General features: G+C 48.2%; 4 protein-coding genes across 9 annotated transcripts; 2 read left to right on the top strand and 2 right to left on the bottom strand.

Annotated features, from left to right (window-relative positions):
- The first annotated feature begins 3,281 nt into the window (after positions 1-3,281).
- Positions 3,282-75,344, top strand: LOC309346800 (protein-arginine deiminase type-2-like). 2 transcript variants are annotated; one of them, XM_081871002.1, is made up of 16 exons: positions 3,282-3,347; positions 30,746-30,929; positions 32,554-32,626; positions 35,361-35,422; positions 38,027-38,144; positions 38,615-38,740; positions 47,524-47,702; positions 49,974-50,077; positions 51,578-51,689; positions 52,598-52,705; positions 64,914-65,065; positions 66,239-66,383; positions 67,737-67,830; positions 72,015-72,100; positions 72,877-73,005; positions 74,328-75,344. In XM_081871002.1, exons 1-16 carry the CDS (start codon positions 3,325-3,327, stop codon positions 74,559-74,561), a joined length of 1,929 nt encoding a protein of 642 aa, XP_081727128.1. In that variant the 5' UTR covers positions 3,282-3,324; the 3' UTR covers positions 74,562-75,344. The 2 variants fall into 2 exon arrangements, with proteins under 2 accessions (XP_081727128.1, XP_081727127.1); XM_081871001.1 differs by lacking the exon at positions 3,282-3,347 and adding an exon at positions 20,529-20,684.
- Positions 75,345-79,430: 4,086 nt separating this feature from the next.
- Positions 79,431-89,353, bottom strand: TRIM62 (tripartite motif containing 62). Its single transcript, XM_081871119.1, has 6 exons — positions 88,821-89,353; positions 88,202-88,752; positions 87,458-87,553; positions 84,450-84,706; positions 82,079-82,194; positions 79,431-80,593 (listed from the first exon to the last, which is right to left on the bottom strand). Exons 2-6 carry the CDS (start codon positions 88,637-88,639, stop codon positions 80,043-80,045), a joined length of 1,458 nt encoding a protein of 485 aa, XP_081727245.1. The 5' UTR covers positions 88,640-88,752; positions 88,821-89,353; the 3' UTR covers positions 79,431-80,042.
- Positions 89,354-91,394: 2,041 nt separating this feature from the next.
- SVBP (small vasohibin binding protein) lies at positions 91,395-93,359 on the top strand. Its single transcript, XM_081871453.1, has 2 exons — positions 91,395-91,619; positions 92,991-93,359. Exons 1-2 carry the CDS (start codon positions 91,458-91,460, stop codon positions 93,075-93,077), a joined length of 249 nt encoding a protein of 82 aa, XP_081727579.1. The 5' UTR covers positions 91,395-91,457; the 3' UTR covers positions 93,078-93,359.
- A 1,449-nt stretch (positions 93,360-94,808) lies between these two features.
- TMEM269 (transmembrane protein 269) lies at positions 94,809-115,273 on the bottom strand. 5 transcript variants are annotated; one of them, XM_081871342.1, is made up of 9 exons: positions 115,196-115,273; positions 109,142-109,202; positions 103,279-103,343; positions 102,242-102,442; positions 100,785-100,932; positions 99,456-99,553; positions 97,380-97,523; positions 96,673-96,873; positions 94,809-95,839 (listed from the first exon to the last, which is right to left on the bottom strand). In XM_081871342.1, the coding sequence occupies exons 5-9, from the start codon at positions 100,832-100,834 to the stop codon at positions 95,730-95,732; spliced, it is 603 nt and encodes a 200-aa protein (XP_081727468.1). In that variant the 5' UTR covers positions 100,835-100,932; positions 102,242-102,442; positions 103,279-103,343; positions 109,142-109,202; positions 115,196-115,273; the 3' UTR covers positions 94,809-95,729. The 5 variants fall into 5 exon arrangements, with proteins under 5 accessions (XP_081727468.1, XP_081727467.1, XP_081727466.1 ...); XM_081871341.1 differs by lacking the exon at positions 102,242-102,442; XM_081871340.1 differs by lacking the exons at positions 102,242-102,442; positions 103,279-103,343 and having other exon boundaries at positions 115,196-115,272.
- Positions 115,274-116,969: the final 1,696 nt, after the last annotated feature.

Consider the following 116,969-nt stretch of genomic DNA (forward strand, 5'->3'; position numbering starts at 1 on the left):
CTAAGAGATCAAAACTGTGAACTGTTTATGGAAAATGGAGGCCTTTTTTGCTTTTTTGTTTACTATTTGTCAAAGTATTTTAGAGATATGAAATCACAAGAGGATTCAAGATATGAGTGATGGGGGGGAGAGATAAGATGGAGTTATGAGGGTTAGCAACAAGTATAATGCAACAATTAAGGGTACGAATAAAATGGCTTTTCCATGCAAACCAGGAAGTGACTTCTCCAGACAATGGAATGTATTTTCTCTTCTTATCTCTGTGGCTGTGATCTCTTGGGTGACGCAGACACCATTAGGCAGTTGAATGGGCATGCATGCTCTGCCCATTTCCCTCCCTCCCTCCCTTCCACCCCCTCCCTCTGTGCAGACTGCCAACCCACGCTACACCACTGGTGCATTTCCTCATCAGAAAGAGTCCAATTCCTTATTGCTTTTCTTATCACAAAAAGACCAATTTGCTGGGCGGACAGGCAGAGAACAGGCATGTTGTGAATACGAACTTCAGTTGTGTGACCTGAGTTTGCTCCCATGTGATTGAATTCTTTAATTGCAGTTCCTTCCTGGCAGGGGGTCGGACTAGATGACCCCTCCAATTTTATGGTTTGTTGAATCCCGTCTGAAAACTGACTGTCTGGAAGCACCTTTTGAAAAAAAGAAACCCCTGTGACTTTGCCCCTTGGATCACCCCTGCAATCCTGGAGGAGCAATTGACACGGCACTAGAGGAGCCAGGTTGTCCTGAAGGCTTGGGGTGCTGTCTCTCCTCTTCTTCATGACCTCAGGCTGAGCAGCCAAGAAAGACACAGCTCCCTTCCCAGGTCAGATGTCAGATTTTGCCCATCTGACAGGGCAACAGTCACCGCTTCATCATAGCCAGAAGAGCGGATGCTATAATTTGAGATGTTATAATTAACTGGGATTAAAACAGAACACATAATATGGCGTTATATGTAACTGAGCTGCATACTTCTGATTAGACTGTGTGGCATAGCAGACTAGGACATAGGAGAGACCAGGGTTTGAATCTTCCTCTCGGCCATAGAGCCTCCTAGGTGTAACCTTGTGGGCTAGTCACTCACTCGCAGCCTAAACTACCTTGCAGGGGTGTTGTGGGGAGTAAATGAAGAGGCGAACCAGTTAGGCCACCCTCAGCTCCTTAGAGGAAAGATGGGATACAGATACAATGAACAAATGAATAACGTATCTTAAGATCATTAATTTTAGTGGGTTAGCACTTCGTTCAATATAATCCAATATGTTCTGCACATCTATGGATCGGCAAATCTATCCATGTCAGTTTCTCTCCATTTCCCCCCATTTTTTCAGTCTTAAATTCAGCTTTGCACACTTCCACATCAATTTGCAGATTTTTAAAAGAATAAGCCTAAAGATCCACCAGCGTTTTGGCATGCATATTCCCTTAGTATGGACATTCTTGCAGTTTTCCCTGATGTAACACATTTTGGGGTGCTGATTTCACTAATATGTCCAGTTTTATGCACAGTTCATCCCAGTTCATGCATTTCTGTACACGTTGCCCGGCTGGAGAGCTGCGTTGCAAAATTCAGAGAAGTGTGAATTTTGAAGGACTGTTCTGTTTTCGTTCTCATATGGTTCCAGAACATGCAAATTGGTTAGGCTCAAAATGCAAACTGAATCAAATCTCCCCAAACCTGTTCACAAATATGGCTGGTACCAGTGCTAGTTTCTGTTGATTCATTTTTCCAGAATGGAGCACAACTTTATTTGTAATTCCCATTATTTGTAATTCTGTTCATTTTTGGAGCAAAATTCTGCAGCTAGACTTGTTGGTGGGGCAGACAGAAATTATACTGCCTGCCTATAGGTTACTGAGCCAGGTTTAGTTCATTAATTCATGTGGTCCTTATCAACTTGGGTCCAGAATACTTTAAGGAACACCTGATTTCTTAAATCCCTGCCTGATCACCGTGATCTTTGGGGGATTCCAGTGCACGGTCAATCTATGGAACTCACTCCTGAAGGAGGCAGTGATGCTTTGCCTCCACAGTTAAATGCAGCAATTTTCCTGAATTCAAGCTGCAGGGGGGGGGGAGAGGGCACGTGTGCCTGGGTCCTACTTGGGGGTTTCCTTTTGGGGGCACCTGGTTGGCCACTGTGAGAACAAGATGCTGGGCTAGATGGGCCATTGGCCTGATCCAGCAGGCCTCATGTTATATCCTCATGTCTGTTCTAGTGTGTCCCCCACCCCATGGCTCAGGTGCATATGTTGCTGTGCGTTCAGGCCCAGGTGTGCAACTCCCTCCCACCTGATATGAGGTAGGCAACTTTCCCTGCTGAAGATCAACAGCTCCTCCAAGTGTCCCTATTTTCCACGGGCAGTCCTGGATTTATACAGAAGCTGTCCTGGTTTCTTATTTATTTATTTATCCAGGGCGGTTCACAGAAAAGATCACAACATATATCAGAATAAAAACAACCACCCAATAACACCCCCCTTCCAGAAAAGAGCCACATTTTAAAAGGGTATAGGATGTCAAACAGATCAACCAAAGGCCTGGTTAAAAAGGAACATTTTTGCCTGGCGCCTAAAGGTGTGTAATGAAGGCGCCAGGTGAACTTCCCTGGGGAGAACATTCCACAGACGGGGAGCCACTGCAGAGAAGGCCCCTTTCCGTGTTGCCACCCTCCGGACCTCTCAAGGAGGAGGCACACGAAGGAGGGCCTCAGAAGATGATCTCAGGGTCCGGGTAGATTCATATGGAAAGAGGCGGTCCTTGAAGTATTGCGGTCCTGAGCTGTTTAAGGCTTTATAGGTCAAAACCAGCACTTGGAACTGGGCCCGGAAACTAAGTGGGAGCCAGTGCAGTCAGACCAGGATTGGTGTAATATGCTCAAACCGTGATTTGATCCTGAAATGTCTTGCTTTTCCTTAAAAAGGTAAAGGGACCCCTGACCATTAGGTCCAGTCGGGACCAACTCTGGGGTTGCGGCACTCATCTTGCTTTCTTGACTGAGGGAGCCGGCGTACAGCTTCCGGGTCATGTAGCCAGCACGACTAAGCCGCTTCTGGCAAACCAGAGCAGCGCACAGAAACGCCGTTTACCTTTCTGCCGGAGTGGTACCTATTTATCTACTTGTACTTTGACGTGCTTTCCAACTGCTAGGTTGGCAGGAGCAGGGACCGAGCAACGGGAGCTCACCCCGTCGCGGGATTCGAACTGACGACCTTCTGATCGGCAAGTCCTAGGCTCTGTGGTTTAACCCACAGCACCACCCGCGTCCCCTTAGGACGTCCCTATTTTCATTGAAGAAATGTTGGAAGGCATGCATCAACTGCTTGATGATGACCAGCCAGCATTTTAAGTAAGTTGCATCATGCCTAGTTTATGTTTTAAAAACTCATATTATTTGACTGTTGCATTGCGTTATTGCTTTACCTATCCGAGAGGTGTTTGTGGAGGGTTCCGTGATTATATTCATTAGCTGCAGTTCCTGCATTGCAGGGGGCTGTACTAGATAACCCTCAAGGTCCTTTCAGAAGCCTAGGATGTTTGTTGTTGTTTAGTCATTTAGTCGTGTCCGACTCTTCGTGACCCCCTGGACCAGAGCACGCTAGGCCCTCCTGTCTTCCACTGCCTCCCGCAGTTTGGTCAAACATGCTGGCACCTTCGAGAACACTGTCCAACCATCTCGTCCTCTGTCGTCCCCTTCTCCTTGTGCCCTCCATCTTTCCCAACATCAGGGTCTTTTCCAGGGAGTCTTTTCTTCTCATGAGGTGGCCAAAGTATTGGAGCCTCAGCTTCACGATCTGTCCTTCCAGTGAGCACTCAGGGCTGATTTCCTTTAGTATGGAGAGGTTTGATCTTCTTGCAGTCCATGGAAAGAAGACTGTGACTAGATAGCCACCTGGCCATTGCTGCTATGGAAGAACTTGTTAAGGGCAGGGTGGTGGGGTCCCCGTTTTCAGGGACTGCACTTCCTTTTCATCAGGCCCACAACCAAATGCAGCGCCGCCACCCAGGATAGTTTAATCATCTCCTTAAGTTGCTAATTGCATGCATTAATTAGTATGCCAGCGTGCATAATTGCCGACTGACCTACGAAGCCTCACCAGCTAATTGCAGGCAATGAAAGGAGGAAGCAACAGCAAGTTCTTGTTTGTGGGAGGATTTATTTAATTAGTCTGATTGCATTGGCCATATGGTGTCTACATACCTCTGGCGCAAGGACGCAGGGCCAGGAAAGACCACTGGGTGGCAGTGGGGAGAGAGAGGGAGAGAGAATATCCCCTCTGCACCTGAACACCTTGGAATCTCTCTAAAAAGGGAAGCGTTTGGTTTTGCAGCGACAGTCCTGCAGATGTAGCTCTACCGAATGGATAGCTGGGCAAAAAGAAATCGTACAGTGTCATCTCTAGATCCGCACCCTACATTTAAAACACATTCAACACACATTTAAAGTGCATGGCTTCCTCCAGAGAATCCTGGGAACCGTAGTTTGCTAAGGGCGCTGGGCATTGTGGCTCTGCAGGGAGGAAACAACAGTTTTCAGGATTCTTGGGGGTAAAATCATGTGCTTTAAATGTGCACAGAACTTTCCTTAAATGTGGATCCGCCCCACATCCCAAAGTGCCCTCTTTCTTTTTCTTTCCCTCACCCCCCCATATTCCTTCTTTTCTTCAGCTTGTGGCACTTCTTGTTCCCCAGTCAAATTGGAGATCAGAAGGTGAGAGGTTGAATCCCCAGCCTGGAGCGTCTTCAAGAATCCTGGAGAGCCTCTGTCAGTCAGTATAGCTGGGCCAAAGAGTCTGGCTTGGTATAACACAGTGTCCTATATTCTTACGTCTTAAGGAAAGGGCTGTAACTCAGTGGCAGAGCACCTGTTTGGCATGCAGAAGGTCCCAGGTCGGGCTAGAAGGGGGCCCTGTCTGAAACCTTAGAGAGCCATTGCTGCCAGTCAGTGGAGACAATATTAAGCCGGATGGTAAAAGGTAAAGGTAAAGGGACCCCTGACCATTAGGTCCAGTCGTGGACGACTCTGGGGTTGCGGCGTTCATCTCGCTTTATTGGCCGAGGGAGCCGGCGTACAGCTTCCGGGTCATCTGGCCAGCATGACTAAGCCGCTTCTGGCGAACCAGAGCAGCACACGGAAACGCCGTTTACCTTCCCGCTGGAGCGGTACCTATTTATCTACTTGCACTCTGACATGCTTTCGAACTGATAGGTTGGCAGGAGCAGGGACCGAGCAATGGGAGCTCACCCCATCGCGGGGATTTGAACCGCCAACCTACTGATCAGCAAATCCTAGGCTCTGTGGTTTAACCCACAGCGCCACCCGCGTCCCTTAAGCTGGATGCACCATGGCCTAATTCTGTACGTGATTCTTTAGATAGCTCCGTTAGCAGAGCATGAGACTCCTAATTACAAGGTCATGGGTTCGAGTCCCATGGGCAAAAATATTGCAGCAGGTTGAACTAGATGACCCTCGTCCCTTCCAACTTTACAATTCTATGATTTCATGCATTCCTTAGGGTTCCCCACCAGAACCATCTAGAATGATCAGAACAATCCATTCCCAGGCTATTTTCTGTAATATGTATAATTAACTGAGGCATGTCTTCTTTTTCTCCATTTAAATCCTGGGGCAAGATATATGACCAGCGCCAAGGAGCCTCAGCCAAACCTGGGCATTAACTTATGATTAATGCTGTTTGTCAGAGTCGTCCTGCATGATTTATTTTGGCACAAGCCCTGGGTTTGCATGCTGAAATCTTGCATTGACTCAGAGGTCCATCCCCCCTTTTTCTCTCCCTTTAAACTATTAGTAGTATAAAGTTCTGGTAAAACAATTCACCTTTCCTGGCAGGGAACAGTCTTTGCCTGGCAGAGCAAGAAGAATGTCACAAATCCGGTCTTGCTGGCTTAGGGTCATGAAGGGGTCCCTCTGCTTGTGAAGTGAAGAAAAGCTCTGCAGGATCAGGCCAGTGGCCCATCTGGGCCAGCATCCTCTTCTCACAGATGCACCGCATGAGAAACCCATAAGCAGGAACTGAGCAGAAGAGCAGTCCTGGCTAGTAGCCATTAAAACACTTATCCTCCATGAAATTGTCCAACTTTGCCCACTTACATTCAGAAAAGGGCAGTCAAAACCATACCTTCCCACATTTTCCCAAGGAAAACAGGGATATGCTATTCCATCATCATCATCATCATCATCATCATCATCATTATTTTATTCATATCCTGGCCATCTGGCTGGGTTGCCACTCTGGGTGGCTTCCAACATATATAAAACATAATAACACATAATAAAAACTTCCCGATACCAGGCTGCTTTCAGGTGTCTTCCAAAGCTTGTACTCTTACTTATCTCCTTGGCTCATGGGGTTGCATAGCTCCATACCCTCCAATATTTCTCTGATGAAAATATGGGTGTCCTAAGGAAAAGTGGGACATTCCAGGTTCAAATACGGGGCAGCTTCTGTAAATCTGGGACTGTCCCTGGAAAATAGGGACACTTGGAGGGTCTGCAAAATTATCAAGGGGATGGAGCGGCTCCCCGTGAAGAAATATTGCAGTGTTTGGGATATTTTAATTCAGAGAAAAATAAGAGGTGACATGCATTGCAGGGGGTTTGACTAGATGATCCCGGGGTCCCTTCCGACTCTATAATTCTCTGATTCTGTGATGGATTAGGCATAGCCTGGAGAAAATGGACAGAGAATTTTTTTTTTCTCCCTCTCCCATAACACTTGAATTTGTTGACATTCAGTGAAGCTGAATGTTGGAAGATTCAGGATGGATAAAAGAAAGTCCTTCATGCAGCGCAGTGTTAAACTGTGGAACTCCCTCCCACAGGATGCATGGGTGGCCACCAACTTAGGTGGCTTTAAAGGGGGATAAGAGAAATTAATGGAGTATCTTGGTAGACCCACTAAATTATTTCCCTGCCTGGTGTAGCAATTGCAGTGGGCTCTGCTAAATACTGTGTGACTTTTAATTGTATTTTTACAACTGCCTGAATGAAGCCTACAGGCTGCCGGTTCATGAACAACCGTTTGGAAAACCCTGATTTAGAGTATGTGCACCCTGCTTCTCATTATTAGTCATCAGTAATAATACCAATGAAGTATGTAACAACAGCATTTGAAGCATTATAGAATAAGAGCAGGAAGATAGGTCTCTGCCCCAATGAGTCTACATTCCGTTTTTCTTTTCTTTTCTTTTCTTTTCTTTTCTTTTCTTTTCTTTTCTTTTCTTTTCTTTTCTTTTCTTTTCTTTTCTTTTCTTTTCTTGGTAATCCCCAGTATCTATTTGGCACACATACAGCATATCCCCTTACTTAATAATAATTTTATTATTTGTACCCCACCCATCTGCCTGGGTTGCCCCAGCCACTCTGGTTGGCTTTCAACACATATAAAAAACCCCCCAAAACTTCCGGATACAGGGCTGCGTTCGGATGTCTTCCAAAATTTGTATAGTTCTTTCTTTCCTTGACATCTGAAGGGAGTGTGTTCCACAGGGCAGATACTACTATCAAGAAGGCCCTCTGCCTGGTTCCCTGTAATTTTACTTCTTGCAGTGAGGGAACCACCGGAAGACCCTCAGAGCTGGACTTCAGTGTTCAGGCTGAACGATGGGGGTGGAGACGCTCCTTCAAGTATACAGTGGTACCTCTGGATATGAACGGGATCCGTTCCAGAGCCCCGTTCGCATCCTGAAGCGAACGCAATCCGCGTCTGCGTGTGTGCGGGTTGCGATTCGCCGCGTCTGCCCATGTGCGTGACGTCATTTTGAGTGTCTGCACATGCACGGGCAGCGAAACCCAGAAGTAACCCATTCCGTTAGTTCCAGGTCACCGTGGAGCGCAACCCAAAAACACTCAACCTGAAGCAACTCAATCTGAGGTATGATTGTACTGGGCCGAGGCCATTTAGGGCTTTAAAGGTCAGCATCAACACTTTGAATTGTGCTCAGAAATGTACTGGGAACCAATGTAGATCCTTTAGGGCAGAGGTCAGCAAACTTGTTCAGCAGGGGTCCACTGTCCCTTGTGGGGGGCCAGACTATATTTTTTTTCTGTGGGGGGAGGGGAGAGAATGAATTCCTGTGCCCCACAAATAACCCAGAGATGCATTTGAAATAAAAGGACACATTCTGCTCATGTAAAAACATGCTGATTCCCGGACCATCTGCAGGCCGGATTTAGAAGGTTATTGGGCCAGATCTGCCCCCCCCGGCCTTAGTTTGCCTACCCATGCTTTAGGACAGGGGTCTGCAACCCGTGGCTCCGGAGCCTCATGTGGCTCTTTTACACCTTTGCCGCGGCTCCGGGGCGGATACTAGCAAGGGGAGTAGGCGCATTGTGCGCCCCGACACTCCCCACTGTGGCGGGCGCTGTACTGGCTGTGACGTCACATGGGGGCGGTGTGTGCGTTAGTCACGCACCGTCCCGACGTCACCTTCCCACCCGCTGTCAGACCGCGGCTCCGGAGATATATTTGTTTTAAATGTCGCAATGGTTTTGCGGCTCCCAGTTTTGTTTTTTCTTCGGAAACGGGTCCAAGTGGCTCTTTTTGTCTTAAAGGTTGCAGACCCCTGCTTTAGGACCAGTGTTATATGGTCCCAGCAGCTGCTCCCAGTCACCTGTCTATCTGCTGCATTCTGGATGGTTTGTAGTTTCCGAGTCCCCTTCAAGGGTAGCCCCAGGTAGAGCGCCTTGCAGTAGTCCAAGTGGGAGATAACCAGAGCATAGACGACCGTGGCGAGACAGTGCGTGGGCGGGTAGGGTCTCAGCTGGTGTACCAAATGGAGCTGGTAGACAGCTGCCCTGGACGCAGAATTAACCTGAGCCTCCATGGACATCCATGAGTCCAAAATGACTCCCAGGCTGCCTACCTGCTGAACTTTGATGTAGGGGAGCCACACACAGCCCAAGCGTGGGAGGCAAAGTGTGGCTGGCAACCTGGGCGCACTTGCCCACGTGCCAGGAGTGGGGCTGTCAGGAACATAATCCCGGCTTTGTAGAACAACCTGCCAATTTGTCATGCGGAATTGATGACAAAACCAACGAGGGGCGTGTGGGAAAGGCTCGATTTCACAACCGGACTGGTTTGGCTGGGTGCCTTTGTTTCCCTCCTCTGGGTGTTTCTGCAAGGGATTTGTTAATGGATGGTTTTTGATGGGAGAGAGGTGTGATCCCTCAGGTTACAGAGCGGGCACTGTACAGGTTCCAGTCTTGCCTTGTGCAGAGAGGTAAATAATTCAGAATGGCTTGCAGGGAGCTGCTCACCCTCTGACACAGATCTGTGGACCTCCAAATGTTACTGGACAACTCCCGTCATCTTCCCTTACTTTTGTTTCTGCCAGCTGATGGGAGTTGGCAGTCCAACTTCATCCGGAAGACCAAACATGATGTTCCCCATTCTGGGATTAGACTATCACTTGCCTGGGCCACACCGGGGTCACCCCATGTCTGCCTCCCTCATTCCATCCCTGCTCACCGTAAGTCTGGGATACTCTGCTGCCTTTGCCCCTGGGATGGGGGATGGGGGCATCTGGCTGCGGCCCCTCAGAATTTTGCATCATGCCCCTGAAACACACATTCAGTGCTTTTTTCTGGGGGATACAGGGACGCGTACCCCTAAACATTTTTTGAATCTAACGGGAAAAGAAACTAAAAGGGCTGTCAATGGCTGCAAGGATGAAGTTGGTGGCTGTGTTTCTTGTGGGGGGGGAGTGTGTAATGTCCCACCCCATTCTGATCATCTAGGGAAGCCAAAGACACACACCCCCGCCTCACCCGCGAACCCCATTCCCAGCGCAGCGTTGCTTGTGTTGGGCATTTGCGGAGCTTGCTGGGTATCTGCGGGTGCAAGATCAAACAAGGGCTCCTACTATGGGGGGCGTGCACAGATTTTTGTGGTGTGTGTATGTTAGGGGTGCCACGGAATGGAGCTTGTCACCAGCGGTAAAAAGAAGGGGGGAGGTTGCCGTGAGCAGGGGAACAGGCTGTTTGCTTGGCGTGGGTTACTGGCAAGGAGATGATTCAGCTCTCCAAAGAGTGTTTTCCTTTTTTGTGCGTGCGTGTGTAAGCACGTGTCTTTGTTTTGGATTGCAGCCATCCCCTGGTCTGATTTCTCGGAAGTAAGTCTCAGCAGTCAAAATGAGAGTACCCCTAAACATATTTTTTTTTAAGAAAAAAAGCACTGCATGCCTTAGTACATAAACAATCTGAATTTGTACAGCAGAACAATCCTTGACTCTTAATGTTCCCAAATATTTCCTCTGCAGAAGTTACTGTCTTGGAGAAACCTCTCCCAATGGTTCTTTTCACTTACAAATCCTTCAACTCCTGTCAATTTTTGCATTGAGAGAAAAAGGATGATAGAAAGGTACTTTGCACATGCTCTGCAGCACATTGTTATTATGTGGAAGCCCCATCTCTTAATCCTAGGGACTTATGTGTGTTTGTGTATGGACTCTGGTTACTCAGTACTGAAAGGAGCTCTGCACATGCTCTGCAGCACGCATTTGTTATTTGGAAGCCCTGTCTCTTAATCCTAGGTAGGGTGTGTGCACTGGTGTGCAGACCCCAATTACTCAGCATTGAGAGAAAGGCACTTTGCACGTGCTCTGTAGCACACCTAAATCATTTGCTTATTCCAGGACTGTTGGCACTGCTGAGACATCCAGGAACGTCCTCCTGCCTCATATGGGCTACGGTGCTCAGACCAGTAAACATCTCCCATCCGGGCAGCAAAGAAAATGGCCCAAGACACCTTCCTCTGGAACTGCAAAGTAGCAGGGGGTTAGACTAGATAACCGTTGGATCCTTTTCCCACTCTGCAGTTCTATGGTCCTAACTCAGTTCTGTTTTCAGGGGCTGGAAGTGGTGAGCTGGCAACCTCTAGTGGAGCCAGCACCAAACTGCAGTTGGTTTTGCCAATCGGGGGAGAAGGATGTCTGCATCTCATAGCTGTCAACCGTCCCTTATTTGGCGGGAAAGTCCCTTATCCCAGTGCCGTGTCCCACTGCTGTCCCTTATTGATGATGTCCCTTAAATTTCCCGGGTTTCAAAGGAAGCAGCTCCTCTCCCTCCATCCCTCCCTCCCTGCCGGCCAGGGAGGAGGGAGGCTCCAACTGTGTTGCTTGGCTGCGTTGCTCACCCAATAAGGAGTCGAAGAACGACTGGGGGGTGGAGCTTGCATGCCTTGTGCCGATCAAATCGGCTGCGTTGCCTGGGGACTGGTCTTTGCTCAGCGCTTCCCAGCGGAGAGGTGACGGTTGTTTTCCTTGCTGCATCCCCTTTGCCGGGTTGCTGCGCTGTGGGAACCACCGCTTGAGGCTTCGTTTGGCTGCTGTCTGGGCTTTCTGCCTTTGGCTTGGAGGGGCTCAGAAGTTGAACATACCTGTGCTTGGAAAATCCCTTATTTTGGCTGCTGATCCCTTATTTTCGAGGCTGCTGGTCCCTTATTTTCAAATCTGTAAGTTCACAGCTATGCTCCGTCTGTGACCTACAAGTATAGGTTTGAAGGAAAGCAGAGCGAAGATATTGATGTTTGATTCACCTTTATACTCCAGAATTCTGCCTGCCCAGACGCACATACTGCAGGCAGGGCCAGCTTCTTATTTCCATGACAAACAAGTCTGGTTCAGGCCATGGGTTCATCTAGCTCAGTACAGTATTGTCAACTCTGACTGGCAGCTATGGCTCTCCAGGGTTTCAGGCAGGGGACAACTCCAGTCCTTGGAGGCTGAACCTGGGACCTTCTGCATGCCAAGCAGGGGCTCTGCCACTGAGCTACAGTCCTTCACCTAAAAATAACTTAAGAGTCTAGTCCTCATGGTTCTTGAACTGTGCATGCAATGCTGGTTCTTTAACCACTCAGCTAGGCTCCTCCCTTAAGACATCAGAGCACAGAAAGCTGGTTTATAGTGAATCAGACCATGGGTCCATCTAGCCCAGAATTGTCTACACTGACTGGCAGCAAAGGCTCTCTAGGGTTTCAGGCAAGGGACAATTCCCAGCCCTACCTGGAAATGCTGCTAGGGATTGAACCGGGGACCTTCTGTAGGTCAAGCAGCTGCTCTAGCACTGAGCTGTGGTCCTTCTTTGTTAAAAATGAAGCAAGATTCTAGTCCTCATTGTTCTGGATAAAGGGCTGATTTGAGGAGGAACGGAGGAAGCTGCCCTATACCTGGTCACACCCTGGGTCCATCTCGCTCAGTATTTTCCACACTGACTGGCAGCAGGTCTCCAGGGCTTTTGGACTCTCCTAGCCCTACCTGGAGATTCTGAGGACTGAACTTGGGGCATTCTGCATGCATGGAGCTACAGCCTTTCTCTTAAAGCAGAGCAAGATTCTAGTCCTCATGGTTCTGAATTAAGGGCTGATTTAAATATACCTTATATGGAAATCAGACCTTTGGAAAAAAACATTGCCTGCATCTTTCAGAAACCATATGGTCAGTTAACATGGATGCAAGTCCTCATTTTCCTGTTTTGACTTTAGAAACACACCCTTCTTCACTTTAGCAAATTGGGGCTTATTTCCTTTGTTTTGGTTTTTTACACAACATTTGACATTGTTCAATTTACTTTCAATATAATCATTTTTTACATTTTGACTCCCCATCCTCATGTCTGTGATGTTCCTGTTGTATTCCTTTATCTGCTGCCATAACTGCCATTTATTTTCTGTTGTAATTATAACCATCATTTATTTATTCCCCTTCCCTTGCCCATTATTCAAGTCCTGCTTGCGATTTCATTTGGCTATATAGTTTTTTCTCAGAGAGTCCGAAAAGAGCCTCCACTCTTTGACAAAGTTCTCGTCCTTTTGATCTCTTATTCTTGCTGTCAGCTTCGCCACATTAACGGAAAAATCCGAGGGCTCCCTTGGACAAAAACAAAAACACCAACCAGGATAACTTGGAGCAAAACAGCAGCCTGTAGGCTTGGCCTTTATTGAACTGTTGCAACAGGGTGCTCCCCTCACTTGCAGGAGAGAGATTTAGTTCACATACAATTTTGTACTTTTTCAACTTTCAACATGGCTGCCTTATGAGGAACGGCTAAGGGAGCTGGGCATGTTTAGCCTGGAGAAGAGGAGGTTAAGGGGTGATATGATAGCCATGTTCAAATATATAAAAGGATGTCACATAGAGGAGGGAGAAAGGTTGTTTTCTGCTGCTCCAGAGAAGCGGACACGGAGCAATGGTTCCAAACTACAAGAAAAAAGATTCCACCTAAACATTAGGAAGAACTTCCTGACAGTAAGAGCTGTTTGACAGTGGAATTTGCTGCCAAGGAGTGTGGTGGAGTCTCCTTCTTTGGAGGTCTTTAAGCAGAGGCTTGACAACCATATGTCAGGAGTGCTCTGATGGTGTTTCCTGCTTTGCAGGGGGTTGGACTCGATGGCCCTTGTGGTCTCTTCCAACTCTATGATTCTATGATTCTATGAATACAGATTTAAAAAAAAGACACAGAAAAAATGGTGTGCAAGGTCTTATAAAGACTTTTGAAATTCCCGTCTTGTAGATCAAGCCCACCCCCAGAAACATCATACCTACATCACAGAAAGGGTGGGCTAAAGCAGAAATCTGAGTGGGTTGTTTACCTCCTGTCTGGCAAGTTACCTGTTAATGTTTACTGGATTGATAGCCTGGGGAGCCTGACCAGTCTTTTGTAATGATAAGTACTTAGTTCCTGAGCCAGGTCACAGGCTCACCCTGTTCATACACAGACATACCCTTAAGACAGGATTTGTGAAGGAAAAGGCAATGGGGAGACATTTGCCCTTGCAGAGAAACACCTGGCCAGCCTGGGAGTCAAAATGGCTCCCTGACTGCTCTCCTGTGCAGCTTCTGACATGTGGCCTATAGATCTATGTACGTGTTTGCTTGGTACATTTATGAACCTTTATTATCTACATAAGACCTTTATTTATTTATTTCAGTGTTTAATCTCACAGCCACCCTGCTCTGCTCCTGCAGCCGTGATGGTGCAATGATGTGAGTGAGTTTCAGCTGCAAAACTGCACATGCTCAGAGGTCTGTACTATAAATCCCCACAGAGGGAGCCATCTATGGAATAATAAGCCATATGACCCTTTTCAGGACAAAAGATTTGTGAGCCCTGCCAGAGGCGTTGACAGGCAGTAAGGTGCTGAGGTGCTTGTTCTATTTTAAAGTTCTTCACTGAGCATCAATGCTATTCCATTTATTTATATTTATTTAAGCCTGGATCCATTTCCAAGAGAGCTCAAGGGGCTTCCAAAATTCCCCACCCACCCTCAGAACTTTCCCTTGGGTTTGCAGTGCTCTGGCTTTTATTAAAACACAGAGTGCATTGTTTCAAAGTTTAGGATTCACCAAGCGTTGTGGGTAGGTAGGGATCAGGGTGTGGTCTCAGCCTCTTGCTGCGAAAAGGGAAGTAAGTTGTTAGCCCTTCAGGTGTAAGCAGAAGGCAGATCTGTAAGTGAAGATAAACAGGAAAAAATTATAAAAATGAAATACAGTAAAACGAGGCTTGCATAAAAGTAAGATTTTAAAGATTCTACTATCTGTATTAGGGCATTGACTTTATTGGATCAGCCGAAATTTCATGAAATGCTGTGCAAGCTTTCGAATTCTCCAGAACTCTTCATCAGGTTAGAACAGGGGTCAGCAAACTTACCGCACCTCGGGCCGGTGTCTCCAGCACCGATCGCGTGGAGTGCCAGAGGGCGGGGGGAGCGCATGCCCATACACGTGCGCACATGCTATTTCTGGTGCACTTCCGGGTTGGAGGAGCACCGGAAATAGCTTGTGCGCATGTGCACGGGCCTCCTCCAACCTGGATGTGCACCGGAAACAACGCTTGCACATGTGCACACTTGCGCATGCGCACAAGCTATTTACAGTGCTCCTCCGACCCGGAAGTGGGCAGCTGCACAGAACAGTGCTGGTAAGAGCAAGCGGCGGCAGCGGCGGTTGCCATGGGCCAGATAAACGAGTCCTTCGGGCCTTATCCGGCCCACGGGCCTTAGTTTGAGGACCCCTGGTTTAGAAGGTAAACAGAGCAGTTGCAGGAGAGGTTTCTAGCACAAGAGGACAGAAATTCCCATCCACTGCATGTAGCATAACAAAAGCCAACAGACAATCAACACCATATGAAGGACCTACCTGTCTAGGGTCCTTCACATACATGCATTGTTTGAGGCTTCCCCTAAAGAATCCTGGGAACTATACTTTGTTAAGGGTCTCTTAGCAACTCTCAGCACCTTTAGCAAACTATGGTTCCGAGAATTATTTGGGGGAAGCCCAAAGTGGTAGATAAGAGTGTTTTAAAAGTATGGTGCAGATGTGACCAATGTATCACTTAAATATTCCTGCATTGCAGGGGATTTGACAAGATGACCCTCATGGTCCCTTCCAACTCTACAATACTATGATTTCTATGAAAGATTCCTTTTTTAAGGGAATCCAAAGGCCATATTGTGCAGGAAATCCACGGGGAGTCTCCATCCGAAACATAGTTTTAGTCCTAAACTTCAGGACAATGACCCAAAAGACCCAGAAACCCATCCATTGATGTAGCTGCAACTCGCTAAGGAAAACACACTCTGCATATGCCCAGAGGCAACCAGCTTTTAAATAGATCCATATGTACTGGGTTTGCATCAGGGTGTTCTAAGCAGCTGTCAGAGTAAAACCCGCCTCAGATAATCAAGCCCTGCCCTAAAAACTTTGCAACCTACCCACAGCTGTGCTGGGGCCACCCAGGGACTCTGACTTCTGGAAGCCCAAATGCGTTCCCATTGCAAGTGTCCCTAGGAGCCCTTGTCCCCATGAGCTCTTCAGAGGAACAGCCAAGGTCCCTATAAATTCTGGTGCTTGATCCTCCAAATCCCGGCAGGAGGTAACCTGAGTCCTTTTTGGCACCATCGAAAACCCCACAATGGAGCACTTAGAAGAGATAAACAGTCTTGTTTATTTCAACCCACGAGAATCTGCACTTTGCAAAAAGAAAACAAGCCTTTCTGAATGCTGCTTTGTACATCTTGAAACAAACGAGCTTTCTGTGGGAATGTTCAGGGCGGCAGGAGAGGATATATTATTTATTAATATCCTTCCTAACTTGCGCTAGCAAGTTTCTTTGCTTAGCAGAGTTTAAATTCCCCCTTTACATGCACAGCAGATAGCTGGTTGCAAGCTCGTGTGAGCTTCTCACTATTGTACGATTCAGTCTGTATCAGTGCGTATCAGACTGTATCAGACTGAATTGTATGTTCCTGGTAAGTTCCCTTGAATCTCTCTTAAAAGAATAAAGACCCCACAATCTTATTCAAAGTCAATAAAGGTTTACTTACATCAGTTCACAGTTGAATCCCTGAAAGCAGACTTAGTCACAAGTACATGTGGATCTACCCCATATGGGGGGATAATCCCAGTGCTCCTGCTAGCTGAGAGCTAACAGAGCAGTCCTAGCTAAGAAGCTGGTCAAATGAAGAAGGAAGTGAAGAAGAAGGAGAGGGTGGCAGCATGCCTTGTCCTTTTGTTACCTGGACAGGTTAGGCCACGCCTACCTTCAATCACATGCAAAAGGAAGGATGCTCCAGCCAGGAGGAACAGGAAGTTTCAACTGGCTGGACCAAACATTCCCTCGCATGTCTTCTCTAGCATTTCAAGGAATGTTGTACTTGACTGCTCTTAATGGATTACATCCAGGGCTGTCTTAAGCATATCCGGCGCCATGGTTCAAAGATGCCTCCGGCGCCCCCCGTTTCCCAGAGTTGTTCTCCTCCCGCGGAGGCTTGGGAAGCAAGCTGCACTACCGCCAGCCATATAGTTGGCGGGGCACAGCTTCCATCCTAAGCCTCTGCAGGGATTGCTCTCCTCCCACTGAGGCTTGGGAGGCAAGCTGCATGCCCGCCAGCCATATGGTTGACGGGGCACAGCCGGCGGGCGTGCAGGGAAAGGGGAGGCTGCCGACAAAGTCGCACAGCTCCCCCACTTGCTGGGGTGCCCCTGAGAGGCCAGCGCCCTGGCACAACGCGCCAGTAAGACCAATAGGAAAGACGGTTCTGATTACATCCCACACTTTCTTGACATTTCCTTGTCATTGATTTCTTCATCGCCTTTCCAACAACCGGCTCAAGGCAATGCACACAACAGATGGTTAAAAACAGTTAAGGTACCTGTAATTACAGTATAGAGTTGAAAAGGACCCCCAAGCATCTAGTCCAACCCCTTGCAGTGCAAGAATCACAGCTACAGAATTCCTAACAGATGGTCATCCAGCTTCTGTTTAGAAACCTCCGATGAAGGAAAGTCCACCACCTTCTGAGGTGGTTAAAAGCATAAAAACAGCAAATGCATTTAAACTGAAGCTAAAACTGTACAAATTTGCAATGGGTGGGCACTCCAGGAGTGTACCCCAAATTTCCCCAAATTGCAGAGAAGGACTGTCCACTGGGGGTAGCTATTTCCCAGAGGAGTTTGTCTTCTCTCAAGAGCCCAAATCAACTTCCAAGCAATTGTGGTTAGATTACTGCAATGCACTCTGTGTGGGGCTTCCGTTGAAGATAGCTAGAGAACTACACCTGGGAGAGAATGTGGTTCCCTGGCTGTTGGGGGGGGGGGCGGGCGGCAGGGTTGGATAGTGAAATGGAATCACCCAACACAGATCTCGAAGGCACTGCAACTGGACCCAATTCAGGATTGGAAAGGTTGCAGCATTTGGGATTTTTTTGAGCCCAGGGAAAAGGCGAATAAGAGACAGCATGACAGAAGTTTATAAAATTATTCCTGGCATGGAGAAAGTGGGTAAATAATAGGTTTTCTCCCTCTCTCATACCACTAGAACTGGTGGGAAATTTGGAGAAAAAATTCTGCCCCACATCGGAGGAAGATGCTGAGCTCAGTTTACCCGCTAGCCTGATCCCCGTTCTTGTTACCCAGCAAATCTCCACGGACAGAGTTGTGGGGCGGGAACTGGATGGTAGTGGGGCAGGGGCAAAAGATTTCTATTCAGGGCAGCTGTCAATTTAGCACAATTAATGGTGACATTTGTGGCTTGCCAGTGGAGACACTCACTGCACCAGAATGTTGACAAGGTATTCACCCAGCTGAGTGGTGGCATGCGCTATTCTCCCCCAGATCCCCTGGCACCAACTCTGAATTTTTCTCCTGCAATCCACCCTGTCACCCACTCCACTTGCAAAGGCCCACCCATGTTGCGTATCTTAATTAAAGCATATATGGCCACAGCGACCTCAAAAGACTCTAGGTGGGCTCCCTCCTTTTTTTATTGAATTTTCCAGCTGACTGGTCTTGCCTCTTCCCCCAACCACCCACTTCATTTAGTTGTAATGCTTGCATTGTGGGGAGTTGGACGGGGCGACCCTGTTATAGGAATTTACAACAACCCTATGATTTGGTTTCATTTTAATTAGGAGAAAAGAAGCATTGCTGCCTCCGGCTGGGGAGGAAGAGCATATCCACATCAATGTTGTTGTTGTTTAGTCGTTTAGTGACCCCCTGGACCAGAGCACGCCAGGCACTCCTGTCTTCCACTGCCTCCCGCAGTTAGGTAAAACTCATGCTGGTAGCTTCGAGAACACTGTCCAGCCATCTCGTCCTCTGTCGTCCCCTTCTCCTTGTGCCCTCCATCTTTCCCAACATAGGGTCTTTTCCAGGGTGTCTTCTCTTCTCATGAGGTGGCCAAAGTATTGGAGCCTCAGCTTCAGGATCTCTCCTTCCAGTGAGCACTCAGGGCTGATTTCCTTAGGAATGGAGAGGTTTGATCTTCTTGCAGTCCATGGGACTCTCAAGAGTCTCCTCCAGCACCATAATTCAAAAGCATCAATTCTTCGGCAATCAGCCTTCTTTATGGTCCAGCTCTCACTTCCATACATCACTACTGGGAAAACCATAGCTTTCACTATACGGACCTTTGTTGGCAAGGTGATGTCTCTGCTTTTTAAGATGCTGTCTAGGTTTGTCATTGCTTTTCTCCCAAGAAGCAGACGTCTTTTAATTTTGTGGCTGCTGTCACCATCTGCAGTGATCATGGAGCCCAAGAAATTAAAATCTCTCAGTGCCTCCATTTCTTCCCCTTCTATTTGCCAGGCGGTGATGGGACCAGTGGCCATGATCTTCGTTTTTTTGATGTTGAGCTTCAGACCATATTTTGCACTCTCCTCTTTCACCCTCATTAAAAGGTTCTCACTTTCTGCCATCAAGGCTGTGTCATCTGCATATCTGAGGTTGTTGATATTTTTTCCGGCAATCTTAATTCCAGTTTGGGATTCATCCAGCCCAGCCTTTCGCATGATGAATTAGCTACTATCAATAGCTCCTCCATGAATCTGTCTAATGCTCTCTTGAAACCATCAAAGTCAATGGCCTTCACTGCCCTCCTGCAGGAGCGAATCCCATTCAGCTCTCCACTGCCTAAAGATGGACTTCCTTTTAGCGGTCCTGAATCTCCCAGGATTCCATCTGAAGGAAACAGCCCTCCTCTTTGCTGAGCATCCCAAGGAGCTTGGCAGTCCAAGGTAGACTTCTTCTGAACTTGGAGGCTCTACTTCTCTGCAATGTCAAATAGCCAGGGACGGACCTGCAGAAGACCCTCTTGGCCAAACATCTTGCCATCTACAGGGGCCAGCAAAATGCACATCTTTGCCCAAGTATGAATTCATCCCTTGACATCTATTTTTTAAAAAAATTGTCTACATCTTACCCAGAAGCACAGTTTGATTTCTTACTTACATTCATTTTTTTTTTTGACTTAAGCAGTAAATACCAGCAATGCTTTAAGGCCTAAGTAACTTTTCTTTGGAACTCTTGATCTGTTCCGAACTATATTATACTATACTTGGGGTTGGGCTAGATGACCGCTGGGTGCCCCTCCTACAATTCTGTGATTCCTTATCTGTGCATGCCTGGAAAGAATATAAAAACAGGGTTCTCTAGGATAGGGAGCAATAAAGCAGGCAGTCTGTTTATACAACAAATGTTAAAGAAATAATAAAATGTCACAGTCAGCATACTTAATAGTGCAAAGATTTTTGGGGCAAAAATGAAACTATTTCTCTGTTATGCCTGACAAATAAACCTCTCCCCCTGCATGGATTTGTTCACCTCCCCCACCTTCTTAAAAACAAACTATGGTCTTTCGGTTCCTGCTACTTAAAGCTTTTCCTATGTTTAAATCATGTTGCAAACCGCTGCGGCACATTTTTATTTTTTTTAGGACGCAGCGGTATATAAATGCTTTTGCAACTAGAGAAATGCGCTCTGCACCTGCTCAGAGGCACGGTGGGAGAGCCAAGCCCCAGGTGACCTCTAGGCGGCGCTACGCCGGGCGCTTCTCTGTCTCCGCAAAGAACTTAACACCCCCCACCCGTCCCCGACTTTGCTAAAAATACAGTTCCGTCTCTTTAATGGAGAGCAGGGCGATTTGCGCTCTCTCTCTCTTTTCAAATGGCTTTGATTGACAGCCTCCTCCCCCCCTCCCGCACCGAGGGGCGGGGCCGGGCTTAGGCAGGCAGCGGCCGGCGGGCGGCGGGACTCAGTGGCCACCTGTGGGACCAACCGAGGCGGCTCCTCCCGGCGCGATGGGGCGCGATCGGACGCTTCGGCTGCAGTTCGGGAACCGAATCGAGGTGGTTTGCGTGGTGGGCACTCGCCTCTGCACCGACGTCTATGGGTGAGGCCGCCTATACTTCCATCTCCCCCCCCAAAAAAAAAGTTTTGCATCTTCAGAAAGGGAACCCCCCGCCGCACCAGAAGGACCCAGCACGACTTTCCAGGGGAACTCTCCTGCGCGCGCCCTAAGTCTTAGGTCCTTTGGATCTCTCCTTCCCAAATAGCCCCACCCCCAAAAATTGCATCCTCCGAAGGCGACCCCCGCCGCTGCATAAAAGCACCCCCGAAAAGCACCTTTCTTTTCGATTCCCAGCCTCTATTTAGCCCAGCGTCTGCTGCCACCCCCCCAGCAAGAAATCCTTTTCAAAGCAACCCCTTCCTATACTGACACCCCCAACCCCCTGTTGGTTTTGCTGCGGGACCCTCACCATTACCCACCCCACCCCCATGCTGGCACCTGCCTATCCTCACCCATATTCCTTTAGTTCTGGCGATGCCCCCCACTTTCTAATCACCCCTCCCAGCAAAATGTCTCTCCACCATCTTCTTAGGTGCAAGCAGCCTCCTTTAGCATCACCTGTTATTGCCAGATATCGGTGCTCCGATTTTCATTTCCCTATACAATATTTGGGAGCCACACCCCACCCCCTGTTGCCGATATTTCCAGAGTCTGGAGAAACCCCCTGCTCACTGGCAGAGCAGCTGCCTTGCATGCAGAAGGTCCCAGGTAGGGATGGCAGAGGCGCCCTACACGAAATTCTTAGAGAACTCAGTACAGATACGTATATGTTTCCAAGGTGGTGGTTTGCCACTGGAACCCCCTTCCGATGTGCTGCATTTAAAACTTCGACCCCCACCTTCCCCTAAGGCATGGGTAGGCAAACTAAGGCCTGGGGGTCGGATCCGGTCCAATCGCCTTCTAAATCCAGCCCGTGGACGGTCCAGGAATCAGCGTGTTTTTACATTAGTAGAATGTACCCTTTTATGTAAAATGCTTCTCTGGGTTATTTGTGGGGCCTGCCTGGTGTTTTTACATGAGTAGAATGTGTGCTTTTACTTAAAATGCATCTCTGGGGTATTTGTGGGGCATAGGAATTCGTTCACTCCCCCCCCCCCAAAAAAAATATATAGTCCGGCCCCTGACAAGGTTTGAGGGACAGTGGACCAGCCTCCTGCTGAAAAAGTTTGCTGACCCCTGCCTTAAGGCCTCTCGGAAACCTTTCAGAATTATTTGCTGAGGTGTAGTGGTATGAAAAGTCTGTCTTTGGTTGGTTGGTGAAGGTTTGGAAAGTTCTGGCTATACAGGGCTATTTCTCCCTTGCAGCTTCGAAGCTGTGCTTAGGAATGAATACCTGCAGCTCCTTTAAGTGACTTGGCTCATTGATGAAACACTAACATGAATGGGAGCCCTGGGGGGGGGGTCTGTAGGAGAGGAGGCGTAAGGCAGCCAAAAGCAAGTGTTGGGCTAGGACCTGGGCGTCGAGTTCAAATCCAGCCCAGCCATGTGAAGCTTACCTGGTGACCTCGAAGGCCACCCACTGTCTCTCAGCCTAGCCTACCTCACAAGGTTGCTGTGAGGATTAAGAACAGGGAGGGGAAAACCTTGAGGAAAGGTGGGCTGTACATGGAATGATAAATTTAAGTGAATAACGGAGCATCAGCGGCGTAGCGTGGGTTGTCAGCACCCGGGGCAAGGCAAGTAATTGGTGCCCCCTAACCCGGGGCAAGGCAAGTAATTTGTGCCCCTAACCCCTAACCTGCCGCCGCTGCCAGCTTTTTCTTGCTGCTGCCTGGGCTGGGGTATTTACGGTAAGGTAGCCATGGCGGCGGCGGCAGGTCCGTGTCAGGTGATCTGAGGTGAGTTGCTGCTGGCGCTGCTGCCCAAACGACGCCGCTTGCCTGGAGGAGGAGGAGGGCAGGGAGGCGAGGAAAATGCAACATGGCCCAGCAGCTGCAGCAGCGGTGGCGGGGCTGTGAGGAGGGGCTGCCTGGCGCGCCCTTCCCAGCCCTGACGCGCGGAGACCGCGGGGAGCACTGAGAGCCGCTGCCTGCCGGATGCCTTCAGCCCGGACGCATGCACAGCTCGTCGGTTCCGCGAGACATGGGGCTCTGCTACAGCCTGCACCCGAGCCTGCGCCCCCCCACCAGATGTTGCGCCCTGTGCGGCCGGCCCCCCTGCAACCCCACGCTACGCCACTGCGAAGCATGCCTTGCTCACACCTGACGCCTTGTATATTCAGCTGTTAGCCAGCTAAGTATTACTCAGAACAGGCCCATTGGAGCTGAGTTAGCCATGTCCGTTGACTTCAATTGGTCTGCTCTTTGAGCAGGAATGGAACTTGCTACAGCCTATGGTTTTTGATAGCCACCTTCATGTTTGGTGTGACGCAGCATCCTGTGTTAACCTGCAGTTCTGCTGATTCCTCCACCGGCGGCTCATTGGGGAGATCCCCCTGCTGTATTTTTCCACGGAAGAGTGATCTTTCCTGAAAAACTGGAGCCTGCTTTGCCTTGGAGTCTTAGCTGTGGTTTTCAGCACCAGGACACCTCCTATACATACTAGGATGGGGCTCTGATTCCCCCCCCCTCCTCATGGAAAAGGGGGTTATTGACGACTACTAGACCCGATGGTTTTGCTCTGTCCTCCACATTCAGACGCAGCCATGCTTCTGAATCCCAGTTACTTGAAACGGCAGGAGGAGAGAGAGTTGCTCTTGTTTTTGAATCCTGCTTGTGGGTTTGGGCCACAGGATGCTGGTCTAGATGGGCCCCTGGCCTCATCCAACAGGCTCCCCTTACTTACATCTTTCCCCCATTATCCACTTTCCTTTACTCCTTTACTCCCTGTGGCAAAACTTCTCCTGTGGTCAGCTCAGCCACCCCAAGCAGCTGTTTGAGGTCAACCCGGGATTCCTTTCCCCGAGCATGGGAGTGTTGAGATTAGATCTCAATCCTTCAAATTCCTGCTCAAGTAAGGGGTTTCTTGGTGTCGTGAGTGGGTGCCAGAGATGGAGAGAGTGACCTGTCATCTCTGTCTCTGATGAGGGAGGGCTGTCAAGAGCCCTGTCTTCAGCACAGAGGTTTCAATGACAAATATATATACAGGATATATATATATTTAAAACCCCTTAGGCTTTCCAGACTCCAGCATGCTTTTCATGTCTTTGAACCGCCTGGAAATGACAAGCCCGTTGGTGCCGGGTGTATGAGGGTCTGTGGTAAGAGAGCAACACTCTGCATATGCTCAGGGGTTGCGCCTCCTTTAGGGTGTAAGGTTGTACATTTCAGGAGCAGAACAGAGCCTTGGGCTTGGTTCCGCTGTTAAATTCTAACATGCAAAGGAGCACAATCCTGGGCATGTTTTCCTCCTGAGTAAATCCCACTGTGTTCAGCGGGGTGTACTCCCAGCACAGGATGCATCCAGTGACACTCTTTAGTTCAGATTCCAGAGCTCTTTTACCTGCAATGGCAAACATTGTTTGTGTGCCATTGTAAAGGTGACACTTTCAAACCAAACATCCTCCTGGATGCTTTAGCTGAGATTCCTGCATTGTAGGGGGTTGGATTAGATGACCTTTGAGTTCTCTTCCAACTCTACAAGCCTATGATTCTATGAATGTTGTTAGACTAAAACTCCCACGATCCCTGACGGTTGACTGGGCTGGCTGCTGGGAGTTGAAATCCAGAAATAATACTTGGAGGGTCATCACTTGCCATCAATGCTCTTGGCTACCTCCATCACTGCTCTGCCGTTTTCTAACATAACGATGGGGAACCTGTGGCCCTCTACCTCCCATCCTTGGACCATTAACCAAACTGGTTGCTGAGGCTTATCAGAGATAAAGGTAAAGGGACCCCTGACCATTAGGTCCAGTCGTGACCAACTCTGGGGTTGCCGTTCTCATCTCGCTTTCTTGGCCGAGGAAGCCGGCGTACAGCTTCTGGGTCATGTGGCCAGCATGACTAAGCCGCTTCTGATGAACCAGAGCAGCGCACAGAAACGCCATCCACCTTCCTGCCAGAGTGGTACCTATTTATCTACTTGCACTTTGACATGCTTTCGAACTGCTAGGTTGGCAGGATCAGGGACCGAGCAACGGGAGCTCACCCCGTCGCGGGGATTCGAACTGCCGACCTTCTGATCGGCAAGTCCTAGGATCTGTGGTTTAACCCACAGCGCCACCAGCATTGTCTGCAGGGCCATCGGGTCCCTACTTGCCTTCACTGCCTCTGGCTACCTCCATTGCCAATCTGCCTTTCCAAAGGCAGAGGTGGGCAGCTTTAATGTCTCATCATCCCTGGTTACTGTTGGCCAGACTGGCTGCTGGGAACTGGGGTCCAATAGCACCTGAAGGGTGTTGGGTTCCCCATCCGCAAACTAGACCCTCACTTGCCTTTACTGCCCCTAGTTACCACCATCCTTGTCGTCATCCCTGACTATAGACTAGGCTGGCTGGAGTTGGGAGTCTAGCAACACCTTGAAAACCACAAGCTCCCCATCTCTGAACTAAGCCCTCGCTGGTCTTCACTGCCCCTAGCTACCTCCATCACCACTTTGCCTTCTAATGCAAGGATGGGCAACCTCCAGTCCTAGGACTTCAAAGCATTTAACATTCAGTGGCTCTAGAAAAGCGTTTTGCACAAGCTCAGATTACCATTTTACATCTAAGTGGGGAACTTCAGGTGCATTTTGCACCTGGCTGTCGGCCACTTGCAACCAAGCCAGGATGGCGCCTGACATCTCTACCATCTGCATGCCTGGGGATGCTTGGATCTTGACTGTTTTCTCACACTAATGCTCTGTCCTGTAGAATTCTATCTGTTGTTCTACTTTATCTGTGCAGTCAGAATGAATTTCAGGAACCAAAGTTCTTAACCTAGCTCAAGATGGTCACCTTAACTAGCCAGATGTTTAACTGAGAATCAATCACAGTCAGTCCATCGTTTGAAAAATAGGAGCCATCTTGCCCCAAACTTGCAACTAGACATTCCATTTTGGCTACTGCAACCTTGGTTTAAGGCGCCATTTGGTGCCTAGCTTACCGTATATACCTAAGTTTCTAAGACTGGGGAAGAGACATCGGGGCTCAAGGTTGCCTTGAAATCTATGCTCTGTAACCTCTCATCCCAAATCCTAGATGTAGAAGCTGGTAGTCTGGTTGTTTGGTGGCTAGGAATAGCGGGCAGTTTGCACATGTTCAGAGGTCTGTTTCGTTAGCTGTTTGTTTCGAGGTCCCCTCCCTTGCTTTGAAAACTGGCTCTGGGGGCTGAGCTGTATTGAGATGCCCCTTTACCCATTGCCTGTCTGTATTTTTGAACGGTCATCCATCCAGAGTAATCCTTTGTAAGCCTCCCCTGTCACTGCAAATGCTTGTTTGCAGCTGATTGTCCATTGTCCTGCTCGCTGAATGAGGCGTTTATGCCAGGCTTTCTGCCAGGGGCATTTGCAGATGGCACCGTCACCCTTTGTGTGATCTGTGTGTGTGTGTTTTAAGCAGTGGAGTTGCCAAGTCAGTTATGCCATTGAAAGTGGAATTCAGAGGGCTTTAAAGAATGCTTGTCTCTGCAGGATAATTTTTCTCCCTTTCCGATACTAAAAACACCCAGACTTCTGTGGTTAATCTTTATTACGTTTTGCTGGCCGGGGGCATGGTCATAGCTCAGGGACAGGACATCTGCCTTGCATGCAGAAGGTTCCAGGTTCAATTCCTTGGCATCTCCAGGCACATCTTGAGAGAGACCCCCTGAGTCTGAAACCCTGGAGCATCGCTGCCTGCCAGAGAAGACAGTGCTGGGCTAGATGGACCAACAGTCTGACTCACTGAAAAGTAGCTTCTTAGTTAGCCCTGCGTTCAGAACCATGGGGACTGGAATTTTGTTCAATTTTATGGCAAGGGTTGCAGCTCAGTGTGCCCAGCTTCAACCCCCTCTGGCAGCATTTCCAGCATTTTTAAAATTGCATTTTATATGTGTTTGTGCATTGAGTGCAAATCATAAAGGATCTGCTTTGATTGCATAGGTCAGATCGAAGGTCGTGCAAAGAGCATCTTTAATACAGTTTTGGTGCCCGTTTGGGAATGTAGTTGAATGAATGCAAATCCTTTTAAAAAAATACTCTGATTTCTTTTGTTTATGTGTGATATATTGGGGAAGATTCTGGGTGGCATCTGAAATTACTTTTTTTTTTTTTTTTGGCTTTTCAGAGAGCAGGGCTAGGATGTCAACTGCCCAGAGCTTTTGGGGCATGTCGACAGGACGTCAGTCCTGGGTGTAACCAAGGAGGAAGCTGTGTGCTGCAAGCAGCAGGTTCCAACTGCCCTGGGGTTTCTCATTATCAGCTTCAATCTGCTGTGTCAACTGCTGCTGCTGCCCCTCTCCTCCCGTCAAGGAGTTGCAGTGGGCTGGTGCTGGCACTCGGGTCCCTTGCTAATGCAGAATCCAGCTGCCGCTGTCAGGGGTCTAGTTGACGCAGCATTTAAAAATAGATGTGGGAAGCTTAGGGGTGTTATGCAATGGCTCCCAAAAGGGTGAAGTGGGTGGGTCAGCCAGCCACCAAAGATCCAAAAGAGGAAGGGGTTCAGGTTACTTCCCCTGACCTTGAAGCTGCACTACAGAAGCAAACCTGAGGCTGGGGTGCGTAGAAATCTGGACGCTTAACGATGATAATCGCATTCTTCGGAGATCGTATTTTCTTAAACCTGTGTCGTCTGGCGGTTCACGTTCAACACAAGCTTGTCCCGATTTGTAGCAGAGCGAGGGTCCTTGCTTTGAGGGTCGTAGCTCAGGTTTGGCAGGGCCCAGGAAGAGTTGAAATCTCAAGTCTTGCAAGGAGAGGCTGTCTATCAGACAAGGAATGTGTCCCTCAAAGCAATCCAAAGGAGAACTGGGGGAGTGGGGGAGAGAGAGAGAGAGAGAAAAACACAATAAGTAACTGGCATATTATTGGAATCATATAATTGTAGAGTTGGAAGGGACCCCAGGTATGATAAGAAATTCAATATTACCGTATTGGCCCGAATATAAGCCTGACTTTCCCCCCAAATTCCAACTGTGAAAAGTTAAAGTGCGGCTTATATTCATGACCTTATGGTATGCAGCCAGGAGTGTGGGGCTCCGGCAATGCAGCATGGCTCCCACCCCCCAGTATTCAGTCAGGAGCAGCAAGGAATGGAACTGCTTATATTTGGGTACAGATAGGTAGCCGTGTTGGTCTGCCATAGTCAAAACAAAACAAATTCCTTCCAGTAGCACCTTAAAGACCAACTAAGTCAGTTCTTGGTATGAGCTTTCGTGTGCATGCACACTTCTTCAGATTCTTTATATTTGGGTATTTTTTCTTTTTCTCCCCCCCCCCCCCAATTTTAAAGGTGTGGCTTCTATTCAGGTGCGGCTTATATTTGGACCAATGCGGGATTTCTATGTTGTTGGTGTATGTTTTGAAATAAAAAAATTAAGGTCTTATATATATAATAAATGTTCATAACAGCATATATAAACCACATGTCTGAAACCCCACAGAAAAAGTCCTGAAACCATTTTGTCCCTCCCACATTGACCTCAAAAATTTCTCTGCAAGGTCGAAGGAAAATGGAAAAGCTTCCCCATTGTCTTTTCCTTCACAAATCCTGTCTTAAGGGTATGTCTGTGTATGAATAGGGTGAGCCTGTGACCTGCCTCAGGAACTAAGTACTTAATCATTACAAAAGACTGGTCAGGCTCCCCAGGGTATCCAATCAAGTAAGCATTAACAGATAACCTGCCATACAGGAGGTATGCAACACACTCAGATTTCTGCTTTAGCCCGCCCTTTCTGTGATGTGGGTATGCTGTTTCTGGGGGGTGGGCTTTGGCTACAACCCTTCTGTGATGTAGGTATGATGTATCTGGGGGTGGTCTTGGACTCCAGGGCGGGCAATTTAAAATGTCTATATAAGGGCGGGCACACCTTTGTTCTGGGTGGTCCTCCTTTCCTGCGGGTGAGGGGAGCGCCCTGTTGCAACAGTTCAATAAAAGATCAGGCTTACCAGCTGCTTTGCTTCTCAATAGTCTCTGGTTGGCCTCTGATCTTTCCTCCGACTGATGAAGAACCTACAAAGGACTCTGTAAGGGCTCTTGTGTCCCCCATAAGGGAATAAGGGCAGATTTTTGTTTATTACAGTTTCTATTGCGGGTAGGAGGGCTGGAGTCCATATGCTGCCTCTCTTGAAGCTTCAGGAGTCACCAGGAGCATTTTGCACCTGGCTATCAGCAACTTGCAACCAAGTGCAGATGCCAGGGCTCCAGGATAGCACAATCTGGAGGTGCATGCCTGGGGAACCTTGGATCTTGCCTGTTTTCACAAACTAGCAACACAATCGTGTAGAACCAAAAAGTAATACAGTGGTACCTTGGGTTACATACGCTTCAGGTTACAGATTCCACTAATCCAGAAATAGTGCTTTATGTTAAGAACTTTGCTTCAGGATAAGAACAGAAATCGGGCTCCAGCGGTGCGGCGGCAGCAGCAGGCCCCATTAGCTAAAGTGGGTGCTTCAGTTTAAGAACAGTTTCAGGTTAAGTACGGACTTCCGGAATGAATTAAGTACTTAACCCGAGGTACCACTGTACTGAAAAATGTGACTTTAGAGCTGTCTGGCCGAAAAAAAATGGCAAGCAGGCATTCTGTTTTGGCAACTGTAACTCTGGTTTAAGGAGCCATTCGGAACCCAGCTTATATATCTGAGTTTCTCACACTGTCGCCAGGTATATCTAGGAAAGGGCGAGGAAAGAGGCGGAGCTCTGCACATCATGCGAAATCTGCTGCGGACCGTACAGCTATGGTGGCAGTAAATCTCTCCCACTAACAGAGACATCTTTGGCTCTCCTGGCTTGGAGTCTTTTCCAGCACATGTGTGCAAGATTAAATTCGCTCTCTTTTTCAAGGGTTGAGTTCTCCCAGAGTAGGATTGCTCCTTCCATGCCAGCTGACAGAGCTGGCGAGTGGAGGATGAAAGGAGGCGCAGTGGGGAAAGCTGCAGGTCAGTGTAGACAACACTAGATGAGATGGACCGAGAGTCTCTTTCTATACTCCTGTTTAAATCAGCCTTCTGTCAGAACAATGAGGACTAGAAGCTTGCTTTATTTTTAAAGAAAAGACCATGGCTCATGTGGGAGAGCACTTGGTTGCAGGTGGAAGGTCCCAGGTTTGATCCTTCAGAGGGTCTAAAGACTTCCTGTCTCTAACAACAACAACAATAATAACAACTAATAATTTATTATGTATACCCTGCCCATCTGGCAGGGTTTCCCCAGCCACTCTGAGTGGCTCCGAACAGAATATTTAAAACACAATCAAACATTAAAAACTTCCCTAAGCAGGGCTGCCTTCAGATGTCTTCTAAAAGTCAGATAGTTGTTTATTTCCTTGACAACTGATGGGAGGGCGTTCCACAGGGTGGGCGCCACTACTGAGAAGGCCCTCTGCCTGGTTCCCTGTAATCTCACTTCTCTCAGGGAGGGAACTGCCAGAAAGCCCTCGGAACTGGACCTCAGTGTCCAGGCTGAACAATGGGGGTGGAGATGCTCCTTCAGGTACACAGGGCCAAGGCTGTTTAGGGCTTTCAAGGTCAGCACCAACACTTTAAATTGTGCTCAGAAATGTACTGGGAGCCAATGTAGGTCTTTCAGGACCAGTGTTATATGGTCTTGGCGACCGCTCCCAGTCACCAGTCCAGCTGGAGAGCTGTTTCTGCTGGTCAGTGAAGTCAGTCAGTCAGTCAGTCAGTCATGTGCTAGGTAGACTGATGGGCTGGCCCAGTAATAAGGCAGCTTCCTCTGTTCTTATTTAAATCGACTCACCCTTCAAAACCATGAGGACTGGAGTCTTCCTGTTGTGCACCACCCCAAGCAGCAAGAAGCAAGAGACTCTGGGGGTTCCAGGTGCTTCCCGGGGGGAAAAGATGGAGGAAGAAGAGGAGAATCAAAGCTTGGGCAATGTTGTGGCTGTGACCAGAGAATGAAGTCAATGCAAATGTAGATTGTAGGCTCTCTGGGGCAAAGACTGGGGGAATTTCAGGGTTCAGTGCTGGATCTGCAAACACCCAGTTTCACATCACCACTCTCCTTCCGCCTGCTCCCTTACAGAGCAGCTCCTGCCGACGCAGTCACATTCGCTGTGAAGCACTCAGATGATGTCGAGGTCGAAATCATCAGCGACGGCCAATCAGAGCATGCCCCTGCCAATGGCGGAAAGCAGTGGCCTCTGGACCCCAAGACCACCTTAAGTATACAGATGACGCGTCCCAGCACCGAGGCCAACGACAACAAAGTAAGAGACATTCCCACACTCGTTACTTCCCTGAGCTCCTAGTTCTTTAGCTGTGATTACTGCACTGCAAAGGCTTTGACTAGATGGCCCTTTGGATTCCCTTCCCACTCTACAATTCTGTTACAGTGGTACCTCAGGTTACATACGCTTCAGGTTACAGACTCCGCTAACACAGAAATAGTACCCCGGGTTAAGAACTTTGCTTCAGGATGAGAACAGGAATAGTGCTCCAGCAGGAGGCCCCATTAGCTAAAATGGTGCTTCAGGTTAAGAACAGTTTCAGGTTAAGAACGGACCTCCAGAATGCATTAAGTTCTTAACCCGAAGTACCGCTGTATTCTACAAGTACAGTGGTGCCTCGCAAGACGAAATTAATCTGTTCCGTGAGGCTCTTCGTCTAGCAGTTTTTTTGTCTTGCGAAGCAAGCCCATTGACAGCTTAGCGGATTAGCGCTATTAGCGGTTTAGCGGCTTTTAGTGGATCAGCTGATAAGCGGCTTAGCGGCTTAGGAAAAGGGTGGGGGGAGCCACAGGAACTCGCAAGACATTTTCGTCTTGCGGAGCAAGCCCATAGGGAAATTTGTTTTGCGAAGCGCCTCCAAAACGGAAAACCCTTTCGTCTAGCGGGTTTTCCGTCTTGCGAGGCATTCGTCTTGTGTGGCACCACTGGATCAGGACTTGCAGGATTTTTATTTACAAATGTACAGCTTAATCAGGACAGGTACCAAGCAGGCAGGCACATGGTGAGGCAGAGATGGGGGCCTTTGCTGAACAAATGCAAACACTGCAGTTTAAATTCACCTTTTAGGGAGCATCAGCTGCCGCTGAGTAAACATGCACCAGTTTCTTGGCAGTTGTGTGGGGCAAACGTGTAGGGTCATGTGAATCTATTGTTTCAGTTCTGCTTCCAGCTGATTGCAAAACTGAAATCACTCTTGGTGTCTCTAAAGGGGCCGTGTGTGGCAAGGGCTGTGGTTTTGTGCCAGTCCCCTAATGCTGCAAGCTGCATCCTCAAAAATACCAAGGCAGGCAGTTATTTTCCTGGCATAGAGACTGCAGAGCTCTAAGCTAGGAAGGACTGGCGGTGAACATGCAGCTGACCCTTACCTGGCACAACGTATCCTTGGATCCCTTTTCCATTTCATAGGATTGTAGCGTTGGAAGGAACCCTGAGCATCATCTAGTCCAACCCCCTGCAATGCAGGAATCACAGATGGCCACCCAACCTTTGCTTTAAAACTGCCAAGGAAGGGGAATCGACCACCTTCCGAGGGAGGCCATTGTGCTGTCGAACAGCTCTTGGTGTCAGAAAGTTGTTCATTTATTGTAACTTGAATTTATTGGTTTGGATCCTACCCTCCAGAACAGGAGAAAACAAGCAATGTTCCCTCTTCCATGGGACAGCCCTTAAGATAGCTGAAGATGGCTATCGTATCTCCTCTCAGTCTCCTCGAGTCTAAACATACCCAACTCCTTCGACCATTCCTCATAAGGATTGGTTTCCAGACCATCATCATCTTGGTCACCCTCCTCTGCAAATCTCCCAGCTTGTCAATATAGTTCTAGGTTGTCTCTTTGGCTTTTCAAAACTTTAACTCTGCATTGTACCTTCTTTCCTTCCTCAGGTAACTGTGGGCTACTATGGTGAGAATGGAGGCCACCCCATTGACCAAGCTGGTGTTTTCCTGACAGGAATTGGTAAGTATGAAGATGTGCTTTCCCCCTCTCTTTCTCTGTCTTTCCCCCTAGGATCATAGAGTAGGGAAGGACCAGATGGCCTTCCAAAATCTGCTTAGAAACCTCCAGCGAAGGAGTGTCCACAACCTCCCAAGGCACTCCGTTTCACTTTCTAAAGGTCTTGCTGTCAGAAAGTTATTCCTGATGTTGAGATATTTGAGAGACAGCTATCCTGTCACCTCTGTCTCCTCTTTTCCGCGCTAAACATACCCAGATCCGTCAACCATTCCTCATCTGGCTTGGTTTCCAGACGCTTGATCATCTTGGTTGCCCTCCTCTGCACGGATTCCAGTTTGTCAATATCCTTCTTAAATTATTGTGCCCAGTATTGGACACAGTATTCCAGGTGTAGTCTGACCAAGGCACAACAGAGTGGTACGATTACATCGGGACCCTAGACTTCTGTTGATGCAACCTAGAATAGCATAAGCTTTTTTTGCTGCTGCAACACACTGTCATGTTAAGCTTGTGGTCCACTAAGACCGCTAGATCCTTTTCACATATACTACTGGCAAGCCCATCTTACATTTGTGCATTCAGTTCTTCCTGCCTAAGTGCAGAACCTTACATCTGTCCCTGTTGAAATTCATTTTGTTAATTTGGACCCAGTTCTCCAATCTGTTACGGTCATTTGGAATCCTGATTCTGTCTTCTGCGGCATTAGCTACCCCTCCCAGTTTGGTGTCCTCTGCAAAGAGGCAGCTTTTGTCTCCCCACCAAGGAATTGTCGTCTGACACAGCTAAGAAACTTCCACTGTCAGAGGCTGCCATTCTTCTGAATCCCAGTTGCTGGAGGGCAGAGGGTTCTTGTGCTTGGGTCCTGTTTGCAGACTTCCTATGGGGGTATCTGGCCGTCGAGTGTGAGAACAGGATGCTGCGTTAGATGGGCCATCGGCCTGATCCTGCAGGCTGTTTTTAGGATCTTACGCTATGCTTCTATCAAGCGGTTTTAAACTCTTGCTAAACAAAACAACTCTGAGCTGGCACCCTGGAATTCCTGGCTGCATCTGAAAGAACCTACCAGTGCTGGTTGTGGAGGCGGTGGAGCAATTTTTATCTACAGCTGTACCTTTGTTCTTGAACGGAATCCGTTCTGGAAGTCCATTTGACTTCCGAAAATGTTCGAAAACCAAGGTGCGGATTCCGATTGGCTGCAGGAGCACATTCAGCTTCTGAAAAAGGTTTGCACACCGGAACGCTCACTTCCGGGTGTGCAATGTTCGGGAGCCAAAACGTTCGAGTCACAAGGAGTTTGAAAACCAAGGTACGGCTGCATTCATTTTGCTCTGGCCTTTTTTGTGAAAGCAGGGAGCTCCTTCCACCCCAGCTGTGCTGGCTCTTGTGGCCGTCGCTCCAGAGAAACCGTAGCTGTAAGCGTTGTCCCTCTGGTCTCCAAGGCAGCAGCGAAAACAGCTCTCCAGCAATGCCGGGGTTGTCTCACATGATGGGTCCAGATGCCGTCGGGAAACCGGATAGTTGGCCCGCCTTGAAAGGTGGGTGGGTGGGTGGGGTGTATGTTACTGGACTCTTGAGCCAGGCTAGTGAGGACTGTCTTACCACACACACACACACACAAGCTTTGTTACTTACTCTTAAAGGTAAAGGGACCCCTGACCATTAAGTCCAGTCGTGACCGATTCTGGGGTTGCGGTGCTCATCTCGCTTTATTGGCAGAGGGAGCCAGCGTACAGCTTCCAGGTCATGTGGCCAGCATGACTAAGCTGCTTCTGGCAAACCAGAGCAGCGCACGGAAATGCCGTTTACCTTCCCCCCTGGAGCGGTACCTATTTATCTACTTTCACTTTGACGTGCTTTTGAACTGCTAGGTTGGCAGGGGCAGGGACCGAGCAACGGTGGGATTTGAACAGCTGATCTTCTGATTGGCAAGTCCTAGGCTCTGTGGTTTAGACCACAGTTCCACCCGTGTCCCTACTTACTTTTAGAATCATAGAATTGTAGAGTAGGAAGGGATCCCCGAGGGTCATCTAGTCCAACCCCCTGCAATGCAGGAATCCCAACTGAAGCATCCATGACAGATGGCCTTCCAACCTCTGCTTAAAAACCTCCAGCGGAAGAGTCCACCACCTTCTGAGGGAGTCCATTCCACAGCTAAGGTTTAGTCGGAATATCCTCATTTGAATCCATCCATTTGGGTCCTGCCCTCTGGAGCAGCAGAAAACAAGCTTGCTCCCTTTTCTGCGTGCTCCTTGAGGACTAGCGCCTTGCATTATTTTTAGCAGGAGGCAGTAGCTCGGTGGTGCAGCACCTGCTTTGCATGCAGAAGGTTCTGGGTTCAATCCCCAGCACCATCTCCAGGTAGAGCTGGGGAAAGACTCCCTGTCTGAAGCCCTGGAGAAGCTGCTGCCAGCCAGTGTAGACACTGCAGGGGTAGGTGGACCAGAGCTCTGGCACATCAGAAGGCAGCTTCCTAGGTTTTTAAATAAGCCCATCATTCAGATCCATGAAGGGTGGGATATTAGGGGGGAAAGCACAGTAGTAGCATGGAACTGTTATAGATGGATCAGGAAACTGGGAAACTACCCAATATCTGGCTTTTCTCTCTAAGTAAAGGTAAAGGTACCCCTGACCGTTAGGTCCAGTTGTGGACGACTCTGGGGTTGCGGTGCTCAGGAAATGTCCCTGATATGCCACAAAGTGGGAAGGGCTTGCTGACTTGACTTTTGTATTTTTCTAGAGATTTCTCTGGATGTCGATGCTGACCGCGATGGGGTGGTGGAGAAGAACCACCCCAAAAAGGTGAACATTTCCTCCTGCTTTTGTTTGTATAGAGGTTTGCAAAGATGTGGTGAAGAGATTTAAAAAAATAAATGCCGGGGGGGGGGGTAACCCAGCTTTCAATCCCTTCACCAGCCTGATCAGTGCTTTTTTCCCTAAAGAAATGTTATGGGGTACTCTCATTTTCCTACTCATATTGAATTATTGCCCCTCAATGAGGCCAAACTTAGATTACCAAATGTTTAGGGGTTTGCATACCCCTGCGTCCCCCCAGGAAAAAAAGCACTGAGCCTGATGCTCTCCGCCTGTTTGGAATCACAACTCCCACCATCCAGTGCCACCGGAAACACTCTCTCTGTGCCTGATGGGTGTTATAGTTCATCACAGCTCAAGAGGCACCCAGGTGGGTGATGGCCGGACTAAGGTCACTTGCTGGGCCCGGCACAGAGCTGGCCCTTGGCTTCCTAGGATGGAAGCAGATCATTTGAAGCTCTTCTTCGTGACACTAAGCTCTCCTCTCTGAAATCCGAATGCTGAAATCTGCCTGAAATCCTGGAGAGCTGCTGCCAGTCAGAGTAGACTGTACTGATGCATGGACCAGTGGTCTGACCTGGTGAAAGGCAGCTTCCTTGTAATATCTTAACTTTCAGGACTGGGTCATCTGCCTCCTTAGTGCCCACCTGCAATGCCTGATCCCGGTTGTGTGCTTCTGTCCCCAAAGCCTTGCGGAAACGGGACAGCTCTCCTTTCCAACCAGCCGTCCGGGGAGGTGGGGGCACAGGACGGAGTCAAATGGGGTTAGCCCTCAGCCCTGCGAGGCATTTAAATTGCCATGAAAAGCTCCCATGGAAAGGCTGGGACACTCTGTACGAAAGGGGAGCCTCCCGCTCTGCTCTGCCCTGCCCTGCCACCCGTCCTTTGGCACAGAGGCTCTCCATTCCTCCAGGCTCCCTGCTGAGGTGAGGCAGCGATCCCTCTGGGCTGCAACGCTCCTTGGAAATTGCCTCTTACTACCCTGGGGTCAATCGGGGCAGAATGCTGTGCCCAACAGAACTGCAACACAGAGCCTTCCTTAGAATCTGACTCCCAAGGAAAAGTGGCACTGAGTGTCCCAGCCACTGTTTAGGAGTAGAACGTCAGAAAAACCCCATGCTGATCAGGCCAATGGCTAATAATAATAATAATAATTTTATTATTTGTACCCTGCTCATCTGACTGGGTAGCCTCAGCCACTATGGGCAGCTTCCAAAATGCAGTGGTACCTCGGTTTTCGGATGTCTCCGTTGCCAAACGTTTTGGTTTTCAAATGCCAAAAACCCAGAAGTAAACACTTCCATTTTTGCACGTGCCTCAGAAGTCCAATGGCTTCCGCTGCATGTTTTTCAATTTTCTCAACTGAATTGGCAGACAACCCTTTGCGCCTCAGTTTTCGAACGTTTTGGAAGTTGAACGATCTTCCGGAACGGATTACGTTCGAGAATCGAGGTACCACTGTATACACAAACATAATAAAACATTAAATATTTTTTAAACTTCCATATACAGGGCACCGCCTTCAGATATCTTCTAAAGGTTGTATAGTTACTTATTAACTCCATACCCTCCAACATTTCCCTGATGGAAAAAGGGATGTCCTAAGGAAAAGAGGGACAGTCCGAGATCAAATCGGAAACTGGGACAGCTTCTGTAAATCCAGGACTGTCCCTGGAAAATAGGGACACTTGGAGGCTCTGCAAAATGATTGTCAATCTCACTGAGACAACTGATTAAATTTTTAAAATTTACTTATTTATTTCACAATGGACATTGCTTGGTTGTAGAAGGGGGGGAAATCCTCAAAGGTAAAACGATACAATTATCCATAAGAATAATGATTTTTTAAAAAATCATTGAAGGCCAATGCATGCAGAAACTCACTGACGAACCCACAGTAATTGGGTCACAAATCTGCAAGAGCAGAATGTGCTGCTTTGTATAGTTACTCATCTCCTTGATATCTGACGGGGAGGACACCACCCTTACTTCTTGCAGGGAGGGAACCTCCAGAAGGTCCTCAGAGCTGGACCTCAGTGTCCGGGCAGAACGATGGAGGTGGAGACACTCCTTCAGGTATACTGGGCCGAGGCCGTTTAGGGCTTTCAAGGTCAATGCCAACACTTTGAATGGGGAGCTTACTACAAGCCAATGTACGTTTTTCAGGACCAATGTTTAGACAGTCCTGGCGGCCACTCCCAGTCAGCTGCGTTCTAGATTGGTTGTAGTTAACTGATGGAGAACGTCCAGCGGGCAGTGGGGAAACAGAATTTATCTTATTGGCTTAGCACTGGTTCAAATGAGAAAAGCAAAAAGGGGAAACGCTTTGCCCCATTCTGCTGGCTAAAGAGGCAGTGGTGATGTAGTGGTTGGAGTGTTGGACCCAGGAGAGACAATGGTTCAAATCTGGCCCCCAGCCCCCCGGACTCAGCCATGAAACATGTTGGAGTAACCCTGGGCCCAGTCACTGCCTCTCAGCCTAGCCTACCTCGCACGGTTGTTGTGGGGATTAAATGACGAGAGGGAGAGCCACCTTGAACTCCTTGGAGATGAAAGTGCCATCGAAATGCAGTGAAAGTGTTGCCATTCCAGGCGGTGTGGACGTGGGGTCCAGATGGGCAGGGTGCCATTCTGCTGGTGAACTGCGATACGGAAAATCCATATACCGGAAAGGAGGACTGCCAGGATGACAAAGTCTTCTCGAAGGATGGTAGGTGGGGGTCTGCTGAATCCTGAAATCCGTTTTTTCCCCCGTAACAGTATTTTATTATTTTTCCAATCTAGAAAGTTACGTTTGTTACTCAGCAATTACATTCTAATTCAACAAAAATAGTGACTTCCTCCTCACCCGACATTGATGTTTGTAACTCAAATTACATACAATTGTGTCTTAAGGTTCCGCCTTACCTAATTTCACCCTCTCTCACATGTTTCTTAATATATTCTGCTATTTTCTTGCACTTCAAAATGATCCTTGCATTTGGGAAATAACATTTTATATAGGCTAGAAAAGGGTTCCTGGTCTTTAAAGGAGTCTAGATTTGTATCAGCGCCGTCAATTTTGCCACCTCTATGTATTCCAAGATTTTCATCACAAATTCCCAAATCCTGATGTGCATTTCTCTTTTCTTTTCCTCTCCACCCTTTCCTCTCTCTGTCTCGGGCATCGAATCCCCACAGACCTGGAAGACATGTCCCGTATGTTCTTGAGAACAAAAGGCCCTGACCGGCTGCCTCCAGGCTACGAGATGGTCCTCTACATTCCGCTGTCCGACTGTGACAAAGTTGGGGTCTTTTACCTGCAGAGTAAGTGGGCTGTCTGTTTCCGCTCTCTTTGTTGTGGTGTTTTTACTGCAAGAGTCATCAGAACATAAGGAGAGCCTGGCAGGTGGATCAGGCCCAGTGCCGGCTCTGGTCCAGCCTCCAGTTTTTGCATTGGCCACCCCAAAGAGAAGCCTACAAGCAGGATCCAAGAATAAGAGCCCTCTCCCCACCTGCAATTTCTAGCAACTGAGATTCAGAAGCATTGCTGCCTCTGACCATGGAGGCAGAGCGGAGCCATTGTGGCTGGTAGCCATCAATAGCCTTTTCCTCCCCCTCCTCCTCCTCCTCCTCCTCCTCCTCCTCCTCCTCCTCCTCTTCCATGAATTGGTCCAATCCTCTTTTAAAGTCATCCAAGCTAGTGGCCAGGGACACGGGTGGCGCTGTGGGTTAAACCACAGAGCCTAGGACTTGCCGATCAGAAGGTTGGTGGTTTGAATCCCCGCGACGGGGTGAGCTCCCGTTGCTCGGTCCCTGCTCCTGCCAACTTAGCAGTTTGAAAGCACGCCAAAGTTCAAGTATATAAATAGGTACCACTCCGGCGGGAAGGTAAACGGCATTTCCGTGCGCTGCTCTGGTTCGCCAGAAGCAGCTTCATCATGCTGGCCACGTGACCCGGAAGCTGTACGCCGGCTCCCACAGCCAATAAAGCGAGATGAGCGCCACAACCCCAGAATTGGTCACAACTGGACCTAATGATCAGGGGTCCCTTTACCTTTTAAGCTAGTGGCCATCATGGACCCTGTGGAAGGGAGTTACACAGTTTAACTGTGCGTTGCGTGAAAAAGTCCTTCCTTTTATCCATAGAAGTTCCCACCATTCATCTTCATTGGATGTCCGCAAGTCACAAGAAAGATCGAGGATGGCTTTTCATATCTGTCGTGTCGTATCTTGCACGCCTTTTCTCTATGCTAAAATGTCCCCAATGCTGCGACCTTTCCTCATAAGGGAACCGCTCCATCCCCTTGATTGATTTGGCTGCCCTTTTCTGAACCTTCCTCGATATCATTTTTGAAGTGAGGTGACCAGAATTGTCCACAGTATGGCAAGCGTGGATGCACCATAGATTCACATGGGCAGTTTAATTTTGAGGACAACATCCTGGCAGAAGATTCTATGGGGGTTGTGCTATTCCTTTCCTCACTTTTCTGGGTGTTGACCGAGCCCCCTGTCTCTTCGGGACCACACAGCAGGGGATCTGTCTCCCTCTTCCAGCTTCTCTGTCTAATTCAGAAGTTGGGTGGCCATCTGTCATGGAAGCATTGGTTGAGAGTCCTGCATTGCAGCAGGTTGGACTAGATCAGGCATAGGCAAACTCGGCCCTCCAGATGTTTTGGGACTACAACTCCCATCATCCCTGACCACTGGTTCTGTTAGCTAGGGATGGTGGGAGTTGTAGTCCCAAAACATCTGGAGGGCTGAGTTTGCCTATGCCTGGACTTAGATGACCCTCAAGGGTACCTTTCTAACTCTGATTCTCTTCTTCTCCCCCCCTCCCCCGAGGCAGAAGAGGTGCATCTCTCTGCTTCTGTTAAATCCTTTGAAGACAGAGGTCTGGCTGAGTCGGGACGACATGGGGTTGTGGGGCCAACTCCCATCTCTTGCGGGGGCTCAGTTAGTGCCAGCACCTTCTGTCAAGAGCTTGGGTATAACCTTCGATGTTTCCTTTTCCATGGAGGTGCAGGTTGCAGCCACAGCAAAGGTGGCATTTTTCCATCTCTACCGTATTAAGTAGTAGGTCCCTTACCTTTCTCGCCCTGATCTGGCCACAGTGATCCATGTGACGGTCACCTCCGGGCTTGATTATTGTAACTCGCTCTACGCAGGGCTGCCCTAGGAACTCCAGCGGGTGCAGAATGCCGCGGTGAGGCTCCTTATGGGGTCCTTGCTGCGGGATCACATTCATCCAGTGCTTTACCAACTGCACTGGCTCCCGGTGGAGTACAGGGGTCAGGTTTAAGGTGCTGGTTTTGACCTTTAAAGCCCTATGTGGCCTAGGACCCACGTAGCTACGGGCCCACCTTTCCTGGTATGCCCCTCAGAGGACCTTAAGGTCCACAAATGACAACACTTTGGAGGTCCCAAATCACAAGGTGGTTAGATTGGTCTCAACTAGGGCCAGGACGTTTTCAGTTCTGGCCCCGACTTGGTGGAACGCTCTGTCACAAAAGACCAGGGCCCTGCGGGACTTGACATCTTTCCACAGGGCCTGCAAGACAGAGCTTTTCCGCCTGGCCTTTTGTTTGGCCTCAGACTACCCTTATGTTTCCCTCCCCTTATGGTTTTGATCTATGGGCTACTTTCAAAATGAGGCTGCATTTTAACCTGTATTTTAAATTGGTTCCCCCCCCCCCATTATGTTTTTATTGTAATTTACCCACCCTGAGCCCGGCTCTGGCAGGGTATAAATAATTTTTAAAAAAATTATTATTATTAGTGAATAGGTGGCAAAATTTTAACCTCATCTCCCCCCCCCCCACCTGAGAAAGCACATGCACATGTCACATTAATTCTCGCACCTGCATCTCATTTGTAGCAAAGAGCAGCTTGGGAATAATTAGGCCTGATTGGTCGTCAACACATCTAATTAGAAAGGACCCCGGTGTCTTCAACATTCCAGTAGCTCCGTTGGCGCCCAGAGACGGTCCCACCGACAACTCGCTGAAACCAGGCATTGCAATTGGAGCCGGCCGAGGGGAAGGGGCGGCATTCCCTGGCAAGGAGCTCCAGAGGGGCTTGTCAATCAGCTGCTAACTCTGCCTCTGTCAGGAGCTGCTCTCTGAGAGATCCTAGGGAAGGCAGCCAAGCCCAGTGGCCCGGGGTTACCTCTCGGCGTTCTTCCTAGGGAAGGAGGCTGGCTGTTTGCTTCTCTGAGCTGTGGAAGAATTAAATGGGTGATCTGGGTGAAGGCTCCTTAAAATCTCTGGCGAAGGAGGACAGGCCCCCCCATCTGATGTGAAGCGGGGCAAAGAGGGAAGGGGTGAAACTCCTGAGCTCCCTCTTACTAACTTAAGGCTCGCCAGCTGGTGTTTTCATTGATATTTTCTTAAACTCAAGCTTGGCCAAAGTGGAGCAAGGATCGCATTTAAGCAAATATTGGCTCATTCTGTCTCGTTTTTCTGTTAAGCTACAAATGGCTAGTTGAAAGTGTCCTGGGCTTTGTTACTTCCGTGAACTCTTTTTCCAGAATTCCTTAAAGGAAGGGATGTAGCTCTGTTACATGCAGAAGGTGCCAGGTTCAATCCCTAGCGGAATCTCTAGAAAGGCACTCCCTGTCTGAAAACATGGAGAGCAGCTGCAAGTCAGTGTAGACACTGCTGAGCTACATGGTTTGACTTAGCAGAAGGCATTTTACTACGTTTTAGAATCAGCCCTTCATTCAGCACAATGAGGACTAGAATCTTGGGAGGGGAAAAACATAGCTTAGTTGGAGGTCACTTGCTTTGTGTGCAGAACTTTCAATCTCTGACATCCCCTAATTAACGAAGGATTTTTCGATTGCAGACAAGGTGAAAGGACTCTTTTGGCCTGGGATTTTGGGCAGCAGCTGCTGGTCAGAGTTGGCAGCACTATTCTAGATGGACAAATAAATGCGAATTGGTATAAGATTGTGTGTGTGTGTGTGTGTGTGTGTGTGTGTGTAATGTTGGTATAAGAGATACCTATCTTATCTTATACCATCATAACACACACACATATATATAGACGTGGGTGGCGCTGTGGTCTCAATCACTGAGCCTAGGGCTTGCCGATCGGAAGGTCAGCGGTTCGGATCCCTGCAACGGGGTGAATTCCCATTGTTCGGTCCCAGCTCCTGCCCACCTAGCAGTCCGAAAGCATGTCAAAATGCAAGTAGAGAAATAGGTACCACTGTGGCAGGAAGGTAAACGGCGTCATAACCCGGAAACTGTCTGAGGACAAATGCCGGTTCCCTCAGCCTATAGAGCGAGATGAGTGCGCAACCCCAGAGTCATCCGCAACTGGATCTAATGGTCAGGGGGACCTTTACACACACGCACACACACACAATGATATCTTCCCATGTAGATTGACAAAGGAGTCAGCTTGTATCCATCTAGACATTACCCAGAATAGACCCATTGAAATAAACTGACTGAAGTTAGTCATCATGTCCATTAATTTCAGTGGGCTTACTTTGAGCAGGGCTCAGTTATTGGCAATGCTCAGTGTTACAACCGAAGGTCACGTTTTCAAGGTCTTCCAGTGATGTGTGTTTAGCTCTTAAACGGAGCTGCAGGTGGGTATGATGCCCACCCACTCCAATAAAAGCCAAGCTTTGGCGATCACCTCGTTTTACAGCGGCCACAAGACATTTCCTGCAGCCCGTGACATCATCGCTCTGTTTGGCCTCCCCTAATCCCCAGGAGACATCTCTGCCCCCGACGTGCCTTGTTGTGTCTTTTATTGCTGGTTATAAAACCAGATTTGGTTATGGGGATGTTAGATGGGGCTAAAGAAGGGGGGGGCAGTGGAGAATGCTGCCCGTGTTGGAGAGGCCTGGCTGGTGGGATTTGCAGTAATATCCAAGGCAACATGATGACCAAGTACAACAATGCAATATCAATATAAACTCTTTATATAGTCTATATGGAACATTGAACAATATGAGAAACCAAATAAACAGAAATCTTATAAATCTCTGAAAGTCACTAAATGTGCACTCTTGATGGATTCTCTTGAAAACATAGAACCAAATAAACATAAGTCTTATAAGTCTCTGAAAGTTTTTGTAGACTATGCAAGTCTCTGAAAGAAGCAATGGGTCAGATTCTTATCTGATGAAAACAAGCCGTAAAGCTCTGTTTTATGACGTCCAATGCTGCTGAAGTGGTCCGCAAACAGACGTAGTGAACAGTGTTATTGTAAGTTACCATGTATATGCACGTCATCGTTTGAATAATTCATTTGTAGTTTATGAAACATTTCTGTATCCTGCTGTGCTGAAGAAGAATTCTACGAAACAGTGGGTATATCCAGAATCACTGTTCACTGTGTCTGTTTGTGGACCACTTCGGCAGCGTTGGGCGTCATAAAACAAAGCTCTGTGTTTTCAAGAGAATCCATCAAGAGTGCACATTTAGTGACTTTCAGAGATTTATAAGATTTCTGTTTATTTGGTTTCTCATATTGTTCAGTGTTCCGTATAGACTATATAAAGAGTTAAATTGATATTGCATTGTTGTACTTGGTCATTGTGTTGCCTTGGATATTACTGATAATTGTTTGCAACACAGGGGTTTAATTGTTTGGTTACTTATTGGTGGGATTTGCAGCCAGGCTGGGCGTGAGGTGGATGTGCCTGTCAAAAGGGGAAGAGTGGAAGATGAGCCCCCAGAGCTGGCATCTATCCACCTATGGGGAAGGTCATAGCACACCAGTAGGACACCTGCTTTGCATGCAGAAGGGCCCAGGTTGGATCCCCAGCACCTCCAGGTGAGACTGGGAAGGATTCCCTGCCTGGTATCCTGGAGAGTCATTGCTGCCAGTCCGTGCGGACTATAATCGAGATATACGGCCCAATAATCTTAACTCTGTATAAGACAGCTTGTCTGTATTCCTAAATCCTACTCAGAGCAGGCCCACTGAATGAATGGACCTACCTCACACAGTTGTTGTGGGGATTAAATCAGGGGCAAAGAGAAAACCATGTATACCACCTTGGGGCCCTCTGGAGAAAACAGTGGGATGGAAATGCAAAAATAAAAATAAAATAAAATAAAGCTAGCCGAGTCTATTAACTGCAGCGGGTTTGCTTGAAATCAGGCTAGCTTTGGGTACAGCCTGGAATAATTCCCACTCCCCCCCAAAAAGACAAATTTACCGTATTTTTCGCCCTATAGGACACACTTTTCCCCTCAAAAAATGAAGGGGAAATCTGGGTGCGTCCTATGGGGCGAATGCAGGCTTTCGCTGAAGCCTGGAGAGCGAGAGGGGTCGGTGCGCACCGACCCCTCTCGCTCTCCAGGCTTCCGGAGAGCCACAGCGCCAGTCCCACAAGGTCGGGGGACAGCGGGGAGGCGGAACACCGCCATCCCACTGTCTCCCGATGTGGTTTGGAGGCTGACGGCGGGGAGACGCGTGCTTCTCCCGGCCACCAGCCCCGCAAGCTCCGGGGACAGCTGGGAGGCGCAGCGTGTCCTCTCGCTGTCCCCAGACCTGATCTGCAGGCGGGCGGCGGGGAGAAGAGAGCTTCTCCCCGCTGCCTGCCCCGCAAGCTCCGGGGACAGTTGGGAGGTGCAGCGCGTCCTCCCGCTGTCCCCGGACCTGGTCTGCAGGCGGGCGGTGGGGAGAAGAGAGCTTCTCCCCGCTGCCGGCCCCACAAGCGCCTGGGGGGGAATAAGTTTTTTTTTCTTTATTCCCCCCCCCCAAAAAAAACCTTGGTGCGTCCTATGGGGTGAAAAATACGGTAATATTCTCCCCACCCCTCGCTTTTCCAGCAAGCAAATGTTGAGCTCAGAGGATCTCACATAAATAAGCACTGAAATAATAGTTCCCTTTCAGAGAGCCCTCCTTTCTCCCTGGCCTCACAGGCTCTGCTTGTTTTTGAGTCCTGAGGATCAATTGTTTGGCGTCTCTCAAGGGCATCAGAGTCTGGTGACTGGGTGAAAGCTAAGACCTCTCTGGCCAGGTTGCCAAATAACTGTTCCCCGGGATTGAGTTGCAGGACCTTGAATTCTGGACATTCTGGTTTCTGAGCCAGGCGTTCAATTAGCGTATTAATTAGCTGGGTTGGGGGAGGGCAATGGAGTTGCCTTCACCTCTGTGGATAGCAGGATTGGGTGGGCTTGCTCCTTGGATGTCGGTTTTCTTGGACCCTGTCCAATCCCAATTTCCCCCCAAATCACAGGAAAGGAACTCGTATTTGAACCTGGCCTTCACTAACCCGATGAAGATGTTGACCCAGTGTGTGTCAGCCATGAAAAAGGCAAATTCCATGCTCCAGGGATCATTGGGAAAGGAATTGCCAATAAAGCTTCTGATATCGTAATGACTTTTTACAAATCTTTGGTGCGGCCGCATTTGGAATACCATGTACAGTTTTGGTTGCCTCGCATCAAAACGGATATGGCAGAGTTGGAAAAGGATGTGATTTTAATCTGTAATGCAAAAGATTTTCCCAGCCTGTTTTGGTTCCATGTGGATGTTTGCATGCAAGGCTTAACATCTGTACATTTATTTGGCCTGGAAGGCAATACTTGGTAATTGATATATAAAATCTCTCAATAAAGCTTGTAATATATATATATATTAAGTTTCAGAAAAAAGCTGCCAAAATGATCAAAGAGAGGATGGAGAAACTCCCCTGCGAGGATAGATTTGGGATTTTTAAATTAGATAAAAGTAAGCGGTGGCACAATAAAAGTTTATAAAATTGTGCCCAGCACAGAGAAAGTGGTCAGAAAGGAGTTTTCCTCCTTCTCTCATAACACTAGAACTCAGGGATGTCCAAGTAAGCTGAATGTGGGAAGGTTCAGGACAGAGAAAAGGAAGCCCCTTTTCACGCAGCGCTGCGTTAACCTATGGAACTCCCTGCCTCAGGAGGCAGTGATGGCACCTAACTTGGATGGCAATAAAAGAGGATCAGACAAATTGATGGAAGAAGAAAGGGCTTTCGAAGGCTACTAGCCAAGATGGCTATGCTCTGCCTCCACAGCTAGAGGAAGCAATGGCTCTGAATCCCAGTTGCCGGAGACCACGGGAGGAGAGAGGCCTCTTGTGCTCGAATCCTGCTTGCAGGCTTCCTGTGAACATGATGCTGGTCTAGATACACTCCTGGCCTGATCCAGCAGAGTTCTTCTTCCTTACTTGTGTTGATCTCCGCTTTCTTTCCCGCCACAGATCCCTTCTTTAAAAAAAATAAATATATATTTATTTATTTGGTTTTTCAGATTAATATTTTACAATCCCATATCCAATATACAACATAAAAACAAAATACCACAGAATCCCCTGGCCTCCCCTCCCCCCCCTTTGTGGGTCCTACTGTTAATCATTTCCTCCTGCACCTTTTAGAATAATCCAAATCTTTTACCTTTCCGTTATATCCAAAATTCAACTTTAAACTGCAAGTGTTATTCCAGCACTGCTAATGATTTTAACAGCTTACAATGGTTTTTAAGATAAATTGTAAATTTCCCCATTCCTTATTAAAATTTTGGTCTTCCTGATTTCTGATTCTTCCGGTCATTTTAGCCATTTCGGCATAATCCATCATCTTAATCTGCCATTCTTCTCTGGTGGGGACTTTATCTTCTTTCCATCCCTGAACCAATAGCATGCGTGCAGCCATGGTCACATACATAAATAGATTTCCACTCCATTGGGATTTCGGCACCTAGAATCCCTAAAAGAAAGGCTTCTGCTTTTTTAGAAAAAGTTATTTTAAGCATTTTTTTCAATTCATTATACAGTCATACCTTGGGTTACAGACGCTTGAGGTTTCGCATTTTCGGGATACGGACGCGCCGAAACCCAGAAGTACCTGAACGGGTTACTTCCGGGTTTTGGTGCTCGCGCAGGTGCAAAAGCGCTAAATCGCGCTTTGCACATGCACAGAAGCACCAAATCGCAACACGCAGATGCGGCACTGCGGGTTGCGAACGTGCCTCCCGCACGGATCACATTCACAACCCAAGCATCCATTGTATATCATTTCCCAAAATGCTTTTACTATCTGACATTTCCACCACATATGATAAAAGGTACCTTCTTTTTCCTTACATTTCCAACATATATTTGACCCGCAGATCCCTTCTTTGGCCAGCGCTACATCCACGTCCTGGGGCCACGGAAGCTCTTCCACGTTGTGAAATACACAGGGGGGTCTGCAGAGATGGAATTCTTTGTCGAGGGTCTGCGCTTCCCAGATGCCGGCTTCGACGGTCTCGTCACCATCAACGTCAGCCTGCTGGAGCCAGTCGCTGAGGTTCGGCCAGAGAAAGAGGGGTGGGTTGGTGGGTGCAGTGGAAGCAGTGGAGATGCTTTCATCCAGCAAAGAGGATGCTTCAAATAATACTCTTTTTTTTATTATATGCTTCCCATCTGACTGGGTTGCCCCAGCCACCCTGGGCGCCTTCCGACAAAATACTAAAACACAAAAAGGCCTCAAACATTAAAAACTTCCTTGTACAGGGCTGGCTGACTTCTAAAAGTCAGGGAGATGTTTATTTCCTTGACATCTGACGGCAGGGCATTCCTTTTTTTATATAATAAAGTTTATTAGATGTTCACAAATTTAATGTATCAAATTCAGTGTTACGTAAGGTTCCCATTTGGTTACTACAGTTTTAAAGACCACCTCGAGTGCTGCTTTTAAGCAAAAAGGCTTTGAAACGTCAGCTACAGAATGTTGATCAACAGCGCAACGCCGCGAGGGAAGTGAAAGGTCTGTGCGGGTAAGGAAGCTGGTGTGGCAGGGCAGGATGTTAGTCTGATATTTATTGTATTCGCAGCCCACCTTTCTTCCTCCCAAGGAGCTCAGGCACATGGTTCTCCTCTCCTAAGTTACTCCCCACAACAACCCTGTGAGGTAGGTTAGACAGAGGGCCAGAGGCTTGCCCAAGGCCACTCAGCGAGCTTCATGGCCGAGTAAGGGGGATTCAAACCCTGGTTTCTCCCAGCACTCTAACCACTATGCCATGCTGTCTAAACAGCAGTATGCAGCCCAGTTAGCAAGCGGCTAATGGAAATTGTTGCTTTCAGGCAGCCAAAAGCCGTCCCTCCTCCTGGCCACTGGCATGGTGTAACTGCAGAAGGAGCTGCTGATGTTTGGGCTCGACACTTCACTTCACACTGTTAATGTGCCAGTTTTCCCTTGGCAGGTGACGGGTTCGCTTTCAAGTTTCCCTTTTCTCTTCGTTTGCTACTTCAGCCACAAAGAGGCTGCTTGGTGTGTGAATCTCTCTCGCTGCCTCTCCCGCCCCCTTCCCACCTGCCTCTTCACCCCCACCCCAACAAAGCAACACGAATTGGGGGCCGCTAGGAGAAAAGGCCAGCTTTAAATTAAGCTGGACGGCCTTCTCATGTTCTCTCACTCGCCTGCTGGAATGCTGCGCATGACTCTCGTGGGGCCTGCAACTTCTGTTAGCCACCTGCTAATCTGGCTAGGGATCCCTAATGGATCTGTGTTCTGCCTTCTGCTTCCTTGCCCCAGCAGACCTTTCTCTTCCCTCACAGAAGCTGTGCTGTTGATCAACATCCCGTAGCTGCCTCTGTTTCTCTGGGCAGCCAGTTTTTAAAAACAAAGGGCTGCCTTGTTTAATGGATTGGTGGCTTTTTATCACCAGTGCATTCTGCAACATTTCATTGGTGCAATAAGAGGGTATTTAGCTGACCCCGAAACTCCAGCGGGTGCAGAATGCCGTGGCGAGGCTTCTTACGGGGTCCTTTCCGCGGGATCACATTCATCCAGTGCTTTACCAACTGCACTGGCTCCTGGTGGAGTACAGGGTCAGGTTTAAGGTGCTGGTTTTGACCTTTAAAGCCCTATGCAGCCTAGGACCCACGTACCTACAGGACCGCCTCTCCTGGTATGCCCCTCGGAGGACCTTAAGGTCCACAAATGAAAACACTTGGGAGGTCCCAAGTTGCAAAGTGGTCAGATTGGTCTCAACTAGGGCCAGGGCCTTTTCAGTACTGGCCCCGACTTGGTGGAACGCTCTGTCACAAGAGACTAGGGCCCTGCGGGACTTGACATCTTTCTGCAGGGCCTGCAAGACAGAGCTGTTCCGCCTGGCCTTTGGTTTGCACTCAGTCTGACCCTTATGTTTCCCTCCCCTTAAGGTTTTGATCTATGGGCTACTATTAAAATGAGGCTGCATTTTAATTATATTTTAACCTGTATTTTAAATTGGTTTGTTTTTTAATTTTTTAATTTTAATTGTCATTTTACTAGTGTTAGCTGCCCTGAGCCTGGCTCTGGCCGGGGAGGGCGGGGTATAAATAAAAAATTATTATTATTATTAACCCATGAACCGTTCTGTTTCACCAGTTGTTCTGAGATGCAACTAGCCAGGGTGGTTCTCTGCCACCATGGTTGGAGGCAGCAATCCTTCTGAATACCAGTCCCTGAAAAAGAGCAGAAAGTTCTTCCTTCCTAATGTTTAGTCGGAATCTCCTTTCTTGTAATTTCAATCTGTTCGTTCGGGTCCTGCCTTATAGAGTACCAGAATACAAGCTGGCTCTATCTTTCTTCCAGGGTATTCCACAGACCCCAATTTTTACAGACACTGTAGTCTTCCGGATTGCCCCATGGATCATGACCCCAAACACTTTGGCGCCAGTCAACGTTTTTGTCTGCAGGTACAGTGTCAGAAAAGGAGGAGGCATTGGAACTTAACAGGAGATGTTTTGAATGCAGGGCTTGGTTTGAATTTGTAAAACCAGCTTTTGCGTCCTGAAACTGGGCTGGGTTCAGGTTCTGTCCGTGGTGGGTTTCTTTTTCCAAAAACTAAGCATTCGACAGCAACGAGGGAGATGCAACAAACAGCAGCTGATAGTATAAAAGGAGAAACATTTTATTATGATGATCACTGATGTTTAATGCAAGTGCCATTTAATGACACTTTACAAAAGGACGAGGTCAGGAAGACATTCGACCCAGTTTGCATTGTAAAGCAAATCTACCTAATTCACCGCTCCGAATTTTGCAGTGAAGTTCCCTAACCAAGTTGTGTGTACAAAAAAAAAAATCATACACCGGTGCAAAGTGTAAATGAATATCATACAAGAATGTGGTGCAGTTAGGGGAAATTGCTTTGCAAAATGTGTATTTACAAGAAGTTCAAAATGCAGACTGACGTGTGTGCGTTAGGAGAAATTCTCCCTAAAATGCTGATGAATTTTGATGAATTGTTATTAAAAAGAAAATCACTAGCTGGTGCGGGAAGGTGGAGAACTGAAGGTAAGGTTTGAAAAAAGTTAGAAACCGAAATCAACTGTAGGCATCATGCCAGGTAGTCTGGAAGGCAGTAGTGGGAGAAAAGGGAGAAAAGGCAGAATTGTTTTGTGATATTCGGGGGTAGGGGGTAGCCTCTTGGCAGGGGCTTTGTCAACTTCAGGGGAGAGGAACATCTGCAGCACTCCAGATGTTGCTGGACTCCAGCTCCCATCACCATCCCTTAAGTCATGCTGGCTGCTGGGAGTCCAATGAGACTTAAGGGGCCACAGCTTCCCTGTCCTTGAACCCAGACCCTCACTTGCCTTTGTTGCCCATACCTACGCACCTCAAACACTTGCCTTTATTACCTGCAGCTACCCCTTTCACAGGGACGCGGGTGGTGCTGTGGGTTAAACCACAGAGCCTAGGACTTGCTGATCGGAAGGTTGGCGGTTTGGATCCCCGCCACGGGGTGAGCTCCCATTGCTCGGTCCCTGCTCCTGCCAACCTAGCAGTTTGAAAGCACGTCCAAGTGCAAGTAGATAAATAGGTACCGCTCCGGAGAGAAGGTAAATGGCGTTGCTGTGCGCTGCTCTGGTTCGCTAGAAGCGGCTTAAGTCATGCTGGCCACATGACCCGGAAGCTGTACGCCGGCTCCCTTGGCCAATAAAGCAAGATGAGTGCCGCAACCCCAGAGTCAGCCACGACTGGACTTTACCTTTACCCCTTTCACAGCTCTGCCTCCTTTTAATGGGGAACCTGGGTTACCCAAAGATGTTACCAGCTCTCATCATCTCTGACCATTGTCCATCTGGAGGGGCACAGCTGTTCCCCAGCACTGCTCTGTGGAATCCACCCCACCCCACTTTCAAGCTGGCCATGAAAGCATCCTCAGTTAACCCATCTTTGTCCTCCCCTGTCAGTGTGAAGGATAATTACCTCTTCCTGAAGGAGATCAAGAACTTGGTCAGCAAAGCTAACTGCAAGATGTCGGTCTGCTCACGGTACATGAACCGAGGGGACCGGTGGATGCAGGTGAGTGGGTTGCGAGTCTTGAACCCTGGGGGGCCGTTGCTGCCAGCCAGTGTGGACAATACCAAGGTACTTGGGCCAACGACATGACTCAGCCTAAAGCTCCCAATCCACAATTCTGCCCACATTTCCTGAACTGCAATTTCCCAGGTTTTCAGTAAAGGTAAGCTGTAAGAAGAGATCTGCTGGATCAGGCCAATGGCCTATCTAGTCCAGCATCCTATTCTTACAGTGGCAAACCAGATGCCCACGATGGGAAAGCCAGGATTCGCACACAAGAGCAATTTTCCCCTCCTGCAGTTTCCAGCAAATTGGAATTGCTGTCTCCAACTGCAGAGGTAGAGCACAGTCCTCGCGGCCAGTAGCCACTGACAGCTTTCTCCTCCTCCATGAATTTGTCCAGTCCTCTTGTAAAGCCATCCAAGTTGGTGACCCCGTCCTGTGGGAGAGAGTTCCGCAGTTTAACCCCGTGCTGCACAAAGAAAGACTTGCTTTTCTCTGCCCCTGAATCTCCCAACATTCAGCTTCATCGGATGTCCTTGGTTTTAGCTGTGGGCTCCCAGCTTCCTGGCAGGGTGCATGTTTAGCAGGCAGAATTTTTATTTTGGAGGGGGGGAGGAAATGATTTCTATCCCCAGTGGGTCATTAAGGAACTGAGCTTGCTAGATTAAAGCAAAGCTCTTTGTGAGGAGGCAGCTCTGCAATCTAATGTTACAAAAGTTGGGCGAGTCCCCCTCTTTGGCAAGAGCCCATGGGGTTCCAGGCCCTCACCCAGGGTCTATGTTCCTTCGGAGAATTGAGACACGGCGGAGATTGTCATAGCTTTAAGAAATATGGTTCATTCACCTATTTACACCTTCAGTCTGCATGGAGGGAGTCCAAATCTTTCTGGTTTCTCTTTTCCTCTGCAGGATGAGATTGAGTTTGGCTACATCCATGCCCCCCACAAGGGCTTTCCGGTGGTCCTGGACTCCCCGAGGAACGGAGGCCTCGAAGACTTTGCTGTGAAAGAGATTTTGGTAAGAGCATCTTCTTCTTACTGCCGTTACCACAACATGTGATTTATCCTGAATTCCCTTGTGCGAAGGAAGTTTTGCTAAGGCAAGGTCTGCTCTCATCTGCCTTGCCATCCCAAACATGCATCCTGCCAGGAAGGCAGACTATGCTGGACTAGATGGGCTATTGGCCTGATCCTGGCAAAGAGCAGACCCACGCTGTCTGGTGGACACACATCCAGCACACTTTTAAAGCACATAATCTCCATAAGGACCTAAGGAAAGCCTGCAGGATCAGGCCAATAGCCCATCTAGTCTAGCATCCTGATCTCACAGTGGCCAACCAGTGGCCTGCAGGAAACCCACAAGCAGCACAGGAGCTCTCTCCCCTACTACGGTTTTCAGGGACTCATATTCAGAAGCTTCACACTGCAGAGGCAGAGCACGACCATCGTGGATAGTGACCACTGATAGCTTTAACTTCCTCCGTGAATTTGCCCAACCCTCTTTTAAAGCCATGCAAGTTGGTGGCCCTCCCTGCTTCCTGTGGAAGTGAGTTCCATAGTTCAACTATACTGTTGTTTGGCTCCCATCTCCCGTCCTCATTCCTGACCCCTAGCCCTGCTGGCTGGGGCTGAAGGGAGTCAGAATTCTGCAGCATCTGGAGGCCAGCCCATTAGCTATCCCCTTGTGTGTATGGCAGGGGGGGCTGTGTGTATGGCAGGGGGGCCAAATGTGGGCATGGGAACTCCAGAAGGGTGATGTTGACCCTGTGTGATGGGGGCCAAGCCTACAGCCCCTCCAGAGCCCCCACTGCACCCCGCCTTGTGTGCTCTTCGCTGGGGAGAGAGGGCAGCAACGGAAAGGGCAGAAACGGTTAAGGGTGTCTGGGAGCAGCAGGAGGCTGACATGGAACCTGCTGGGTCAGTCACCTGAAAAGAAATGGGTTTTTAATGCTGCTGTTTCGCTCTGCGAGATCACGCTGCCTTCATCTGCTCTGTTCCCCTTGGAAGGGACAGAGCGAAGACACTGGATGATGCAGCACAGCCATCTCCCTTGTTGCTTCCCGGCCCCCTAAAAGCACCAAGGTCCCCCTTTTCTTTTTAAAGTTTTTATTATTTTATTTTGACAAAGTAATAATCATAAATAAATGAGAATAAAAATGTGCACCCCACCACCGAGACCATTCCATTGTAACTTATCCAACTTCCCAAAATTTCAACACCTCCTGTGATGGTTTGACCCCTTTCTATTTTAACAGTACAGTGGTACCTCAGGTTAAGTACTTAATTCGTTCCGGAGGTCTGTACTTAACCTGAAACTGTTCTTAACCTGAAGCACCACTTTAGTTAATGGGGCCTCCTGCTGCCGCTGTGCCACCGAAGCACGATTTCTGTTCTCATCTTGAAGCAAGGTTCTTAACCTGAAGCACTATTTCTGGGTAAGCGGAGTCTGTAACCTGAAGCGTATGTAACCTGAGGTACCACTGTACAAATTCTACAAGCACCTTCCACATCTCCTCGAAATCATTTCTTCTGTGCATTCCCCATCTTACCTTAATGGCAATTGTCAATTTATCATTAATAGTTATATCCCACACCTCTTTATACCATTCTTCCGTGTTATATTCTGCTTGCCCCTTCCACTTCCTAGCTATCATAATTCGTGCAGCTGTCAATAAATTTGTGAGCAAGTCCTTCACAGCCTGTAAAACTTCCACCCCATCGTAAATTGATAATAATGCTACCTCTGGACTTTTGGTCAGCTTTAACCCAGTGATTTCTGTTATCTCCTTAAACACCCTTTGCCAAAAAATAATAATTGTACTGTACATATTTACACCCCCACCACATGTGAACATAAGTCCCTGTTTCCTGGCATCCCCTCCAACATAACACCAAAAAGATTCCCCATTTCTGTTTCCTTACAGTGAATAGAAATCAGGGGTCTGCAGTGGTTCCTCTGAGGCACCCCTTGACTTGTTTTTTGAAAAGGCCCAAATTAACTCATAGGAATCTGCCTCATATCAGGTCAATCCATCTAGCACAGTATTGTCTGCACTGACTGACAGCAGCTCTCCGGGGTCTCAGATAGGGAGTGTCTTCCTAGCCCTACTTGGAGATGCTATGGACTGGACCTGGGACCTTCTACATGCAAACCCTGTTGTGGCCCTTTTACTAAAAGTAAAGCCAAGGTTCTAGTCCTCAATGGTTTTGGAATAAGGGACTGGCTTAAACAGCACCATAGGAGCTGCCTTTATACCCTTGGTCCAGCTAGCTCAGTATTGCCTACACTGGTAGTGGTAGTGGTTCTGCAAAGTTTCTGGTCTTTTCTAACCCTACCTTAGGATGCTGACTGAACCTGGGACCTTCTGCATGCAAAGCAGATGCTCTGTATCACTCAGTTTTACACCCCTTTCCCATTTGGATCAAGGGCAGCTCAGAAGGGCTCTCCAGGCCTTCTTGCTTTGGGATCGCACATGCCTTCAGTCGGAGAACATAAGGGCATAGTGGGCATCCTCTTTCACAAGGGTCCGTCAGATGCCCCAAAGCAAAACCAGCAAGCAGGATTCAACCACAAGAGCTCTCTCCCCTCTTGCCCTTTCCAGCAACTGGCGTTCAGAAGCATTTAATGCTGTATTGTTTTAAAGACTCGATTGGGAGCTGCCCAGAGTGACTGGGGAAACTCAGCCAGATGGGCGGGGTATAAATAATAAATGATTATTATTATTATTTACTGCCTCCAAATGCAAAGCATGGTTATTGGGCTAGTAGGCATTGACAGCCATCTCCCCTCCATGAATTTGCCTGATGCCCGAATCCCTTTTTTTTTAAAGCTATCCAGGTTGGTGGCCATTTCTGCCCCCTGCAGGAGTGAGTTCCGCAGTTTAACTCTGTGCTGCACAAAGGAGGACTTCCTTTCATACATCCCGAATCTTCCATCCAACGTTCAGTTTAATTGGATGTCCACCAGTTATTGTGTTACACTCTTTCCTTCCTGGGCATAATTTTATCACGTTGCCACCTTTTCTCTAAAGTCGCAAACGCTGAAGCCTTTCCTCCTAGGGGAGTCTCCCTTTTCTGAACCGTTTCCACCTCTCCAGGATCCCTTTAGAGGTGAGCGTCAAGAACGGGCGAGGCATCTAAAAACTGCCCCCTCTTGCCGGACAGCCCACTGACGGCTTGCGTCAAGCAATGTCAGCCAAGGACAGGCAGGAGTCCTTGCCAGCAGCGAATCAGAAAAGTGGGCAGGGTGAGGGCCGAACCTTTGGCAACCCCTTAACCTCATTGGACCCCAAGTCTAGATTCGCACCACCAGATCTGGTCTCTGTGTGACCTTCTAGCCTCTCATGAGATGTCTGTACCCCTGAAATTTGGGGGGTGCCTGGGCACCAGTCTGTCTTGCCGCTGGGCACCACCCCGCGTCGCTGGTAACCGGAGACAGGAGCGCGGAGCGCTGTTGGCACCCCTCTCATGGTCCGTGCCCGCCTCAGAGAAGGTTAATCGCTTTTAAACATGGTGAGATCTATCATTTATCATGCCTCGAATGAGTACAGCCAGTCCTGGATTTGTCATGCAGGAAAGGAATACCACGTTGATCTCTGGCTCTTACTTTGCAAATATATATAAATATATATGCAAGCAATCGCCTCTCTAAAAGCGGGGGTGGAATAATAGCATTTAGAAAAGCAATTTTGGACTCTGGAGCGAGCTGAACGTATTATATTCCAATTGTTTGCTTTGAAGCCTCTTCTATTCCGCCTCCTATCTTTTCCAATCTCATTTTCCAGATGGGACACTTTAGCCAAATATTCTCGCCCCCTTCTCCGGCAAGGCACACGTGGCCATCCATAAGCCCTTTGTGGGGCTTAATGGAAAAACTGAGAGGCGGGAGAAATTACTTCTCTGCGCAGATGGTCCCTTCTGAGCCATTATAGGAATGGAAACTGGGATCTTTCCCGAAGGACCTTTCCTAGAAGCGGCAAAGTAGCTAGAATCTCAAAGCGTCTCAGTGAAAAGTCGCGGAATTGTGGAGTTTCTAGAAATTGGTGTTCGGAATTGATGCTGCCTTCAGTTGCAGGGCAGAGCTGGCTAGTAGCCCTCGCTAGCCCTCTCCTCCTCCCTTAATCTGTCCAATCCTCTTTTAAAGGCATTGGCGTTGATGATTATCACATCCTCCTGTGGGAACAAGTTTTCCCAGTTTAGCTCTGTGCTACGTGAAGAAGTCCTTTCGTAATTTTATCAGCCCTGAATCTTCCAACATTCAGCTTCAGTGGAGTTCTCGCATTATGAGAAAGGAAGAAAGCTTTTCAACTCCTCTATCGCATCACTTCTTATTTGCCTTTTCTCTAAACTAATAAGTCACAAACACTGCAACCTTTCCGTCCCCCTGATCATATTGCTTGCACTTAACTGGGCCTTCTCCAGCTCTAACATCTCTTTTTGAGGCAAGGCCTCGGGAGCTGTGGGTTTTGGAATCACCCCACCCCCACTCCTCGGCAGCAAAGTTTCAAGTCTCCAATCCCCCATGAGCGTGAAGAGGAATGAGAAGAAGGCTCCGTCCCATCACCTCCCGGAGTTAATTGCTTCTCCGCCATTTAAGGGAAGCAAGTGGAAACCCAGGCGCTAACCCAATACATCCTCATTCCTGCATAAATCATCCTTATGGCAGCCTCCCTCTTCCCACTGTGCCCACCAGAAATTGTGCCCTCGGGGCATGCGCAGAAGGACGCTGCAGTCTTCTCTAGCCACCAAGCGAGTCTCCCAAGTGCAAGATAAACAAGGGCTGTGATGGTTCAGGGAGCTGCTGCAAGAGACGGGGTGCCAGGAGTCTGCCCCACTTGGTCAGGTGGTGTCAACTCCTTGGGGTGCCCCCTCTTTCCTACTTTATTGTTTTGTTGTTTTTGTTTTAATTCTTTAGTAAAGGTAAAGGGACCCGAGACCGTTAGGTCCAATTGTAACCGACTCTGGGGCTGCGGCGCTTTATTGGCCAAGGGAGCCGGTGTACAGCTTCCAGGTCATGTGGTCAGGATGACTAAGCCGCTTTTGGCACGGAAACGCCATTTACCTTCCCACCAGAGCGGTACCTATTTATCTACTTGCACTTTGACGTGCTTTCGAACTGCTAGGTTGGCAGGAGCAGGGACTGAGCAACAGGAGCTCACCCCGTCGTGGGGATTCGAACCGCCGACCTTCTGATCTGCAAGTCCTAGGCTCTGTGGTTTAACCCACAGCGCCACCTGCGTCCCTATTCTGTTTATTCTGTGAACAACCTTGTGATCTTGTAATGAAGGGTGATGTATGCGTTTAAAACATCATCATCATCATCATTTACCCGTGTGGTGTTGCTGCAAAATTTCTCTGAAAAGATGTACGTGACGCCTTATTCAGTGATTTTTTGAAGAAGCACACACAAAAGTAAAATGTCCATAGGAAGACAGGAAGCTGGGTTATACTGAGCCAGGGCCTTGGGTCCACCTAGCTCAGAGCTGCCCACACAGACTGGCAGCAGCTCTCCAGCGTTTCAGGGAGGGAGTCTTTCCCAGCCCTACGTAGAAGGTGTCAGGATTGAACCTGGGGCCTTCTGCAGGCCAAGCAGGTGCTCTGCCGCTGAGCTGTGGCCCCTCCCTGCTTGGAAATGCTGCCAGCATTGATTGAAATGGGGGCCTCGTCCGCCACGCAAAGCAGGGGCTATACCGCTGAGTCACAGCCCTGTCTGAAAACAACTGTGCAATGATTGTAAATCTCACCAAGACAACTGATTAAAAGTTTCTGGCATATTTATTTCACAAAATTTATGCACTGCTTGATTGTAAAAGGGCGGGGGGGGGGACCCTCAACACAATTATCCATCAGAATAACGAACAACAATCATTCAATGCATGCAGAAAGTCACAAATTTGCAAGAGCAGAATGTGCCGGGGTGTTTTGTTTAGTTTTTGAGGTTGTTTCGGGATTTAACACAACATCTCTCGACCCAACTCCACCCAGGCAGATCCCCTTATGAATGCCATTTAGTGGCCTTCGCCTCCTCTCTGAAATCATCCACTCCTTGGGCTCCAGCGATGCAGGGAGGCTTTTGCAGCCCTCCCCATACCACAAATTCATAAGATGGCATCGCAATTGGCTACGGCCACGAGGCTGCCCCAGTTATCCTCGGACAAGCAAAACAGGCCTTCGCAGTCAGGATTATTGAATGACGGAGGATTAAGGCGATGAAACAGATACCCTGAGTCATTCTGAAATCTATTTGGAGGTGGATTCATACGGGGAGCTCTGGTAACGTTATCCAGGCAAAAGACTCTGCGCTTTCTCTTGTGGCTTCCTGGCCTCTCCTACCCACCCGCCATTCCAAGCCCACAAGGCCTTTAAGGAAAAGAGACGTTTTGTCCAAGGGCATCACAGGGAAGGAATCCCAGTTCTTTCCTGGCCTTGGGATGAAGCCGTCAAGCTGTCGTCAGCCGCAACTTTGCTTTCTCCTTGGCCGGGTTGGTGCAATCACCGAAGCATCTTCTGGCAGGAAGAAAAAGGGCCCTTCTGCGATGCGCTTCGTTGCACCGCCCGGTAACCTAATCGCGGAGATGGGATTACACCTTGCAAAGTAGGTTCAAACAACCTAATATCCTGCCAGGCCGTTTTTCAGTGCCAAGTCTCGTTGAAACCTAGACCCTTTTTGTGATTCCTTTCCATCTTTCCTGCTCTGAATCCCTGTTCTCCTTTCTTAAAAACATAAGAAGAGCCCTGCTGGATCAAGTCCAAGGCCCAGCTGGTTCATAATAATAATAATAATAATAATAATATTTATACCCCACCCATCTGGCTAGATTTCCCCAGCCACTCTGGGAGGCTTCCAGCACATTAAAAAACATAATAAAATGTCAAACATTAAAAACTTCCCCATACAGGGCTGCCTTCAGATGTCTTCTAAAAGTTGTGTAGTTCTTTATCTCCTTGACATCTGATGGGAGGGTGTTCCACAGGACAGGTGCCACTACCAAGAAGGCCCTCTGCCTGGTTCCCTGTAGCTTCACTTCTTTCAGGGAGGGAGCCGCCAGAAGACCCTCAGAGCTGGACCTCAGTGTCAGGGCTGAACAATGGGGGTGGAGACGCTCCTCCTTGTATACAGAGCCAATGCTGTTTAGGGCTTTAAAGGTCAACGCCAACACTTTGAATTGTGCTCAAAAAAAAAAAAAGTTTATAAATCTGTCTCTTAAATCATTCCTGTCCTAATCCCTTTTGGCCCTTCTTCAGCCTCAGAAGTTGACCCATGTTAAATTGCTGTATACAAGCAGCACATGGGTGGCACTGTGGTCTAAACCACTGAACCTCTTGGGCTTGCTGATCAGAAGATTGGGGGTTCAAATCCCTGTGACGGGGTCAGCTCCCATTGCTCTGTCCCAGCTCCTGCCACCCTAGCAGGTCGAAAGCATGCCATTGCAAGTAGATAAATAAGTATCGCTGTGGTGGGAAGGTAAATGGTGTTTCCATGCACTCTGGTTCCCGTTCCCGGTGACCCGTTGCGCCAGAAGCGGTTAGGTCATGCTGACCACATGACCCGGAAAGCTGTCTGTGGATGAATGCCTGTTCCCTCGGCCTGAAAGCAAGATGAGCACTGCAACCCCATAGTCGCCTTTGACTGGACTTAACCGTCCACGAGTCCTTTACCTTTTACTTTTATACAAGCAGAGCATTTGTGTGTATTCACCAGCAGTGTGTGTGGTGTCTCAGGACTAGATCAGTTACTCCTCTCCTTTTCCACTTAGAGAAGAGGCAAGGGAGAGGTGAGAACAATAGATAGAATCTTCTGCAGCCCAAACTCTGGGACGCGGGTGACGCTGTGGGTTAAACCACAGAGCCTAGGACTTGCCGATCAGAAGGTCAGCGGTTCAAATCCCCACGACGGGGTGAGCTCCCGTTGCTCGGTCCCTGCTCCTGCCCACCTAGCAGTTCGAAAGCACGTCAAAGTGCAAGTAGATAAATAGGTACCGCTCTGGTGGGAAGGTAAATGGCGTTTCCGTGCGCTGCTCTGGTTCGCCAGAAGCGGCTTAGTCATGCTGGCCACATGACCCAGAAGCTGTACGCCGGCTCCCTCGGCCAGTAAAGCGAGATGAGCGCCGCAACCCCAGAGTCGGTCACGACTGGACCTAACGGTCAGGGGTCCCTTTACCTTTACCCGTCCACATGGGTCTATCAAATCCAAACTCTTCTTCTTCTTCGCACAAATTCATGGAATAGAGGGGTGAGCTCAGTTGGTTAGAGCATGGTGCTGATAACACCAAGGTTGCAGGCTTTGTCCGCGCATGGGACAGCATAAATTCTGCATTGTGCAGGGGGTTGGGTGAGATGATTCTCAGGGTCCCTTCCAGTGCTACAATTCTGTGATGGCTACTAGCCACCATGCTCGTCCTCTGCTTCCACAGTCAAATGCAGCTGGAAGCCACAGGAGTGGAAAGGACTCTTGTGCTCAGATCGTGCTTACAGTTTTTCCACAGGCAACTGTGAGAAGAGGATGCTGGGCTTGTTGGGCTGTATGATGCAAGGACTTATGGGAGTTGTAGTCCAAAACAGCTGGAGGGCATGCTGGAGGCTATATTGAGGGCTCTTGTCCTGAGGTCAGTGTGGGAGCTTTTAAAAATAAAAATCCACGAATTTCCATATGTGTTTCTCTCCCTCCCCCCTCCCCTTCAAACATCTCCTTTTCCTTTTGGGGCAGAGATTTTTGAACTGCCAAATTGCAGATTCCCTCTCTGTCACTCGTAAATCTTCCTGGTGCTGACTTGAATCCATGACATCTTATCCCTGCAAGACAGCTGGTCCCCCAGCAGTTGGTGGCTACCGGCTTTCAGCACTGCAAACCTCCACATACACGCAGACATACACACCCCAAAAACTGAGGAATGATATGTTCGAGTCTCGGGGAAGAAGGCAGGTGGGCTGAGATGCTTCCCTGGGTGCTGAGACATCGTTTGAATTGGTGGCCTCTGTGAAAAGTTCATGGAAGGGCCGTAGCACAGCGTGGTACTAGGGGCACCTGCTTGGCATGCAGAAGGTCCCCGGTTCAATCCCCGCTGGCAGCATCTCCAGGAGGGTGTGGAAATCTCCCCTGCCTGGAACCCTTGAGAGCCATTGCTGAAAATCAGTGTAGGCAACATTGAGCTAGAAGAACCAATAGGTTTGATTCAACGCGTTGTAAACAAAATCTGCCCTTCTTCCCTTATGGTGTATCCAAGAGCCTGTATAGAGTCCTTAAGTGGGTTCCCTGTTGGTAGGAGAAAATAACAGAGGCCAACCAGAGAATATTTAGAAGCAAAGCAGCTAGTAAGCTTGATCTTTATTGATCTGTTGCAACAGGGTGCTCCCCTCACACGCAAGAAAGGAGGAGGACCCTGAACTCAGGTGTGCCTGCCCTTTTATAGACATTTTAAATTCCTTGCCCTGGAGCTCAAGACCACCCCCCACAAACATCATACATACATCACAGAAGGGGTGTAACCCAAGACCACTCCCCACAAACATCATTGCCTTTCCTGGTAGTCTGGCCATTCCTTTGAGATGGTGATTTCCCAATTCCTGAGACAATGGGAAGGCTCCCTGACCCCCTCCCTCCTTGCAGAGAAAACATTTGGTCAGTTTGGGAGTTAAAGTGGTTCCAGGTTGGTCTTCCTGTGCTGATCTATGTATGTACAGTGGTGCCCCACAAGACGAACGCCTCGCAAGACGGAAAACCCGCTCGATGAAAGGGTTTTCCGTTTTGGAGGCGCTTCGCAAAACGAATTTCCCTATGGGCTTGCTTTGCAAGACAAAATGTCTTGCGAGTTCCTGCGGGGTTTTTCCCCTTTTTTCCCCCTTTTCCTAAGCCACTAAGCCACTTATCAGCTGATCCGCTAAAAGCCGCTAAACCGCTAATAGCGCTAATCCGCTAAACTGTCAATGGGCTTGCTTCGCAAGACGAAAAAACCGCTATACGAAGAGCCTCATGGAACAGATTAATTTCGTCTTGCGAGGCACCACTGTACGTGCTTGGTTGGTACATTTATGAACATTTATTATATATGTAAGACCTTAAATTTTATTATTACAAAAGTACGGCTGCTTCCAACATTTCAGTTTTATGCCCAGTATGTAGCTCTCTTCGTGGCCCCCACATTTGGACTTAATTCCAAATTAAGCTGTGTGGCTTAATAAACAGAGGCTATGTGCAATTTTCTGGCTGCCGTCTGTGTGCGTTTAAGTAGATAGGAGCTTGGGTTGCAGATGTGAGCTTGGATTAGGCGAGGCAGGGTGGGCTCTTAGCCCAGACCTTGCCATATTTAGGGACGTTCGTCCTGGAAAGATGCATTTGCTTCACCCTTTCCCAGTTAAAGATCCCCTTTATACTTTGCTTTGGACTGCAGTGCAAAGTCAATAGCAAGAGTGCCTCTGAGCATACATTGTTCCTATTTCTTCTAACTTTTAACCCTGCTCTTCCCAAGGAGTCCGTTTAAGATTTTAACCTTGTTGTGGTTTTAGGCTGGTTTGAAGGGATGCCTTTTTCCATTTATATTTGTGGCTCTGAGTTACTATCTATCTATCTAGCTATCTAGCTATCTAGCTATCTAGCTATCTATCATCTATCTCTATCTATCATCTATCTATCTGTCTGTATGTCTATCTATCTATCTATCTATCTATCTATCATCTATCTATCATTTATCTGTCTATCTGTCTATCTGTCTATCTGTCTATCTGTCTGTCTATCTATCTATCATCTATCTGTCTGTCTATCTATCTATCTATCTATCTATCTATCTATCTATCTATCTATCTATCATCTATCTATCTGTCTGTCTGTCTGTCTATCTATATCTATCTATCTATCTATCTATCTATCTATCTATCTATCTATCTATCATCTATCTCTATCTATCATATCTATCTATCTATCTATCTATCTATCTGAATGATAATAGCAATAAGTTAATTCATTAAAAGCAATCTCCTTTCCCCGACACACACAGATGCAAATAATCCTCAGAGAATTGCCACGAGCTCAGCAGATAAAGTGAAAAAGTCAATGAGGGGGGCAGGCAGCCCACCCAGCTGAACTCTAGCAGATGCTCTCCAAATGGAGCTTATGGGGGATTTAAACAGCTCAGGGAACTGGGGTGGGCCTCACTGTGGAGACATTTCATGCTTATTAGCAGAGTATTGTGACATCTTGTCTGTCAGGACAGCTGCTTCACACCTCCAAGCCCTCTGCAAGATAACATTAGGGCACACGTGCCTTTTCTGCCCTTTAGAGCTTCCTTTGTGTTGCCCAGCAAGGTTTGTTTCAAAACCCTTCCCTGTCATTGACCTAAGGCGCCATCTGCACTGTGCATTTAAAGCACTATCATCCCCCTTTACACAGTCATGGCTTCCCCAAAGAATCATGGGAGCTGTAGTCTCTTATGAGTGGTGAGGGTTGTTTGGAAAGTCCAGTTCCCCTCTGAGAGTTCCCAAAATTTCCCTACAATTCCTAGAATTCCCTGGGTAGAGGGATTAATTATCAACCCATGAGGGAGCTCAGAGACAATTTATTGATGGTTATGGTTATTATTTCAAGCAGCCCTGTATCGGGAGGTTTTTAATGCTTGATGTTTTTATTATGTTTTTAGATATGATGTAAACTGCCCAGAGTGGCTGGGGAAATCCAGCCAGATGGGCAAGGTATAAATATTAATGATGATGAGGTTATTTCAATTTATTTTTGTGGTACCTTGGTTCTCAAACTTAATCCGCTCTGGAAGTCCATTCCAAAACCAAAGCATTCCAAAACCAAGGCGTGCTTTCCCATAGAAAGTAATGCAAAATGGATTAATCCATTCCAGACGGTTAAAAACAACCCTTAAAACAGCCATTTAACATAAATTTTACTATCTAATGAGATCATTGATCCATAAAATGAAAGCAATAAACAATGTACTACAGTGGAACCTCGGATTGCGGACGTAATCCGTGATGGAGGCACGTCCGCAACCTGCAGTGCTGCGCCTGCACACGTGCGTGACGTGATTTGGCGTTTCTGCGCATGCGCGAAGCATGATTGGCAAAACCTGGAAGTAACCCTTTCCCGTACTTCAATGGAATCTCGGAGTTGAACCCTTTCAGCTGTACACACAAGCATTCACCATTTCTGTGTCAATTTAACAATGATACTTAACATTGTAGTGGGAGCCCTGTGATTGAAGGAGATATCTTTCCCCTCCCTGCAGGGCCCAGATTTTGGCTACGTCTCCAGGGAGCCCCTCTTTGAAGAAGTCACCAGCTTGGACTCTTTTGGGAATCTGGAAGTCAGCCCGCCAGTGACTGCCAATGGAAAAGAGTACCCTTTGGGGAGAATCCTCATTGGAAGCAGCTTCCCTCTGTAAGAGAGTGCACGTGGATGTCGATATTGTAAAAGACCAGGCGACCTGAATTTCTGGTTTAAAAAAAGAAAACTCAAAACCCACCACTGACCATTATCAATCATAGGGCTTGGGCCTTTTTTTGCCTTGTGCAAAGCCTCCCAGTGTTGCCTGCCGTCGTTGGATGAGGACAGAGGCTAAAGGGGCATGGGAAGAATTAAGATAAATATGCATTTTCCTGCAAAGGGCAAAACATTCAGCCCTTTCTGTGGCCAGAAGCTGGCTGGCTAGGCATCTGAGCCTCATGTCAATGGTGGCAAGAGGGTTGTGTCCTCCAATGAGGGCCTCAGGGCTTGCAGTGAAAGCAATACAGAGGCAGTGCTGAACTCTGGCAAAGGAGAAGATCTGCCACCTGCCTCACTCAGACAAATGATAGGGCCGGCCCTGTAAATACATGTCTGTTTTCACTGGCCCTGTTTTTCTCTCTCATTCATTTCCTCCTCTTCTTCTGGGGGAATGTGCTTATATAATTAAACATCCAAAGATATTCCAAAGCACTTATCATCCAATAGTTTTTTTTATACAGTCAAACCTCGGTTGTTGAACGTAATCCATTCCAGAAGCGAAGCCCATTTGGCTTCTGAAACGTTTGACAACCGAGGCGCAGCTTCCGATTGGTTTCAGGAGCTTCCCACAGTCAGTGGAAACTGCATTGGATGTTCGGCTTCCGAAAAACAGTCGAAAACCAGAACATTTACTTCTGGGTTTTTGGCCTTTGGGAAATGTTCCTTTGGGAAATGTTCCAAAACTGAGGCGTTTGGGATCCGTGGTTTGACTGTACATACATAACCTCTTCTTGACTTCCCACCCCTCCTTTCCTGATGTTTACTTTTATTACTCCTTTTATTAGCTGCTTTAAAACACAGATTTTTATTATCTAAGCCCCAAAATCGCTAATTCTTTCAGTAATCTGCTGCTTATATTTCAAAACCTGCCTGCGACTTCATGTATGGGCGATAGTTTAGTAGATAACCCATCAATGGTTTCCATTCTCCCTTAAACAATTCATCATTATGTCCTCTTCGTTTAGCAGTCATTTTCTCCATTTCAGCATAGTCCATCAGTTTCATAAGCCATTCATCCCTAATTGGTCATCCTTCTTCTTTTTCTTGGGGGGATGTTGACCTTTTCAGGTCCGCAGGACGGAGGATGACCAAGGTAGTGCGGGATTTCCTCTATGCCCAGAAAGTCCAGTCACCCATTGAGCTCTACTCTGACTGGCTGACGGTGGGCCACGTGGACGAGTTTGTGACTTTTGTCCCCATTCCTGGCAAAAAGGTGAGCATCAGCTGTGAAGTTCTGTGACCCTTACGCGTTATCGCTAGTTAATTATGTGTTTTGGGCTGAGAAACAGCGATGAAAGCATAGCTGGCGTGGCCATAACCTTCCCCTCCTATGGATTCATCCGGTCCTCTTTTCAAGGATTGGACAGAGACTATGGAAGAGTCATGGGAATAAGGAGAGTGTGCATGTGTGAATTCAGCAATGCTTAGTTTGTTTTGGGTTCTTAGTTCGTTAATATTGTTAATATTGTTTTGTGGGTTATGAGCCCTGTAACGCCTTGTGAATTTTATAATACGACTTTTCTTGTGGTTGTGCTGTTTAGCCTATTTTCTAAGTTGTTTTGTTAATGGTGTTTTATGGAAGGTGGTTGTTCTAATGGTGATTAGTTGATTATTTTATGTGATTTATGTTGCGGTTGTGAGGATGATGATGATGATAATAATAATAATTTATTTGTACCCCACCCATCTGGCTGGGATTCCCCAGCCACTGTGGGCGGCTTCCAACAAGATTAAAAATACATTAAAATGCCACACATAAAAAACTTCCCTGAACAGGGCTGCCAGGTAGTTGTTTATCTCTTTGACAACTGATGGGAGGGCGTTCCACAGGGCGGGCGCCACTACCGAGAAGGCCCTCTGCCTGGTTCCCTGTAGCTTTGCTTCTTGCAGTGAGGGAACCGCCAGAAGGCCCTTGGCATTGGACTTCAGTGTCCGGGCAGAACGATGGGGGTGAAGACGCTCCTTCAGGTATACTGGACCAAGGCTGTGTTCTGCTCTGTTATTATTTATGGCATGTAAGGTGCTTTGTGACTCATGTGAGTTAAAAGCGGCATAGGAATATAATAAATAAACAAAGCAAGCAAGCAAGCAAGCAAAGTTAAGGACCCCTGGCCGGTTAAGCCCAGTCAAAGGCAAGTATGGGGTTGCGGCGCTCATCTTGCTTTCAGGCCGAGGGAGCCGCCGTTTGTCCACAGACAGCTTTCCAGGTCATGTGGTCAGCATCACTAAACCCTTTCTGCGGCAACAGAACACCGTGATGGAAACCAGAGTGCACGGAAACGCCATTCACCTTCCCGCTGCAGCGGTACCTATTCATCTACTTGCACTGGTGTGCTTTTGAACTGCTGAGATGGCCGACCTTCTGATCGGCAAGCCCAAGAGGCTCAGTGGTTTAGATCACAGCATCCCCCGCATCCCCGATAAGCAAGCGAGCAAGCCATCCAGATGGATGGCCAGCATGGCCTCCTGTGGGAAGGAGTTCCATAGTTTAACCATGAGCTGCGTGGAAAAGTCCTTTCTTTTACCTGCCCTGATACGGCCCTTCGTTTCCCTTTCCTCCTCTCAGCAATTCCGGATGCTCATGGCCAGCCCTTCCGCCTGCTACAAGCTGTTCAGGGAGAAGCAGAAAGAAGGTCATGGAGAAGCCGTCATGTTCAAAGGTAGGCTGTTCAGACAGACCCAGGATAAGAGCATAAAAAGAAACCCTGCTAGATCAGGCCCATCAAAGTCCAGCATCCTGTTCTTACAGGGGCCAACTAGATGCCTGTGGGAAACCAGCAAACAGAAGCCAAGCACAAGAACACTTTCCCCTCCATGTGATTTTCAGAGTATAGCCATGGTGGCTCATAGCCATTGATAGCTCTCTCCTCCTCTATGAATTTGTCCCATTTCCTTTTAAAGCCATCCAGGTTGGTGGGCCGTCCCTGCCTCCTGTGGGAGGGAGTTCCGCAGTTCAACACTGCGCAAACAACTTTCTTTTACCAGTTCTGAATTTTCTGACATTCAACTTCGCTGGGTGTCCGCAAGTTGCAGTGTTACGAGAGAGGGAGAAAAGCTTTTCTCTGCCCACGTTCTTCATGCCAGGCATCGTTTTATATACCTATCTTGTGTTGCCTCTTACTTGCCTTTTCTCTAAACTAAAAAGTCCCAAAAACGGCAATCTTGCTTCGTGCAGCTGTCTTGGAACAGAGTCCTGCCTCTGAGGAGGGATTGGACTCTCTGGCATGTTTCCATTTGTTTTTCGAAAATTAGTAAAGGTAAAGGCACCCCTGACCATTAGGTCCAGTTGTGGCCGACTCTGGGGTTGCAGCGCTCATCTCGCTTTATTGGCTGAGGGAGCCAGCGTACAGCTTCCGGGTCATGTGGCCAGCATGATTAAGCCACTTCTGGTGAACCAGAGCAGCGCACGGAAACGCCGTTTACCTTCCCGCCGGAGCGGTACCTATTTATCTACTTGCACTTTGATGTGCTTTTGAACTGCTAGGTTGGCAGGAGCAGGGACCGAGCAACGGGAGCTCACCCCGTCGTGGGGATTCGAACCGCCGACCTTCTGATCTGCAAGTCCTAGGCTCTGTGGTTTAACCCACAGCGCCACCTGTGACCCACTTTTCAAAAATTACCTTGTGCAAAATTGGCTCATCAGTTTTATCGCTCCTTTCGCAAAGCACCTTGTAACACAACCCAAAACTCTTCTCTCTCTCTCTCTCTCTCTCTCTCTCTCTCTGTGTGTGTGTGTGTGAGAGAGAGAGAGAGAGAGAGAGAGGGAAAATCACACAAGTGGCTTTGCCCATCCTTATTCTGCACCAATGTGTGGGGAAGCAGGACGAAGATGTCTCATGGACGGCTCCCGCAATCTCCTTATGTCCCAAAGAATGGGGAGGGGAGGCCCATGGTTGAAACGTATCATGGACACTGGCTTCAAATTATCCAGCCTCCTTGTCGGGGATAATCAGATCCACTTCTTGCCTTGGACCCCCCAAGCTGAGTGTTGGCTATGTTCGAAATGCAGCTCCCCACCCAGCAGATGCTACTGCAATCTCAGCTGTGTATGATAATATTGGCAACATGACAGAAGCAGCAATGGTCACACCATACATTTAAGGTCCATTTAAAGTACAGTGTTCTCCCTCCCCCACAAAAAAACCCCAATAATCATGGGAAGTATAGTTTACACTTTGGAACTCCCTGCCTATTGAGATCAATCAAGCACCTTCAGTGTCCTCTTTTCAGCACTCGCTAAGAACATTTTTCTTTGGGCCAGCCTACCCATACAGGTATATTCAGATGCAAGTTTTTTAAAGTTTGTTGTTTTAACTTTTATTTATTTATTTATTTATTTATTTATTTATTTAATCGTGTTTTTTTCAATAATAACAACAACCACAAAAAAACACATACAACAAAAACCGCAATAGCACTAATAACACAATATAATATTTCAGATTTGAGTACTGATATACCTATGACTACACCTTTTAAACAATATTTCCCCACCTCTCCTCCCCCTACTTCCCACCACCGTCCGCCTTATCGCTTAAATATTCCTTCCAGATTTCTTCATATTTATCCATTCTTAATTTGCGTCGACATGCAATTCGTTCATATGTGGCTAGTCTGTCCATATTGTCAATCCATGTGCTCAATGGAATCTTTTTGCGGCTCTTCCAATTCATCAGAACAAGTTTTTTTTGCTTCTAATATGGCAATTTGTTGTTTTAACTTGATTGTTGTTCATGTCCCTTTTGGTCATTTTATTGCTTAAACTTTTTTTAATAAACCACTTCGAGCTTGGGGAAAAAATAGCAATCAAGCAGTGCGTAAACTTTGTGGAATAAATAGCGTACCTCTCACAGAGCTATATACCCAGCACCCTTAAACTACAGCTCCCAGGATTCACTGGCGGGGAGACGTGCTGTATTTCAGAGGTGGTCATCTAGACTGGAGGTCTTGAAAACCAGGCACCCGGTTTCCTAAATTGGAGCCCCTGGAGCATGTCTTTAGGTGCAAAACCTTCTCCTCGATCTGGTTCATTTCCTAGCTCTGGACCATAGCTGTCAAGCGTCCCTTATTTGGCGGGACAGTCCCTTATCCCAGTGCCATGTCCCGCTGCTGTCCCTTATTTATGAGGCTTCGTTTGGCTGCTGGCTGGGCTTTCTGCATTTGGCTCGGTGGGGCTCAGAAGTTGAACATACCTGTGCCCGGAAAATCCCTTATTTTGGCTGCTGATTTATTATTTTTGAGGCTGCTGGTCCCTTATTTTCAAATCTGTAAGTTGACAGCTATGCTCTGGACTCTGATGCATCTTGAAGTCATCATAGACGTGTAGAGCTGGAAGGGACCACGAGGGTCCTCTAGTCCAACCCTCTGCAATGCAGGAATCTTTTGCCCAATGTGCAGCTCGAAACCACACTCCAGAGTTTAAGAGTCTCATGCTCTACAAATGAGGCCCTTGAATTTCAGGCCGTGCCTTAAGGGAGAGAGAGAATGACACCGTGCTTGTGGAAATGAACCTCTCTCCAGGCGATAAGCTCCAGTGGCAACAGCTGGAGGGTCACCAGGGCCGCGAACTTCCCAGCACCTTTGCATCCTGTCTTAACAGCTGTGCCACCTCGCCTTTTCAAAAAGAGAGGGAGACTCTCTTAGCGTAACCAGGCTCAAAATAAAGCGTAACACTTTCCAAACCATTATGGGAGTTCGGCTCACGTAGTTCAAAGCCCGGCTCTTCAGCTTAGCTGGTGCATTTGCTTGGCACGCAGAAGGTCCTGGGTTCATTCCACAACTTGACAGACTCCTGCCTGAAACCCCCGAGAGGTGTGCCAGGCAGCACAGGCAATGTATTCACAGTGCAAATACATTTATTAGAATCATAGAATTGTGGAGTTGGAAGGGTTCCCAAGGCTCACCTAGTCCAACCCCCGTTATTTTATTATTAGCCTTTTCTTTCCTCTGTCTTGAATCTTCCGACATGCATCTTCTCTGGATATTTGAGCAAACAGATTGATTGCTTCTAGTTATTCCCTTAGAATGAAACTGACCTATGGGAAATGTAACTTGAAAAAAGAGACATTGTGCCTACCTTTGTAAACCAAGAAAACTTTAATAAAAATATATATATATATTTTTAAAAGAAGGGCTTAGCTCCCTCTGTGGGTGATTTATAGTGTGCAACAAACTCATCTGCTTGCTCCTGAGAAATGCCATTGCATTTTCTTATAGTTGCCAATGCATCTTCTTCTAGTGCAACTGCTGTCAAAGACATTTCATATTCGTGTGTGTGCACGCGCAGTGCCAGATTTATGTATAAGCTTGTTTAAGCTATAGCTTAGGGCTCTACTCTCTCGCCCCCCCCCAAAAAAAATATATTTTGGAAATGTACATCCAGTGTTTTTTTTTTCCTTTATAAGATAAAAAACAAATAAAATAAAACCTACACAGTGTTTTGTGTTGTGTAGGCTCCTATGATGTAAGTAATGGGCCCTGCCTGCTAGCCTGCTCGCTAAAATATCACTGGTTTGCTCATTTCTATATATAGGGTGCCTACATTCTGCATGGATTGGTTGCATGGCAACACGTGCAAATGGCTTTAGATACCTAACAGGTCCATAAATTACCATATAGCATATATTCAACACAAAAAACAGTGACAATTTGTTGTTGAGAAAAGACAGCTGGACATAGAAAGGGCCCCATTACCTTCAGTAGCTGAGGGCCTTAATCCAGCCGTGAGTGTGTGTGTGCAGTAACATTTGAGGAGTTCCTTTCAGAAAATAAGAAGCTGCCAAGCCCTGCCAGTGGCTTCTAGGATTAACCTTCTTTCCCCCCGCCTTTTGTTCCCCCACCCCAGGGTACACTGGCACAGACACGAAGCGCGTCACCGTCAACAAGGTGCTCTCCAACGAGGTCATGGTGCAAGAGAATCAGTATGTGCAGGTATGTCAAGGATTAAAGGTAAAGGTAAAGGTACCCCTTCCCGTACAGGCCAGTCTTGACAGACTCTGGGGTTGGTGCGCCCATCTCACTCAAGAGGCCGGGGGCCAGCGCTGTCCGGAGACACTTCCGGGTCACGTGGCCAGCATGACAAAGCTGCATCTGGCGAGCCAGCACAGCACACAGAAACGCCGTTTACCTTCCCACCAGTAAGCGGTCCCTATTTATCTACTTGCACCCAGTGGTGCTTTTGAACTGCTAGGTTGGCAGGCGCTGGGACCGAGCAGCGGGAGCGCACCCCGCTGCGGGGATTCGAACCGCCGACCTTTCGATCGGCAAGCCCTAGGCGCTGAGGCTTTTACCCACAGCGCCACCCCACCCCATGTCAAGGATTACTGAGCCGCAATTTCTGCACTGCAGCAGGTTGGAGATCCCTTGGAAATCCCTTCCAACTTTACAGTTCTGTCCTTGTCAAGTGGCTGTCCTTTTTCGTTTTAATCAAAATTACTCCCCACCCCCCAAAAGAAGCATGCTTAAATCAAGGCACAAATGAAGCCTCTGAGCCTCCTTAGTCATTATTATTACTACTACTATTTTTAGTTAATTGTTTTTTTAACGTTTTCAAGAGTTGCCTTTACTGCTCATTTATGGTTTTACTCTCTTTGTAAATCATACTGAGATATTTTTTTTTACAATCAAGCCGTGTGTAAATTTTGTGAAACAAATCACATTATCTAAGGTCACTAAATCTGCACCTGTCACTTCTGAACCTCCCCCAGCGATGCATTGACTGGAACCGGGACATCCTCAAGAAGGAGTTGGGTCTGGCAGAAAAAGACATCATTGACCTCCCGGCCCTCTTCAAGATGGACAAGCAAGGCAAAGCAATGGCTTACTTCCCCAACATGGTGAGAATTGTCACATGGGCTATTTAGCAAAAGAATTGGCTGGATCCCAGAGCTAAACGCCGTCTCCAGCAAAAGAAAGCCCCCAGCAGAGTTTACAAAGTGTAGCATTAAACCTGTTAATATCTTGTTTGGTCCGCTACCAGAGCTTCTCTGTTTCTACTGCTCTTAGCATTAAATGTACCATACACTTTAGTAAGTTTAAAAGCTGTACTTACAACACTCCAATGGTCACATTAAAGCATTATTCTGTGCAACAGCAGCAAGAAGAATGCAGGCAGAAATTCTTGGGTTTACAAAATGCAGAAATAGTCTCAGCTTATAGCTAGCAAGCTCTGGCACATCCTATCTCAGGGAATTCATATAGTGAAAGACAAAGGAGGAAACTTAACTTCCAGGTGAGGAGTGTGATCTAATTGATTAACTAGCATATCCAAACTAGAGCCTGGATAGCTCAGTTGGTTAGAGCGTGGTGCTGAAAATGCCAAGGGGCCCCAAGGATCATCTAATCCACACTCTAACCAACTGAGCTATCCATATTTATTTACAATCAAGCGGTATATACATTTTATAAACTAAATAAATGAACCAAATAAGATGGGTGCTGGATAAAGCAGTTGGCTGGAGGAGACAGCCCAAGGAAGGACCGCAGCCTGGTCTATTTTTTGCTCTCTCTGTCTCCTTTTGTTTTGTTTTGATATATAGTTTTATTAAATCTCCAAAGATATTTCAAAACACTGATCACCCTATAGTGTTTTTTTATACATGCATAACTTCTTGACTTCCTACCCCTCCTTTGTTTATTTTTATTACTCCTTTTTATTCGCTGTTTTAAAACACACACGTTTTTATTATCTAAGCCCCAATATTGCTAATTCTTTCAATACAGTGGTGCCCCGCAAGACGAATGCCTCGCAAGATGAAAAACCCGCTAGAAAAACGGGTTTTCCGTTTTGGAGGCGCTTCGCAAAACGAATTTCCCTATGGGCTTGCTTCGCAAGACGAAATGTCTTGCGAGTTTTTCCGACTTTCCCCCCCTTTTTCCAAGCCGCTAATCCGCTAATCCGCTAAGCCGTCAATGGGCTTGCTTTGCAAGACGAAAAAACCGCTAGACGAAGAGAATCGCGGAACGGATTCTTTTTGTCTTGCGAGGCACCACTGTAATCTGCTGCTTCTATATCAAATCCTGCCTGCGATTTCATGTATGGGCGATAAGTTTGATAGATAACCCATCAATGGTTTCTTTCCACTCCCCCTTAAACAATTCATCGTTTAAGGTCCTCATTAGCTCAGCGGTCAATTTCTCCCTCTCCTTTTGCATCCAGGTGAACATGATTGTGCTGTCCAGGGACCTGGGCATCCCCAAGCCGTTTGGGCCTATCATCGAGGCTGAGTGCTGCCTGGAGCAGCATGTCTGCTCCCTCCTGGAGCCGCTGGGCCTGACCTGCACCTTCATCGACGACGTTTCGTCCTACCACAAGCAGCTGGGGGAGGTCCATTGCGGCACCAACGTTCAGCGCAAGCCTTCTGCCTTCAAATGGTGGAACGTGACTCCATAGTAATAAGGGGAGATTTCCTGAAAACTGACCCAGGGGGTGGGGGGTGGGGAGAGAGGATTCGGACAAGCAGTTTTGCACCCTACGTGCCTTTTTGACCCGAGTCCACCAATCCCGAGTTTTGAATCGGGTTGGTTTCATCCCAGGCAAACGATGGACTCAAGAGATCTCTGTTGGTTGGAGGAGCTACACAAATCAATAGATGCTTTGTCGGGTGAGTGGGAGAAAACTGTTTGCCTGAATCCTCCGGCAGAAGCAGCTTTTTTTACCCCTGTTGTTTTCCGTTGCTCGGGGACTGATGGGGCTTCTTTGGGGGGGGGTGTTAACTGGATTTGTGGGGGCTTTCTTTTTCACTGGCGACTTTGCGGGTGCTGTGTGCTTGTTTTTTTCCTCCCTTCTTTTTGCCTCCCAAAGTCCTTCAGCCGAATGCCAGCTTCCTTTCTCTGTGCATGCAAAAGAAGAAAAAGAAAACAGAAGACCCGAAGCCCATTCCATATTCTGTGTGTTTTGTGTGCGTATATGCTAAAGCTTTTTGGAAGTCGTGGCAGCTGGAGAAGACGGGGGCTCGTATCTAGAGAAGTCCTCCTTGGCTTGTAGGCCCCTTAGATAAGTCATGTGTATTAACTTCCATGGGTCTACTCTTGGGTAGGATCGGATACAAGCCTATATAACTGGTTTGGGGCATTATACCAAAAATAGTATCATAACAAATGGAAAGACGCTTCTGAGTTGGTAACAATAATATTAATAAAATGGGGGAAACGCTCTTGTTGGTCTTTTTAAAAATGGTTGTATTTGTGCATTCCTTTGGGTTGCCAGGATTCTTTGGGTTCCATATCCCTTACATTCAAGGTGTTCAAAGCAACCTTCCTCAGCCACCAGGTCAGTGGTGTCCTCCTGATGTTCTCTACACACTCAAAAGCATGGAGGTTATTCGTGGAGACTTAGTCGTAGGGTGCTGATTTCCACAAGAACCTATGCAGCACCTGCTGGATCGAGCCAAGAGCATTCTGTTCTCACGGTGGCCCCAAAAGCAGCACCCAAGTCCAACAGCGCTCTCCTAAGAACACAAGAAAGATCCATGGGGAGAGGCAACCCTCTGGACCTTGAAATCAGCAAGGCTGTTGCCAGAGAGGCCTGTGCTTCTGACCCTATGAATCTGAGGTTTTTATCTGCGCCAGCCACAGACACTGATGCAATTGCACAGCTCCCCAATCGATGTGGAAGAGTGAAAAGGTTTGCAAGCATTGGAAGAAATTGGTCTTCCTCCCAGGAACTTGAGGACTAGAAACTTAAACCTTTCTGTAGGAGGAGAAAGAACAGGTTCCCCGAAAGAATGAGGTAACAGGCCTCCTCTGAGGAATGGTATTCTTTGCATGTGCCACATTAATATCCAAATATGACATGCAGAGAGAGAGAAGAGGCCAAAATCAAGAGCCCCCTGCCCCTGACAGGGGTATCAAATGAAATGAAATGAGGGAGATCGGATTAAGAGGGCCGCAGGGGTGATCTGAGAAGGCCCCTTGCTGCCGTTAAAAAAGTAAATTAAAAACCCCCACAAAACTTCCCAGGCATTCGGACAGCGCCACCGCTGACAGTAATGTCAGCCGGAGCTGAGCAATGGAATTAAAATTAGTCCCGTGTCTTTCCAGTGGGGTTAAGCATCTCACATGGTGCAGGACCCTCCTCTCAAATACCGGCTAGGAGAGAGAATTGCAATGACATGGCCGCCTCTGCTTGGGCACATGCCAACTCTGGGAAGCTGAGATGGCGGCCTGAGATGGAGCGCATAACTCCCTGGAGTCGCGATCGCCTCTCTGCCTTTGTTGTGGGCGAGGGTAGGGTTACTCAACAGCAGCTGGAGTTGCAGCAGCTGAGCCCAGCGAAAGGAGGGGTGGCCCAGCGTCAGGGCCTCTGGCTGGCCGGCACATCGTTGCCCCCGTCCCACATAGATGCTAATCCCGGAATTATTGACATGTCGCATGCCTCCCAAACGAAGGGATCTAATGATGCCATCTAATACATGAAAAATGTTGGCTGAGGAGGAGCCCCGTTCCCGGCCCCAGCTAAAGCAAGGAGGGCCAGAGCTGGATCCCTGAGACAGTGGATCCACAAGGGTGATGAGGGAAGGGGGCCGCAGATTCCAACTAGCCCTGGAATCCCCCTTCCCCCCGTTACTTAAAACAGTGCCCCCTTTCCCCCAGTCCTGCCTGACACCACAATCACACAGCTCTCCTGTCGGTGTGGAGCACGGGAGCTTGCCAGCTTTGGAAATCAGTCTTTTACTCACAGTGGTGAGAACTAGAAACTTGCAACTCACCAGCCGTGTGCTCACGTTATAGGCAGCTCCCTGATTTTCTCGCCGGCGTCGCCAGGTACAGCTAGGAACGTTCCCTGCCTGAAACCTGGGACAGCTAATACCAGTCAGAGTAAGCCAAGGTTTCCAAAACTTGGGTCTCCAGCTGTTTTTGGACTACAGTTCCCATCATCCCTGACCACTGGTCCTGCTAGCTAGGGATGATAGGAGTTGTAGTCCATAAACAGCTGGAGAGCCAAGTTTAGGAAACCCTGGTCTAAGAGCCTGACTTGGCATAAGGCACTTTCCTCCGTTCCTATTTAAGTCACCCCTCAATTTGCAGCGATGACGACTAGAAGCATGCTTTGTTTTCAAGGGAAAGGATGTTCAGTCCCTGACATCTCCAGGCAGGGCTGGGGATAGAACCTGCCTGGAAACCCTGAGAGCTGAAATCAATTACCATTGCTTCTGGCAATTACAGAACACAAACCCAAAAACCCACCCTCTGCCTTCAACACCAAGCTCCTGATATGACCCACTCAGCTCCTTTGCAAGATAAGGTAGCCTTGCTGAATTTTGCACAGCTCAACTACAGAGCTTTTTCCCCTTTTTGCATCCATTGAAGACGATGATGTCTACATTCACTGCAACAACTTGAGCAGGGAGAGTCAGGCTACTGACCTTCAACCGTCATTGGTGGGCTGATGGTCATGGATAAAGGGAGCTTGCTTCTGTGCATGAAAAGAAGGCAAAGTAGCAATGGTGGGAATTAGGGGCAGTAAAGGCAAGTGACGGCAAAGGTGAGTGATGGCGGGAGAAAGAATCCTTCAGCTGGGGGGCTGCGGCTGCTACATCCCTGTGTGTAAAGGAGGCAGAGTTGTGATGGAGACCCAGTGGCAGGAAAGGCAAGCGATGGTCGGCCTGCAACAGAGGAACCTGTGACCCTCCAGACATTGGCAGATGCCAACTCCCAAGATCCCTGCCAGCCAGCATGCCCAGTGGTCAGGGACGATGAGGGTTGCTTCAGCTCGGTAACCTTCAGAAGGCACCAAACTGGTGAGCTCTGACCTAGAGAAAGACACCAAAGCCATCATTCTGCCGCCTACAGGATGAAACATCACCGCTATTTAGACATGCCTAGCCAAGCAATCAACGTGGGGAGATATTTTACATTCCTTGCTGAAAGGGAAAAAATGCAGCTCCCCCAACTCACTGCGATTAAACTGTTCACTGGTGGCACAAATTCAGGCAATGCTACCCTCTTCTGGATGGTTTGGCTAACACAGTTTGTCACCTCAAATTTCAGGGGCGTCCTATGTGACGCCAAAACCCAGCCTTCCCTGTCACCCCGCCTCTCACCTTCTATTGGATGTCGTACTTGCAACACCCCACAAGCTCTACGTCTCGGTTGTGCCCCCCTGGACCCACCTTTAGCAAACTGAGAGGCAAGCATTTCCACTGCAGGCAGAAAACTTGCACCAGTTGCCTCCTGCTTGCAGCTGCTCAGCATTGCCAGAATCATTCCTCCCACAGCTGTGTTTGCTTGTTAATTACCACAGAGCCAAGGACTTGCCGATCAGAAGGTCGGCAGTTCGAAACCCTGCGACGGGGTGAGCGCCCGTTGCTCGGTCCCTGCTTCTGCCAACCTAGCAGTTCGAAAGCAGGTCAAAGTGCAAGTAGATAAATAGGTACTACTCCGGCGGGAAGGTAAACGGTGTTTCTGTGTGCTGCTCTGGTTCGCCAGAAGCGGCTTAGTCATGCTGGCCACATGACCCGGAAGCTGTACGCCGGCTCCCTTGGCCAATAAAGCAAGATGAGCACTGCAACCCCAGAGTCGGCCACAACTGGACTTAACGGTCAGGTTTACCTTTACCTTACTCCACCACTGAGCAGCAACAATCCAGCAAAAGGGCCTCACGGCCCCCAGATGCTGGGAGCTGGAGTCTAGCAATTTATTGAGAACCACAAGCTCTCCATCCTTGAAATGGACCCTCACTAGCCTTCACTGCCCCTAGCTGCCAACATGCTAGTCATCATCCCTGAATATAGGCCAGGCTGGCTGGTGCTGTTAGGAGTTGGAGTCTAGCAATTTATTGAGAACGACAAGCTCTCCATCCCTGAACTGGACTGTCACTTGCCTTCACTGCCCCTAGCTGCCTCCAGTGCAACTATGGCTTCTTTAAACCCAGGGACAAGGAACCTTTGACCGTGCAAATGTTAGCATGGGACAACTCCCATAATCTCTGATTGTTGGGAGTCTCTGGAAGACCATAGTCCCTGAACTGGACCCTCACTGAGCTCAGCGCTTTCCTTTAATGCAGGGGTGGGGAACCAGTGGTTTGACTCACTCAAAGGCAGCTTCAAGGATCTCAGGACGGCATTCATGTTCCATCCCAAACACTCTCCCACAATCTCACAACAACCCTCTGAGGTAGATCGCGCTGAGAGATTATGATTGCCCCATGGCTGGGGAAGAGAACAGAGCACAGATTTGAACCCAGGTCCCCCTAGTCCTAGCCCGACACTGCAAACAACAACAACACCAATCGGCACATCCCACAAAACATCCAGCAAGGTTTGGGGTCCAAACGTTCCATTTATTTCACCGTTTCCTTCTTTCCTCCCCCTCCCCGGTGCTCCCCAGCCGCCATTTTCCTCCCAGCCTCCCAAAACAGGAAATCAGACCAACTAATAAAAGTCCATACAGACATAAACCCGTTCCCACTTAAACCAGCCAGCGGTGGGGGCCGCGAGGTTTCGTTCTGGTACATGCACCTGCCTGTGGGCCTGGAATCTGCACCACACGGACTTTGCCGGGAAAGAAAAGTTCGGAGCTGTGTTCCCTTGCAAAAGCGCCTCGTTCCTCAGCTGGCCCACGGCCCACCTCACTGCACCATCGCCGGCCGCCCACCAAGCTGCGTCGAGGGGCAGCACCCAGAAACGCCACAAGCAAGAATCCCGACTCCCCTCCCCTGGGGGACCCCACACCAGTTTTCTGTTCCTAATTGAAAAGCCCCGCTCTTCTGGAAGCTCAAGCAAGGAACCCTGCGTGTTCACCCCTGTGTTCTGCCAGTCAAGTACAGAACCACAGAATGGTAGAGTTGGCAGGGACCCCCAGGAGTCAGGCATCACAGCTCACAACAGTCAGTGCCAGGCCGCTGGCGGTTCTCCCACCCCGTCGGCAGCCCTTAAATGCGGACGGTGTTGATCCGCAGCGGCTGCACGTTCTTCCCGTTGGCGTGGCTCTGCCCCGGGCTGAAGTAGGAGCAGAGCTTGCCCGGGAAGCGCTCCCGGAAGGTGTACAGCCAGGACATGTCATCCGCGTTGTAGAAGATCAGGAGGCCGCGGTCGTAGTCCAAGAAGACGCCCACCTTCTCCAGCTTGCTCTTGACGTTCAGCCGGGTCCAGGGCTCTGTGCAAGCGCTGTACTGGTTGCCGTCGTGCATGACGATGCAGTAGAAGCCGCGGCTGGGCTGGATCTGGATGCTGCCCTTGCGCGTGACGGCCTCATGCGCCAGGCCGATCATCCACTGCGTCTTCTCCGAGACCACCACCTCCCAGTAGTGCACCCCACCGCCAAAGGCCTCCGAGCCCAGCACCGAGACCTCCACGTCAAAGCGCTTGGGGGAGTCCTGCAGCGGCTGCGGGTGCAGGTTGCCGTAGGCCACGATGGTGCAGTCGTCGGAGAGGATGAGGCGCTGGTGGGCCGTGGAGGGGTCCAGCGTGAGTGTGGCGGGCACTGCGGGGAGAAATAGGTTGCTATTTATTCATTTTGTAATATTTCTACACCGCTTGGTTGTGGGAGGGGGGGAACTCCCCTGGGCCATGTTCAGAAAGTGGTGGGGGGGGATGAGTGTTCAGACCCCTGGGCTCTCACTTGTAGGGTGCCTCAGGGTTCTGTCCTCTCCCCCATGCTTTTCAACATCTACATGCAGCCGCTGGGAGAGATCATCAGGGGGTTTGGGCTGGGTGTTCATCAGTATGCAGATGATACCCAGCTCTACCTCTCTTTCAAATCAGAACCAGTGAAGGCGGTGAAGGTCCTTTGTGTCTGGAGGGGGTTGGAAGATGGATGGTGGCTAACAGATTGAGGTTGAATCTTGACAAGTCAGAAGTACTGTTTTTGGGAGATAGGAGGCAGGCAGGTGTGGAGGAGTCCCTGGTCCTGAATGGGGTAACTGTGCCCCTGAAGGACCAGGTGCGCAGCCTGGGAGTCATTTTGGACTCTCAACTGTCCATGGAGGCGCAGGTCAATTCTGTGTCCAGGGCGGCTGTTTATCAGCTCCATCTGGTATGCAGGCTGAAACCCTACCTGCCCGCAGACTGTCTCACCGGAGTGGTGCATGCTCTGGTTATCTCTCGCTTGGACTACTGCAATGCGCTCTACGTGGGGCTACCTTTGAAGGTGACCCGGAAACTACAACTAATCCAGAATGCGGCAGCTAGACTGGTGACTGGGAGCGGCCGCCGAGACCACATAACACCGGTCTTGAAAGACCTACATTGGCTCCCAGTACGTTTCCAAGCACAATTCAAAGTGTTGGTGCTGATCTTTAAAACCCTAAATGGCCTCGGCCCAGAATACCTGAAGGAGCGTCTCCACCCCCATCGTTCTACCCGGACACTGAGGTCCAGCGCCAAGGGCCTTCTGGCAGTTCCCTCACTGTGAGAAGTGAGGTTCCAGGGAACCAGACAGAGGGCCTTCTCGGTAGTGGCACCCACCAATATTTTAAACTTTCACCACTGTAACTAAGCCAAGTTTTACTGCCTCTGCAACTTTTTCTGAATGCTGTATGGAAAAGCACATGAATATGACCTTTGGAGAGTTTGTAAGTATACCATTTTTAATTTCCCAAACATGTGGTCTTTTTAGATGTGAGGGGAGTTCTGAAACTCACAAGGGCGTATTTCAATGGTCTAACAACCTCTACTTCCATGCTTTACTTTGCTGCGTGCTTTGTGATTTTAAATCTCTTCTGGGGTTCTCTCACCAAATGTGGATTGTGGCATTCTACTTTTATACCTTCTTTTCCCCCTTGCACCAACACTAAGAACCCTCCTTTCGCAACAACACCTTTGAAGTGGAGGTCTTTTATCCCAGTCTAAATCTACCTCAGTCTTGCAACTGTCATATAATGCTGATTTTGTTGCGACCGTTCACTGTTAAAAATCGGGATATTTTTACAGGACGCAATTCAGAAATGAAGCAAACACATTCGCTCACCTGGGTGGATGTCCTGAAAAAGAGATTTCCAGATCGTGTACTGCAAGGGCCCCATATACTTGGAGGTGGGGAAGTCCTCGTACGTGAGGTTCGTTTCGTGGATTTTGCCCTTGAGCCTTGTGAGGAGGAAAAGAACCAGGGTGAGCAAGGACCAAGTGGGCTGCACACACTTTCAATGGGTCTACCTGATGTTTGCTATAGACATGGTGGCTGTACTCTGGCTCCATGGCCAGAGGCAGTGATGCTCCTGAATGCCAGGTGCTGGAAAACACATCTTCAGTTTTTCCTTTCTTTCCCTTCTCCCTCTCTCTTTTACAGTACTTGTCTTTTCTTTCGGACTTTTGTCCTTTTTTAGACTGTTTATCTTAATATAGCATAAAAAGTAGCTGTTTTGTCTTAGTATTTTATAAAAAAAGATGCTTTGCAATGGGTTTGTATTTTTGTATAGCTGTGAATAAGCATCAAGTTGAAAGAACAAAGGAACACAGGAGGGGAGAGTTGCTGTTTTACTGAGGTCCGGCTTGCAGGTCTCCCACTGGAGTATCTGGCTGGCCCCTGTGAGTCAGTAATATCCAAGGCAACACGATGGCCAAATACAATGATACGATATCAACATACACTCTTTATATACAGTGGTACCTCAGGTTAAGTACTTAATTCATTCCGGAGGTCCGTTCTTAACCTGAAACTGTTCTTAACCTGAAGCACCACTTTAGCTAATGGGGCCTCCTGCTGCTGCCATGCCGCCAGAGCACGATTTCTGTTCTCATCCTGAAGCAAAGTTCTTAACCTGAAGCACTATTTCTGGGTTAGCGGAGTGTGTAACCTGAAGCGTATGTAACCTGAAACGTATGTAACCCGAGGTATCACTGTAATATGAAATATATGAAATCACATAATCAGAAAACTTAAGAATCTCTGAAAGTCACAAAATGTGCACTCTTGATGGATTCTCTTGAAAACATAGAACCAAATAAACATAAGTCTTATAAGCCTCTGAAAGTATTTGATGACTATGCAGGTCTCTGGAAGAATATACCCACTGTTTCATGGAATTCTTCTTCAGCACAGCAGAAGGATACAGGAATGGAAAAGTATAACAGCAATTGCTATGAAGCAGTGGTCATAAAGTTATGAAGAAGAATTCCACGAAACAGTGGGTATATCCGAAATCACTGTTCACAACGTCTGTTTGCAAACTACTTCGGCAGCGTTGGACTCCATAAACAAAGCTTTACAGCCTGTCTTCACCAGATAAGAATCTGACACATTGCTTCTTCAAAGACTTCAAAGACTTATAAGGCTTATGTTTATTTGGTTTCACGGTTTCAAGAGAATCCATTAAGAGTGCATATTTTGCAACTTTCAGAGATTCATAGTTTTTCTGTTTAAATGATTTCATATATAGTGGTACCTCGGGTTAAGTACTTAATTCGTTCCGGAGGTCCGTACTTAACCTGAAACTGTTCTTAACCTGAAGCACCACTTTAGCTAATGGGGCCTCCTGCTGCCCTGCGCCACCGGAGCATGATTTCTGTTCTCATCCTGAAGCAAAGTTCTTAACCCGAGGTAATATTTCTGGGTTAGCGGAGTCTGTAACCTGAAGCGTATGTAACCTGAAGCGTATGTAACCTGAGGTACCACTGTATTTCATATTATATAAAGAGTGTATATTGATATTGTATCGTCGTATTTGGTCATCGAGTTGCCTTGGATGTTATTGACTACTGTTTGCAACACTGGGGTTAAATTGTTTGCACCCTGGGAGAACAGGAAGCTGGACTGGTCCAGCAGCCCTCTCCCTATGTTCCTATGAGTGATGTTTACCGTATTTTTCGCCCTATAGGACGCACTTTTCCCCCTCAAAAATTGAAGGGGAAATGTGTGTGCGTCCTATGGGGCGAATGCAGGCTTTCGCTGAAGCCTGGAGAGCGAGAGGGGTCAGTGCGCACCGACCCCTCTCACTCTCCAGGCTTCGCGGACCTCTCCGCAAGCAGCGGAGCGCTCCCGCTGCTTGCGGAGAGGTGCCTGCATGCCGAAGCCTGCGGGCGCTGAGCTCAGCGCGTCCAGGCTTCGCGGACCTCTCTGCAAGCAGCGGGAGCCAGCCCTGGGCTCCCACGGCTTGCAGAGAGCTGCCTGTTTGGGGACTGGGGTCGGGGGAAACTCGGGCCTCCCCCGCCCCAGCCCCGCGCCTGGGGGGGGAAATAATTTTTTCCCCTTTATTTCCCCCCCAAAAAACTAGGTGCGCCTTATGGGACGGTGCGTCCTATAGGGCGAAAAATACGGTAGTTTGACGCAGGTGGGGAAGGCTGCTGTAACCCTGGGCTCCCAAACTTCCCCTGCTGTCAGCCATCCGCGCAACTCAGCCTACCTCTCGGACAAGGACGCAATGCCGGCCAGGAAGGAGTGCTTGTCCGCCTCGGCCAACCGCTCCTGGAGGATCTGGCTGCCCTCCTGGACTTTGCGGAGCTGCTGGCTGTAGCGCTGGATCTTCTGCTCGATGTCCGTCAGAGTCCGGGCCGTGTCCGCCTCCAGCTCCTCCAACATGGCCTTCTGGCGCTCGCGGAGCAGGCGGTGCAGCCGTTCAAAGGCCTCCCCGATCGTGGCCCGCAGGCTCTTGGCGGAGGACTGCGGGGAGAGCATGAGATGCAGGGAAGTCACGGGCGGAGCTTGGCTTCCCCCTGACCAAGACCCGCGATACCTTGCCTCGATACCGCCCTGCAAGGTTGTTGTGCGAAGACGGAGATCTTACGGATGTTGTGACTTGTTTAAAGCCGTCTGGGTGGGGGACGGGGTGGGGAAAGAGACCTCCCATTTTGATGAGAGGTGTGACTTTAAAGTTGCAAAATAACCAAGCACGGGACTGAGTGAGGGAGAACAACAATGGGATATCAGCTCTGCCCAAGGCATGAAAGATCGCAGCAACAATCGGGGAAATATATATATCCCATTTTACAAGGACAGGAAGAAACACCATGGATGGAATAAATGTCACACACAGGAAGAACAAGGATATACAGTGGTACCTCAGGTTAAGTACTTAATTCGTTCCGGAGGTCTGTACTTAACCTGAAACTGTTCTTAACCTGAAGCACCACTTTAGCTAATGGGGCATCCTGCTGCCGCCGCGCCGCCGGAACACGATTTCTGTTCTCATCCTGAAGCAAAGTTCTTAACCCGAGGTAATATTTATGGGTTAGCGGAGTCTGTTACCTGAGGCGTATGTAACCCAAGGTACCACTGCAGTTTTGAGATCCTCACTTGTAGTTTCATAAATCATTTAACGTGTCAACACAAATAGAAATTATAAATATTGCAGCTGTTGTATTATTATGACTGGAATGTAACTGAAATCAGTAAGATTTTGGAATGCAGAAATAAAGAAAATAATCAATTCTAGCACGTGGTGGGGACCCACTTTATCTAAATTATATAATTTGCTATTTAAATGATTGATATTAGTAACTGTATTATAAATTGGTATTGCTATAATGAGGCTTTTAATGAAGGGATGGAGAACCCTGGGCCCTCCCGATGTGGACGGCCTCCTTCAATTCCCTTCATCCCTGACCACTGCCCATGCTGGTTGTTGGGAGTTCGAATCCAGAAACATCTGGAGAGACACAGGTTCCCCATCCCTGCCTTAAAAGAAGGGTTGTAGGTCAGCGGTAGATGCCTGGCTCCATTTGCAGAAGGCCCCAGCCTCAATCCTCAGCAGCACCTTCAGGCGATACAGTGGTACCTCGGGTTACGTACTTAATTCATTCCGGAGGTCCTTTCTTAACCGGAAACTGTTCTTAACCTGAAGCACCACTTTAGCTAATGGGGCCTCCCGCTGCCACTGAGCAATTTCTGTTCTCATCCTGAAGCAAAGTTTTTAACCTGAGGTACTATTTCTGGGTGAGCGGAGTCTGTAACATGAAGCGTATGTAACCTGTGGTACCACTGTACTGGGACATCCTCTCCGTCTCAAACCCCTGGACAGAAAGTCACGGTCAATTAGGGATGAGAATCAGGTGGTCCTCCAGATATTCCGGAACTACCACTCCCAGCATCCCTGAACACTGGCCACAGTGGCAGAGGCTCTTGGGAACTGGAGTCCAGCAACATAGCCACCTGCCAGGGATTCCTTGGCCGTGATTCCTGCATTTGACCCTTGGGGGTCCCTTCCAGCTCCACAATTCTATGATTCAGTAACATCAGGAGAGCTGAGGGTTCCCAACCCCTTGCTTGCAGACACAGACAGATGACGCATCCGGACCATTGGCCCAACTAGCTCAGTGCTGCCTACTCTGACTGGCAGAGACTCTCCAGTTTTTCAGGCAGTGGTCTCTCAAAGATGTCTTTGGGGATTGAACCAGGTGCCTTGCGCATGCAACACTGATGCTCTGCCAATGGTCTGTCTCACTGTAGGAAACCCCCCTTGTATGCTCCTGCATGCTTAGGACCCGAGCGATTGTCAGCGAAGGGGCCTTGGATGTCGAAACATGAGAAGCGTCACCGCCACAAACCTTTTATCCGAAAGTGCTGCAGTACTTGCACTCTGGGGGGAGCGATCGGATCTGAGCAATGTTCCCAGCTCCCTTCAGTCCCCACAAAACAAGAGGGCTATTCATTTGGTGAGAAGGCAGACACCTGAGGCTTCAAAATCTCTTCTGCAGCTGCTATCAACAACCAGCAGGCTTTAAACTAGCATGGGAAGTTTTTTTTAAGGGCTCCTTTTAGCAGAAGACAGGAGCAAAACAGGTGAAAAATCTCTAGTATTGGTTTGCAGTCTTAGAACACAAGTCAAAATTTTCAGGGGTGTGGAGACAAACTGGCATTTATTTAAAGCCAGTTTACTTAAAATCAAGAGTGGGGAAATCTGTGGCCCTCCAGATACCACAGAGCTTAAGTCACACCATTTGTTCAGGGCCTTGAGGAGTAGAAGCCTGTATTTTTATTTTTATTTTTAGAGGAAAGGACCACAGCATCTTCTTAGCATGTAGACCTTATCATGAAGGTCCCGGGTTTCGTTTCCTGGCTACATGTCCTGACAGGGCTGGGACTGTCTCCCCAGACTAAAACCCTGGTTGGTCAGTTTTGGAGATACTGACCTAGATGGCCCAAAGGCCTGATTCTGTATAAGGGAACTTCTTATTTAAGCCAGCTCTTTGTGCAGAACAACGAGGACTAGAATATTACTCTGTTTTTAGGGGAGGGCTATAGCTCAGCAGGAGACACCTTGGTCCCAGGTTCAAACCCCAAAGGCACCAGCTAGGATGAGGAATGGCACCTGCCTGAAACTCAACATAGGCAATGATGGGTTTTGCTCAGGAGCCTTCTGCCACCACCCAGGTACAGCTTTGGGGCCGGCCAAACCACCACCCCAGCCTTTACCTTTGTCTCGGCTAGCTGCCGTTTCAGGAGAGCCAGGGCTTCTGTGTGGCCGCGCTCGCTGTCCTGCAGAGTCTGCAGCTGCTCCTTAAGTTCCCTCTGAAAAACAGACGGGCGGCAAGGAGGTGATGCAGTGCCCACAGTTTCGGCATCGTCCAGGTGGGTCTCGCACCCATACCCTGCAGAGCTCAGGGGCCCTCCCAGAAGGAGGCAGTTATTCATACAGCGCAGAGTTAAACTACGGAACTCCCCACCACAGGAGGCGGTCGTGACAACCAACCTAGATGGCATTAAAAGAGGACTGGGCAAATTCATGGAGGAGGGGAGAGATGGCTTCTAGCCACAATGGCTCTGCTGTTTGGCCACTGCGAGAAGAGGATGCTGGACTATATGGGGACAACCAGGGCTTTTTTTTTTCTCAGTCCAAGATCACAAGAACTCAGTTCCGGCACCTCTCAGGTGGCACCACAGCCATTCTAAGAGAACAAGGGAGAAGTCCATGGTAAGCGCCATGGGACCCTTCTCCTCCAGCTCATACAGGGACACAACAGGCCTTCTCCTCCACCTCCAAGGGCACAACCCTTCTCCAGTTCCTTCCGGGGCAGAACTGGACCCCCTCCCCTCCTCCCCGGGCACAACAGGCGCCCTTCCCCGCCAGCTCCTACAGAGACACAACAGGCACCCTCCTCTCTCCAGGGGTGCAGCAGACAGCCTCCTCCCGATCCCGCCCTCCTCCCCGCTGCGCACCTGGAGCTCCTCGAAGGCGTCGTCGAGGCTGGTGACCTGGTGCTGCTCGTGCACGGCCGGCTCGTCGCAGAAGAAGCAGACGACGGCGCGGTCGGTGAGGCAGAAGAGCTTGACCTTGCCGTGCTCCTTGGCGCAGGCGAAGGCGGAGGCGCCGCGCTGCTGCGCGCTCAGCAGGATGGCGTCGAGGGGGAAGGCGGCGTAGCGCTCCACGATGTTGGCCAGCTTGAGGCTGGGCGCCAGCGCCGGCTCGGCGAAGGTGCGCCGGCACTCGGGGCAGTCTCGGGCCGGCGCCGCCTGCGCCTCCTGCCGGCTCCAGTGCTCCGTGATGCAGCGGCGGCAGAAGTAGTGCTCGCAGCCGAAACTCACCGGGTCCTGGTAGATGCTCAGGCAGATGGAGCACAGCAGCTCGTCCTTCAGGCTGCACGACGCGCCCGCCATGGCGCGCCACCACCTGGCCCCAGCCGCGGACACCGCTTTGCCCCGGGGGCTTCGCCTCGGCCCGGCCCGGCCCGGCCCAGCAGCCAGGCGCCTTCTCCGGGCTCCCTTTGTGTCTCCTCCGGAGGACGGCGCGCCCGGGTGGAGAGATGGAGAAGGGGCCGCGGCGGAGAGGAGCGCAAACCTGGGCGCCTGGACGGCGCGCCCGGTGGAGAGATGGCGAGGGGGCCGCGGCGGAGAGGAGCGCAAAGGGACCGGGAGGAAGGAGTGATGCGCCCGCCCGCCCGCCGGCCGGCCTCGTCTTGCCTCCGCCTCCTGCTTCTCTACCTCCGGCTCCTCCCTGCGCCCCCGACGGGCTGCAAAAGGAGGAGCAGGACGAAGAAGAAGAAGAGGCGAGATGGATCGGAAGAGCAGAGCCGGCGCTCCGCCTTCCCGTGTTGGACAAAGCGAGCCGGGATCGCAGGCTGGGTGGAGGCTGCGCGGCCCGCTAGGCGGCGCCGGATCCCGGTCTCCGTCGTTTTCACACCATCCCCGAAGGATGTCACACAATCGCCTCTCCGCGTTTGTGACAACTCGGGTTTAGGGGGCCAAGCCTTTGGAACTCCCTGCCGAGGGACATCGGGCGGGACGCCTTCGACATACCCTTTCCGGAATCTAGCCAAATCCTACCCAGGTGGTAAGAAAGTTGGTGCAAGTTAAAAAAGAAAAAGAAATAGGAAGGATGCAAACAAAACTGAATTGACATTAAAACTAAACACACACTCAAAATCTGGGTTGTTTAGTGCAAAATCCCTGAAAAGAATTAGTAGTGGCAGTGCTGTTTTCTGGAGGTACGCACACCCTTAAAGATGTGAATCTTTGTACTATTGTCCATTTTCTGTATTTATTTTTCCTGATTTGAACTATAAAATGGTGATTTTCTTGAGTCAAAATGAGAATACCGTACCTGTAAACTTTTTTTTTTTAAGGAACAAAAGTATTGGGTATTGGTATTGGGAAACCCAGCCAAATGGGCGAGGTATAAATAATAAAATTGCTATTATTGGTTGATGCTAGTTTTAATCTGTTTCAAGTCTGTTGCTATTTTTAACTTTCTGATAGTTTTAAATTGTTGTTGTTAGTTTTTCTTGTTGGCAATTTTATCTCGTTTGTAAATTGCTCTGAGGTTTGTTTGAACAGCCAACCAAGCAAATTTTATGAAATAAATAAAATGATGGGAGTTCTGGAGGTGTCTCCTCAGATCCCCTCCAGCCCCGGGCAGGACTCTGTTTCACGCTATGGCTTTTTCAGTGTTGTTGGGCCCTTATGGTGGGTCTCCATAAAACTTCTTGGCACAGGGAGCAAATCAACACGGGCTGCAGGGAGTTGGACTAGATGGCCCTTGCGGGTCTCATCGAAATCTACCATTCCATGATTGGATGAGGATGAATGGCAAAGAGGTACTGTACAAATGAAAACCAGAAACGGCTGTCTAGAGGGGCTGGAATGTGTTGCATAGGGAGTTGAATAGGCAGAGGTGGTAAGAGACCTCCAGCCTCAGAAGGCCCTTGAGATTGGAACGACACTGATATTGCAACTTGCACATTGCCCAAACTATTACAGTATTTTTATTTTTATTAAGCTAAGCTCAGAAAGTATAGTTAAAGCTATGGTTTTCCCAGTAGTGATGTATGGAAGTGAGAGCAGGGCCATAAAGAAGGCTGATCACCAACGAATTGATGTTTTTGAATTCTGGTGCTGGAGGAGACTCTTGAGAGTCCCATGGACTGCAAGAAGATCAAACCTCTCCATTCTGAAGGAAATCAGCCCTGAGTGCTCCCTGGAAGGACAGATCCTGAAGCTGAGGCTCCAATACTTTGGCCACCTCATGAGAAGAGAAGACTCCCTGGAAAAGACCCTGATGTTGGGAAAGATGAAGGGCACAAGGAGAAGGGGACGACAGAGGACGAGATGGTTAGACAGTGTTCTCGAAGCTACAAACATGAGTCTGACCAAACTGCGGGAGGCAGTGGAAGACAGGAGTGCCTGGCGTGCTCTGGTCCATGGGGTCACGAAGAGATGGACACGACTAAACAACAACAAATGCTCAGAAAGACTCACAATGAGAAACTCAGCAGCCTTTACCAGTTGTATTACCTATTAATGCAAAAGGAACACAAGTAGATCACAGATCATAGATTTGTATGGTTGGAAGGGACCAGGAGGATCATCTAGTCCGACCCTCTGCAATGCACGACCCGGAGATTAAACCCTCCTTTCAGGCAGTGCATTGTTAAACTAGCGGCTACTTCAATCTCTGCAGAGGAGTGCGTGAATACAGTTCTCAAAAGAGGCACGGTTCCTGCCAAAGGTCTAGTCGCAGGGAGTTCCGCGGGGCAGGACCTATCACATTAAAGGCTTGGCCACTAGTGAAGGCCAACCGAATCTTGGCAATGGCATCCCTTTTTCTTTTGGGAGAAGGGGGGCACAACTAGGCTAAAATCAAGGATTTCTCCATGGAGATATCTCACCTCTAAACGTGAGATATTTAAGAATGCTTTTATCCAAAGAGAGCCCGGAAACGACCGTTCCAAACTAAAGGAATGTGTAACTCTTCCTATTCCTATCTCTGATATCACCGCAGCACCCGTTCTCGCGCATGCGTACAGTCCTCATTGTATAAGAGCCGCATCATAGAGACGAGGCGTGGGTGGGTAGAGCGGTTACTTCCCCAATCCCGTGCGAAGGTGCGCTTCTTGTCCCGCCCCCGATACGCTCCTCCCCCGGCGCATGCGCCGTCCCTACCTCGGCCGCCATCTTCCTTCGCGGGAGGAGGAAGAAAATGGAGCCCGGCGGGGCCCGCCGCGAGAAGCTGCCGCCGCCTCCCATCCCGCTGCCGCAGCAGGGGACGCCTCCCAAGGGCAAGGACGGTCCCAGCAGCCGCCTGGAGAAGGCCAAGCAGCGCGCGGCACAGCAGGAGCTCAAGCAACGGCAACGGGCCGAGGTGGGCGGGGCCATGCTAATTAGGGCCGGCCGGTCTTCTCGGTCTTGCGCTGCTCTCGCGAGACATGGGGGGGAGGGGAGATCGCCTTCTTGAAGGCAAAATAGGGGTGTGGCTATGTTAATGAGGTGCGGACGGTGTTCTCGGGTCAGCGCTGCTCTCGCGAGACGTGTCAGGGAGCAGACTGGCGGAAATTCCGCCGGGTCGGCTTCATTGAAGGGCGGCAGTTGACCCGGGGAACTCCCTGCCACTATTATTGTTTCAGGTAGGTAGCCGTGTTGGTCTGACGCAGTTGAAATAAATAAAAATTTAAAAAATTGTTCAGTTGGTTAGAGACCAACTAAGAGACCAACTATTGTTGTTGTTAATGATTATTATTATCGGTTTGTATGGGGCTTTAGGGGAGGGGTGGTGTGGATTTGAATTAAATCAAATCGATTTAAATCACTAGTCAGTAAGATTTGATAATTTATTTATTTATTTATTTATTTTTTGCAGAAAGACTCATTCTTGCTGGTATAATCTTAATACAGTATTTACAACCAGATGAAGATTTCATTTTTGGAATAATAAAGTTTCAGAGCAGTTTTTACTGTTATATCAAAAATTGCTGAATTGGTTACACTATTAGAAATACATAGACAGATAATGAATGAAATTATTGTGAGGTTTAAAAAGTTAACTTTATATTTGGACAACTTTTCTGCTGTCCTTTTTGGAAGGAGAAAAATAATCACTTCCTGAAAAACAATTTAAACAATGCATTTAACTGAAGCAATAACATTATAGCATATGTATCCATGTTTGTTAATTGATGTGGTTAAACTTTTTTTAAAAAAAACTTAGACTGAGTTTTAGCACACATGAAAAACTTAAAACAAATCCTTATTTCCTGATGAATAGCCTTTCGACTATAATGTAACCTAAATAGAAAACAATCTTTAGAAAGATTTTTCCTCCAAAAGCATTTATTTTTAAAATTTAAAATTTTAAAATTTTAAATCTGATTTTTTTTTTAAATCCTTGATTTTTATCCACCCTGTGGACATGTCGTGCTCCTTCTGGGGTACTCTGAGCATCTTTGGTCCCCACCCGGCACTCAGCTTTCACCTGTGGCTTCTAGAAGCTGTCAACATGCAACGGCAGCCTCATCCTGGGAAACAGCTTTGGCCGGCTGCTCCTTCCCCCCACCCCCAAAGAAGGTTTGTCGACCCCTGAATTAAGCAGGAGCCTCTTGTGGCAGGGAGTTCAATAAGTAGCGAGGGCATCTGCAGTAGGAAGCTTGGCTGTGTTTTAAAATCATTTGTATCTATTAATCTACTGCCCAGAGTCTTGCGTATTAAAACCTTAGAGCTGTCCTTGTTGGGCCTGCAGATCTACGCCCTCAACAGGGTGATGACTGAGCTGGAGCAGCAGCAGTTTGACGCCTTCTGCAAGCAGATGCAGACTTCCAGCGACTGAGGACGGGAGCCGCACTCCAGACGGGCCGCTCAGAAGACCAGCACTTTCCCACCCATGGCCGCAGTCAGCGGCCAGGCAGAACTGCACACCCAGGAGCAGGGAGGAACAGCCAGCCTCTGCTTCTGATGCCACATAGCTGACACTGCCTTACTGGAGCGTTCCCCTGCCAAACCTTCCTTGAGTGGATTTCTCCCTTGAAAACCTGTTGTTGTTTTTTAAAAAAATCCTATTTATTACTTTGGTTTGAGAAATAAAGTTGTGTTTTTTCAAAAAACAAATAAACTCTTCGTTCTCTCTGTGATAGCATATTGCAGCCTTCACCAAGCTGATGTCTTCTGGCTGCTTTTGACTGCAAATCCCAGCACAATTCATAAGGTGTTGGGGCTGATGGGAGGTGGAGTCCACAGCAGCCATAGGTTACATAGCAAACACAGTGTGTTAGGCTTTCAGAAGAGTCGTTTGGTCTCAATAGAAGCACCAGCCTTCCATTGCCAATAACTACAGCCTTACAGTATGACATAAGGAAGAATCCTACTGGATCAGGCCAGTTGCTCTTCTGGCCCAGCACCCCATTCTTGCAGTGACCACCAAGATGCTTGCAGGAAGTCCGCAAGCAGGACTCTTCATTAGGAAGAATCCAGAGCAGGTGGAACTTCCAATAGGCAAAGTGGGGCATTATGTCATTCTTATCCCTGCTCGCTCCAGGATTACCGTATTTTTCGCTCCATAAGACACACTTGTTTCTTCCTAAAAAGGGGAAATGTCTGTGTGTCTTATGGAGCGAATGCGTGGTCCCTGGAGCCTAATCACCCAGGGGCGAAAAGCAGATCATGCCTTTTTTCTTTTCTTTTGAAAGAGGGAAGTGAGTGTTGAAACAAAGCCGCTGATCAGCAAGCAATCAGGAGCGAGATAAGGGACGCTAGCAATAAAGGAGGCTGCCTGAGAAGGGGGAGGTAAAAGCCCATGGATCCTCAGGATTTTTACATTGGGTCACCCCAAATTCACTGTCAAATCGCATAGCATGTCTGTGGCCACAGCATGAACCACAAAAATCATACATCCACTGTTTTGTTCAGAATACTTTTTTTCTTGTTTTCCTCCTCTAAAAACTAGGTGCGTCTTATGGAGCAAAAAATACAGTGCATAGCTAGATATCTTCCAGCCATCCTGCTCCTTTAGTTCTTCCTACACCCCATCCATCCCTTCATTCTTTTTTGAACATCCTTTGTACCACTCAAATTATCCATGATCTGAATGCTGCCGTTACGAATCGTCGCACGCATTCTGGCTTTCCCTTTTTATCTGTCTATTCAGACCAGCTCCAGAGACAGATTGTTAAATCCATACGAGATCTCTTGGTACCGTGGGCCTTCTCGGTAGTGGCACCCACCTTGTAGAACACTCTCCCATCAGCTGTCAAGGAAATAACTACCTGGCTTTTAGAAGACATCTGAAAGCAGCCCTGTTTAGGAAAGTTTTTAATGTTTGATCTTTTATCATCTTTTTAATATTCTGTTGGGAGCCACCCAGAATAATTATCATCATCATTGGTTCCAGAAATGAGCTGGTTTCATTTTTTCCACTTGACACAGCTTGTGCCTCTTCTCTGGGAGACTACTCCGTATGGAGGTCTCTCCCCTTCGCAAAACCTTCCATTCCTCTTGCAGCTCTTCCATTCCTCTTGCAGCTCTTGCAGAAACCCCTTTTCACACAACACCAGATAGCAAGAACTGTTTTCCACAGTTTATTTTTTTAAAAAATGCCAAAACAAAAGAACTCATTTCAAATGTACATTTCCAGTAACACAAATCATCTCCCTTTCCATTATTATCTCCTGGGGGATGGGGGCAGGAAATAGGTTTTCCAAATATTTCAGTAATATGATCAATAAAACAAAAACATTGACGGTGCTCCCCGGCAGAAGTATTTGATACACCCAATCTTAGAACGGCAAATCTAGGATTCATACAGGTAATTTGATGGGTTCAATTTTTTTTTTGACAACCAAGCCTTCCAGGAGGTAATCACCACCCCTTCCCCCACGGGCCAGCTTTCACCCCACAAGCAGTGATCCTGCGGTGTTTCATTAGCCCTTTCAACTTTTAAGGTTTCAAATCCAGCTAGTTCGTACGTTGAAAATCCAGATGCTCTCTTTAAAGAAGACTTTCTGGCGAGGCTGCAGGGACCTATCCTTGGATTAGTTAAAAAAAATTAGCCAGTGACGAGATTTGGAGGCCAAGTTCTTTAAAAACCACCAGCGAGTAAAATTGTGGACTAAAAAAATAGAAATCTAAAAAAGCTGAACTCATTGCAAATCTTTTTCTCTTTCTATATACATATGTAAAGAATCTGTATATTTGTATGTACACCAAAAGTGGGGTTGGGAGTGTTAGCCAGATCACCCACTGTGTTCCCCAGACACCCAGCCTTCGCAGGGCAGAAATCCCACCCCCACGGCAGAGACCTCGTAGTTGTTCTGTTCCTAGTCAGGACAGTGGAAACGTTTCTAGGAAGGTTTTAAGTGATGCGTGGATATTAACGCTGGGTAGGCTGGTCTTTAGGGTCCTGGAGGGGGTGCCCCCACCGGGCAATTGCCCCACAGCGAGGTGCAAAAGCCGCTGTCCGTCCACGCATGACACCACACAAGCAAGGTTAGACTCTGTGGCTCCACAGAGCAGTTGGGAAGAAGATATACGACGAGGACCAAAGCAGGTAGTAGAGCGAGGCAAAGTACGTGGCAGAGAACATCACCATCAAGATCCCTGCAATGAGAGAGAGAGATTTCAGAATTGTAAAGTTGGAAGGGACTTCCAGGGCTCATCTAGTCCAACCCCAAGCAACGAAAGATTTTCAGCATGAAATTCTGTTTCCACAAAAACGAAAAATGCATGTTTGGTTTTTAAATTTCATTTATTCTGATACAGTTTTTTAAGACTATTTGCTGCCAATGGTTCCCCACCAGGACATTCGACAATAAGCATGTAGATTGAAGCCTATCAACATGATTTAAAATAACCAAAGAAACGCCAATTTGTCCACGATGGTTGGACAAAGGCTTTCCAGGCTACCAGCATGCAAGTTAATCTAGAAGCAGGGAAAAATCATTTCTACAGTCAAACCTCGGTTCCTGAACCGCTCCGTTTTGGAACGTTTCGCCTCAAAAACCCAGAAGTTTGGTTTTTGAACGTTTTTTGGAAGCCGAACGTCTGACGCGGCTTCCGTTTGAGTGCAGGAAGCTCTTGCAACCAATCGGAAGCCACGACTCGTTCGTCGAACATTTCGGAAGCCAAATGGGCTTCCAGAATGGATGTCGTTCGACAACCGAGGTTTGACTGTATAAGGATTGCAGGTTCTCCATAATTTTCAGACTGAACTGAATCATGGAATCGCAGAATTGTAGAATCATCCAGCCAAACCCCTGCGATGCACACAGCTAAGATAACATTTTGCTGTGACCTGATGACAAGGTTTCTGCACAAACCCATCTTAGAAAGGTTTATTATCTTTAGACAGATGGATAGCTAGAGAGAGAGAGATCACAGCATGAGGTTATCCTCATTATTTGAGCTGAAGGGGCCCGCTGCTCTGCACTCACCTCCTGCGAAGACGGCCTTCTTCCAGGGCTGAGACTCCAGCACCTTGTCGTGAGGGTAGAAGCCCTGGTCCACCATGAAGAGGATCATCACCATGGCGATGATACGCATCACCAGCAGGTTGCCTCCTGTCAGGAGGTAGGTGGCGGCCAGGACAGATGCTCCGTATGGACAGGGCAGCCCCCGGTACATGAACGGCATCCCTAGGGAGACGAGAGGAAAGGGAAGTGGTGAGTTGACTTGGAGCAAACTGTTCCTGTGGATGCGCCAAACCAGAAACATGCAAAACTAATGTGCAGAGGACAAAAATCAATTAAAATTCAGAAAGTTTGAGGATATAAGACATCATCTCACAGATTGGTTACAATACCAATATGCAGGGGGAATGGTTTTGAGGAGCTATGGAAGGTGTTTGTAGAATTTGTACTGTTAAAACAAAGGGGTCAAACCATCGCAAGAAGTGTTGAAATTTTGGGAGGTTGGATAGTTACAATGGAATGGTCTTGGTGGTGGGGTGCACATTTTTATCCTCATTTATTTATGGTTATTACTTTGTCAAAATAAATATAAAAAAGGAAAGGAGGGATAACAGTTGTCCTCTGGAAGAAACGTGGTCCAGACACCGATTTGCTGTCTGCACCCAGCTGTCATTAAGACCCCTGCAGCCAAACTCAATGGGGACATCTTATCGCCAAGGCTGTGGACTCACCGCTGGAGAAGAAACACAGGCGCGTGAACACAGCCAAGACGTACACGATCACCAGAAGCCCGTCGAGGATCCCGTGGGCTTGCAGGAGAAGGGCGGTGGCCAGCCCAAATGAAGTGAAATCAGCAAAATCATCCAGCTTGGCACCTACAGAATGTCAAAGACAGGCGCCAGTTAGCCCTGGGCAGGAGACAAGATGAGCACTCTGTAGAGGCCGAAATATGTAGTGACATTTCTCCATTATGGCGCCCTGGAAGGCATCAAACTCGAAGGTTTCATTTATTACAAATGTTAAGTCGTGGGTGAACATATCAGGCGACACAACGATTCTTCAGACAGCTTTTGTTTATTCACAGGCCAGAACTGAACTGAACTGAAGGGTTCAGCCGGCCTGCTTATATAGAGCTCAACTACAAAGCAACAGTAACAACTTTCTGTAACTATCCAATCACTGAACCTCACTTTCAATACCTTATTTGCATATGCGGACCTGAGTGAAAACTATCTACAGTATCCCCCTGCTGGCCCAAGGTGAGAACTTCAGTACATAACAACGAGAGCCGGTGTGACGTGGTAGTTAGGCTGCTGGATTAGGACCTGGGTGGACCAGGGTTCGGAATCCCCTATGCAGCCATAAAGGTCACTGAGGGGCCAGTTCCTGTGCCTCAGACTAACCCACCTCGCAAGGTTATTGGGAGGAGAAAATGGGGAGAGCTGTGTGCGCCATCTTGGGCTCATTGGAGGAGAAGCTGGGATACAAATGTAATGAATAATAAATAAATATTGGTGCCCCGGCCCCCTTCCAAAAAAAGTCCCAGGGAAGAGGTACCAGAATAATTAAAAAATACAGTTATATAGCTAGAAAATGCATAAAGACACCAACCCAAAATAAAGAGCACAGTATTGGAAGGGGAAACTGAGCAGGCCTGAAAGCGATGGCTGTCTCCCCACTTGTCATTCCTACCATACTGCCTTCGACAGAGGGCAGTGTATTTATTTCTTTAAGGAATTTGTGTTTTCCATTCTGTGCCTCAAAGCTGCTTACAGTAAATAATAATAATAATCCCTAAAACCCTAAAACACAATATACAAGATTTAAAACGTAGCTCGAAACATCAGAAACGTACTTATTTCATAAAAGTTACATACCACTTGATTGTACAAACAAAGCATAATCTCAAAGCACTTTGCAAGAAGAATAAAACAATGGCATGATCAGTATATAAAAAACAAGAGCCCCAACAGTGTGAAAGGTTCAAAAAATAATTGCAACAACTGATAAGCTAAAAGGCAGATTCAAAGACACCCAAGCTTTCTAAATGTCTGGGTAAAAGGTAAAGGTAAAGGACCCCTGACCATTAGGTCCAGTCACGACCGACTCTGGGGTTGCGGTGCTCATCTCGCTTTATTGGCCGAGGGAGCCGGCGAACCAGAGCAGCGCATGGAAGCACTGTTTACCTTCATGCCGGAGCGGTACCTATTTATCTACTTGCACTTTGACATGCTTTCGAACTGCTAGGTTGGCAGGAGCTGGGACTGAGCAACGGGAGCTCATCCCGTCGCGGGGATTCGAACCGCCAACCTTCTGATCGGCAAGTCCTAGGCTCTGTGGTTTAACCCACAGTGCCACCCGCGCCCCTAATGTCTGGGTAGGCTTGGCTAAACAGAAATGTTTTAAGCCTGCCTGACGTCAAGAGGCAGGGAGTTCCAAAGTAAACTAGAAAATGGGTATCTTACAGAACAAGTGATGTGTGCACCTGTAACAGTCCCAGTGGAGACATTAGAACAGCATTCATGGTGCAAAAGGTTTCTGCAATGAGGCTTATTTTGACCTGGCACCCAAAACTTAACAGGGAGAGTGCCTGTCTGATTCATCGCTGGCGGAGAGCAGCCATCGCTAGCTTTTTCCTCCTTGGAAATTTTTTTCTCTAATCCCCTTTTTGGTACATCTTGTGCGAGCAAATGCCATCCTGCCTAACTATCTGATCCGATGAGATCTTCCGGATGAGCGCTCGTGAGCTTGCTAAGCAACGGAGGTCCAAGGCCGGAGCGTGGAGGCTTTCGCAAGGAGGTACTTACCCAGAGCAGAACAAGCGTTCAGCTGCCTGGCAACGGCGCCGTCCGCAAGGTCAAGCAAAAATCCGATCAGGACCAGCCAGCATGCATAATTATATTGCCTGGTGGGGGGAGAGACGGGAGAGTCCTGTTACACATTGCCACGGCTGCCCTGCTGAGCGGCCTCAATGTTCCCAAAGCCGCCAAGCAAAGCAAGGAACGGTCAAGCGCATGAGGAGGGGATCGGGGCCTATCAAAGTGTCTTTGACCCTGGCCCCACCTCCTGTGCAGTGACACATGACCCTGTGTGGATGAAGGCAGACCCTCCAAATGACCCTATTTTCCAAGGGACAGTCCCGGATTGACAAATCCGTCCTGGTTTCTGATTTGATTCTGGAATGTCCCGCTTTTCCCTATTTAAATCGGGGAAATGTTGGAGGGTATGGAGTTATGCGACACCCCCCCCCCCCAGCCAAGGAGATAAGTAACTATAAAACCTTTAGAAGATATCTGAAGCCAGCCCCGTATAGGGAAGTTTTTAAATGTTCAATCCCTTGTTTATATATTTTTTTATATGTTGGAAGTGTTATAAGAATTTAAGGTCTCAAATATATGAATCAAATTTTCATAAGTTTACAAGGTAAACACATACGTAAGTATATAAACCACGCGTCTGAAATAGTACAGGAGAGCAATCCTGAAGCCACTTTTGACTCTCCCAAACCATTTGGACTCTCCCAAATTGACCTCAAACATTTCTCTGCAAGGAGGAAGGAAATGGGAAAGCCTCTCCAATGGTTTTTACTTACCTGTCTTAAGGGCGTATTTGTGTATGAATAGGGGGAGCCTGTGACCTGAATTCAGGTATTTACCATCACAAAAGAATAGCCAGGCTGCCCAGGTAAAGCAATTAGTGACCATTGCCAGGTATCATGGCAGACAGGATTTTTGCTGTAGACTGCCTCCTTCTGTGATGTATGTATGATGTTTTGGGAGGTGGTCTTGGGGTACAGGGTGGGCAATTTCAAAAGTCTGTTATGCATGTTGTGAGTGAGGACCCTGTTGCAACAGTTAATAAAGATCAGGGTTACTAGCTGCTTTGCTTCTCAATATTCTCTGGCTGGCCTCTGTTATTTTCTCCTACCAATAGGGAACCCACTTAAGGACTCTATATGGACCCCATAAGGGAAAAGGAGCAGGCTTTTTTCTTATAACAGAAGCCTCCCCGAGCGGTTGGGGCAACCTAATCAGATGAGTGGGCTGTTGTTGTTGTTGCTGCTGCTGCTGTTGTTGAATAGACACCCCTAGTTTCACTGGAGAAATGTTGGAGGACAAGCCCAGGGTCTGGCTTACCCATTCAGACTGCAAAGGACAGACGAGAGTCCCATCACGAGGTTGGCCATAGAGATGGAGTTGGCGACATTCTGGCGCAGGAACTCCAGAGCCTGTGCCCGTCTGGCCTGATCGCTCAGGAACAGCTTCTTGGTGTGTTGGAATAGACCTAAAAGGCGGCAGAGGAAGGAGTGAGCAAGAAAGGGGGAGATCCCGGCAGAGGTGTTCCCTATGTGCTGAGCATACATCCCCAAAGAGGGGCAGGCATTAAAATTGGGTGCATTAAAATTCCATCCCATCTGCCCTCCGCCAATCCCTTAAGGGGAATGTTGGGAAGTGGCCAATGGGAGCTGAGCGGAGGGGTGACCGGGCAGATCACCACCCCAGAATTTATGGTTTTTGGGAAGAGAGTGCCAGACCTACTTGTGTGAGTGCCTGGAGGCAGTTGGAGGATGGATGGTGGCTAACAGATCGAGGTTGAATCCTGACAAGACAGAAGTACTGTTTTGGGGGGACAGGGGGTGGATGGGTGTGGAGGACTCCCTGGTCCTGAATGGGGTGCCCCTGAAGGACCAGGTGCGCAGTCTGGGAGTCATTCTGGACTCACAGCTGTCCATGGAGGTGCAGGTCAATTCTGTGTCCAGGGCAGCTGTTTATCAGCTCCATCTGGTACGCAGGCTGAGACCCTACCTGCCACGGACTGTCTGGCCAGAGTGGTGCATGCTCTGGTTATCTCCCGTTTAGACTACTGCAGTGCACTCTATGCGGGGCTACCTTTGAAGGTGACCCGGAAACTGCAATTAATCCAGAATGCAGCAGCTAGACTGGTGGCTGGTAATGGCTACCAAGACCACATAACACCGGTCCAGAAAAACCCACAATGGCTCTCAATACGTTTCCAGGCATAATTCAAAGTGTTGGTGCTGACCTTTAAAGCAAGCCCTAAATGGCCTCGGCCCAGTATACATGAAGGAGCTTCTCCACCCCCATCGTTCTGCCCGGACACTCAGGTCCAGTTCCGAGGGCCTTCTGGCAGTTCCCTCACTGTGAGAAGTGAAGTTACAGGGAACCAGGCAGAGGGACTTCTCGGCATGGCTGTCAACTTTTCCCTTTTCTTGCGAGGAATCCTATTCAGAATAAGGAAATTTCCCTTTAAAAAAGGCAAAAGTTGACAGCTATGCTTCTCGGTAGTGGCGCCCGCCCTGTGGAACGCCCTCCCGTCAGATGTCAAGGAAATAAACAACTACCTGACGTTTAGAAGACATCTGAAGGCAGCCCTGTACCTGGAGGTTTTTAATGTTTGATGTTTTATTCCGTTTTTAATCTGTTGGGAGTGGCCCAGAGTGGCTGGGGAAACCCAGCTGAATGGACAGGTTATAAATATATTATTATTATTATTATTATTATTATTATTATTATTATTATTATTATTATTAACCTACAATTTGCTAAATTGTAAGAGAGAGATCGAGATCTACCTGGACTTTAAAGTTAACGCTTTGTTCTCAGTTTGAAAGGGAGATTTTCCGTAAGCCCCAAAAGGCAGCAGCAGGAGGAAAAGTCAATGGGTATTTGGCTCCTGCCACTGGGCAGCCTCCAAAACACTGGCCATTTGGAGGGGGGCTGATGATCCCAGCAGCACCCCCTGGTGTTGGCTCCCATTAATGCATGAGAAGAGCCTGTGGGCAGTGGGTAAGCAGAATCAAAGCACCAGAGCCCTCTCCCCTCTTATTTTTAAAGCCGGTGCAATTGCCGGCTCCTGTGGCAAGGAGTTCCGCAGATTAACATGTACTGTTAAGGCATGCTCAACCTCCCTCCATGATTGCATCTCTCCAGACCGATGCCACCCTTGTGAGATTGGGCATGCATTAAGTTGTGTCCCCCCCCCCATGCTTTGGGGTGGGGGAATCCATTAGCACAGCCTGCCAAGAACTTTGTACAGCTGGGCCTGGTGAGTCTTCAGCCTTAACCCTGGTTAGCAAACATTGTGCCAGTGAATCTTGCTTCCTGCGTGCATCTACTGCCTCCCAACCCAACCCAGAGAAGCCTTTAAAAGCCCGCAGTGGCAAGGTGCTTTGCAGAACTGCAAAACCATGCAGGAAAAATCTGGAAGTGGGATCCCCGCGCCCCAAAATGGTACCAAGCTGGCTTTATACCAAACACAGTAAGAGGCATTTTAGGTTTTGCAGAAGGTGAGGTATCAGCACAGAAGGAAGCGAACAGCAGCCCACATGCAAAGGTATAGCTCAGCCCCTCCCGTTAGCGTTTGTCTCCCAGCGCTATGACGATCCCGTTTCTCAAAAAAGCATCTTGTTCTTAGTGATGCTTCTCTTCTCGTTCTCCCCCCACCCAATTTTAAACATAAAGACCAGCCCCGCTCACAATTCATTAAAAAAAACAAAAAACAGCAAACTAACAGCCCTACTTGCTAACACTAAAAATAGATTATAGTTTATCATAACCCCAAGGGGGAAAGGTCTACTCTTGAGAAAGTGTGAGAAGGGACATGTCCTACTAGCATGTTTTGCACCCTGCCCTTGTCGCGTTTCCAAATCCCGGAAAGTTCGCGAGATTCTTCATCTGAAAGAAAACAGCAGATCAGAGCAACCCCGAAAAAAATAAATTTTTAAAAAATCACCCAGGAATGTGAAACCTGGGTTCACGCGCGCACACACACACAGGCACACACACACAACTGCTTGAGCCCATCCCTCTGCCACCGCTGGGCACCCACCAAACTGCCATGATCAAAAAGAACCTGATGGAATCATGGAATGGTAGAGTTGGATGGGAAACCAGTGGGTATCTAGTCCAACCCCTGAAAAGATGCCCCCCTCTGAACTCTACCCAATGCAAAAACCCAGAAATACATTTTGCTCATTCAAGAGCTGAACCGATCGTTGGGGCAGCAATTGTGTGTGTGCTTAAGTTAACAACCACCTCATTTTTACTCCCCTTCCTTTCTCCCAAAACCAACAGTTCAGACTCTTGATTGATCGGTATAGAGCCCGCCATCCAAAATAAGGGTGGTTTTTTAGTGACGGACTTTAGATCAAGCATACCCTTCCTCACTTGAGAGCACTATCCCGCAGTAACTAGATTGGTGCTCCCAACCAAAGGGACTGATTTTTATACAGTGGTACTTTGGTTCCCAAATGCCTTGGTACTCAAATGTCTTGGTTCTCAAATGCTTTGGTTCCCAAATGCTGAAAACCCAGAAGTAAGTGTTCCGGTTTCCGAACGTTTTTGGGAAGCTGAACGTCCAATGCGGTTTTCAGCTATTGTTTCTGGGGCGCCTGCACTAATCAGAAGCCATGCCTTGGTTTTCGAACATTTCAGAAGTCAAACGGACTTCCGGAACAGATTAAGTTTGACGCTTTTGTTTTTGCTATTTATTTTGCATTTTTGTTTTTGAGGCTTTTCGGTGCATTTGTTTTTGTGATTGTGTGGGACTCAGTTCAGCTATGATTGATTGACTGCATGCACACGAAAGCTCATACCTAGAACTAACTCAGTTGGTCTTTAAGGTGCTACTGGAAGGAATTTTTTTATTTTGATTGATTGAGTGACTGTGAAAATGGATAAAATTTCTATCATCAGTGCAGGTAAGAAAAAAAATTAATTTTAATTTTTATCATCTATAATACTGTCTTATTTATTTTATAGTACAGTACAGTGGTGCCCCGCAAGACGAACGCCTCGCAATACGGAAAACCTGCTAGACGAAAGGGCTTTCCGTTTTGGAGGCGCTTCGCAAAACGAATTTCCCTATGGGCTTGCTTCGCAAGACGAAATGTCTTGCGAGTTCCTGCGGGTTCCCCCCCCCTTTTCCTAAGCTGCTAAGCCGCTTATCAGCTGATCCGCTGATAAGCCGCTTATCAGCTGATCCGCTAAAAGCCGCTAAACTGCTAATAGCGCTAATCCGCTAAGCTGTCAATGGGCTTGCTTTGCAAGACGAAAAAACCACTATACGAAGAGCCTCACGGAACGGATTAATTTCGTCTTGCGAGGCACAACTGTATATTGATTCTTGCTTTCATTTTATGGATCCATAGTCTCGTTGGATAGTAAAATTCATGTTAAATGGCTGTTTTAGGAGTTGTTTTTAAAAGTCTGGAACGGATTAATCCATTTTATATTACTTTCTATGGGAAAGCGTGCCTTGGTTTTGGAACGCTTTGGTTTTGGAACGGACTTCCGGAATGGATTAAGTTTGAGAACCAAGGTACCACTGTATTTACATCACACAGCTGAAAACATTTTCAAGCACACTTTCTTCGCTTCGGAACTTACAAGTACTTGTATTGTGAACTTGGAGAGAATTACTGAATCAACTGCGCCAGCCAGGGACGGATAACAGCGACTGTTTTCGCACCATCACTGGGAGAGAGTTGGTGTCCCCAAATATCTGTGCCTTGCCCCCAAACAACAAGGCAGGCCACAGGTATTTTACCCGAAACCAGAGGACTTTGTGCCTCTGCATTTAAGAGATGTCAGTTCCACGCAGAGATTTATCGGCTGCAGATAAAACTCAAGAGTTGGCAGCTTGAAGACATACCCCGTGGCTCCCATTTGCAATGTCTCCAGCCCCGGTTTCACTGGATAACAATGCAACAGCCAATTAATAAACCCTGCTTGTGTCATACCCGTAATTCTGGATTCCACCCCATCTCTCCACAGACCTTGCTTCTTCTGGGACTTGGCTGCAAATATGAAGCAGTCCTTGTAGGCAGTTCATGGGTGGCAAGGGAGATGCCAAAGGAAAGGGTGCTGGGAAGGACATCAGTGTTACAACATACCCGCTTCTCATAATACCCATCCCGTAATAGTTTGCAAGGGCTAGCCTGGTCTCTGTTGCATTTACAACCAGCTGGCTTTCCCAGGTGTCGACTGGCAGAGCTTCAAGATCTTGAGCAGGCATTGGTCCACTACAACTCCCATCATCCCTGACAACTGGCCAGGCAGATGGGATTTGTAGTCCAGCAACACCTGGGCTTTATGTAGAGGGTGCTATTGTGCAGTGCTCTGTAAAAACAGAGTCCACACATTTTGAGGCAGGGAGAGGGACATTCCCAGACCTCCTTGCAGATGCTGCTGAGGACTGCACCGGAGACATTCTGCATTCCAAGCAGGTGATCTGCCACTGGGCTACAGCCCTTTCCTTTCCCTCTGTTTGGGACGAGGCCCTGGCTCAGCGGTAGAGCATCTGCTTGGCATGCAGAAGCTCCCAGCTTCCGTTCCCCAGCAGCATCTCCAGCCTGAAACTGCTGGAGAGCCTCTTGCCAGTCAGTGTGTAGAAAATACTAGCCTAGATGGGCCAAGGCTCTTACTCTGTCTAAGGCAGCATCATGCCATATGTGAGACGGACTCGGCCACTGGATGATCTGAAGACCTTGAGATATGAAAGCAAGGCAAGCGGGGGAATCCTTTGGCGTTGCCCAGATGAACAGAAGGACCTTTGTGTAGTTCATGGTCCCAATTAGGGTTGTCAGCAGCATTCCAAACCCTGAGACTTCGGAGTCCAAACCTGAGACCTAGGGACATCCCCTGGTGATATCACAGGAGAGGGGCATCCCCTGGAGACAGAGGTTAATTGGGACAGGGGAGGGCAGTGATGTCACAGGGGCAGGCCCGAGAGACGGAGGTTAATTGGGAGAGGACATGGGCAGATACAGATACACACACACATACATACACACACCTGCCCAAATATCTATGCTATAATTTGTAGCCAGCTCCTGCTGGGCTGAAGCTTGCAGGGTGCATAAACAGACTTCTTAATATAATATAAAAACCTCTCTCACCCACCTGGAGATTTCAAGCCCTGCACCTGCCGCCTGGAGGGGGCCAGGCATCCCTGGAGGCTTCAGGTCAGACGTGGAGGTCTGGCAACACTTAGTATCCATCCCTGTTTCCTCGCCATAAGATCCCTCCCCAAATTCCGTTGCTTTCCCACCTCCCAAACAGACACAACATCCTGCCTTGCTTTAAAGCTTGCAGTCCAGTCTTCCCCAATGTTTTGGACCACAGTTCAAATGCCCCCTTCCCCAAATTCTTCACCATTCTGCTTATTTATAACTACAGTGGAGCAAACTCAAAAAAGCAAAAATCCACCCACATGCTATTATTATTATTATTCACACAACCTCAGGCAAACCGGATCACACCAGGCATGAATTCTGAAGGAGCTCTAGGATTTTTCTGAGCAACAAATATATAAGCGTAGCCAGTTTTCCTCGGCAAACTAGATCCCAACTCGTGCCGTTTGAGGCAGGTTTCTGTACTTATACTATGCATAGGGGGCTGGTGGCCGTTGAAGTAATGAAAGGGTCGTAGAAAATAATCATAATTAAGTCAGTCCCGATTTGTCGAAGCTCAGAAGAACGGGTTGTGCCTGGGATCAGAGAGCTCCGTGGAAAACCTCCAAGGACAGAGCGGAAGGGAGAGGAACCAGAGAGGAACGGATGTTTCACAGATATCTGCAACCACTTGACCCTTCTGCCTTCTTGGGAATGTGGGAGACACCCAGAACGGATTGACTGTAAACAGTATCCGCAACAAACTAATGGCACCAGCCGTTGATACTGGCAGCTAAAGGGTGCTGATTTTTTAAGGACATATGGTGGATTCTCAACCTGGGAGTCATAGATATATTTAATGGGCCCAAGTCAGCTGTGTCTGTTAACTTCAATGGGTCTGCTCGGAGTAGGGCTAGCATTGGATACAACCTAATATCCTGGAGATTTCGCTTTCTCTCTTTTTTTAGTTTTTTATTTATACTTTTCAAATTTATACATTTCATTAGTTTTACAATCAATTTAACATTTCAAAATTTGACTTCCTCCCCCTCTTTCTGCAATTCCTTTAATTTATATTTTAATACCTTCTGCATATCCAAGTAGTAGTAGTAGTAGTAATAATAATAATAATAATAATTTATTATTTATACCCCACCCATCTGGCTGGGTTTCCCCAGCCACTCTGGGTGGCTTCCAACAGAATATTAAAATACAATAACCTATTAAATATTAAAAGCTTCCCTAAACAGGACTGCCTTTAGTTTAACTAAATTTAACTTGCTCATTTAATTATATACTGTAAATAAATACTCTTATAAAACTGCAGGTCATTACAATAATCCTGCTAATGTTTTTATCTGTTTACAATTTATCTGTAAATATTCAATAAACCATTTCTATTCTTTTATAAAAAGTCTGCTATCTTGATTTCTTATTCTTCTGGTAAGTTTGCCATTTCTGCATATTCCATAAGTTTTTGTATCCATTCTTCCTTTACTGGGACTTCTGCTTTTTTCCACTTTGGGGCAAGTGGGCATTCTTGCTGCTGTAGTAGTATACATAAATAAATTTCTATATAATTTAGGTAGTTCTGTCCCTATAATTCCCAAAAGAAAAGCTTCTGGTATCATCTAGTCCAGAGTTTTCCAAACTGTGTGTTGTGACACATTACTTAAAAGGTAAAGGACCCCTGGACGGTTAAGTCCAGTCAAAGGCAACTATGAGGTTGCAGCGCTCATCTCGCTTTACTGGCCGAGGAAGCCGGCGTTTGTGCACAGACAGCTTTCTGAGTCATGTGGCCAGCAGGACTAAGCCGCTTCTGGCGAACCAGAGCAGTGCACAGAAACACCGTTGACCTTCCCGCCAGAGCGGTACCTATTTATCTACTTGCACTTTGATGTGCTTTCGAACTGCTAGGTTGGCAGGAGCAGGGAACGAGCAACGGGAACTCACGCTGTCGCGGGGATTCGAACCGCCGACCTTCCGATTGGCAAGCCCTAGGCTCTGTGGTTTAACCCACAGCGCCACCCGCGTCCCTGCAAAACTGAATTACTGTGTCGCAAAATGATGCCTGTCTAAAAGGTGTGTCACCAACATGGAAAGTTTGGAGAGCTCTGATCTAGGTCAACCTATGCAGGATCCATTTACAGGGATTGAGCCTGCAACCTTGGTGTTCTCAGCACCATGCTCTAAGTCTAACCAACTGAGCTATCAAGATGCAATCCGAACACTGAAATCAGCTGAGCACAGTTTGCAGGGTGTCTTCTAATACAGTGCGCGTGTTTCATGTGTCAGAGGCCAGGGTAAAGAGGTGCAGTCTTCAGCATAAGACGCAGTGCAACAAAGGTGTCAGAAGCGCCTCCATGGGGAAGCATTCCTCAGCACAGGGGCTGCCAGAACAATTCAAATCAAGTCACAAGACTACGTTTTTTGAAATAACATTGGGAAATTTCCTTCCTCTCTGGTTCCCAAGCAGGGGGTGGGGGTGGGCAAGGTTATTCCACCCATCAAAAACCATCCACGAGTTAAGAAACAGCCCAGGAAGAGTGAGTGGGAAACTGAGCTATATTTGAGACTCACCAGAAGGGGGAGACAGCATCCACATCTTTGCTGGATTTCTAGAGGACCTTGCACTCTGTAACTGGAGAGAAGAGAAAGGATGTTTAGAGATTTACAGGGAGTCACTAGCCAGGTTCTCAGGCAGTGGAACACCATACACTTAAAATAGACCTCCCCAAAAATAATATTTTTGTACGGGCTGCTGGGAATTGCAGCACTGTGAAGGGTAAACTACAGTCCGCATGATTCTTTTTGTTAAAGGGAATCCAAAGGGTATATAATTATAACTTGCTTTGTTTTTATTTTGTTTTGCTATTTGTTTGGAACTGGGGAAAGCCGTGGAAGGGAAATTTTGGTCGACTTTAGGAAAAATGTTTAAGAATGAGCAACAATGTTTAAGTATTGATGTTTAAATTTGGATAATAAGGATTTGCTGAATTAATAATTTAAATTGGAATACAAGAAGGGGAGGTGTGAGGAGGTCTGAGAAATAAGTTAAATGAAAATAAGTAATTGGAATTATATGTGTTTTAAAATGTTTTTTTCTCTTTTAAATTTTGTATTTTTGTATTTTTGTTATTTTTTGTTTAATTGTTGTTTTTGTCTGTTTTTATTGAAAATGCCAATAAATATTCATTAAAAAGAAAAAAAAAGATTCTTTTTGTTAAAGCTGCTGGAGATTGTAACTCTGCAAAGGAAAAACGACAGGTGCCAAGTTCCTTTTTGCAGAGGGTGCTGGGAACTGTAGCTCTGCAGGGAATAAACTACAGTTTCCAGAATTGGTTTTTTTTGTGTGTGTGGCTATAAACCTATGCAGCCTTAGATTTCAGATGACAAACTTCAGCCAAGCAGGGGGGAATAAAATATCCAGGGAAGGTTTGTGTATATTATTAAACCATGAGTGAGATTCACCCCCCACAATTTGGAGAAGTTCAGAAAAAGGGCAAGCCAGAATAATCACGGCTGTAACCAGGGAGGGGGAATCTAAAAAAGCTGGGCTTGAGTGTTGCAGGTCAATTATTAGTCCAGTTCTAATCTACTCTATTCTATGAATCGTAGAATTGGAAGGGAGCTTGTAGGTGATCTAGCTAAACCCTCTAGGAGAGTCCACAACTTCCCGTGAGAGTTGGTTCCTCTCTCTTTCTGCCAGAAAGTTTTTCCTGATGTTTAGTCATAATCTCCTTCCTTGATGTTCCTTTTTAACGTTGAAAAGGAACGTTTTTGATGTTCCTTTTTAACCAGGCCTTTGGTCAACCTGATCAACATGCGATACCCTTCTAAAATGTGGCTCTTTTTGGGGGGTGGGTGTTATTGGGTTATTGTTTTTTATTTTGATTTTATATAGTGTGATCTTTTCTGTGAACCGCCCTGAGACATCCAGGTGAAGGGCGGTATATAAATTCAACAAACAAATAAAATAATAAATAAATAAAGGCTATTTTTCAGCTGGAACTAACAGGAACCCAATTTGCCATTCTAAGAGAACAAGGGAGGAATTCACGGAGAGTTCTGGCACCTCTTTTTCTAGAAAAATAGCCCTGTTTAAATCCATCGGTTTTGGATTTATTCCTAATTACCCGCATAATCCTGGCAGAATAGAAAATCCATTTAAAAGGCGTCCGCTGGGTCTCTGTTGGCAGGGCATTGCACCAGACTGGGTCAATGACACGAAAGGTTCAGTTTGCTGTTAGCTGGCTCCATTAATCACAGTGGGTTTACTCTGAGTCAGATGCAGCCCAGGGTCTTAGACCCCGTCCTCAAGAAGGCAAAAGCATCTCTCAAACCCTTTATCAGACTGGTGTGTGTGTGTGTGTGTGCGCTTGAGAGATATGTTCCTCTTGAGAGAGAACAACACACACACTTTCCCAGGACCAAAGTCTTCTCAGCTGACGCATGTGAAGTCACATGGCACTGGGACAGAGGCCATGGAGTGCAGAGATGGCAAGGAGCCAAGGCCATTCAGCACCTCTGCCAAATGCTTCCCGACCCAGTGACCCTCTCCCATACGCATATCGCGTTTCCGAAACCCCAGCTCATTTTATCGGGCAGTGCCTCCGTCTGGAGGTTGCAGAGTGCAAACGTCTGTCCCAGAATGGAAGATCTAAAGGGAAGCTGAGTTACTCTGCACAGAGCATCCCATTTGGGGGAAGAGGCAGCTTCAGGAAATGTGGGCGGCAAAGGGAGGGACAGGCTGTTCTGAACTCCTTGTCCTAACATTCAAAGTCCTCCTGCAAGCAGCGCTGGCTTGTTTTCCGATTAGGAAAGAGGGTTGGCTTAAGCTGTTCCTCTGTTCTGCCCACCCCTGGAATGTAAGGACATAAGAGCCCTTGTGGCTCATCCGATCCAGAATCCTGTTCCCACAGGGGCCATGCAGATGCCCCCAAGGGGAGTCAGCCAGCAGGATTCGAACACAAGACCAACCCTCCCTTTCTGCGGTTTCCAGGAACTGGTATTCAGAAGCATTGCTACTTGGCAAAGTAGAGTCACCTCTCCTCCTTGTCTAATCCTCTTTTAAAGCCATCCAAATTGCTAACCGTGACTGCTTCCCGTGGCAGGGAGTTCCGTAGTTTAACTATGCACTGCCTGAAGGACTTTTCTGAATCTTCCAACCCTCAGCTTAGTCTACGAGTTCTAGCGTTATGAGAGAGGGAGGACAGCTTTCATCTATTTGCTTTCTCTATGCAATGTATAAAAGGGATGCAGGTGGCGCTGTGGTGTAAACCACTGAGCCTAGGGCTTGCCGATTAGAAGGTCGGCAGTTCGAATCCCCGCGACGGGGTGAGCTCCCGTTGCTCGGTCCCTGCCAACCTAGCAGTTTGAAAGCACATCAAAGTGCAAGTAGATAAATAGGTACCACTGGAGCGGGAAGGTAAACGGCGTTTCTGTGCACTGCTCTGGTTTCGCCAGAAGCGGCTTAGTCATGCTGGCCACATGACCCGGAAAAACTGTCTGCAGACAAACGTCGGCTCCCTCGTCCAGTAAAACGAGATGAGCGCCGCAACCCCAGAGTCATTCGCGACTGGACTTAACTGTCAGGGGTCCTTTACCTTTAATGCAATGCATAGTTTTATAAATATCCATCATGCCACCTCTTCCTGACCTAAAAAGTCCAAAACTTTGCCATTTTTCTTTGTAAGTTGTCACTCCATCCCCTCGGCCATTTTAGTAAACCTTTTCCAATGCTATAAAACCCTTTTCGAGGGGAGGTGACCAGGAACAGTCACTCATTTTCTCTCTCACACATATATAAACACACCCCAGCTAGGGAGCCCAGTCCCTTTTGCAACACATAACATTGCTGCCTTCTAATGCAGGAACATAGGATGCTGTCTTACAGAGAGTCAATCAAGATCAGTATTGTCTGCACTGATCTGCAGCAGCTTCTACGGGGTTTCAGGCAACGGGTCTTTTGCGGCCCTAACTGGAGATGCCGGCGCTATTGAGCCCTAAGATTCCAGTCCTCATGGTTCTAAGCAAAGAGCTGATTTTAAAACGCCAGAGGATGCTCTCTACTAAGTCATACCACCGGTCCAGCAGGCTCTGGGTTTTTTGTTTGGAGATGCCTGGGATCGAATCTGGGCCCTTCTGCATGCCAAGCAGGGGCTCTGCCACCAGGCTACAGCTCCCTCTCCCAACAGGTCAGAAAGAAACCTTTTGCACATCCCCTTCTATGGGAAGTTACAGATAGGTAGCCGTGTTGGTCTGCCATAGTCAAAACAAAAAATTCCTTCCAGTAGCACCTTAAAGACCAACTAAGTTAGTTCTAGGTATGAGCTTTCATGTGCATGCACACTTCTTCAGATACACCTGTGTATCTGAAGAAGTGTGCATGCACACGAAAGCTCATACCTAGAACTAACTTAGTTGGTCTTTAAGGTGCTACTGGAAGGAATTTTTTGTTCCTTCTATGGGAAATCACTGGAGGGTGTTGGGGAAAATCGAACCTGACACAGTGGTACCTCGGGTTACATATGCTTCAGGTTACAGACGCTTCAGGTTACAGACTCTGCTAACCCAGAAATAGTACCTTGGGTTAAGAACTTTGCTTCAGGATGAGAACAGAAATCGTGCTCCGGCAGCGGAAGGCCCCATTAGCTAAAGTGGTGCTTCAGGTTAAGAACAGTTTCAGGTTAAGAACGGACCTCCGGAACGCATTAAGTACTTAACCCAAGGTACCACTGTATTAAGGGGATGCAGGTGGCTCTGTGGGTTAAACCACAGAGCCTAGGGCTTGCCGATCAGAAGGTCGGCGGTTCGAATCCCCGCGATGGGCTGAACTCCCGCTGCTCGGTCCCTGCTCTGCCAACCTAGCAGTTCGAAAGCACGTCAAAGTGCAAGTAGATAAATAGGTACCGTTCTGGCGGGAAGGTAAACGGTGTTTCCGTGCGCTGCTCTGGTTCGCCAGAAGCGGCTTAGTCATGCTGGCCACATGACCCGGAAGCTGTACGCTGGCTCCCTCGGCCAATAAAGCAAGATGAGTGCTGCAACCCCAGAGTCGGTCACGACTGGACCTAATGGTCAGGTGTCCCTTTACCTTTACCTTTACCACTGTATTACTAGGCTGCAACAGGCAGCATTATCCTTGCTGATCATTAGCCAGCTTAGCTGCTGAGAATGATGGGAGTCGGTCTGGCAACAGGGCACTAGGGCATCACATCAGCCAGCAGCAGCCTGATGCCTGATGCCAGCTCACCCCACCTTTAAAGATTCTTCCAGGCTAGAAGCCATTAGAAACTCTGCCCCCAGCTAAGGGTGTCGTCCTCCTCAGCACCATCACCCTATCGCCATGGCAACGGGGAAAACGCCACTAGCCACAATGGCCAGGCTCCTCCTACCTGTTTGTGGCCTCCAAATAATACCAAGTGGGGAGAGTTTTGCTCTCGCATTCAGGTCCCGCTTTTGGGTTTCCCGGAAGAGGCATTGGGGCTGGCTGCTGTGAGAGAAAGATGCTGGGCCGGGTTCTGGCCTGATCCAGCAGCCAGCTGATGTTTGTTAGTGGGCTTTTTAGAGAAAGCCAGGCCTCTCTCCCAGCTCTCAATTTCATCTCAGGGTATCAAAGCACAGGAAGATGAAAGCAGCCCTATCTGATCAGCCTGCATCTTCACTGTTGTCCAATGGGAATCCCTCACGAGAAAGCAAGAGCCCACGCCCTCCAAGCACTTGACGCTGAAAGGTAGACTGCCTCTGCAGCTGGAGGCTTCAATTGGCCATCCCACCCAACCGCCCTTAACAAGAGGGGTCCTGACCTCTGCCATAGCCTAATGGAAGACCGCTGCTGAGCAGGTGCAAAGTGCCCTTTCTGATTCCCTCTTTCCTGATGGGGGGGGGGCCGCATTGGCAGCAGCATCCTTCTTCCCTCTCTCCCTCCTCCAGGAGATTTGGAGGAGCGTGGGGGGCCCTCTCACAGCGATGCCCAACTAAGGGGGCGCGGATATCCCGCGAATATGGCACTCCTATATACAGCCAGGTGGCTGTCGCTGCTGCTACTCTCCGGTGCGCTTCTGGAGGCAGCCTCCGTCCTTCCCTCAACGGTGCATCCGGGGGGGGGGGTGGTATCCCCGTAAGGAGGACGTGCGCCAACTAGCAGGCCAGGACTGGTGCTGCGACGCGTCTCTCCAAAAGCGCCCAGCGATGCGCCCAGGGCGCACGGAGCCAGGCGTCACCGCGTTTGCCTTGCGCCCATCCCCAGGAGACGATTCCCGGCGGAAGGGCCGTAGCTCAGTGATTCAAGGGCCGTAGCTCAGTGGTTCAATCCCCGGGTTCAATCCCCGCTGCCATCTCCAGACGGGAGGGACAGATTCCTGCCTGAAATCCTGGACAGCTACTGCCGGCCAGTGTCAAGTCTGTGCAGACAATATTGAGCTAGCTGGACAAGGGTCTGGCAGCTATTCTGTGTGTTCTCCTCTCTCTCGGACGCACACAGAATCCTAGTCGAGTTGGAAGGGACCCAAGGGTCATCTAGTCCAACCCCCTGCCACGCAGGAATCAAAGTGGGGCTCGGAGATGAAGCGTCTCCTGCATTCCCGACTGAGCTTCTGAGTAAAGGGATCGAAGCTCCGGCGCGCACTCACTCACCAACTCGAATCCGGTGCGACGCCGCTTTCACCCTCTCCGAGAGCTGCGGATGCGGTCCAACGCTGCGGCTGCAGCTTATATGTTGCGCATCTCCCCCCTCCTTCCCCAGACCCAGAAAAATTCCACAGGAAGGGGCGTGGCTAGGGGGGGACACCCTTTTACCCCCCCGCCCCCCTCGTCTGTCTCCCTCGCCGCTGGACTGCGCCCCGAGAGGTCCATGCCCGCGCCACCACGCGCCCCTCCGGACGCCTTGCAAGCGGAGACGGAGGGAGAGGCGGGGGGAGGAAGAATTAAAGAAAGATCCCTTGCCCAAGTGCTCTGACCCACTTCCTTCATTTGCATATTATGCAGATGAGTTGTTGATGCCGTTAATCACGTGGAACACGCACACCCCTTTCGTAAGCGCTGCAGCTTGGAAAGGGGAAAAAGGCGAGATGCGTTTGGTTGGTTGGTTGGTTGGTTGTTCCACGGGCGTGTTCTGTGCTCGTCAGAAGCCGGAGGACGGCGGCCCAGCCCTGCACGCCTTCTCGGGAGTAAAGCTCTCCGCACCACCCACCCCCGCCCTGTGCGCTCCTCCAGAGCGGTGCCCATCAGATGGTGGCAATTGGGAGCTATGGGGGCCGTAGTCCGCGTGGCTGACGAAGGCTGAGCTGCCCGGTCGACTTATTTGGCTCTCCCTCCCCCCCTCCCAGCCCAACTGCGCTGCCGCTTTAAAAAAAAAAAAATCTGGGTAAGGAAGTCCCTGACAATCATTCCCGGTTGTGCTGGTTACCTCCAGCTTCATTGCTATGCAGAGATCTAAGTTAGCTTCCATACCTAGATCTCAGAGGTAGCCGTGTTGGTCTGTCATGGTCAAAACAAAATAAAAAAATAAAAAAACGCATCATCAGAGATCTACAACCTCTCCTGGACAATGACAGTTCTCTTTCTCAAGCTCTGGGAGGAAGACCTTTCATTGCCTCCAGACAGCCCCCCAATCTTAAACAACTCCTAACCCACAATAATACTATAACCAGACTTAACACGGACACTGGCACCAGAGCCTGCAATAAACCCAGATGCCAACTTTGCTGCCACATACACCCGGACAACACCATTACTGGCCCCAACAACATCACACATACCATCTCGGGACTATTTAATTGCTCATCGTCTAACATTGTGTATGCCATAAAATGCCAACAGTGTCCTTCAGCTCTCTATATTGGACAAACAGGCCAGACCTTACGCCAAAGAATAAATGGACATAAATCCGACATCAGGAACCACAAGACAGAAAAACCAGTAGGAGAACACTTCAATCTCCCAGGACATTCTATACAAGATCTCAAAGTAGCTGTTCTATTACAAAGGAATTTCAGAAATAGACTGGAAAGAGAAGCTGCTGAATTGCAACTTATCACCAAACTTAAAACTATGGAGAGACCTGGTTTGAATAAAGACATTGGATTCTTATCTCATTATACATGACAAAGCCATTTTTCACCTTCTCACCCCTTGCTTTTTCCTGTTAGACCTATTGCAGTCGTTAAGAGTCGTCAACAGGCTCATCGCAGCTATCTGCCAATCACCCATTCCCACCACCCTTCTGAGTAATACCCCTCCCCACCTTCTCACTATATAGAAAGGTCCGGTGACTTCTGTTTCAGTGTATCTGAAGAAGTGTGCATGCACACGAAAGCTCATACCTAGAACTAACTCAGTTGGTCTTTAAGGTGCTACTGGAAGGAATTTTTTTATTTTGTTTAGATCTCAGAGGGTTAGACTAAATAAC

Source organism: Podarcis erhardii (genome assembly GCF_964252035.2).
Source record: "Podarcis erhardii genome assembly, chromosome: 7".
NCBI lineage: Eukaryota > Metazoa > Chordata > Lepidosauria > Squamata > Lacertidae > Podarcis > Podarcis erhardii.

Excerpts from the sequence above, each read along its gene's own strand:
- LOC309346800 (XM_081871001.1), top strand. The coding sequence starts at position 20,593 with ATGGGGCGCGATCGGACGCTTCGGCTGCAGTTCGGGAACCGAATCGAG. Across the intron at positions 32,627-35,360 it reads TGTTTTCCTGACAGGAATTG|AGATTTCTCTGGATGTCGAT; the intron begins GTAAGTATGAAG and ends GTATTTTTCTAG. Across the intron at positions 35,423-38,026 it reads AGAAGAACCACCCCAAAAAG|GCGGTGTGGACGTGGGGTCC; the intron begins GTGAACATTTCC and ends TTGCCATTCCAG.
- TRIM62 (XM_081871119.1), bottom strand. The coding sequence starts at position 88,639 with ATGGCGGGCGCGTCGTGCAGCCTGAAGGACGAGCTGCTGTGCTCCATC. Across the intron at positions 87,554-88,201 it reads ACGCCTTCGAGGAGCTCCAG|AGGGAACTTAAGGAGCAGCT; the intron begins GTGCGCAGCGGG and ends TCTGTTTTTCAG. Across the intron at positions 82,195-84,449 it reads ATTGCGTCCTTGTCCGAGAG|GCTCAAGGGCAAAATCCACG; the intron begins GTAGGCTGAGTT and ends CCTCCTCACAAG.
- TMEM269 (XM_081871339.1), bottom strand. The coding sequence starts at position 101,062 with ATGGGATGGAATTTTAATGCACCCAATTTTAATGCCTGCCCCTCTTTG. Across the intron at positions 97,524-99,455 it reads GAACGCTTGTTCTGCTCTGG|GTGCCAAGCTGGATGATTTT; the intron begins GTAAGTACCTCC and ends GACATTCTGTAG. Across the intron at positions 95,840-96,672 it reads GAAGGCCGTCTTCGCAGGAG|GGATCTTGATGGTGATGTTC; the intron begins GTGAGTGCAGAG and ends CTCTCATTGCAG.
- SVBP (XM_081871453.1), top strand. The coding sequence starts at position 91,458 with ATGGAGCCCGGCGGGGCCCGCCGCGAGAAGCTGCCGCCGCCTCCCATC. Across the intron at positions 91,620-92,990 it reads AGCAACGGCAACGGGCCGAG|ATCTACGCCCTCAACAGGGT; the intron begins GTGGGCGGGGCC and ends TTGGGCCTGCAG.